The sequence below is a fragment of the Varroa jacobsoni genome, unplaced genomic scaffold (genome assembly GCF_002532875.2).
Source record: "Varroa jacobsoni isolate VJ856 unplaced genomic scaffold, vjacob_1.0 contig00010, whole genome shotgun sequence".
NCBI lineage: Eukaryota > Metazoa > Arthropoda > Arachnida > Mesostigmata > Varroidae > Varroa > Varroa jacobsoni.
Window position 1 is genome coordinate 161,545 of NW_019214395.1, and position 144,179 is coordinate 305,723.

Here is a 144,179-nt window from a genome sequence, read left to right on the forward strand (position 1 = left end):
GCCGTGCACCAATCAAGTTATGTTCATCCTCAAGAAACCAATGTTACCTGGCTGTTGTTTGCTCAAAGTATTGATATAAAGGATATTCCAGCGGCAATTCAGGAATGGTCGCTGTCTTATACGGCCAGAACAAGACTGTCTCCCGTAAAATACCGTCGTAATTGCTTTCTTACCGGCCGTAATAATCGTAAAGGAACTTGATCCTATCTATTTAGGAGAATACTTGCTTGAGTAAATTTGATGGGGAGTAGACGTTTTAAAAGACAGAGTAATCTCTCTTCCCGGCGGGCCCGTTTTGAAGCCGGTCTGCCACAAAAGGTAGGACATCTTGGCGACAACAGATGGCTCCCACCAAAGCAATAGCGCGGCTTTTGCTAGTGAGCAGTTCGTGTATGGTTTCGTGTTCCAGCGATTTATCTGTGCTGGAAGTTGAATTACTTGCACTGGATCTTACTTCTGGACATGCCTCTAAGATGTCTTCCTTTTGTGACCCTATGTAATTCAAATGCTGCGTTACCTCTGCTAACGGCAAATAATAAACCAGCTCTCACTTTCTTCAACTAAGTAGAAAGGATTGTTAGACTGTGTACAAGCGGACATCATTTTAGATAGACGTAGATAGATGGTTCAAGGAAACCCTTAAGTATCCAATGTCGATGATTACCGCCGAACATTTTGGCTCGTTGGGCGACTGTTTCGCTCCTGAGATGGCTATTGTTATGTCTACGAACGAAAGGTCTTTGTAATAGCATAGTAACTTAAGGATATATGGTGGCGCAGGCTCGAGTCTGGGCGTCGACATATTTTGTCGCGTGCTGAGAGTTAGCCGTATGAAATAATGCCCAACGACTTACGTACCAAACAAAAACCGCAAGGAATATGTCTAAAGGTTAACAGGACCTCTTGAAGAGTGAAATATGCCATGATAACACTTCCCATAGCGGCATGTTATGGGTGTGGTTAACAAATGGCTTACATTCGATACCAACTGAGAAAGCTTGTTCTTTTAGTGAGATTGGAGGTAAAATTCTTGACACCGCAGCGAGACGAACACTCGGGATCCCTGTACAATATCTTTCCCGGGTCGAAATTCTGCTTTTGTTGTGAGCCTTGCTAGGAATTACAGCTTCGGAATCTAGAGGGTTGCGCTTCTTCGCTTTTTATGCTATTAGTGTGCTATTAGGCAAAAATTAATATATGTCGTTTGCCTAAAATACTAACTTCAAAGTTGCGCGCCATTAAAGCGAGTATATAAGCGTGACTGCGCTTACTGGGTAGAACTAAATCTATGTACGAAGATTGTCTTATACATTGCGGCCTGAAAGATCTTGCCTAATTATTTTCTAATCATGAAGACCTATGCGGTCCTGGGCTCGAACGTCTTACGGTTTTGGGCAGCCAGTTTATGAATCAGCATCTGTATGCCGTACGCAAATCATTATGCATATACACGTACCACAGTAATACCTGGAACAGCTTACAGTTAATTAATTGTGCACCATATTTACAGTGAAATATCAAGATTTTTTTTAACTTGTCGAATGAAGCTGCAAATCTATTCTACAATTATAAATAGAATATCCTGTTTTCATTTAACTATATGTTTCAATCTATTTCCACTTGCTACGCACGGTTCGTGAGCTGCTTATAATGATCATGTTTATTAGGCGAGAGAAACGACATACCGTGCGTAGAAAGAAAAAAATCAATTTTTACCAATTGGTGAGCTTTATTATGTGCTAACTTACTTAACCTGCGTAGATATTTGCTCGTTATAACAACCAATAAATAAATGGTACTGATTGAAAAATGAGTGACAGTGCGGAGCCCCCTTAGTCCGTCTAATAATTGCTTACAGAGCTGACTGACAATACGATACACAAATCGTAAGCAAAAAAGAGTAGTTATTAGTGCTTTTTATGTATACAATATATATAGATAACAAACCGTTAAGCCGACCAATTCATGAAGAGCCTATTGCTAAAACAGCTAATCGGGTCGTACGCCGATCGCACTAAGTTTGCGTTCCTTAATGAGGCGTGGTCTGGGAGCTGCTCGGCATTTATTAGCTGGCCGTAAATTTTGCGAAAACAATTTTGTCGACGTCGTTGACCCAAGCCTCATTCGGTAGTGAGAGAGACCTTGATATGGCAACTACGAGCTAAGAATAAAGATCTACTGACCGCTATTCAGGGCCAGAAAATTGGGAAAATCGAGGATCATCAGAATAGAAGCTAACCCAGCCACAGCGGGAGCAGCGTTTAAAAACATTGTCAGCAAGCGACATTAATTCAGAACCACAGAAAGGACCGTTCCGTAGCAAAACAGAAAAAGGCGCTACGGGCGCTATCATCGAATGTTCGGGAATAGACGAACGCAAGAAGCTCAAGTTGCTGCCGCTGGCAACAACAACGACAGTGCCGACGGTGAGGTGGTGCGAGCTAACGGAGGTCCACGAGCGAACAGACAGACGGTACAAAGTTACGAAACGCGATCTATGTTAATGTTCACTACCCGAACGACGAAAACGGTGAGCGGAGCACCGAAGCTAGCGACATGTTTGATGGCCGAAGAACCGACCGACAAACCGCCAATCTTTGGCGCTGGCGAGAACTTGAGAAGGACCGTAACAACACTGGCACGAAAACGGACCAGGCAGAAAACGAACGTCTGCCAGGCCGAAGAGCCCAGGTATTACACGGCAATATTAGAAGTGAACAACAACAACAACAGCTACGAAAAGTGAAGGAACCAGTTTGGCTGGGTCTGACAACAGCAACAACGAGTCTGTGCCGGGCGGCCCGTCAGGATGCCGGCATTATGTTGATATATTGCCGTCAAGCAAGAGTATTTTTCGCGATTGGAATAAATACGCCGTAATCGCAAGGAGCAAAGCACATTCTACACAAGGACCCACCAAACACGGCGGCCAATTACAGCCGCTCTTACATTCACGGTTACTATGCTGGGGTTATTATACTCTACTATATACTACAACTCACAACTGTAGATGTCTCTCAGCAAGACAAAAACAAGATGGACAAAGGTTTTTTTGTTTTGCGAATAAAATTAATGACAATGAATGCATTGCTGACCTTACGGGCCCACTTGTCGCGCATCTCCAAAATATAGCCGTCAATAGTAATAGCAGTATTCGTATTCTGGTACGTATATGCCGATATAGTGTGCAAAGTCGGCACGAGCGATGCCGTTAATAAATTTGCCCCGTGGCAGCTTTTCATCGTTGGTGAATAAACATGACACAAGAGGAAAGAGTAACCCTTGTTTGCGACAGATGCTCACGATCGTGCGGCGATTGAACGACCGACCGAACGAACGAACATTTCGAGAGACGACGTCGTGCGCACGCACATGCACCAGAAAGTAGCGCTTCCAACTAAGCTCGCTAAAGAGCTGTAATGAAAGAAAAGGTCGCTGCTCTTACTAGCTCTTCTAAGATTAATTTTCCGTTTATATTAAACAGACGTAAGGGGCGAGTGTTTATCGCATTTTTTTTCCCGCATTTTGTGTCTATCTGTAAATGTGTCTTGAACCAGTGCGTTCGAGCTGTACTCTACATATTCGGAGCAAAGCGAAACGAGGCACTTTTACCTCTGAGGGTTCAGGTAACGAAAAGTAGCTTAGCAGCTTCAAGTGGCCGAAAGGTCAAACAGGACTAGGAATATTCGATTACTCATATTACGAGGACCCACTATCATTTGTCGCAACATCACTAGCAGCGGCAGTAGAAAGAAGATCTCACTGCGTTAATATCACGGCGGCCTTGCGTGAGATGCGCTAAATTACGGCTCATCTTTTTGAAAACTTTCAATAGGATAACGGCGAAGAAGGCAGCAGAGAGAACACCGCAATAACGGATGCTGTTGAATGTGCTCAAGGAAAAGCAGCGTATCAATAAAGGACAAAATCAACAGCGGCCATACATAAATGTAGAGATTGACCCTTGCGGTCATTGGCCATTTTACCTCAATGTCGCCATCACCGCTATCGTTCACATACTAGTAATCTCGTAGACATTGTACAAATCGTTTCGTACAAATAATTTTGAAACAGCAGCTTTTTCCCAGTTCCGCTTGCCGCTATTGGTTTGATAGGGAACAGAGCAGGGAATCTGCTTCAAGTCGGTCCCATCGAGCTGTTGTCGTCGTCGAAGAATACGATTGAAATATATGAGACATTGAAACAGACGACGTCTTAATAAATTCTGCTGATATTGCAATGAATCACGAATGATTCGGGGGTTGAAGCATCGACAAAAACCCATGTAAGTTGCCTATATCATATGTACCTCTGCATACATGACTAGCGGTACGAGGCTAATCCAAACAAAAAGCTGAAACTGACGCATTTTTATTCTAATCGGGTGGCGCAAAACGAGTTACCATTTTGACGGTGCGACCTCTGATCCTTCGCTTTCTCTTCTAACAGTCATTATTATCAAGCGCATTCAGTTCGGGAGCTCATTTTATATTTAGTCATCCTCTTACGTATTCTACAACTGTGAAAGCATCAAAGGACCCGTATGTTTAAGTTCTTAAAGTTAAAATACATATCATATATTTCGTGTAGCTAGTACGCGGTGTTTGCTTCGCTCACGAGGAACAAATAATCGCTATGTTTATATAAAAGGCGGCCATGGATACTTGTCTGTAAGGTGGAAACAAATATTCACCGGTCAATTCGCGTCGCGGTAATCGCTACCGGCGTGTCGATTTTAGCACAACCTATCATCTCTCTTAGAGAGTTAGTCTCAGTTTTTTTTTTTTTTATAAATACCAGTCGTTGACTGTATCTCTTCAATGAATTCTACCAAAATGCGCTATTAATTTCCCTCTATTATTCGTTAAGACCCGAGAGCAGCTATGAGATTGGCGTGGTTAAGTGACAACTAAATCAAATAGAAGGCATAACCAGATTTCTTAGACTAGTACATATGTGACACTCTCCTTTGCACTGATTTAATAAGACACGCTGATTATTACGCTGTTATCTATCGGCGCCAAGAAGCAGCAGGCGGACGCGGGCGCGCTGGCATTCTAGTAGCGCCCTAAAAACGCTAGCCCGCTTTACCCTTCGCCAAGCCCCTTCTTCCCACAGTCACTAATCTCATCTGTTACGCCTATCCTAGAATGTCGTTCTTGCTCATTCTGCCATTTTGGCAACGTTTGTTAATAAGCGGCGTCGGCAAGGGCCTATTTAGCGACAACGACAAAAGGAACGCGACGTCTATCGATTCGAATAAAGGGCTCAGTTTTATTTTCTCTCATTTCAAATATGCCTGCACGTACATTCGCCTGTATACCATCGCAGTCCAAGAAGAGACACTCACGCGTTCTCGCTCTCTTTTATTTTGGCTTGGATTTCTTGTTACCCTTAATTAAGGGGCAGGCCGGACAACTGAACGCCAGGCACAAGCCTTCGACAGCCGGAAATCGATTTCTGTTGCTGCTGATGCTAGGCCAATCGGCATCATGTGTAGCTGGCTATTTTTTTATAGTATAATAGGCGCCATCCATACCCAGGGTTATCTGACTCCCCTTACAAACATGTTATTTTCATTCTTCTAAAATTGAAGTAATGCTAGAGCAAGGCCCTTGCGCACTAAAACTCACTTCCTAGCAACGTTTTATAAGTGAAGGTGCCCCACTCTTGGTTAATGGCAGAACCGGCTCAGCCGCGCTGGCCCTAGTTACTTCGCCGCTAAGTGTCATCGTTAACGTTGAAGTTACATACAGAGTGAGCAGTGCGCCACTGAGATAACACCAGATGCTTCTGCGAACTGCGGATGGCGTAGAGACAGCATCCGTGTCGGCGACGGGGGTTACGTCGGCGGCCATTAACACGCTGTTCGCCCTAAAACGCACTTTATAACGTCAAGGGCGTAGGAAAGAATGTCACTGGGCCCTTTCGCTCAGGTTTTACTTACTAATAGACTATTCATAGACTAATAACTAAGTAGCGGAAGAGGCTATTGACTATATTATGGAGACGCCGATTAAAGTGTCTCATGGCACGTGACTATGTGCCGGTAAGCGAGACCAAGCATAAGATAGATACGAGCGAGCGTTCCAAGCTCACTTGTAAATAGCGCTCGCAACTATAAGAAATAATATATATGTATAAGGGAACGGAAGTTCGATATCAAACGCGATTACGTCTAAAACAGGCAATGTAAAAAAATTTTGTATCTAATTTTTAATGAATGTGAAGTTTTATACCCGGAAATATATGTTTTTGTTAATACGTTACATTCCTTCACTTTGAAAACTATTTGTTTTAGTAAACTAAATATTGCCAAATGTCGAGGATGCACTCTGTTAATAGAGTAATTAGTCGCGAGCTGTTCTATTCTTATTGCCCTTTCGAATTTTTCTCGATGCCCTTTCTTCATTTCGAACAGACGCAGCGTCACCATGCTACTGGATTACGCAGAAATTGCCGTTCACTACTTTGTTCATATCACCGATAGAAGCAAAGCAGATGAAGAATAAGCTTCAAAGTAATCCCAACTTGAACTTGCGCTTCGGGTTGAATTCCGTGATGTTGTCGTTGTTGCCTTTGTGCCACTCCTATTGTTGTACGCCAGTAGCCAGCAAGTCTAACCAAGAGGACGATCATTCGCCAAAGTCGAGCCAATGTCGTCCACTTTATCGAGGATCGCTATAATCGGGAGTGAGGCCTCAGCTAAATCAAATAGACAGCTCAAGATGGCACGATTAATTTTCGCCCGATTGATATATCTAGTACGATTCCGCTACGTTGTTACTCTGGTCAGTTAAAATCTACTTGCTCGGCTAGCTTCAAGCCATGCCGAAGCCTTCTATAATTACTATCGGGCTCAGAACGATGGATACGCTAATTAGACGAAACCTGGTTAGCTGCTCTAATAGTGATCATGTTATAACTAGCCTTCGTACGTTTACAACCGATACCATCATACTCGCGCATGAGACAAGCTGGGACTATGATCGAAGTACAATGTTGAAACCGGTAACTTGAACAACTTTCAATGCTTCATTTCACATTCACTTTTCAATACTTCCAAATATTATAGCCATATATGGCATAGAACTAGATCTTGAACAGCTTCTACACAAAAACCCGAACTTTTACGGTTTTAGGAGATTCACTGCGAAGAGCATTAGAGTAAGTCTTGCCTACCAACTTCAGATCAAGCCTTAAAGCAAGTCGATAAACTCTTCTAGAAAATGAATTTGATTATAATGAATGGTCAATTATTATTATTACTATTATCAAATATCGCTTACATAAAGGAAAATAAATTCTATTAGTAACATGCCCCAGAAGCCTCCAAAGCTAACGCTGCTAAAAGACCAATCCCCACAAGCAGTTCCTTGACGTCCAATCAGAAACAATACAAGAACAATTTGTTCTTAGTATATAAATATTGTTTGTTCCGTTTGTGTACAAATGTTTTCCCTGACCTCTGCTCTTGAAATGTCTTCCCGACTTAAACAGCTCCAAATAGTAGTTCAGACAACAATTTTCATGTATCTATCTTCGAGTCTCGTAGTTATCGTAAAACAATAAACCAAAAAACCTTTTTTTTAATAAGGATTCGGCGTTCTGTCAATGGGCGAAAGTGTGACCTAAGCCTGGGCGGCATATGTTATTCCTGTGTGCACTCATGCACGCGAGGCCTACGCAGTTGTTTCGTGTGATACTTCTACTACCGCATATATGTGGCCTATATGTCGTACGTACGTTATATGTATACTTCTAATACCACATACTGCTACGACTTAAGTGCAAATGATTCGATATTTACCAAAAGTCCTGTCCGATACAAGCTAAAAGGGCAAGCAAGCACTACGAACCTCGAAGCAATATTAACGTACCTTGGAATATTCCATCCTATAAAAAACTAACAGGAAAGTACTGCGTTTAAACTCTTCCAATGTCTGGTGGCTGAATTAAAGGATCTATATGAAAATTCGTTTTTAATCCTAGCTTCACTAGCATACTATTATCGTACGCCTGTCAGACTAGTAGTCGTTGTCGGCTTTCTGGGTATATTACTTCCGTAACTGCATTGTGTAGGGCGGTAGGGTTTTGTTTCGTTTATTTGCTTTGAGAGGAGGGTAATAGAAAGCGACAGTCCTGACTATCCCTTACGATGATGAACTTAGGGCCTAGTCAGCCAGACCCGTTATAGTTGATTACCACGCAGACTCTTATAGGCCTTTCTGCGACCACACATGTGTTCCAGCACTCGTCTAACCTCCATCATGGGTATAGTTCATCGGGCTACCAATGGGTTGGCGGCGAGATGTGCTATACGCTGAGGTAATGCACTCAGCGGATGAATCGAGGATCCGTACGAGATCATTGCCCTGTCTCACATTTACCATTTTTCCTATCGTTTAAGTTACGTTAGTCTTATATTATTGGATGGTCGGCCGGGTGCGGTAGCGCATCCCCTTATTTCTATCGCCTTCGTTCTGCCTGCATTTGTTCGCACCACATCGGCTACATCAGGTCGAGCAACGATTTCCGCGGGGTTATGCAGGTACAGCAAATTTTACACTTCAACTTATTCAATGTCAGTTCCCGCCCAGTGAAAATGAAGACTATTTATTTTTAAAGATATTATAGTAATTACAATTGCTAATGCTACCGATAACACTAACAGTACGTTTAGTTGGCTTCGAGAAAGGTTTGTAGCGCCTCCTAGTTGTTGTTTGTAGCCCTATTTGCTAACGCGGTCTCTGTTTAAGGCTCAATAACTGGCTAAATGGGCGTTGCTAAGCAAACTTGTCCAAGGCTAAGAAAAAATAGAGGAAAATCAGGGGACCGCTCCTATATACTGATATTCTACTTGTGTAGTTGTTGCAAATTGAGTACACCGACGTTTTTGGGTCATTGTATGTTGCAGTGCATTCATAGATGCATATAGGTATTTTCCTCGAAGGGGTACAAGGGTTTGTTCAGGTGAATATTGACGATGATGATGATGATTCAGCTTATCCAAACGTCAATGCTTCGGCATTTGGCTCACCTAGGACAAACCCATTTACAATGGGACATCATCAGGGTGGTGTTCTTAATCTCCGGGCGTACACCTTCTTCCTATTCGATGAGAGAGTGAGAAGTTGTCCACGCGTGTTATTTTCGCTTGAACGACTCACTTCTAGCGCGTGACTTTTGACATCATCCTGACGTACCCCACCCACAGACTGACAACGATGGCCTACCAACGTGCGAGACCCTTTAACTATTGGTGTGAGCACTCTGCCAAAATTGGCTATGCTATTGTCAGAGGTTTCCTAGACGGCTGTTCTCAAATGAAAAAAAAAGTCCAGAAGCATTCTTGATTAACGCGCCCTCAGTTTCTACAATGTACATAATAGGCTAAATATGACTATGGATAAGAGCAGCGTTTAACTAGCCTCTTTAAAACTAAAAGGTTTTAGTATACATTTGTTTATAATAAGAATTCTTAGACACATATACGTAAGAGCTTCAGCCTAAAAATCTCCATAAGAAATATTGATGAAACAGAAAAGCAGCGAGTGGCGCGGACCATATGATCGTGTAAGCCAAGTCAAACACGCCTACATATATCAATATTATCTCAACTGCATTATTTCTTAATTTTCAGAGCCGCCAGCGATACTAAATAGGAACATGTTCGGGAAAAAAGTATTACTTAATTTTACGTTTTGTTAGAGAATTGCTTGTAAATATAGGATCATAAGAAACGAATATATAATTTACAACAATACAGTAAGACAATGCTAAGCTAATTGAAATTAAATACCTGACCTATTGTGCCTGTAAAAGTAATAACCAGCTGCTATAGGCAGAGAACTACATTTAAATAGGCAGTGTTAACTAGATGACACTTGTGTCCCCACGCCCCCCGTGTTTCTGATCTAAAAATAACTGGTCTGCTTTCTATTTTCTTATGACGTTATGCCATTGTACTACTAGAACTAGCGGAACATCAAACACGCGAGAGTCGTGGCAGACAATTAAATCCGTATACACAACATAACTCGTATTTTCCAATTTTGCCATAAGCAATAATTACGTATAGTAACTGACAACAGTGGACGACGTTATGGGTAACGCGTAGTAACTGAGGAACGCAATAGCCGCAAAAGGCAAATTGACTCGAAGATAACGGTCATGAATATAGATAACTACTGACAAAAGCGACTTCCTTAATGAAAACGTAGCATAACAGCCTTGCTATTGCATTATATTAGCAACAAGTTGACCATAACCATAGCAGAGTTCTAAAAAGCACCGATGGAGCAGCAACGTCACTCGTGATCCGTCGTTTTAAATCGATTATGGCTAAAAGTTACACATTCCCTACATGTTTGATGTGTTGAACGAACGTTTGGCTTTAGAAGTCATGTGTTTTTCCTCCCATATTTTTCAATGTCCAACTTCCGGCCAGCCATGGGCGTCCGTGATCGCAAAGCAGCGGACCATCGACGGCGACTTCCCGACGCGACAACTCGATGGCTTTTCCTATAGCCGCCACCAGCTTTTATTGGAACACGGGCAGAGACCTGTAGGAAACATACGAATGTACAGTAATAACCAGAGAAGCTTGTTAAGCTTGTTCGTCCTTTCAACACGACCACGGTGAAGCTACCATAAGGACCTAAATACTCCGCGAACTTAAGGCGTCTGCTGCTTCTAACTGCTGTTTATTCTTCTTCCAGACCATTCATCTCGTCGCACGGTTAGCAAGCTTTTTCACTGCTTGGCACGCGTTGCGGCCAAAGCACATCTCTACATTGCAGTACGATTAACTACTGATAACTGAAGACAGGCGCACCGACTGGCATGGCGGGTGCCACTACTACATAGTTCGGTTTTGACAAGAACGTTCTACAGTCAGAACGTCATTCCAGCTGGGGCGATGGAGGTGCAACGACGGCAGCGACAAAGCGGCGTACGACAATTGACCCTCCAAAACAATTCCTAGTAACGTCGTTTCTAACGTTTGCTCCTCCAGCTGTGGTTCGCCTTTAAGCCGCATCTTCTACGAAACGAAAAAGTAACTAAAAAGACGAGAAGATGAATGAGAACGCTGAGGAAAAAAGCGACCGTGTCGAAACGTATTCCATCGGGATACATTGCAAATCACACAACCTCTAGAATGGTGCTACCGCGACCATTCAAGCCTTCACTGCCCCACTGCACAACTGTATGAATGTGACAAAATAATGGCTCTTTTTTCTCGATGTTAGCAGAAAGCACCGAACGCGTTTGTGGTCGAAACGAAGCTGCGATGGGGAAAGGCAATCAAGGCTGCCATTTCTCATGGGCCTGTCTGTCTCATGTGGTTGCAGTCCAAACGATGGCAATGGAAGGTGACTGGAGGGATATTAAAGACATTGCGCGAGAGCACGAATAAAACCACACGAACCCGGCGGATGGGTTAGACCCACAAGTAGGGAAGAACACTTCAAATATTTAAGACTCACGCCGAAGTGCGCCGTGTCCAGCAGAGTCTGGCTTGGCCGTTTAGGGTTTTGACAGAGCCTGAAATGGAGGTAGCGCTACCACCGGTGGCAGCATTAGCATATGGCAGAAAAAAGCTGCGGAACAAAGACGAAGTGCGTACAACATAAGAGATCGGAGCGAGTAAAGCTGCACGCTACAGCAAAGGCTCTTGAGAACTGCATGTGCAGGGCAACCGGCTGTTATAATAGGGGCATACGTTTTATAACCGAGGGAGGCCCGCTGTGCTTCCTACGCCTGTTGGAGATTGGACGATCATCGGAGCGGCCCGGACTGGTTTGCTGCCCGCCGAAATGACCGTCCCTTGCAGTTTAGGCATCGGAGAAGAGCTGTCGACCCCAGCGAAATGCAAAGACGGAGAATGAGAAGGTGCTGTGCATGAGACGAAGACAAAATCTCTGTGTATGTGTCCCTAAGGCCCATGTATTCATGCGCCCCACCAAGACGTATGTACCAGGACAGAATATTTATGTCCATTTTAGAGAAGGACAGATGAAGTGGCAGTAGAAATAAGCGAACCCACACCACACGATATGTATTCCGCGGCTGAGGCTCCGCCTGGCAAAAGGTTTTAGAGCGAAGGAAAGAAAAGTAGGTAGTATATAGGAGAAATGAGAATAAGAGAACGGATAAGGACGGCGTTCGGTAGTATAATTCAGACATGGATGACGTGCAAACGCGTACGATACCGAAACCTGGAGCGTGTTAACGTTCTCGAACGAAATAGGTTGAGATAGCCGCTTCAGGGGGTGCTTGTCGGGTACAACCCTCTGTACGGCTCAGCAGACGCAGAGGGGGCGTACGAGTTATGGGTATTCCGAACAGACAGAACGTGCTCAACGGCGCAAGCGCAGCAGCAATTCAGATAGCGGTGCTGCCTTTCTATGGTCTCAACACCGGCGATGCTTCCCTCACTCATCCAGGCACTGCCTCTTGGTCGACAACCAGTTCAAGCGAAGAGCTCGTTTGACCTCCGTTTCATACGGATGCAATGACAACAACGTAGTATATAGTGACAACGCATATAGGCGCATATGTGCGCAGATGGGAGAACAATTCAGCAGCGTCCGCACACATCCACTGCTGCATTCATCTATATAGCGCAGACGTGGACAAGCCTACACGAACATTCGCACAAAAACATACGTACAAACATATATACAGAAGTATATATTGGCGTCGGATAGAGGTCTCTTGCGCGACGGCCACATGAGGCCGATTCGTCCCTGCATCGCGCTAGACTGGACACCAACTGATACGAGCGACAGCAGCAAGCCAGCGTCCGTTCATCCGACATTCACTTAGCAGTAGAAGCAGTAGCAGCAGCCGGATAGAGGGACTGCTCTCCAAACACTTGTGCTGACCCTGCTCGCTTCTGTCCCAACCACCCCTGTCCCCCAACCTGTCCCGAAACATAGAAGCTCTGGCAGCTTAAAAGAGCCACTAACGCAGATGTCCAGACACGGCGCTATACGGAAGCGATAAGGGAGCAAGAGAACGTGTGTCAGAGCTGCCGGCGGTTCGCTAAACAGGCCAAACCGGGTGGTAGAAAAAGGACCAAGTATGTCGCCGTCGCTCGTTCTTTTCCGCCTCGTCTGTAGGTATGGGCTGATAGAGATAGCTTACAGCTACCGGTCTGGTGGCGATAGGCCTGCTGCTGTTACTACTACCACTTCAGTCACCACTATAGGTTTTACCTCCACTGATCCTACTATTGTTTGTATCAGTGGCAGTATCGTCGGTCCTGCTCATCGCTTGTATCTGCCGCACTCTCTCGCTTTGTCTTCATCTTTGCCTATGGCTCTCTTTCGACCTCTAACAGAATATATACAGAGAAAGGCAGCACCGGAGCTGCGGCATGGTAAGATGGAGGGGAGAATATTGGGGCTGGCAGGATGACTGCCGACGCCTGACTGGGGAATAATGGGTGACACCAGTCGCTTCGGTGGCCCGCTTCTATTGCTCTGCCGACTGTCCACTGTCTACTCATTCGCTGGTGCGTTCGCCGCCCGGTCTTTCTACAAGAAAAAACGGGCCAGCTTTTGCCGGCAGGTCTCGTGTGACCGATGCTGAACAGCAACGAATGAAGGCAAGCAGCCGGCAAAACAGAAGTATGGTGTGAGGGTAAGGCATGTGCCACGTCTGAATGAAATCCCAATTTGTTGCCCCAAACCAAGCTGCCAGCTCCCCCTTTTGCCTTAACCTCAATGCCAGCGTTGTCTTAATGTATTGAGCAAAGGGGAGAGTTCGTTTTCTTTTCCGTCAGAACAGCAGAAACTGTGCAAGAAGGATGACGGAACTAAGCGAACTTTCATTCCTTACCTAGCAACCTTTTTTCCGGGGTTTATGTCATTCATTGTTTGTATAGATGTGCGGGGTGATGCCTTTGTGTAGGTGAGCACGTCTGTAAGTGCGTGTAAAGATATCTAAAAGGCGTTGTTGGTTGGTTGGTTCGGCCATCTAGCAAGCGACGGCGCCCGCTATCTGATGTTACAAGTATTGCCCAGTATGCCAGATGCTATGCAGGAATCCGCCGGCAAGGCTAAGCTATAGTAGAAGTAACAGTAAGGCAAAGTATCGGGCATTGTGCTATTGAAGTCGGCACCGGAGGGTTAGGTTAGGTTAGATAGAGGGAGGTTAGAGGCAGGGCTGGAGCAGATGTCAGATAGCTGAAGCCAGCTGGTCATTGCAGATACGCACAGACGCGCAAGCAAATACAAATCCATATTCGCGTAGATACCTTCACATAGAAGCCGTCGCTGGAGACACGGTATCTTGACAGAATCATTCCCTCATTTTCTACCCTTTAGTGCTTCGGGGTGCTGGAAAGTGTAGATGAATCTATTGATAGACTGCGACTCTGCTGCGAAAAACTAAATGGCATAATCCACTTCAGCATAAAATCGCTGAAAGGAGACGCCACGCAAATATTTCATAATAACTGAATAATATTTTTGGGTCGAGCATTATTCCTACAAACGTCCTATTCCGCGGTCCGCCAAAAACCATCCACAAAGTGAACCCAGTCTCAACGTGGTAAATATAAATAAGAGTTTCTAGTACAGAACTTATCAACTTAACTGCTCAATAAGATATTATACCAATTCGATTTAAGGACGCCGAACAATAATATGATCTTCGGGCTCCCAGATCTGTTTTACAGACGATAGTATTTTGCCTAATTGGGCTCTTACTTCAAATATTCTATTCTGAATTTTACAAAATTACTTCACACCAAACAATTAGATGTTCTGATTCTACAAAGGATCATTCTACAAACGAAAATATATTAAATAAACAATTGTTTTCTCCTATTTATAATCTAATTACTGGAATCGTTTAAATGACACGAAACAACATGAAAATAATGCTCGATTGTTGAACAAAAGGCTTAAACACTACCGAACGGTAAAAACTAAAAATAGAAAACTTCCTCGTTTGTACGCATTTTATCATCAGAAAGACTCATATGAGTCCAGCATAACAAAGATACTAATCTGTACTTTTATATTGAATATGAATATAGTACCATATGCTTCTTTTTGTCTGTTTTTGATTTTTTACTTATGCCTAAATGAGCTCAGTGACTACTCATGTGCTTTCCTTGCTGCCAACAGCTATACGTTTTTCGAAATAGCTCTTTGACTATAGAAACGGATTCAGCAATGAGTAGATTTCCATTAACTTGCAATGAGGAAAATGTCAAAATTCATGTTTGTATGAATACGGAACTTACAATACGGTAGTGAAGATAAATCTAATTTGAGGTGATCTGCCTGGAATAGAAACATCATTGTTAGGTGAGAAACTAATCGTAGGGGTGTGATTATCCATTACTGTGTGTACTCGTAGTTAGTTATTCAATTATAGTCACCAGCTTCAAATAAATCACAATAGTTATTCTTGCTATAGGCGTTATTAGAAATACACAAGTAAACGTCTCTGTCTGCACGATGTGAAATTGCGTCTCGACTAGAAACATGGGCTAACCTAAATCTAGTTCACTTTGAGCAAACGCCATTTGGTTTTTGTTGAAACGCTGTTCTGTTTTGACACTAAGCGGGTAGCGGTCGGCGTGAGTACTGATACCTTCGGTCATCCCCGTGTTACGCGGATATACAAATAAAGTCCTTCGTATCACACTTCTCTTCTTCTGTAACCGCGGTACATATGTGTGTATTAATTTGTCTTGTTATTATCGCTCTTAAAGTGATAGTTCTTTTTTTGTCACGAGAATGGATTCGGGTGAGCTCGATACTTTGTTCGCATTCCAATACCATTCCGATTAGGTCCAATGAGCAATAGACGCTTTACTCATGCCCCTCTTCTTTGCCCGCTCATTTTTATTGAGCTGCTCATGTTCGTGTAACGACCTTTTCAGTGCGATCCGCATGTTGAAAGCAACAAAAGAGAAAGATCTATGCGCGCTAGCTGCCATTAACACTTAGCAATTCGAGAGCTCTGTGCTAAGCCTGCTGAGCCCTGTATTGGAAGAGACACTAGCACCGCAACTACAACGATTACTGTTACCGCCGCGGTCTTTTTCTGCTCAGTGCACTTGTAGATGAATACATCTACCCCCGCTCGTCGGCTGCTAGCCTCTCCTATGGCCGGTTCGTTCTTCTTTATGCCTCCAAGCCAGCCCAACTACCGACGACTCATCTTCGGAAGTTCGACGGCGGCAAGAAACAGGCAACGCAAGCGATGGATCAAACCCATAGCGCCCAAGAGCACCAAGGCGCGTATGGCGAGAGCTCTGACTAGCGACGGCAGTAACAGCATATCTTAAATGAAACATTATCCTCGACAAAGAACCGAAGTCCGATCCGCTTTTCTTTCGCTTTCAGTTGTGCCGTTCTTCGCGAGTATCGGCGAATAAGAAACACGAGAACATCGTTGATCTTGAATACCCTGCTGGTCTGGTCGTCACTTGAGCACTTGTAGACGCTGGGTCGGGTGGATACATAGTAGAATGACGCGTGGAATAAGTCGAATGCGAAGGCCTCTTTGGGGCTAGGCTTGGTGCCGGAAACTGATCCATACATTCCCCAGCAATAGCAGCTGCACTGGCAGACATCTGTAGCTTTCATTCTAGGACAGCTTTCTTTGCAGTTCCTGCGAGTTCTTTCCTTGCGGCGCTTTAGGCGACTTCACTACACATAACGATCCACGAGATTGACTGAGCTAAGGTTAGCCGAGTTGCACTGCTCTGGCCTTCCGTTTTTAGTACATCCGAGCTTCAGTAAAATCGAAGCGAGCCAAGCAGAAGCAAGCCGTCTGGCCTCTAATCTGATGCTCCCTAATTATGTAATGCAGCAACGCTGATGCTTAACGTGCCGCAAGGTGCTATACTGTCAACCACCGAAAAGAGCAATCCAGTAAAGCAATCTCATGGGACCACTGACATCAGGAGAACAGGGGCAGTAGTTCCCTGGCGATATTCTCTGACACTGCTCTAAAACCCAACCTGCTTAACCTGCGGACCCGAACTGCTTCACTGTCGATATTGGCTCTGAAAAGCACAGGAAGAAGACCATTGCTTGCTTTTGAGACCCGGCCAATACTCTTGCATGTTAGTGCTGATGTATGACTCAGCGAGAACTGGCGACGATGCTACAAGGAAACAAAGGTTGCACTCGCCGCTAGCAACAATAATAAAAATAGAGGCCTGACAACAAGGGTCGTTGCGAGATCGATGGATGGCGCATTGACCCCCCGCTAGCGCCTACGGTACGGAAGTCTCCAACAGGGATACGTTTACGAAGTTAAAGCATCATTGAGGCCAAGTAAATGGAAGTCTCTAGCCAGACGAGATCTAGTGATAGCGGCACCAGAGCTCACTAAAATAGAAGTTATGCCGAAGCTTCCAACGGTGTGAGCTGCTAGTATACAGCTACATAGAGTTGTTGGCTAGGAAGGCTGCTTGATAGTGCTTGGTGTTCACGGTTACTGGTACAATACATCCAACAAGCTTCGTGCGAAAGGATGAGGTCTTCGTTATTCTCTAATGCGCGCTCTCCCTATTCTTTGTCTTCTAGCGCATAAACTGATACTAGCCGGGAAGTTGGGCTGTGCCAGCTAGAGACGAAAGTGACGAAGCCAATGCAAGGAAGGTAAGGATGTCACACGGCCGTTACAGTAGTAGCAGCATCTAGGTAAGACGTGACTACCTGACTGAGCGTGTGCCTCTATCCGGATACTATTATATGCATATATATCAGCATGCTAAGGTGGGGTGGTTGAACTTGTGTCGGGCGTTGTTAGCCCCTTTACAAGGGTTCGACGGCTGAGAAGGTGTTGGAAACTAGGCAGGACACACCCCTGCCACCTCATGCGACACTAGAGGTGACTCTGCTAGATGTACCGCATCTCCGGTAATTGCCTCTTCGCGAGAAATGAGCATGAGAATGTTAAGGAAATTCGGATTAGGCAAACGCCAGGTGGGTGACCACCTCTTGCCGGCGTACCTGCACACCTTGCACACAGGTATGCTACGAATTTAGATCAGTACGCATCTTTTTTCCCATCTCTTATCAATATACAAACTACGAAAATGACTAAGGCTATTGTTACAATAAGTTATACTATTTGAGAGATTGATTAACAAACTGTAAATCATCATCACAGGTTAACAGAAAACCGATGATTGGCCCATTTCTATAAATTAAATGATGGTTACGAGTTATTGCACCTACAACTGACCATGCTAATTAACAACACTACATTAAGAAAGGTTTACAATAAAACGTTGAAAGACAGTACATAATGATAATATAGTTACATTATAAGACATTACAATAGCCACCGCTGCGCTTGCATTATTCAGTCTCCATCAGCCTGTGTCCTTAAGCCACGCACAGTGATGTATATGTATCTCACCACAACTACATGATAACGCTGACCACTAATAGCTTATACAGTTACTAACAAATTGCGAAGTAGACAAACGTTTATGTGAGGATCCTGTGGCAGTCAAGGGGCGTCCTGGTATCCTGATGTGACAACGATACGCCCTGGCTGCTACCACAATCTCTACATTACTTGTCCTCAACTTTATTGACTTCATCTACCGTAATCCTGGACATGATTTTCTGTGAAGCCTTGCTGGTACTGCTGCTGTCGCGTGCCGGTCGCACTTGACTTTCTGACGAAACCTGCCATCTCGATATATCTAATCTCCAAGCCTCTCTCCTAGTTTTTTTTCACTGCCTATGGCTGATGAGCCGTGGAGACCCCCTTCGCTATGCTAAATCACTTCGGGCCTTACATCGTGAGGCCTAGACCATAAGTCGCTTACCCGCCACGCAACATTCGTAAGGACGGCAGTGGCATTGAGCCTAACAGACCGCCATCGGTGGTAACTCGGATTCTCCTTGTTAACTAGGCTGGTTCGTCGTCGCAGTCATTCTTTCGTTTTGTTCATTTTTTGGCTGAACCGCTTTTTCTGGCAGAACTCCCACTGCGATGGCTCGATCCTAGGACGCTGCACGATCCGTCGCTAGCCCTGCTATGGTCACTGAATTCTGTTCTCCTCGTTTTCGTCCCTGCAAATGGCTCAACTACCTCCCGTGGCTCTCCGCTAGCTACACTTCTAGTCCCCGTTTGCCCATTTCCCCTTTCGCCCGTTTTATGGGGAAAGAGTAACCGACGGGGGCCCGAAAAACATGCCAGGCGGAGCAGGAAGGCTACAGCAGGCTGCAACCAACCAGCCATGACGACTGTACTACGGAACGACTACCGGAAGTCGCTGAAAAGCTTCCGTTTTAGAGTAAAGGACGTCGTCAAAGAGAAGGATGTTAGCTACCATTTTTATGTCTTCTCCTCTGGAGCAGCGTTTAGGCAGTGGTCGGTCTGTCGTCTTTTGGGACTCGCTCCCAATCTCTCCATCAGCCGCTCGCGAGCGTAAGCGTCCTTCAATGGTATATATGTATGTGTATCTGACTTTCCTCCTGTTCCATTCTTAAGGTCTTCTCTTGAAGCATCTCTCTAATTTCTCTTCATTTATCATCCCAGGACTGTCTCCAGTACTTCCTCAGTCTTTTGGGCGGCGGAGGCAACGACACTAACGACAGCCCGGCAGCTGCAGGTTCATGGCCGCAATAGCCAACGTTGAAAGCTGTTACGAATTCCCTCTTTGGCCCCCTTTTGTTCTTATCGCGCTTTCTCTATGAAAATTCACACGCAAGAATCTTGGCGAAAGCACACGCCAGCAAGGGGTCATGGAATAGTCAATTCTCTCTGCGAAAGTGGCAAGTAAAGATGTGCTACTGAATGGGTAAACGCGTATAGAGGAGAGCTACGGAGAATAGGCTTTGCGTGAAGAAAAAAACAAGCACGCAAAAAAACAGAAAGTTAGAAAGAAAGAGAAGAAACGGAGCGAAAAAGGACATCCTAATTTTTACCCTCGAATGCCTGTCCCGCGTTGAACGTACGAGTATGGGCAAAGGCCTTCGCGTGACGCATGCGACTTTGTGTGTGTGTGTGTGTGCACGATCTTCTTTTACACAGATGTTTTAGTATGAATACGGCTGGCTGTGTGAACAGAAGTATACCCGACGTTTAAATATGACTGGCGTCAAATATTATACCATACACTGCAAAGCGATCGTGTCCCCAGTCAGCCCACTTTGTGCTTTGCCCCGTTGGAACGTAAGCGCTTGGGTGCTCCCATTAGGAAGAAAGGTAAAGCGATCGAGACAAGAGACAGCAGCGGGTTAAACGGGTTGAAGAAACGAGAAGAGAACCGGCCCAAGATGACAAGAACGACATCATACAGCTGCACAAGAACAATGCACAGCCTACTAAGAGAGAGAAATATCTGGCTATAAAAGTAACAGAAAAAGATAGAGACCCAGCCAAACGAGGCGGCACATGACTTACATGACAATGGCAACAACTGCGACAAGCTGAAACGTGTCCCCTAGTGAAATGAGTGAGGAAGCAAGCAAAGACTCTGGGGGGAGCAAAGGCGGACAGAAAGAGCTTAGATCAAAACAGTGAGAATAACAGAAAAGCGAAAAGGGCAGCGGTGGTATTGGATGCAACGTCTTTTTACACTTTCACATGATACTGAGGGAATAAAAACCAGGGAACATTTGACATTGGAACAGTGTTCCGAGCGATGTTATAGCGACCGCTTACTATTCGATTAAGGACTCAGCTAGACTGGGCAGTTTAGGTACGGATCGCAAGGCAAGCTCTTGTTCGGTTAATATAATGTACCCTTTAATCGAATCTTTTGAATCGACTTCACAGCGCTAAAATTGTTAGCAGACCGTCAGAATTTATCAGGCCTTACAGGTGGTAAATAGCATTTACATGCAAAATATATACATAAATAAAATCATTAAGTGTTGACTTTACGATAATACTATGAGAGAGTTAGGAATCGCTGCTGAACAGACGTTGCTGTCCGCCTGCTCCTAACTTCCCTGATTAACAGATTAGCAGTTCATATAGTACCATCGACACGGGAAGGGGCAAAAACACTCACAGCTTCTTATGCAGTCCCATTGTACAAACCGAGCTATAAACTGAGGATTTCTTCTGTGGTGTTTTCCGTTTTTACTTTATGTATGTAATTCATTATCGATAATCTCTACTACATAATCGAGAACAATTAATATAGAAATATAGCCCCAAAAGTCATCTGCTGGGCACAATATACGATTATAAACCGTACTATGCAGTTTAATTCGGAAGTACGTTCTCAGCAAAACAACCTTTGATCCAATTAACTATTTATAATAGAATCTACGGGAAACGTTAACCTTTACACAAAGCGTATTTTGTAGACAGGGCGTCTCTCTCAGAGGTTTCTAAGCTCAGACTAAAGGAAACTCCCCCAAAAACGCGGCTGAACAATTTTTTCGAGCGATTTTTGACGTAACATCGACGTATACGCTATTGCTTTGATATCTCTACTAATATCAAGACAAGTCTGTAGAAAGCCAAGGAATTATTTGATTAAAATACAATTGATTTTCATCTCTTGTCCATAAACCAATCGGCGCAACGGTTAATGTTGACCATCATGGACTTCTTTGCTAAATGCCCGACCCGAAATGGAGGGTTCGTGCCTGCACAACGTATGTCTTGCCTAATGTAAAATTAATTCATAGTTGTCATTGTTTATGTTTTTACGTTCTGCTAGTATAGTAACAACGAGGTCAGAAGTATATGAAAATACCTATAATAATGTGTATAGGGTTGTACTAGACTCTAATACATTAAACTGCCATTTGCAAAGTATTAGCACTGTATAGGGAATAAAAAATGACGAACGGCAATGCGTTACGAGCTTCGAATAAGGTCCGATTAAATAAAGCATATTTAGCTCTAGGGTTTAATCGGCGCTCCGTGTTTCCGTATACTAAGTACAAAAAGTCATTGAACTTTTGTTAAACGAAGCGTATAAACGTAAAGTATATATAGTTCACTGACAAATAAGAAAAGTTTTGAGTGAAGAGGTGTATGAAGAACAAAAATGTTGTGAATACCGAAGACAAACTATTCTTAATGACTGAGATAGACATACACTCCTATAATGTGCACTTTCTACTACCTGACTATTTAGCCGCACTCAATAGATATGTTCACGCAGTAATTAGTTGGAACTGCTACAGCTGTATAGTATAGCTTTAAAATGTGTAAAGTGTTTAGGATTACGAGGAAATATTTGTAGATCACCATATAATATAGATAAACACTATTTAGAATATTACTATATTACACAAATAGTAAATACAACCATTAATATATATATACACATATAGAGTGGGGCAAAAATTACGTAAGAGGCAGAAAAGGGAAAAAAGTGCAGCGCGGAGCAGCTTGTGTAACATAATAATTATCCTTTAAGAATGTCTTCGGCAAACGTGGGTGGTTCACAGCGGTAAGCGGAGATAAAATGTTCAGATCAGTGCCACAACTTGTATCGGCATCTTTCCTTCTTTGAAAAGAATTCAAAAACAGGTTTGAGAGGATAGAAAGGAAGAGATAAACGCGTCTTTGTGTGCAGCTGCGTAGTGTTACTTAGTTGAGACTTAGCTCGCAATCTTCACGCGAGTGATAAAAATGATAAAAAAGAAGTACGTATGCCTTCGTTAAAGTACCCGTTTCTTGTTGTTGAATGACGTTAGCATTTTTGGGAGAAGCTGTTCCCAACAGCCATTTCAGCCGTTTCGTAGAGCCACTTGAGAATCAACGAGAGCTAAAGGGCAGTTGTGACCCACGGTATCAGACGAAGGCGGGACTAGACGAGGGTTTCGTGTAAAAAGTAAATTGCTGTCAGGAGCATGGAACGACTCGTAACAGTGGCTGCAAAGTACGCTGCACGAAGTTGCACGCGCTTGCACGGGCCACGCTTCACTCACGCTAGTATATGAACACGCAAAGATACCGACACAACCTTCCTATTCCTTACACGGGATAGCGTCATTCTGGAGTCGAAGCCTTGGCTGGGCTGATCGCGGTGATGCAAAGCGTTACATAATTTACTTAAATATCAATGGCTCGTGGGAGAAGGAGAACACGTTGAAGCGTGCCTGGTGTTAGGATCGCCATAAGGGCAGTGCGACTCTTTCAACCTCTCGCTCCTTTCCATACCTTTGTGCGTCTTGCTCTGCCGCTGGAACGAACGAAATGGGAAACGATATTTCTTCAAAAACAGCGCAGTAGCTACAGGATCGTGAAGGTCAGCCACTGTCCAAGTGCAAGCGTACTGCCGATGGGCGCTGTCCATATGTTCCCCAATTGTTGGGAAACAGGTTCACCTCCATCAAAGGAGAATTGATCATCGATGCACCGGTCACTCCCTGCCGCCCCCCATCACAGCAGCTAGCAGCGACTGACGCGACGTGCACTAATTACCGACTATTGGATCTCAAAGAACAAATTAAGTCTGGCCTTCTCGTCCTGATCTTCCCGCCCTACATAGAAGGTGAGCAAAGCAATACTGTGGCGCAAGCGCCCAGTTGATGGTCGAACTGCTTTTATTTTAGTAATAGCAAATTTCAACAGAGAAATTCCGGACTATAATGGTAACACACTATGCCTCAGGGCATAATTAGTCAAACAAGCATGATAATTCTAAAAATTGGCACCATGATATTCTGTGTTTTATAAAAGTTATGGATGGATGGATGGATCATTTTATAATGTTGTAGATAAGACACTGACTACTTTCCAATACATGAGTGGAAAACGGCCTGAAAGTCGGACATTTTTAAAATGAGAACTCCAGAAAAACCGCAAGCAAAATTGAAGCCATTTCCTTTCAACTTCCTAGTGCATTCGTTGATGTTTTTGTTACTTGCATGGTCCTTAGACGGTGCCTTGAGTCGCCGTAACAGTCTTGTCTCACACGTATGACGTAAAAATCGGAAAACGCCGAGCGGCCAGAAAGTAACATGAAATGAATAAATAGATAAATGAATGAAAGGCGGAACATTTTTTTACCAAGCGTAGCTGTCGTTTAGTCTCGATGTAGACGACAGGCACCGTATTGTGCGCCAGTATATTGCAAGAGTGCATTGGCGTAGAGCCCGCAGATCGGCGAAAATAAAAAAAAACAGTTGGGAAGATGTTACATCCATGCCGCCGCTGTCAACAGCTGCAGCAGCAGCTACAGGTGCGCCAACAGCTCCCTAACATTCATGGATCTTCAGGCTAAGATTTATTCAAGGGGCAACGTAAGACTAGGAGAAAGCGCGCTGGCAAAGCTTGGTGGAATGACAAGTAAATGGACGGACGCAAAAACTAGCAGACCAACAAAGATATAGACAGATGACGCACGATGAGATCAATGTGATGCCCAGGTTCCAGCCTCAGACAGCACCACGTGGTACAGAGGAAACGAAGTTGCCAAAAAGTAAGGTTTAGCGCATTGGTATTTAGCACATAAATCACTCAACAACAACAACAAAGACGGCGCTGACAACAACGACAATAACAGAAATGTCGTGATTAACATACGAGCACATCAAAAGGAAATTATGCTGTATATTGAGAAAACAGAGTACCGCGTCGAAGTTCAACATTGTGGCCTACAATACATAGCTACTATAGAGCTCAGCAAATAGATATTCGAATATGTGACCTAGCCCAGAATATAGACCTGTGCAGAAGCAAGCTGAGAAACGTTTACGTACATATCAACAAATTAGCCATAATGATGCTTATATCGCAGAGGTGAAGCGGGTTACAGGTGTTCACATAACATATCCTATTAATTTATAAGACTAATTATAATGATGGTTCAATAGTGATACTTCTATAGATAAATGTATAAGATTTGACCGATTTCAAGATCTAATAATAAATTTGGGTTTTTCCAAATTACACAACGGTTGATTACTAGGAAATTTTCTGAGCAAAAGCAATTTGACAGGGGATGCGCGAAATTAACAACTCATATCTGTCAAGGTAGAAATGAAGAGACAGATTCCAAACTTGATTCTGTGCTGTTAATTAATGTGAGTGTTCAAAAAATCATCAGTCGAGCAATTTAGTGCAAATGATTTTTCGGCACTCACGCGGTGAGAACAATGCGCAGGGCCTCCTATTTACGATACTCTAATATATGGCGAAATCAAGAATGGTCACAGATGAATTCTTCTCTCAACATAGGCACTTTCAAACAATCAAGAGTACTCTTTAGATTAAAATTAAATTTATCTTGCTAAACTTACTTATAAAATTTCAAAAGCACTCGATGACGCCTAGCCACTATCTTCTTGATTTCAAAGCTGTTTGGACGCTTTCGTAGAGGTAACGACATTCCTCGAAAAGAGGCATTTTTTAATGTCGTTTGTATGAATCACGGATAACAACTGGTGATTGAAGCCTTTGCGCGTTTTTAAGTTTCATAGTAGAGAATTGTGATTGCCGATAAAATCACTTATGTATCAGCGGCCAGCAGAAGTGCAACATCATTAGTACATGGTTAAATAACACTTACTTTATGACAGAAACTCTCTTTTTTGTTGTTATATAGATCAAAACGATTATGATAATTTTACATCTTCGTTTTTTGTAGCATAAAATGGTGTACCTGCATCACAAAACTGGCACTTTGTGAAATTTTTGAACTCATTCGGGTAATAATCCTTAGACAGCTAGTCAGTCGGCGTTGGCTACAGGTGCTCTGCCCGGTTTAATTTGAATAGCTGCACAATCAGCGAGCGACTTCATATTCGATAAGAAGGGAACGTGATAATCCTGAAAAGCGTAGGAAGTCAAAATGAGCGAGTAAACCATGTGAAAAATCATAATCATCAGCCCCACAGACGATCGTGAAGCGTCCAATGAGCTAAGTTTGTTCATCCATTGTTAGCCATGATAGGAAACATAGTTATCTGCGAACCTTCGAAGCATGTGAGAATGTCCCATTACGCTTCGATAAACTGCCTCCGCCAGCCCTCCCATGATCCGTAAATAGATAAAAAAAGGAGGTACGGGATTTGCGCGGGGCACAAGTAGAAAGGAGGCTGATCAGGAGTGGCGATCATAAACATCTAGAAAAACACAAAAAGCTTCACTCTATGATAGGAGGCTGTATCGCAGATTCGATAACTGCAGCTTCGACGAGAAAACTTACGTGAGAGACTCTTCTTAATATTGACTATATGTTAAGCTGTTTTTAACTTGATATATTTACGGTCTGTATTTATTCAAACACATGATTTCATCGATGTTTCAGAGTGTGACCAAATATGGGTGATGTGTACTCGATATATTGTTTTGTGATTTCCGTGCAAGGATTCACATGCGGCAATGATACTCCGGAGTGAGAAGGCCCTACAAGTATTGACAGTGACTTCTTCCTGCTTTTGTACACTAAATCCACGATGCAGTCAAAGCGCGGGGCTTAAACTTCCCGCTTACATTGTCTTGTCTGCTCGTCGGTCCGAGAACTATGTCTCATTATCATATTTTACACTGTTTTCATACAACTTATACCACTATGCCCCTAATTTGTACCTGGTTGTCAGTGACCAGTCTGTTGTTGCGGATTGTCCTTTTTTACCATCACTGACAGCATACGATAATGGGTATAAAACAAAGCCCTAGTCAATTTGTTCTCCTGTGGCACAGCTTTCCTAGCCCGTATTGTCTTCATCGCCCGGTGCGTATAGCTGGGTGATATCCGATTGTACGTGGTTGTTATCTAGTGGTCAATATCTCTTCGCGCTGCTCCATCAGCTACCTCAGGCGGTCGCGTTCGATGGCGCCACAGTAACGACTCCTAGCATTTACCAGTAGCAATGCCAGCGGTACGAAGAACAATAGTTAACTTGGACTAAAAGACACTGCTGTGGATTTGCTCCAGACGGCATCCGTTTTGCGCGTGTGGCCCCACTACGCCGGTCTGTTGCGAGCGATTTTATAGTGGATTTGCCTCCGCACTAGCTACCGACAATCTACTGTTCCCTCGAAGATATATTGACTGACTTGCTTTATCTCTTTCGCCGTTGTTGTCTGTTGCCCGTTCGCTTGTATGCTACGCTACTGTGGCTATCCAACTAAGCGACTTGGCTCATGGGACAAACGGCCGTTACCTACCACAGTGTCACCCAGCGGTAATAATGGCAGACACAGCAACAACATCTCTGGATCGAGTTGCATCAGGCGGCTTGATAGAGCACGGAAACAGCCAAACATTCGGAGGCGGCAGGCGCTCGCTCCGTTGACGATTACGACGTCGCCGCAGCCGCCGCTAGCTACGTCGTTCTATTCAGGTCACCCCGGCCGTGGCGGGGCGACAGCAGATGGGGGCGGGCCCCCTACATCGTGGTTCGCGTCGTATCCTGTCGTACACCAGCTGTGCGTGAAGCGGTACGCTCGATCCTACAGGTATATATATATATATTATAGTTTTGGACGTAACTGCCTAAACTACTATCGTAAATTGGTGGTATTGGTGTATTGCCAATGTCGAGGTTGTTGTTCCCAGAGTTTACTGAAAGACTATGCCGCTACACGTTCGTCTGCTTGGTGTCATTTTCCACTGCTACAGCCCCGCCCTCTGCCATTAGACTGCCCACGGCTGCTTATCTGGTTAACGTTTACGATGGAAGAGACTCAGAATTAGCTGAACAACAGCGCTCTGTATTACTCAATCAGCCTTTTGAACAGGCGAACAAGCATATTAAGGAACGGCGGCCTAGGTAATTGGATTTGTCTGCTATAGAAATAAACAATAAACGTAGATGCAACGGGACAGGGTCCCCCGTGGAGAGAATTTTGAATTCAGGCAGCACGCAATGCGTTGCATAGGTGCAATTGATATCTTACTTGTATTTTAACAATTAAATCTATTGCGTTGTCAGTATTTTATTCTGTATTGGAAGACACGAAGGACTGTGTGTCATAATTCCACTGATATAGCTGCAGGCCAACTTCACCTTATTATTGAATAGTTGCGCATATATGGGCACAGTATAATTAGAAAGCACATCCTTAGCAAATAAACTCACCCTACTTATGACGAATCTACTCGATTCTAACCGGGTGTAGATCTAATTAGTTTTCTATGAATAGCTCGACTAAGTCGCATGAAGCAGGGGTGCCAGTGGCACTTCCAGACATGCATATGCGTCCCTTAACCATAGAAGGATTTAATTAGGATATTTCCAGTGGCCTAGTCCGGAACACTTGTTAACTCAGGAATCTGTGGGAATGCAGTTACAGACATACATTATATATATATAGTGAACAAAGGGATTGTTCGAATGATTCTGCATAATCGTGTTAGTTTTCGATTGAGTCAGGGCGTGAAAAAGCCAACGAATGATTGAGGTTTTGGGGAAATTATTATTCATGTGATTGCTAAGACTCAATGCCATAAAAATGAAATAATTCAGAGTTAACCCCATATGTTCCCCCCCCCCCCCATTTTACACCAATTAGGAATAAGGGAACATGTAGAACGACTCGAAGTAGTCGACCTTCGCATGTATATTCCAATATCGATGCTCAGGTTCGTCTAACTATCCTGAACGATACAACGAGCAAACTGTAAGGAGTAAATAGAATCTCAATTGCTTTAGACGATTATTTTCTCAATTGCCACGGTGTTACTGCTAAACCGTCACCACTTGGCCTAGTTGATCTCAGTTAAGAACTCAATGAGCAATTTTTTAGCGTTCGACACAAACGTCCGTCCACTGTGTCTTGTATTTTGCGACTTGAAGCGTTCCTTCTTTTTTTCGAATCAACATTAGCAAGCAACAGTTACTCTCGCCCAATGAGAAAGGGCGTCAGCTTTGCCCTCTCTCACAGGCAACCGCCAGGCGAATGGCCATTGCTTGCGAGTGTCAGAGAATCTTCACCAGTCGGAGGTAGGTTGTGGGCGATTCGTGCGTGCGTCTCCGTTTTAGATGTGCTCCCAGCGGAGTCTCACACGCTGAGTGAAGACTGCTACTGTGGAGTCTATCAGCCGTATGGTTTTCGTTTTATTAACTGTTTAACAACTACAGCCGTTAAAACTCTACAGTTCGTGTGCATATATTGGAATCTACATTGATTCGAGTGTGTCTAGGTTTGTTTTACCTGGTTACATAGTTTTCATCTTCTGTCAATGACTACGTGGATTGTCGTTACAAATGTAAAATTAGGCTAAACGAAGCAGAAATACGAGGAAGTTAAGAAGCGAAGGTTGGTTACGATTTTTAATAAAAACGAAGTTCGCATGGCACTTATGGATTCACTGAAAAATTTCGCTTAAGCAATTTTATGCTTTTTGCCCTGTGAGGATCTTCCGTTTGAAACGTACCTTAAACTTGCAAAGAGAAAAAGGTGTAAAGTGTGCTTGGCAAAACACGATCGGATATTTGTGACAGCGTCAAAGAGATTAGGTCCTGGGTCAATTGCGCATACTTCGAAACGGTAAGTGAGCATTACGTTGTGTTTGATTAAAGTATCGAATTCGTGACGATTCTATTAAATGGGCAACACTCGTTAGCCGTACACATTTCGCACTGCCTGCACAACGTATGACAATAGCAAACAAAGCACGTATACAAAAACAGCCTGTAGAGCAAGTCAGAGTAATTCCCTGTCTATCCACGTAGCAGAATACTTTATTTCAAACGTGCAACAGTGTAAATAGGTGTTTTGATCACTCTATCGCGTATATACTTTCGAAAATCGCTTATAAATATTGAAGTAAATGGATATACTAACAATAAGGAAAGACGATTAAAACGAAGTAGGATTTGTTTCCCATGCTATTATCCTCAAAGTGATAAACTTTACTTGTTGCGCTAGAGAATCCTTTTCTATACAACTACGGATTTAAAAAAAATATTTAGTTAATAGGCGTATTACAAGCATGTCATTTGTCAATTTTTCTATACGTCTTCAGGTTATTTTGGCTGAGTTTGGAATACATGGCACTTTTGTAACGTCTATCGTGGATTGGAATATTGAGGTGCGCCCTTGCTGGTGCTTACGACTATCAACACCGAGATCCGAGAGACCCGCCAGTTTGCTTTGAATTACTTTAAAAAATTTTAGAATTAGTTATAGTTTACGTTATTTCGTACGCTAATTTGCCAAGTTTTACTTGATGTTCAGACGATTCTAGACGACGAAAATGGCACCATTGTGCACGTTACTCTATCTTAAGCTAACCATTCCTTGGGATAACTTCTTCTGCAAAAATGACTCTACACTTTGAAGGCCTTTAATTATTTATTTTCTTCTACAAATCTGATCAGGTTCAATTCTGGGAATGACTATTGCTCACCTGACACGAGTATTACGACTCAGTGTAGATAACTCGTAGGCGTTAATGCTTTAGACAAGTTCTTCTTTACTGAGACATGCAAGCAATACTATCTGCGTAAGGCGTATAGGCATATATATAGCGCGATACATACAGACCAAAAACAGCACTACCGACATCAGCTTTGTCGGAAGCTTGATGCGTCGCAGTTACTCTACGACGAACTTCATCATGTTATTTAAATTGCCTACAGGAGTTGCACCGTCAAACCTGACCTGTCGGCAGCAGTAGTGGCGTAGGCTACAGCCAAAACGAAGCGTGGTCTGGGGCGCTTGTTAAGCCTCAGGCCCTCCCGCCGCCCGGCTTACTTGCTTCTCTAGTTCCCCGTTCGTCGCGTTCGATGCCGCGTTGGGTAGCAAACGTCTTGAAATGTAGCTCAACTGCGAAATGCTAGTTGCAGGAAACAGCTTGCTACTGTTGCCGTCGCTGCTGCTGATAGTTTTTCAGGGTAGATTGGGGAGCCGACGCGCTTCACCAAATACGGGAGGAAGGAGTTGAGAGAAGGAGGATCCTTGGTAGAAGGGATGGTGCACGACGAGGGGTTCTGATGGTGTGACTCAAACAGTCATCCTACGGCCCACGGATAGCGGCGTCGAGCGTGAGGATAGGAAGGACTAACCGGAACAGTCCAGGCGGAAGGCCAGCAGCAGGTACTTTTAGTTTACGGCTTTCGGCGCCACCAAACACCCGCTGCAAGGTCTTTTACGGCCAAATATTAAACTAAGTGACCCAGAGAAGCGGTGGCAACGACGATGGTCGCCGTAGCGCCAAGATTTTATTGTCGTAACTGAAGCCAGCATGCTCTAACCGCTCCGAGAAGCGAGAACGATAGAGCAAAGGGTGGAGTAGCAATGCGGGAAAGCAGCAGGCTTCTATGTTAGATGTGAGGGACAAGATCAGGAGGGGACCACCGCTGAAGAGAACACATGAAAATAATAGAGAGAAAGGACAGGTTTCGTTACGTTTCTATGTGCAGCTGAGGCCGTGTCTACAAACTATACCATAGTAGGTAACTAAACTGTATAAGATAACGCCGATGTTCACGCAGATCTTACTGAAACGGCCAATCATTCCGTTACCATTCTCTTTGCTGCCAGGAGTCAGTTTGTTAGAGGAGAGCGAGGAAGGCAACTACTTCATGCGGCGGTAGGGACGAGGGCATGATGATGACAGTGAAGAACATGGTGTAACAGGAGGAGGTATATCTAGTTGAAACTGATGTAAGATAGCCGTTAAAAGACAGGCAATAACTAAAAGGGTGGATTTGGGGGGAGTCGAGTCAGCGATCGTGTACAGTCGTCACAGGTAGCAGCAACCGTACCAGTTCGAGGAAAATGAGCATGAAAGTTAATCGTGTGAGCTTATTCGACAGCCGCAGATCCACGTTAAAAGCAAGATTGTATTGTATACACATATCTCTACCTCGAGCTGACTCGCAGCTCAATTTCGGTGGATGGCTTAAATTGTAACCTGTGTGTCTGTACGAAAGACGGCTGAAAATATGAACGTGTTCATGATCGTAGACGAAGGCGACGATGCCGCGACGATGGGAATCGTTGATTCTAGATCTGTCGCTCGAGTATATTGCCGACTGAGAAATCACTTCTCGTACCATGTCGAACGTTCGAATCGTCGATGTGGATTGAAAACCAGGTGAACGAATAAAGGTGATGGTACATACGGCATGCGGGCATGAAGCAACAGCAAGCGCCTACTAAGTACCCAAACGCAATACTTAATCAATCGCTGTGAAAATTAGTAAGGTTAAAGAAGCGCACTTCGATACTTCTCAATTCTTGTAACAATAGGCTTGGTATATATTGGTGAAGCCCGCCAACTGATTCACTGACTTTTTTTCATTGTTTGAATGACAAACTCGCCCAGAATCTCAAAGGGAATGGAACATTTGAGCGGAGGGAGTCAGGGACGACTCGCGACTAGACGAAAGAGAAACAAAATGCCCAGTACAAACACAACTTGTAGATAAAACGGCGACACCAGCAGCAACGATTCAATAGCTCGCTGAATCGGTACAGGCGAGCAAGTAAAACGGCAACAACGACGACGGCGGGGAGAAACACTGAACGAGAGAGAAAACGGACAAAAACAGCAGCATGGACAATGTATGATATTGCCATAGAAATGTAGGAACATTCATAAAACGACAAATTCTCTTTTCTTCCTCGTCGTTGCATCTGCTACTGAATGAAAGGTAGATGATGTATTTCGATCGAACAAATCCTATTCATCTAGTCCCTCCTACAAGCATTCCCCGACCCGGATAGTCTTCTTCTCCGTTCCTTAAACTCCCCGTCCATAAATCTGCTGCAAGTTGATGTTCCTGTCCGCGTGCCTAGCAACATTCAGGCCATGAATGTGAGGACATGCTCATTCGATCTACAGCTACTCAGCTACCAAACACGTAAACGAGAAGTATACTGTGATGTCTTTGCGTGGGGACCCAAGTCCTTTCTACACAGGAGCGCTACGTCGCTCGATCAGCATTAATGTTACCTTAGGATACGAGTAGCCGAACAAGTGGACACATTATGCTTATGTTATGTCAGGAAGAAGGTGGGAATATGTTCGAGCTTGGAAAAGCCAGGTACTATATATATATATATATATATATATAGCATTTGGTGCTGGTTGTGATAATGATGATCGAATGTCATAAGATAACGACCGAATCAAAAGCTAAAAGAAGCAACGGGCGCCCCTCATTATTGGAGGGAGTAAAATATAAAATCATTTTGAATGACAGTAAATGTTCATGTATAGCATGCAACATTATATCCTCCCTTTATTGCTATGTATTAGAGAAACGCGGTTTTTTTTAACGGCAAATTTACCCTTTTATACAGCTCATTAGGCTCACGAGAAAACCGTAGCTGTTTTCAAGCTAAGACTCTTTAGAAAGAATCAAGAGTTTTTCTAGGCACACTGCGCCACTACTTAAAAGGATTTTTACATAATGTCGAAAGCACTCTACACTGATCGAATTCCTAATATATAAATACGATACGGCCTATGAGTAGAGGGAAAGTGATTGCTCTAATGAATGCAGCGTTTCAGGTTCTCTGAGATGCGCCTGTTCGGTTCTTTTAGTTATATCGTGGACTCCACCAATTGGACTCTCCATCTCAACGACTCTATTTGTCTCCAATGTATCTCGAAGTGGTAACACTGATTTGTTCAAAATCCATAGATGGTGACTGCGTTAGGCCTACCGGCTCCAAACTTGTTTTGCACAACGAAGGTGGAGAGTATATGTTTTCAAAAACGTAAGCGAAAAAACTGTCAAACATTTACAGCGCATATTGAAACGAAAACTAGCACTTCGCGATAAACTGGAGAATCACTTGTGCTACCACTTGCTGTAAGAGTGAAATACACGTTATACTTTGCTCCCAAATTCAATAGGTCTTATAATTAACTACCCTATCGTTATTTCACAAAACTGTTACGTTCTCAAAATAAATAAAAATGCAAGTCACCGTCTCGTTTTTTTCATCTACACCAGCTATCAAAAAAATACAGGTGATTCTGAATAACATTGTATATCATATGGGAATTCATTTTCCTTATTTTTTTTTTGTGACGTTCCTGTTACACTACCTATCATTACGTATTCCGTCCTTGCGACTCGGATTCGGATAACGTGAGATAGTTTAATTGGGAATCTACTTAATGAAACGGCGTTGGTCAGTGTCGAAACTGAAGTCAGTGATTTTTATTGTTGTATCTTGAACCGCCAGGCGTTCCCACCACATAGGTAGAGTGTGCGGACGTTGTCCTCAGTTCAACACGACGTTCTTTCGTATTTGCCGCGAGTCTTACGCCCTTGGTATGCCTTCTTCTCGTAAAAATAGAAACAAAACACGAACAAGCTTCAGCAAAATTTTGCACTACGCTTGCCTGAATTTTTTTCACAGAGTAATAGGTCTCGTAATATAATAAGCGGTACTTTGATATAAGGCAACATTTTTCGTAAAGACTTCAGCATAGTAATCTATGCTGTATAGAGAAATATACCTTTCAATAGAAACTTTTAGCAAGCGTTTGTCATGAAACGCTATCGACTACTGGACCTAGTGAACTAGGCTGGAACATTTAGGTAAAAAGATGCTAATGTTTGATCGACTTCGAATTTTGATTGATATGTAACGGATATTGAATGCCCATTATGTAAAATCTGTGAGATTTGACTTCACTGCATATTCGATCTTTCTTTTTTTAATTTTATAGATAGGTGTACTTCTTGTAGGGTTTGCAATTGCTATTACTTAGCCATTTTAATTTCACGTTTTTCTTTCGTTCTTGCGCTAAGATTTTAACTTTGTCCCAGCTATATCTGAAGCAAAATGTACATGATTAGCTAACTCAGGTAGTTATTGCGGCGTCACTTTGACTGCAACTAGCAACAATAAACACACTCGTCTACACTCAAAAATGATAGATTTGAGAACTTTATTATACAGTTTCATTATGAATTTATTTTTCTGTATAGACTCTTGGTTCACTACCTATGTTTGCCGTTGTAAGAAACTATGCATGCATAATATGTAGATATCTAGCATGTTAACGGTGTGGTCTGTTCTTGTTGAAGCTTATATTGAAAATCAGACGATTCTCCCACGTAGACCGCTCCTTTATATGTAAATATCTTAAATAAATACAAGATAATTTTCAGCACGTCGATGAACGTGAATTTCGTTATGCAATAGGAGTGCTCAATATTCCAATAGCGTCAATATTTTATCATTATTGTGTGCACTGTATGTAAATCTAGGATAAGTGTACAACACTTGTTTCCTTCGCAAAGAGTAAAAAAAAAAAAAACTAAAAAACACATGGTCTAAAAGATGAGATACATGAAAGTTAGGTAATTGAGAATAATGTCTTTTCTCATCTATAGAATATTGTACAATACAGAAACTATATCGCAATTGGCTGCAGCCAGATTTGCCAGTGAAGTGCGCTCCTCGTTGCTAAGTGGTGCTGCCTGCGCAGCTATGACTTCCTGAGCCGGAACTGTTGATGAGATTTCGTTCCATTCCGAGGGGACCTGTTGATATTCGGGTTCATGGAAGACTTCAGCGAAACTGACGGTACGTTGGAAGTTCTTGACCGGAAGAAGTGCTAAGGATAGAAACAAACACTTTGTGCGTAAGTTTATTTGATATCAAAGAAACTCTTGAGCAGTTAAAGAATATTTAGTATCAGTAAAAAATCATCATAGAAAGCTTACCTTTACTACGGTTCGTCTCCCTGGCGAGTGCATTCGCTGGTAGCAGAGCGATCTTGCAATTCGTTACAGGTCCATCGTGGCGTAATGTCTGGTCAAGGTGACCGTGTGTCGCGTCCCAAAGACGCGCTGTGCAGTCATCACTACCCGATAGCAATAAATGGGCCCAGCAGGACAGACTGCGAACAGGCCCCGAATGTCCAGTGAATTCTAACTCTTCCCCATCGCGTAGCGACATCCGAACAATTTTCCCATCACGGAAGCCAACAAAGACGGCGTCGAGCAATTTGCTTAAAGTTACTGATTCCGCAGGCACTGAAAAATTTTTCTTGAGATCCAACCAACCCGATGAACGAAGATTATGAATAGCGAGCATTCCAGATGTGCTAACGGACGCGATAAGAGAGCCTCGTACAGAGATATCGGTGATCGCCTGAGTGTGATCTTTGAGAACGGTGATCGGCTGTACAGGTTCTCCGTCAGCTAAACGCTCTAAATCGTTCACATTCCATACACAGATACCGCTATCCAGTGAGCCTGATACGATGTGTCGGTCATCTTCTGTAAATTTTACCACTGAGACCAGCTGGTAATGTCCCTGTAATATGCCTAATAGAGTGCCGCCCTGTACGTCCCAGATAAAGAGTTCCTGATCGATACCGGCCACGCAGAACTCTCCACTGGCTGAGATATCCATGGTTCGGACTTTGCCTGGAGCTGCGAATTTCCGATTTACCTGGTTATACTGCCGAAACGACCACAAGCTGAATGCTCTAAAAGTATTTCCAACAGAAAAAAATTTCGACCACACAAATTCTATGACATACAAACAGTAAAATTCGAAAACAGTTTAAAAAAACGGAAGAGAATGGGCTGAACTACAATTCTAAGTAAATGTTAATCATAAATTTGACGGACAAGTCCACTTTATAAATTGGATACCCGACAGAGAATCCAGCTATCTTTTTACGCGTTTTTTTTGAAAGAGAATATTGAGAAATTCGTCCGAAATCCCTACCAGATATACCATGCCCATTACTCAAACATTGTAAGATATTGCCGTGATGGTTATTACTACTTCACTATGCAGGAGATATAATTTGAGAGCATATAAAGGATTAGGAAATTCTCGAACAATCAATGTTACATAAAGTATAAATAGTAGAATGGACTGTCAAATAAAAATCTGTAAACACCTACGGCTTATCCCGTTGAGCTGACATGATGTAGTCTCCTTTGACAAAGGACAACGTCCGAGGCTGCGATGCTCCACCTGAATAGGTCGCTAACGGACTCCCGCTCTGAAGGTCCCATACACGTACGTTATAATTACCCGCCCCATCGCAGGTAAAAGCGACTTCTCGGACAGCCATACTAAATCGCGCTGATGGCACACGCTAAGAAATTCTTGACAAATAAACCTCTCTGGGGCCTGTCTTGATCTCCTTGTCGTTTGTTACTACGTGAAAGCGTTCCAGAGCGTTAACTTCACATCTAGAAGGCATGCACACGAGCAAACTTCATCCGTATTAAGAAATCGTAGCGATAATAGATACGCTTTAACCTTAACATCAGCAAATAGCTCTATTTTTTGCCTTTTACAAAATACCACTGTATGTACACTCGAACAAAACTTGAGTCTCCCACCTCCACTTGATGCTCTAACCTCGTTAAAGCAGGTCGAACTATATCCACATCAACTATGAGGTCGATTTAATTTATCCTGGGCAAAAAGCAAGCTCAACGCCGTGTATTTTCTGCGAATTCGAATGACACACTCGTATCGTTCTGGTGCACCTCGCTCCACAGAACACAAGCTCAATTACCAAAACAGAACGTGGTCGCCCAATGTTATCGCTGTTCGAGCGGTCGAAAGATGGTGAAGCAGACTGCAACGGACTTGTCGGCGCGAATGGCGCTGCAATCGCTGATGTCGTTCTCAACCTCCTCGCCCACCGTTGCCGACGCTCCGCTATCGATGCTTCCCTCTCCCGCGAAAAAGCGAGCTTTTTATAACAAGATGGCTTATGCAGCATTAATCTGAAGACGCAGGGCACAAAGCGACATGGCTACTGGATCCTTTTGAGTTACACGCGCAGGGAGATTTGGCAATTCAAATATGAAGCAAGCCTATGGATAAGGCGGAGTGTTATGTGTAGGTCATTGTTCTGTATGGATTAGTACATGAATAGATGCAAATAGGCGGATATTGCCGTAGGCGCTATATGCGGAAATTTCGCTGGATTAGTTGATAAATATATGTAAATGTCGGATTGTAACTTCTATAACCTTCAATGGTAAAATTATATGTGTACGAAGAGCATCAAACTAGTAAATGAAGAATAATTTGCAAGACGGTACGAGTCATGCAAAATGTTTTGCTAGTATACTTGTTTACCGTTATAAGCAGGTGTAAAAGCGCGGGCTTCTTACAAAATATAAGAACCTTTTCACATACATTGTATAAACTCTAATGCGGGTTCAACGCTGATCAATAAAAATGTAAAACAAGAGCAGCTATTAGAAATTAAAACTAGGAGCTGTTCTGCTCGAATAGTAGATATGTGTAATATCCATAATGATAATAATAAAAAATAAGTATTTCACAAGGCGTCCAAGTTCTACACTGGCGCACATATTTGCGGCAATCGTCTTATTGCAGATTAGCTGATAAGGTCGACTTTTTGCTGGGATCTCTTGATTTAAGAGCCGGAATCCAACTTTTAGTTTGAACATCTAAGCATTATAGATTGGTAGACGAATGCATTACCTCATTCACTGATGAGTCTCAATATATACAGTTAATCTTTGTGAGCGGATGATGCCTTCCAGACGAGGAATGGAATAAGAACAGGTTTGTTACATTATCGTTCTTTTTTTTAAAGTGGCGCTTGTAAGTGGTATTCCAGTCGCGAGACTGACTCTTGGCTAGCATACGTAATCTATGATAGAGGTAAATTAATTGACGCGTAAAGATAATAGTAAGTCCTTTAGATTAAAGAAAAACTTAATCAAAAGCGCAGCATATCCTAACGCATATGGGGTTAATGGGTCATATCGTATTTGTGTATGTGGTCATCAGTAGAAAAGGACAAGCAGTTGTGTTTAGTGCTGCCTTCGATGGTTCCCTTTCAGTCGTTACCCATTTATCATATTATGCGATACCGCAATGGTACAAAATAGAACTTTAAAAAATTTCGTCAGTAGAATCTAGTTATAGGCAAACTGCGCACACGTGTACGTACAAGCTGTGCGCGCTAGACACACATACGCGCACACTTTTTAGCATAGGTTCCATAATCCGCTTACCGTGGCAACAAACAGTTCAGTAGCAGAAAAGCGGTATAATTTCATTCAATTATACAGTGTGTGAATGCCAATTGTAATCAGTAAAAGTATGACAGTTTCTCGTTAACCTTTTTGAGATGGGGATATTAGTGAAGGAGGCAAAATGAAGACTTTTTAAATTGATAAAAGTGATGTGCTACTAACTTTATCTCCTGTTTGTTCAGCCTGCTTGTGTTTGCTTTTGGTGCGTCACAAAAACACACATACATCTACGGTTAAGACGGCACGCCTGTTGGCTAACCGGTAACCTATAATGTTAACGCAGACCTATAAACACGGGTTGCAGGTGGCTGGACTATAAGCTCTACCTTGTTTTCTTTTTTTTGCGCATCATTCGTGGCCCGACATCGCTGTGTTTTCACTTAGTCGGTCGTTTTTGAAGTTTTTCTCTTGGCCAAAGGAGTTAACATCATCGGCATATAATACTAGCTGTTCTGAGCATGTTGGACCCCAAGCGAATTCTTTCATAATTCGCTTGGGGTCCTTGCAAGAACTCGATACCGTTGGCTATTCATTCAGCCATACCTTTGACAGCTGCTTCACAGTAACTCGTTTTGCTCTGGAGCAGAACTGATCGCCGACATGTGTCGCTTGCAACGGCCATACCATGCAGTGGGGTTAGGAAATGAGCGGGACACGTGTCAGATGTGCAGGGGGTCAGATCCACAGGAAACAGTTCTTTAAGCGTTGAGTTAGTACGATAATAAACTGAAACTCTTCTGAAAGTATCAGTTGCGCACAATTTATCTTGGCTACCCTGTGAGCTCTCGTTTTTACTCGATTGAGGGAGTTCTGTAAAATTGCCTGTTAACCATATACAGCGTTTCCGTCTGCCTTCGGAATTGATAAAGAGAACCACGCATTGATATGCGTGCGAAAGCCAAAACAGATAAACAAGAGAAAAATATAAAGATAGAAGATAGATAAATCTTATCTTTCAAGCAATTGAGAGAAAGTGGGAGATAACAGTGAACAGTAGCTCATTCTTTTTTCTGGTTCGAGTACTCGATTGTTTCCCGCCAGGGATGGCATAATAGACATGTGAGGGGTACCCAGTACAAGTTTCCTATTAGTCTTCAAAATGAGGAAGCGCGTGAGTCTATGTATGGATGTCAGACACTAAATGAAAAGTTGCTTGAGAATTGTCATCCCCCAGTGGGTGGTAGACCGGAGGTGCGTGCATTTCCCATGCACATAGGACTACCCCACAAAGACCGTCTAAGCCAACTGGACAAGCCAGAGGACGAAAAAGACGATTGCTGTTAGTAATTGAATGGGGCAGTCTTCGTTGCTCACACGCTTATTGACTGAGTCGTACGGGCCTTGCTCTATCTTCAAGAATAATACGCGTCTCACTCGCGTCGGCTGAGCTCTGAAAGGGCTGTTGGATGCGGGCTTTCCTCGGCTGCATTCAGGACTGCGTGACGGAAGATCCTCTACAAAGCATTAGACAATTTAGATGGTGTTAGACACCTTCGTGGTTGGTTGATTTCGCTGGACTGAATGTTAGGTTGAGAGAAATGTAGGGTTTGTACGACTGCAATACTGTTAGGGGCCAATAAGGCAGGCAAGCGTGGTTTGTTGGTCTGGGAGCAGAAAGAATTAGTATGAATGATCGCCTGCAGTTAGCCAGCCCCCTTGCTGTGTCGTTTTTCTTCACTGGCTAGTGTTATTAAAGCAGTGGTGCTCGTGACTATGGCGCACTAACTCCTGTGAGGTTCCGTTGGGTTGCTACCGCCGCTACTGCTAACTGGCCATGGGAATGGAAGAAACACAAGTCTCCCTTCCTCTTTGGGTAGGCTATACTCTCACGCATAACCTCTACCGCTTCCCGATTCATGAAGCTGACATGGATATCGTCCAAGGGACTGGATCAGTTCGGGTAGGGCCAAGGAACCCTTTAGGGCGAGACCGTCTCAACAGACGAGGTGGGTCGGCCCGTCCTGTTTGTGGTTAAACCGGTCAAAAGGACGCGGTCGATGAGGAGGTTGAGTAATCGCTGGCTAGAGTGAGTTCACCATTCTTTGGCTGACTGCTGAGAGACAAACTAGTGCCTACTACAGTGGTGTCTAAATGGATAGCCTGAAGTTCTACTTGCAGGCTTTCTGCCACTCGCGTAGTGGGGTGTCAGTATGTTAGTACGGTGGTTGCATGCAGGCTGAATAGGAAACTGATGGCCACGAGCTCCGTCGTCGGTTCACTGTAAGGTGTCGGTTACAGGATGTTAGGTTAAATAATGCTGGGTTGACCGATTCGGTTCGATGTGTTTCACCTATATAACAATAAAGATGATGATGACATTGTTAAAACGAAAACCTATATAGATTCTTATAATTGCTCCTACCATAATTAGAAAATAATGAGTATTTTGTTTTACATAGAGGATTTCGTTATCTAAGATGGGAATGCAGAAGTCCTGAATGGTTCTCAAAAAGTATTCGAACACTGGAATTTGCGTTACTTTAAGGGAACAGTGTAAGACAATACGATATACACTATAAGGGCTATGTAATGTAAGAGCTCTAGAATATGACTTTCTGTTGTATAAAAGACAATATAATGATTTCAAAGTGCCTACGTTAAACACTGTGTGAAGATTAACGTGATTGAATAAATCATGCTGTAAGTAATCTGTAAGAGTAACTAGGATTGATTTATATAGACCAACTAAGGTGTCTTAGGATTTATAAAGACCAACAACACAAAATACTAAGGATGCTCATAAATAATCTATGTACGCTTGAAAACATCTAAAAATTTGGCCTTACAAATTGCATGATAATTACGCCTAGCTACCCAGTTTGGCTATTGGTATTTGCCGATTGACGTCATATGTCAGTAATTAAACACGGTATTACACCTTGTCGAGTAATAAGCTACGAGAAAAAACCCACAAGGTTTCCTTTTTTCTGCTAGGGGGCGAGAAGCTGCACAGCAAAACAATAGCAGGAAAGGCAGTCATAGAAATACGTAAACAAGAACGATGCCATCAACAGTGGTTACCACAACAGCTGCAGCGGCCGTTTCAATAGTACGGCTTCGTAGAGCCTTTACTTTTCCACTCCATTTTTTTGACACCCCAGGTTGTCCTACGTTGTGTTCTATTTCTTTTTTTTCGCCATCTGCCGTCAGGAAGCAAAATAATTTTAGCGATCCAAGGTTGACAGCCTACTGTCCTTGGCCTTCATTATTGTTCTCACTCGTGCTACCACTGCTACAACGACTGATCGCAGCACCGGGTTGAGCCTAAGTTGCGTCGCACCGTCCCACCACTTGGCTTGGAAAAAGGAGTTTGTGGCTGAAAAGCAGTGCGAAAAAGCGACCACTCCTAAGTTGGCCAGGACCAGGATTGACTAGTCGTTGGATGAAAGCAACTAGGAAAAGTGGAGCCAACTTTTACCAAATTGGGGGACGGGTGTGTGGAAGGATATTGTAGAGGCAACGACGAGGTGGGACGAGGTGTAGGAAAGTGGTTGTTCGCTTAGGTAAAAGCTTGAAGGCTTGGCCGTGATCTCGTCTCAGGGATACTGGGGCCATCTATCTTAGAAGCGCGTTCGGTTCCAGCGTTCCCCGTTTGTTTCCCCCTACATACAAAGAAGAAGAATGGAAGAGGCTCTCGGTCGGTATAGGGTTGCCGAGCGTTCCACTCGAAACGGCGAGGCTTTTCAGCCCTCTTCCTCCCATTCTACATGAGGCTCGCTTTTCTCCAACGCGTTTCTGTGCCCCTTTTTTGACCCGCTTCGTCATCCCCAGCCAGGAGCCAACGAGGCTGAACTTCGTCGGCACACCGACTCGCTCCAGGAAGACCTATTCTGTGTTGCTATAGTGAAACAGCCAGTAGTAGCAGGGTAAAAAGCGACAGCAGTAGTGACGACAGGAGCAGTGGTTTCAGCAGCCTGCGTCAGATCTGCAGCCCGCAGCTTGGATTGGTGCGTTGCGTAGCGCCTTGCGTTGCCTTTTCTTCCCCGGCACGCCAACACCGCAAAGGAGACTGAATAAACAATACGCGTCCTCGATGCCGCCTCCTCCCACGATCATCACTGTTGGTTCTTTTGTGGAAGCCAGACCAGCGACGGCAGACTGAGAAGCGTCATAACTTTTTTGCTACCGCAGTTGGAACAACAGCTGTTGTTATACTATACATCGTGGCCGACGTGTCTATGGATCTCCTATATGTGCGTGAGCACTTCTTGTAAGTAGCACGTGTAACAAGAATGCTTTGCTCATGGACCACGTATGCTGCTTGACTTTCATCAGTTTGGTTAGATCTAAACTGAACATCCTCGGCATCCGTCATGAATATGGCAACTGCAATTTCTAAAATGTGACAGCACAATCATAATTGACGAGTCGTTACGAAGAAGTTGAATGGGCAAATACCAGCCGCATGGCTAACGGATATAGATATCAACTAATAATGGTGAAAACAACATTCTTTGGGGATTAATGAGACTGTCTAATTGCAACATTGTTCAGGAGCGATTAGTGGTACATTTCATACTTCATACTTACTCTCCAGTCCAGCTCCAATCCAGTCCGCGTTCTCCACAATAGGAGCTGTATTACTGGACGGAAAGGAGGGGCCGGGCGGGGACTGATCTCAATGTCACGATGACGAGTGGGGTGACACAGACGACTGAGTGAGTCCTCAACAGCTGGAGCAGTTTAATATTATCATAAAGACATGGACGAAGGCAAAATGCTGTGGCGAACGTCTTAGTTCATCAAACATTGAAGGAGTTTGATAAGATCTTGACGCTTTACCTTTCAGCCCTAACTCCGATACGCGTTTCTCATCCGAACCAGTGGTCGTTGCTGACCTACGAAAAGGCCGGAAACTAAGGACGAACATCAAGTATTGTTAGCCAAGCGAGGCTGGCGATCAACTATACGAGAAGCTGCTCTATAACCGAGCAATGAGACAGCATCATTACTAGAATAAAGTGTTGATATAGAAGATGTACCGGCAATAACAGGCGTTGCCGAATGTCATAGAGCTGGCCTCTATCATTACGCCATCGTATGGAACAACCTCCTCGCACTGCTTGTTTTGGGTCGGCATTCGCGCGTTACCATCCCGCTTTCCCTAACGCGAGTTCACCCTCATTATTCAAGCGGATCCACACTTCTAGTTAATCTGACGGCTTCTCCGCGCTCGTAGCCTAGCTCATGAGCTATTGTTCTGTCCATCATTTTTGTTCTTCTTTTTCTGTTGCTTACTGCTGCTTTATGCCACTATCGCTGCTACTGACTCCGCCATAAACCGATCAGTGTCACGTTCTGGGCTCCGTGACTGTTGTTGCGTGCTGGCTTGTATACATTTGAATATTATTATTGCCGAAAATTCACATGACTAAGCGCGTTTATAACTCAATCCAAACCTCGTACCTATCTACATATGTTTTTGGATTGGCGGGTGGGGTACAGGCAGAAATATCTGGCGGCAATTTGCTTCGGTTGTTGGATCTATTTACTTCAAGTAGACATGGAGATAGCGTGGAACTGTAGAAGATGAACATTAAACGACGATTCTAAGCAGATTTACCTCTTTATACGGTATGTTGAACGGTGTGCAGAGTATTGTTCTCAGGCAGCGTGCGAAAACAGAGGTAAAATGTCTGCTCTGTTTAACACGTGACGTTCTAAGCATTATCAGTAATTACTGTTACGGGCCGTGTAACGCATCTGCGAAAATTAACCATCGAATAACTTTAGAAAGGTTAGAAAGATCGAATTAAGTTAATAGTAGATAATAAACAATGGAAGCTAAACAATTGGGCGAAATAGTCGCTACTCCAACAGTATGCAATGAATATTCAGAAGAGTTCCTGGTGCTACCAACTTTAAGTTGTACATAAACGGCTAAGCTAAAGTCTTATATAGTTGCCATGCTTCGTCTTTCCGATGGTAACTGCTTCTTTGTAATAGACATTTTGATACTTGTTTGAAAACAATGAGGATTATTTTATTAAGCTGTACGTTCATACACTCAAACCTATATATCCGTAATTCTTACTTTTAAATACCCTCAACTATACATGTCTCTGTATATTAGTTTGTGTCGCTGTTAATACATATAAACGAGATTCTTTTATCTTTGTCGCCCCATTTCTATTTCTCTGAAAAGAAATTTCTTTTATATCCTTATCTATCATTCGATAAAAGGCTGGGTTGGTTTAGAGACACCTAGAAATCATTTCTTTATACAATAGTGTATTTCAGCGGACTTACGGTCGTAGCAGTGGCAAGCGGGGATTGACACCCGGTCTTTATCAACTGACAAAGTCTTGAACAATACAATCATAATCCTGTCTTCTGTCATTTTTTCGGAAAATTTACGGCGTTCGCTCCTTCGTTGGAGCAGCAATAACAAACAGCACCGATAAATAAAGAGGCATCTAAGAACAAACTGACATCTGAACGATGCATCATTCGCTCTCTGTGCAACGAGTCAAATACAAAGCAAAAAAAAACGTCTACAGTGGCCAAATTGCCTCCTTCAAGCTGTTTCATCACAATACACACACGTATGTCCGCCCGGTTATTCAAACGCTCGCCTGTCAGCTTGCTTCATCGCTACTCGATACTCACTAAGCAGAAAAACAGACGGGGGCTAGACGAAGGCGGAGGCTGAACCGTAAAGTACCGTCCGGCTTCATCCAATGGGATGGGCAGTGGCAGCAGCCTTTTGACGGTGTCGCCAACAATCGTTGTTGTTACCATTTCTGATATCTGTAGGTCCTTGTGTGTGTCACTGTGTGCCTACATGTGTGTTTAAACTCCTGTGTTAGCATGTACGTGCATCGTGTTGTAGTTCCGGAACACGATGCTGATTTTGGGATGCTGCTTGCATTGAAAGCAAACCAACGTTACTGTGCGATGCTCAGAGCGTGCTTCTTCTGCTCTGAGCATCAACAATTATCACACAGCCCTAAGCTTTCTGTGTTCATCTTTGTTTTTCTCTCAGTCTACCTGATGTGACACCGCTTGACGCCCCGGTATCTCTAATCTCGCCCTATAACCAGCCATAGGTATATGTAGAAAAGGAACACTCTTTCATGCCGCCTTTCTTTATGATCTCAGGTTAGAGAAGTATAGAGATCCACTAAGTGCCGATGGTGACGGCGATATACAGCAGCTTGGAGTGTTGCTCGTTCTTCTTTTCCTGCTCGTTCTTATTATCAAAGTCATAGTCAACGTTCGTCTTTGTATCTGATTATGAGCGGCGTGCGGTAGAGTGCGGCTAGTAAAAACGCAGTAAGTGATAAAAGGTAAGAGTAGTGAAGAACCTGTCTAGATCGCACAAACTGCATGAGATGAGACGGGATGAACCTATGAGAACGAAAACATGCTCGTCGTCACTGTAAGGTCCTCCGGCGTCTCAGGCTTTGTCCTTCAAACGTGTTACGGTTTGGCCACTAGCTAGGGCCGGCTAGCTAGGGTCGGGACGCTCAGGCGCGCCTTGCCTTATCGTTCTCTTGTCTCTTCTTTCTTTTTCTGCTTCTTCAAGTTTAAGTAAGCGGAACAACTGGCGACAACTATAGGCTGCTCTGCAGTTTTTAGCTCTGTCGCGTCAGATCGAGCCCAAACCAGCGGAGAGGACAACTACTACAGAGGCTAGGCATCGGCACGCATATGGCTGGCCGATCGGCCTGTTGCTCTGCGAGTGTGACCTACAGCATATTCTAAGAGTGACTGCAGATCTTGTCTATCTTTTCCTGCTTCCTAAGCCCTTAGAAAAACTATAGGCCATAGACTTGTAGGCTTCGATCGAAGGAGCCTATAGTGAATAAGCTTTTAGACACTACGTGCCTGATTAGCCTCAAACTCCAAACACGTATCTCTAAACAATGAACAACATCCAACAAGCTTAAGCCGGTTTTCGGTTAACTCCCTGCATTCCCCTTTAACCAAACTAGGTTTGCGTATTCACACACCAACAAACACGCGCAACGGCCTGCACACGGGCTTCCGCCTACTACCATGTGTGCGGGTCAGGACACAAGCATAGATGTGCACTCTGATAATGTGATGACTTGGTCGGCCGTTACTGTCAACTACTGTGCGTGGTTTTTTCCCCTATCCAGGTCCTACTTTCACCTCCTCGTCCATCTTAGCTTGCCGCCGTAGTTCCGTAGAAAGTCGATGCGACACGACACGTTCAAGGAGCTTGCGCGAGCCCTGCAAGTGACGCGTCGCGCAATTGTTACCGCGCATAGGAAAGCCCATGAAGACAAAAGACGTGCACAAAAACCGCCCGTCACTGTATAGTATATAGTAGTAAAAGGTGCCACTAACACTATCGCTCGTTGTTACGCACTCTGACGGCCTAATCTACATGTTCCGGTCTAGGTAGCGGTGGCGGGATAACTACGATCGCACATATGCACTCTAAGTACAATGGCTATAGCTCGTACCAGTCACTATCAAATCGATCCGTGCTTCCTGTGGATTTTCGACAGATCCTTGTCCTGCCTGCTCCATCAGCAAGGTATTCAAGAATAGGCGAACCTGTGGGTCGCTCCGCATCCTCCAACTTCAGCAGGACAGGGTAGACCTGCTGTCTGCTGCTAACAAGGAGTAATACCAAACGGATGAAGTTGCAAAAAAAAGCATTCGTCTCTCTGACCTTTAGGCTTTCACCCGATTATCGCCAGTGGCCAGTCACTGTAATGGCTGCTTGGCCACTCGACTACTCACCAACTTGCCTTGACAACGCGTTCCTTACAACAACAACAATATCATGGTTTTCGCGTGCAGGCCACTTACCGGCTAGTCCTAAACAGCCGGTCTTTTGAGTGGCAGATAGCTGTCTGAACCTACCGTGGATCTAAGATCCGAACCCGTACCCGTGTGCTGTAAGCGAACTGAGAAAAGAAATGTGGCCGAGGCCAATGTGCTAGTGATAGCTGTAGTGACTCCGAGTGACGGCGATGGCACTGCTCTCTCGTGCTTATAGTGCACACCAAAGTAGCTTAACTCGGATAAAGCTGAGTTGGGACAAGATGTCTAGCTTCCGCACAAACACGCACTCACTAACATGTAGAAGACATATTAACGTACACACGACCCCCCCCCCTCCCCCCGCCCATAGACGACACATTCAAGCCTGCTGAAGGACCCACTGCCCCCTAGTAGACGACATATTGCACTGAACCAACGGGCTGTGCTCCACTCGGTGGCCTTGAGTAAATGGCTTCTGAGGTGGTCCACTTGAGGCGAGATGAAACACTCTAACCAACGCATATCCACGCATAGTTTGGAAGTTTTCTATATATATGTATCTGTGAACGCTCGTACATCACTCAGCTAACAACATCTGCTGTTATATTTATAATATAATAGTATATAAGTCGTTAAGGTAAAATGTTGAGCATATATTATAAGCACATGCGTCGTGTGTACGATTATCCATGTGTGCCCTGCATAGTTGTAACGTTCTGGAACACTCCATATCCCCTATCTGCTAGGGGGCATCGTTAGTTAGATAAATGAAAAAGTCAACGTTTAGAGTATTAAGCATGTTGAATATACGTCTATGTTTAGCACACGCTACAATTTGCCCCTTTCGGCCCCCCACGTCATATAAGCCCGTTAGGCACATCTTCTCCATTAGACATTTGCATCGTTAAAGAGGGACACAGTACCAGGAATATGCTGAAAAGGGGACAGCTGCTGGCCATTCGTTTTGTCTCTGTATGTATGAGTGAATGAATCTAATTCGATTTGGTGTCACCCAGTCTGCTATTGTCGCTGCTGCGGCTTTAAGGAGTGAACACAATTGCTACGACGACCTTAAGCGTCAAGCTCAAAGTACTCCGTCATAATTTATATTTTAGTGGCAGCAAACATAAAAGTTGACAACGAGTCATTTGTCAATGCGGCGTTTACCTTATGTCGAATATAGTGACTGTCGTCAAGCCTACGCCAGGGATCGCTTTTCACTAAGAGATAAAAACTGTAAGACCAAAAGCTTGTCGAAAAATATAAATAACTTTATGTCAGGGCAGCAAATGTGACAGCAAGGGTACCTGAGCCTTCGCCTGCAGCCATCGGCGGCAACGAACTCTACGGCTAAATGAAGTGCGCGTTGAGTACACTCGCTGTCTATAATCAATGATGTTTCATAAATTAGCCAAAGTTTCAATAACAGGATCAAATCTACTCAGGATAATAAAAGTAATAGTACTGTAAAAGTAGAGCCAGCTAAGCAGAAACGAATGTGTGTATGCATCCATTAAAAGTAAGTTGACCAGATAACTGTTAGTTGTATAAGTAATAGCTATTACAAAACCATCCCTTCGAACATAAACGAACTGAGATTTTATGTATAATAAATGCAGATCGAACTGCGAAAACTTCTGAAAATGAACGTTTCAATTGAGCAAAGCTTATAAAATCACGCTAAGCGGCCGATGACAATTGGGTAACTACTTTTGGGCGATACGATTTGGACTCGTTGGAAATTATGGTTTGGTGCTAAAACGTTCGTCGTTTTTATCTCCGAATCAAATACACGCAATTGCAGATAAACGAGGGAACTTCACAATTTAACTTTCAAAAGGGAACTTATTATTATCGATAGCTTAGGGTATGTTACTATCAATGTCATGAAGGCTCAGATCAGTTAGCGAAACGAAGTCAACTTATATTTTCATGTCCACCAGATCTTCGTGGCTTATGCTTAATTAGAGCTGCTAAAAATTTCCGATTTACTAGACTTATATGTTTCATGTATTCGTTACTGCATTTAGACGGTAGCCCGACAGATAGCTTATATTGGGGAAACACAATGCCATATCCGAGTTATAGCCGTTGTGCTTAGAACGAGATAAAAGCTACATAGAAGCTACTGCAGAGCAGTCCTTCCTAAGCCTCGTTCGACAATAAGGAGTGGGGTGGTAAAGACAAATCCATAGGGGAGCCAACAGCAAACCAGAGTCGGGCAGGTTACTGATTTCTGCGCTCTACAAACACATATGTATGATACAAAAATAGTATCGAAGCTTAAGCATTCTCTTTTGTATGACTGAAAAGGCGAATCCCTTTGGTAATTCGTTTTCGTTATCCGTTTGTCTATAATCTATAGATATGGGTATATAGATATAATTGATTTATCTCAATTTTTCAACGGTCAACAGAGTATAGCCGGTGACGATTTTCACGTTTCATCAATACTATGGTAACAGCATAGCTATAGATTTATACATTTCATCACGGCTTCAGACTTGCATTAGGCGCAATCGGATCCTTGAGTGCTGGAATAGCCTCCTCTACTTTTGCCTGTCCTACTCGTGCTGTCCCCTATCCAAAATGCTATTGAAGACTTTTAGTTCGCAGATTATTTGAAAGAATTTCCTCGTCGTCTTCGGAGCTAGAAGTCGAGTGTTGCAAGGACACCGCTAGTCCTTTCAAACGTGCACCCCTTACGGGGTCTAGTGCTGGTCGAATAGCTATCTTGCCCGTTAAATAATGCCAGCAATGTATATAATGGCACAAAGCAATCTTTAGGAGTCTAAATCAAGCGGATGGGATTTGTGGGTGGGAAGAAATGGCGTTGAGGGTCATTGTATGGACGACGATGACTAGAGCTAGAGCGAGGGAGAGCGCTGATGCTGATAGAGGCGACTGTGAACATGCCCAGCGAATAGAGCGTGGTTCAGTTCAACCTGATGGAACTACTCGACTAGTTGTAGAAACGGACATGAGGGATGTGGAGGGGTCTGAAGGACTCTCGGAGCCGGCAGCGTGATAGTGCCAGTAGCGACAGTGGTCGCGGTGATCATGGCGGTACTGCCGCGAAAGAAAAATTGCATCAGCTGTAACGCAGGCGTCTTCATTCGCTGCTGCAAAGTATCGAGAGTGTGCACTCCTTGCGTCCTTTTTGCGCTTTCCCTCAAACTCGCCAAGTAGAGAACGACACTACAGGAGGACTCCACTCTTCATTGCATCGTTTGAGATGATGGCGCATAAAATTAAGAGAGTGTGCTGCCATGCCCGTTTGGTCGGATGCCAGAAAAAGCTGCAAAAGCAGCACCATTAGCATCAGGCAACTGAAGAAAGCCAGCAGAACGCACTATCATTCCCTAGAATGATGATCCTGGTCTTCGGTCGAGACAATCTTATCTGATGACCGTCGTGATAACTGTAATGCTATTTAGGACGAACATGCGAAATGCGTATGACTGTGACAAATACGCAGACAAACATCTGCAAGGTGGCGTAGCGCGTGTGCGTCGACGTTTTTTTATTTATCTGCATTAGATAAGTTACTTTATTATAGATGATAGAGAGGTGAGTGCTGAACGTTCGATCCCTTAATCGTTTCGTCTGCAACGCATTCTCATGATAATACGGCAGTAATCATCTAACACTGATAGCTAATTCACCTCTGTCCGCTGTCACATGGAACCATCGAGCGCAGCTATGCGTACAACTATCGATATTGAGCGTAGCCGTGTATATTATTAGGAAGCCTCGATCACTGCTGCCTAACGCCTTCAGTGTCGTCGTGAAGCTGTTCGAGTACTCAGCTTGACCTTCTCATCCTTCGCAACGGGTGGTAACTGTCGCGATTCTATTGTTCGTACGTTGTGATGATGACTACGATAGTGATGATCAGGAGGATTGTATCGCTCGTGGGGGCCCTCCTTGAATCGAGTCGACACTTGAGATAGAGCGTTCAAATGCGTTCGAAAGGGGAAACATTGAAAAGAAAAAAAATCGAGATTGTCTCGATGCCTAGACATGCTGACGTGCTCCCACTAAAAGCTACTATGCAGCTGTATCTCAGTCTCTCTATCGTTCCCCTCTATCGTTTTTGTCCCCATCCTTTCATTTTGCCTTAGCAATTACATGGCAGAATTGGCTCAAACTATAGGAAGAAGTTGGTGAGAAAGCGCGTAGCAGCTCGCCCATGAAACAGGAAAATAATAGAAAACTACCAAACGAGCAGAATATAACTGGAATGATATGTGCGTGCTCAGAACAACGCAGGCGATCGGGTCTCATCAGCGTCAAAACAGGCTCTATACTAATCGGTGAAGGGCAAAAACTATATAAGATGTGCTACACTTGCAAGGGATGGTGAAGTGTTATTGTACTCACTTGAATTATTATCATGAGTTGATTAGAAATCAGTGTTTGCATCTACATACATTTCCTTCTTTTCGAAAAAATGTTTGCAGGCCCACTCGCCATTTCTGTGATTCGAGACATAGATGTCTAGCGATACAATGCAGGATCAAGCAGGGGATGGCGTCCAGTTGCTACCGCCTACTGATTCGCCATTCATTCCCTTAGTTAGCAGTTGCTTGTTAGGCTACACGAAAAATTCTCAGCGCGGTACGGATGATCAACAAATAGAGTGGGTGTGATAAGATTCGAAAGGTGCCGAGTGAGTACCGATGTGCTAAGTCAGTTTTCTACGAGCTGGCTTCTATGAGGCCTTTCTAACAACGTATACCTCTATGTTGCATACACACACGTTGTTCCCGAGTCCCGAAGCACGTTTCTTGCCTGAATGACCGTGGTAGAACAATTTGAAAGGTTTCCACTTCACTAGAGCTCATGTTCTTCCTTCATTTTCGTGTCCTTATTCCTCAAACATGCTCATGCACACTCCAAGTAGGCATACCATATATATATATAGTAAGCAGCCGAACCTGTGTACGCACTCAATTGAGCATCTCGCTCTCTTCATCTGCCACTAGCAACACTGCATTTACTTACTCGGTTATGGGAAGCAGCCTGAGCCGCCACCGCAACCACCGTTACGGTGAACCCTCGGCTAGGTTCTTGCTCGATCCGTTTTAGTTATCGCTAGGTGCTCGAACTAACTGCTGATGTGGGAAGCCAACGCTATAGCGGTTGATTTTTTGCAAATCGTTCATCTAACTGAAACGAACAGTGGTAACTGTATGAATCCGATTAGCAGCTCTTGAGATCGAACCTCGGCTTGGGTGATGACAGTGAACGCTCTTGTCATACAAATAAAGGTCTTTTCTCCGGTCTTCCTTCGTAAAAGTTACACATACTATACGATTAGTGTACTGCTGATGGCCCCTAGAAGCTGCTGTTACTGCCTGAGTTAGGACGAAACGCACAAAGCAAAATCATGTTTGACGGAGTCGAGTGAGTCCGCGCGCGGGGAGGGCAGCCGGATAGAGTAAAAATGGCCTATCTGATGACAGGCAGAAGGTACCGTTAGTCATCGTATTTTGAGAAAACTGGAAAAGAGGACAAACGAAAAAAAATGAGAGAGAAGAAATGCGCAGAGACGAACATATAGAATTTAGGCTTCTACTAGCACAGCAGTCCTAGCGCCAGCAGTCCTAGCGCCAGCTAGCTCTTTGACGGGCTTCGAATAGTAGGAATTTTAAAATATTTCAATGCAACGTTAGTATACTAGGCTCAACGTAGGTCTCCTATGCGATGGCCTTAACAGATTGCCACTGCGAGTGAGCGACAATGCCTCTCATGCAGGCTCATATATATATATATATAACGATGCTTACACAGACTCCAGTATGCACAGCTACAAACACGCACAAAATCCAAAACACATAAGGTTTTCTATATGTGTGTATATGTACATACAGTCGCATAAAAAGCTCTGTTCTTATGCGTCATAGAGTAACCTGAGTTAACCTGCCCCATGTCACACGGCCAGGCTGGAAGGCTGGTAGTCTCGCACTATGGTGAGACTGTTGGTTGAATGGATAGAAGCCACTCACCTGTCCTGTCAGTATCGCGGCGGGTTTTGAACGAAACGGCACCACCGAGCCCGCGTCGATGGGTTTGCATATGCAACCATCCGCTCGTCGTTCGTTTGGCGAGGGGCCTAAGGGGAGCTGCTATTACCCTATAGCATTGGGGACACCCCTTGCAGAACGATGCGCGTCCCTGGCCCGTTCGCGCCGCTGCCTCGAATAGACTTTAGGAAATCAAAGTCAAATGAGAGTCGAACGACGGCGGACGAATCGCAGACGGGGTTGGATGAACCGTTCACAGGAGGATAAACGTATATCGAAAGAATGATCGCAGAACGAAGCAATAAAGAATATAATACTATACGAGAGGACGTTCGAGTGCGATTTGCTACACATACATACATCGCCCACACAGATATATCTACAGTGGGACAAAATATGCGCGAAGAAAGCAGGCGAAACGGTAACAATGCAACCCCTGATTGAAAATAGATTATTATTACTGTTGTTGTTGTCGATGGTATTCATTTGTATATATCGCTAGCGGAGCCGTGGTACTGTATTTTTCTATAGCGATGTTGTAATTGAAGGCTGAATTTCCTGATTGAAAATGCAGAGTCAGCTAGAACGGTCTAGAAATACATGCGGTCTATTTGTTGTAGAGAAGGTCAACAATAACCATATGGTTGGACAATGTACTTGAAACGAAGGTATCGTCAACTATCCCAATATTATGAAGTCACAGCCTGCTCCCTAAAGACACAGATAGCTCCATCATGTGTGATCGTCGGTTTTCGCAGTATAAGCTTGATATCAAAGACGGACGCAAAGGGCACCCAATCGAGTTATCTGAAACTCGTAGAGCGATCGATGACAGAGCAACGAGGAATTTCAGTCAAAATCATATTATCCTATACAGGAGTTTTCTTGATTGAATTGAACATTAGCAAAGGAAACTCATTTATTTCACCATAGGTTTGAAGCCAGCAGAAATGTTTGATCATCGGCTCATGCTTCCGCTGATTATTATATGCGTGTGATATGTTGCCGGTAGCAGGAAATGAGACGGGATACATAGTCGCGTAACTGCTCAACTGTTAGATTAATGTCTGGATCGTATTTTTCAAAAACGCGTCTTCCAATTAGAACTTACTTTTTTTTTTGACGTTTTAGGACTTTTTGTTTCACTAGTCAACATATTAGTTGGACCGCAGGGCGGTGCGCTGGGTCGAAACGAATCATAGGCTCTGTCGTGCCCTCTAAATATATCCGGGTCGTTGCCTCGCCTTCAAAGAGGACAGAAAGGAGACGCAGGAGAAAGAGGATGACGACATCGTTGTAAAGACAAAAGTGACTGGAAACCTCGTCCACTGAATCCATTAGCCATCCGGTCGTCGAGTTTCCAGTTCATTTGGTTCTCACTTGCTGGCTTCATTATATGGACATCTATCTGCTAGAAATAGCAATCGTAGAGGCTTAACAAAACCGAGGTTCGCGACAATTGCAATTATTTTGTTCATCCACGCTGCCATCAGGGTGGACTGTTTGTTTGTCTCTCTGTCTGCTGATGGTGGTAGAAAGTAAACATCGTCCGCGAATTTGGTAGCGAAGAGCAGCCATGCTGACGTGATCCACGAAGAACAGCAGCAATTGGGGGATCGACCGCTTCAGAGACGTTTGGCCGAGTCTACACAAAGGGCTTCGTACAATTTCGCCAGCTGCAACCACCCCCGCTGTATCCGCAGGCAGTAGCAGAAAATCAAGAACAATATCGAGCCTGGCTTGGATATGGGTAACCTCAGCTTCAACAGCAGCAGCAGTAGCAGCAGTGGTCACCGCCACGAGCATTGACCATTAGCAGGCAACTGGGGTGCAACTAGAGTTATACCGGTGAAGTATTTCCGCGTGCATGTTGTTAGCGTGCGCTGGTCGTACATCACTACAACTCAATCATAGAGCGGTTTGCGACTGTTGGCATCTACTCAAGTTCTTTCCGAGAGACAAAGAGATAAAGAGCGGCGTAAACGGAGAGAAAGATATAAAAATTGTACTGTCGGCAGTAGAAGCAGTCGTGACGATAAGATGAGGCCACAGCTGCGATTAGGACAAAGCGAGTTGTTGGAGTAAGCTCGATGGCAAGTTCGCACTTGTCCATACCGCTGCTTCCTTCCTCACGGTCTCTTGCCTCCTGCAGAAGTAAGCAATGTATTTGTTCTGAAATGTCTGCCATTGTTGCCAGGGTGCGCGTGCAGTGTAGATGAATGCATCCACGTAGAGCCACCAATAAACAGCAGCAGTAGTAAGAGCAGCGTATACTGCGTTAGCGGTTCATGAACGAGGACATGTTTGCGATAATTAGACGACGGCTTCTGAGTGAAGTTCGGTGCAGATTGGAGCGATAATACAAACACTCACTTTAGTGAGCATTCTTGTAGACAATCGGCACAACAACAGTAACCATCATAAACATGCTTTTATTTTTAACTATGCGGATGTCCGTACCGACGACATGCATTGTGCCAAAAGTAGCTTTCTCCCTGATCTGTGATTGAGTGTCTATGCCTATGTGTACTTCGAGATACAATAGTGCCGGCCATACCATCTTCTCAGGCTGATTCTCAGCATGACATTTGACATCTGTACCATGCAAACAAAGATACCAAGGACAAAGGATATAATGTAAACATCAACTACAACAGAATACAGAAAAAAGAAACAAGGCGTACGTACGGCACTTTGTAGCCAATGCGCGGCTGCGTGTTGAGTACGAGGGCGAGCGAAAGAGCTCGGTCCATCTACGATGTAATAGGAACGAAGGTATGTCTAAAGCGATGCGTATGAAATTCTATTGTCTGAATCCATGATGACATATATGATTCAGAATGCAGATAGCATGCAGACGTTGCTCGATCTCCTCTAGGTGAAAAGACGGGGCATACTGTGCGCATTATTTGTCTTATTGGTAAATGCAATTCCCTTCAACCTGAGCTTCTGTCGATCGCAATGAGTGAAAATAGGCTAAAAGTCGGCACTTCGTTGGAAGTAAGCAAATCGAAGATGTAAGCAGGTCATCTTCCCGGGGTTTCTGTAGAAAGCAATATGAACAACCTAGTTGGCATATTTTTAAACACACATACACACACACACACACACATATATATATATATATGCAGCTGCCGCTTAATTGGAGGAAGTCAGCCGTGCTTGATCGGTAGGAATCCTCTATACCAGCCCTAGGCTTATCGTTGAAGAAAAATACCGGTCTGTACAAACTCGGTCTATACAAGCCACCGTTTTACTCAATTGGTCGGTGGTACTTCCTCCCCGCGGTCCTTCCGGCTTCGAGGAAAAAGCTTTTTCGTTCGGCTTGTCTGGCCTCTCCCGTCCTCGGGGTTCTCCCAATCCCAGGTTAGACTCAGCTAAAATCTCTTACAGTCGCCATGTGCTGCCCTCAGCTGCCCCTGCCCCCATCTGTTCCGCCCTCAACGAGCCATTATTTTTTTTCGCAGTGACTAAGCTCTTTCAGTCTAGTATGACGCTTCCAATACAGGAAAGTTTAGGACTCGCTCGAGGTGCAGTGTCTAGACCAGTAGTAGGTTGAAAGGTAACACGCTACCAGCCAACGGCCCATGCAACTTGGCAGACACTCTTCGGCCAGCGAATAGAGTTTATTCCGGTCTAGAAGGTCACTTTAACCTTGGCAAAGTAAAAGTAACCTAGAGCACATATATTTTGTTCCTTGCTGCGTATAGAACATAAATATTTTTTAGCTTTAGAAGTGAAGAATCGTTACCTGCTGTGAACATCCACTGATAGGCAACAGAATCAAAATCAACACATATTTCACAGTATTCGTTATGTTCACAACGGATCTTTTCAGAAGTTTTTTTTTTATTTTTTTTTTTTCTATTTTTTATCTTTTTTTATTAGCATGCTTTCTCCATATTCCTCATACATGATATAAGTGAAATAGCTTATGTGTGTATTGGCCCACCTTCTTATCTATAGCTAAATAAAACAAAGGCGTCGTTGCCTAGTTTTAAGTTGCAGCTGCGCGAACAGCTGTGTCAGTAAAGTCTTCGGGGCGCATTGTCATATTAGGTCCATCTTGCCAACTGATCCATACAAAAAATTAAGGAGAGCTTGAGAAAGATTGCCTATTTTACTACGCACATACATTGATATATAATATAATATGCTTGCGAATCAAAATAGGATATCGGAGGCGTCTCCGTTACCACCCGTCGTTAGCCACAGGGTCTTCAGAGCCATACCAGCTAGCCTTCAGGCTGAGCTCTGTCGATGACATCACTATAAACGAGAGATAAAGCTGCGAGGCGTCATCAAGTCGGATTTCTCCGGCGCAAAGGATACGGCTATGACATAGAGAACGCGAAAACCGGGACCCTACGAGTGAAACAGTGAAGAGTAGAAAATGAACGGCTAAAGAGGTACATGGAGACTAATCTAATCGAAATGGCTGGGGAACCCAGTGAAGAGGCTCCATCTATACGAAAGCAGGCTTCGAATAAATGGACAGCTCCGAGAGAGTGTCGAAGTACTTTCAGAGAATGGCGAGGGCGGGCATACGCGACGACGGAAAGGCAACCAGAGACAAGGAGCTACCGCGCTATCGAGGCCGGCCACAGACATGGGAGTCATCGCCAGGAAGAAGGCAAATGGGCAGACAGGCGAACGGGAAAGAGGCAATATAATTATGACAATGGCGAGAGAACAAACAAATGGATAGCGACCAAGGAGCTGAAGGGAGAAAAGTGGAATAGTGGCAGGCTGTCGACTTGTCTATATATATATATAACTGCATGCGTATATAGAGATCGACTATTACCACAAGCCCATAGGGAAGGGGCGAAAGAAACAGGATAGCAGGGTAGTGGACAGATGAACAAATATTAACATAAAGTAGAGAACGGATAAAAAAATGTCAGAGAAAGACTAGCCATAAATGAAACACGAGCGTCTGGAATCGTGGTTAGTCTGAAAGATAAGGACCGTGCGCGTGATGCCTTGTCAGGATGTGGTAACTGGTAACTATCGTTGTCGCTGTTGTTACATCTGCTAACTTAACAAAAGTAAGGCAGATAAATAATCTAGTGGTCGTCTGCGTATACAAATGAACTCAAAACTGATATCAAACAGTGAGAAACGAGTAGCAATGACCTACAAAATTGGTGTTTACCGAGTGATTCTTTGTCATTTCTTCCACGTACCGCTATTTATGTTACTTCCAGTAATCTAACATCGCTATAATACTAGGAACGTCATTGACATAAACCGTGTCTGACGTCTGCCTAAGGACTAGCTGGAACATGGTTCTGTGAGGGAAGGCCAAATTATAAAGAAAAGAGAAAATTGAACGCACTGCGCGACAAATCCGTTCTTAACTAAAAACAGTTCTCCTGCTTTCTCTCGAGGGCCCAGCATAAGCGCTTTCAATATATACTATATACGTACATATGCGACCGATAGAATAGTATCTCACCTCGCCCTAACTTTACCCTGGACCTGCCTCCCGGCATAATTTTTTTTTCGCGTTCCTTCAACAGCACAGGTGTAGAAATAAGTCAGGCGAATTGCCTGAGCAATCTGTAAGGGCTGGATTTTTGCGGGCTCGTGAGGTCACAATAGCCCAAAGGCTACTGCTACTACGAATGGCACTACACTTTGGAGGCGAAGAGGCCGGTGCAAAGGCATGCGAAGAACGAACACGACAAGTCTGACTGGCCGACTTCACAGCTGTGGAGCTCACTGCCGTTCTTTTTCCGCAATTATTTTGCTATCGAAGTTGGTCCGATAGAAACAGACCGGTTATTGTGACAGCTTCCTACGTCGTCCGTCTGCTGGTAGTTCTGCTTTTGCTGTTATGAACTGCTTTTGAGAGAAGCTGTGCATCTCGACGAGCTATGTATGTACAATGTTGCTTTTGCTGGTGCTGGTTTTATCCGCAAGCGATATCAAATGGGGGATCTACCGCTTGCTGCCGTTTTTAAGGATTGTATTTTCTATTAACTCACATCACTACCTAACCCAGCGTCTGCGCACAACTCTTTTTGCTCTCTACCGTGTGTACCCTTACTGTACACCGTACTGCTCTTTGGACGTGGAAAGCGAGGAGCAAAATCCCAGCAGATTGGTCATGAAGCTGTTTGCGCTGTTACGTCTTTTCCTGCTCTTGCTGGGCGCAGTTTTAAAGATGGGAAAAAGCTCACTAGACAAGGAACGGCAAACAGTTTCGCGCATCTTATACGGTGACGGTTTTAGCGGCGGGCGGTACCACAGTAACGCGTTATACAAAAGTATGTTGATTTTCCTAGCGGTTGTTATAAGGACGAACGTCTAGCAAAATAGACCTTCAGGGTCCATGTTACTAGTGCTGCGGTTACCTTTCGAGAATGGTTTGGGCCAGTGACCCGCGCTCCTATGTCACTATCAGCCGAACCCAGGAAGTATCCTATACCATCCTTTACAACCTCGAAGTACACAGGACGACAGCGATATCACAAGCTACAGCCAAGGTACAAACCAGCTAAGCGGCATCCACATGACTGGGGATGCCTTACGCATCTATCTCGCCCTTAACCCCATCTGTCACTTGGCCCTCGCCTGCTTGTATACCTTCCAGCTGCCGTTTCTGCCATTTTGTAGGTTTTCTTAGTATACGCTTCTGCAGCACTGCTAGCATTGGATCTGCTGTCTAAAAAAATCTGGTCGAAACTGCCATCTTCTGTCTCGTTGATTTTGGACACATACTACCTGTCCTATGTCTGCCGCATTCTAGTGATGCTGTGTACAAACTGAATACTAGAGGTGCTTGATGGACAAGCAAGTCATGGTGCCTGGATGGCCTGACAAAACCTTTTTCCCTCATCTTTCATTGAGTTCTTTCCGGCCACAGCAGTTGCGTTAGGTGTTAAGCAAAATAAGGGCGTCCAATTTCAAATGCCTGCTTCGCCCACATTCGTAGTAAGCACCCAGTCTACAGCAGCTGATAGAAAACGGTGATATTCTTGTTCGTATTAGAACACCCAGCGTTAAATGTACGACCTCATTCGTCTATGTTGACGTCCCCCGCTGCGAGTCGAATGCATGATTCGGTTGGGATCAATTTAGCTACGGCGGAACCATCCGAGCGCTGCTCAAGCGTCAAAAGCCAAAGGATGATCAGAGAACCGATAGCGAATGCAAGATGCGGATCGAGATGGGCCAGCTTTTCTCTTCAAAGTGAATCGTATCTCTGTGTTGCATTCGACCAGGGCTAACTTGACCAGACAAAATGGCAAAAAGGTGTCAAGCCAGCAAGATTCGTTCAAGAAAATGAGTCAGTCTACTCCATCTGTTAACGCCTGCCTAAAGAACGTGTAGCTATAATAGCAACGGCGACGGGTGCACTGATAGCGGTCACAGCATCAATACGAACACCAACAGGAGCAACAGAGTGCCCTCGTCTTCTTCTTAATCCTGGCGGGCTTCATCTTCCGTGGTCTTTCGCATTCGTATGATGATGCTTCGTGAGCATTTTTTGGCAACACGCTGCGAAATCTGCCATAGCTGCGCAGGTTTTGTGACTACATGCATAGCTGCGCGAAGCTGATCCGTCTGTTGTATGTGTAGTAAATGTTACAAAGAGTTACCCTGTGGTTCTGCTGAGCCCGGATCCAAGCAAACGAGACCAATCACACTACGTTATGGGGGAGGCTCTGTGCGGCATCAATACGGGTGGACTGGCGTACCGGTGTTCTGCGAACCCGTGACTGACTGGGTGACTGTTTGACCAGTTCCTTGACAGCAGGCTCAGACGGCCACGAGGCGCCGAGTCGCTCATCAGCATGACGAAGACGAACTGCTCCGTTGGCTACTCAAAATGGAGTAGCACGGGTAGACAATACATACAGACGATATGATAAGTAGGGGGAGCTTGCTTATGCTGCTGCGGAAGAGCAAGCCAGTTATTGCTGTCATCTTACTCCAGTCGAAAACGATCAAGAAAAGGTGGGTCCATATCAAGTGATGCCTCAGCGTCGGCTGTCTGTCACCTACCGACGGAACAGTGGCTAACGGTCGAAAATCTCGCTAATTTGCCAAAAAAGCCACTGGCCCTTTGGCACTTTTATGGCGCGCAGACTAAAAGAACTCTGCCAACTTCTGCTGAGCAGAACTCGTTTAGATATTGGGTTCTTTTTCATCAGGGCATGTATAAGGTGAATATTTTATATAGATGCGGCTTTTAGCTCTAAAAATAACTATTAATGGCAAAGGTATGGATATCTACAGAGTGTTTCTAGGCAGGTACTTCCTGATGTTTGAAGAGCGCTGCTTAGGCGTGGTTCAAAGAACGGCACGGCAAAAAGCCAATATATAAAAAATGATTGGCAGCATAGTGAACAAGTGACTATGAGTTGCCTAGATATTCGCTCACTCTTATTATTGTTTTATTAGCCCATTAAATGGTTGTGTATTTTAATGAAAGTCGAGATGCATTTAATCACTCTGAAATGCGTTTCCTTGAATGGCCTACAACTAAACTTGCCAAAGACTTATCGCTGGGTCAAATATATTATGAAGATGCACATCTTCTGGCCTATACCCACATTAAGTTTATGACACTACAAAGTCTGTTAGTATTTCATTGACGGGAAGAGTCAAATCGGTTCTATAGAAAAGGCCACCAACGTGTTGCCACAATTTGGCCAAGCTAGGTGCCCTGTTATCGACCGCAGCCAGAGCCCTATGTGTAGTTGATCGTTGTTTAGGTCAGCCCGATCCCGTACGCTGTTTGATTCTAGTCTCACTATGTATCAGTATGTATATTTACTTATATTCGTAGCGAGAAACTTCCACTGTGGTCGATCGTTCCCTGAGCAGTAATGTTTCGCTGGTGCTCCATTCACCTTTTCTATAGTTCTTGCGATTGGTTCAACTTAACAGTGATGGCTGAGTTCTCTCTGCTATCCTTTCCTTATTTGTTTGTATGTGTGTGTATTGATGTGATAGATGAAACGGGGGTTCAGTGGAGCAGAAAAGGACCGGCAGCGATCTTGCTATCGTTAAGGCGTCGTTGTTAGGGCCTGCTTCTGTTCCATGTCACATACATGCATAGATCTCTCTGTACTGGACACTGTCTACACCGTCCCGTTACCCATGGAAACGGTTGTTGTTGTTGTAGTCACCAACGATGTGATCTAATGGACACAATAACTAGTAAAGTGGTGTCTTCTACATCTGTATGTCTGTTGCATTTTTTCCTTTTCTCTCTCTCTCTGACTGGCTGTCTAGGTCGCACCAACTGACCAGCAAAGCATGCCAACAACCTTACATCAAGTCACATACATATATGCTAGCCATTGCACTCAAATCCGTTCACCAATGGCGTCGCTCTAGTGCACGAAGCGAATACACGAGGCACTAACCAAGACATGTGCGCTTCCCAGCCTGTTGCAATCGTAGTAACGCAGGCCGTAATGCGTTCGGTTTGCTTGAAGACCCTCCTCAGAACTAATTGGATAGGATTCCACAGAAACTATCGGTCTGTGCTGTATCCACAGCAACACTACCGAAGAGCAGATGATAAAATAGAGCTGGCCTGAAGGCGAAGACGGGAGGTGACACGGGCACGCTTCTGTACACACAGACGCACATCAAACAGGAAGTGCATTGAGTCGTGTTGATAGCGGCACCCCAGGATCCCAAAACGAATGGCTGCATAGCAGCGTGCCATTCGCTAAGAACGTAATGTACGGCAGTGGGATAGAGGTCTGTCCGGACAAGCAACATATGTATGGACAGATACATAAAAAAAAACGGCTATAATCTTCGCCCGTTTCCTATTCACCATCCCAATCCATGACAGTTGGCCAACGGCGATCTGATTAAAGTGGAAACAAAACGTAGACTTAGAAAATATTTTTCTTTTTCCATTTAACCTGGCCACATCTAAACTGTCTTCTGCCGTTAACTCTTAAGGCCAATGGCTGCTGCAACAATTTTTTTTTCTTCCACATACGGCATTCTGCGCACGGCCAAATCGCCACTCAGTGAAGGACTGGCGAAAGGACAACCCAAATTGCTCTAGACTCGGTGGAGGTGGGCTTACGTGACGTCATGTGGTAACAAATATGTACATACAAGATTAGGATATTTAAACAGCCCTGTATGATCAATTCTAACTGCGTAAGCTTCTATCTACAAAAGATCAAATGTTTATAGAAAGCAAACAAGCAGTGAACTTTACGCACTAAAATAGAGATATACGCAAATTATATTTTAAAATAAATACATAGATTACTGAGGAATCGTGCATATATATGTATATATATTTAGTAAGTTTAAAATACACAGTTTTATCAAGTTTCAGTACTGCATTTTTTACATTCGACATTTGAAATTCGACTAATTGTCCACTTTGGTGGGCTCCTGTGTCACTATGTATATCTATGTGTTAAGGCAATTTGGCAAACTTTTTACCACTAACTTACTAGAATATATTCGTACGTTAATACTACCCATATAAGCTGCCGCCATTGCTGTTCTTCCTAACATAACAAATACCTGAACAGCAATAATTGCATCGGTCGGTCAAAACCGACGATCAATCAATGGCTTCAGATCACGAGGATCAGCCACACGATCTTGGTGTCTGTATGAACCGTCTATCGCGTTACACTCCTCAGAGGCTTTGCTATGCTATGCCGTCTGTGTATATGCGTTTGATATGGGCAGAATAAGAGCACCCCTCCTCAACTTCGGTCGTGCTTCACACCTCGTATACGTCCTACACATTGTGCCTCTTTTCCGTCAGATGAGCCACTTTCAGCAGTGCTTGATACGTCTGAGGGCAGCTGGCTCGTCGTTGAAACCGTAGCAAGATTCTCCCTACTGGTACCCACGTGAGCGCAAAAGCATCTTGGCCATTCGATTGGATCGCTTTTTTTTGCGTCAATGAACGATCGAATAACGAAAGCTATAACAACGCCATGATAATCTTCATTCCACTAAGAACAAACCAGATACCGTTGCTGCCTTAGGCTCCGTTCCTTCCGACTCTACTCCTTTGTGGCAATTTGTCCGCCATCCGTAATCGTCTTCCTTTCCTCAGTGATATACGCCGTTCGATTTATTGGCAATATTCTTGTAATTGTTGACGGAAGCGTCGGTGGCTGTTGAGCTGGTCCCTATTTTGTGCGCAGATTTTAACCCCTCTACCGTGTTGCATAGCTTCATTGGTAAAGAATCAAAGTAGTTTATACGTACAGCAGCCGACGCATCTGCTGGAGGGTCTGCTGGCAGTCGGCTAACGCGGTGGCCATCTTTAGTTGCGAGTGAAACATACTCCAGTACAAATCTCCACTAAGATATATGTATAACATTATGGCAAGCGATATCTATGGACCATTTCTGCTCCGGCGCTTTTCTTTTTTCACAGCGTCTTATGCCTGGATCACACTGCTACTGCTACTGACAACAGCGACCGCAACATGAATCAACAAACAGAAGCCGGAGAAAGCAAGAGGCATTTCAGCCGCATGAGCGCCGGCTGAAATTCAAGAATCATGTATAGCATAGCGCGTACAAAAAGTAGCAGCAAAATGAAAGATATATGCACGGAGAGTGGAAGGAACGCATCGCCGTGTGGGTGGACAACGTGCTTACCAAGCGATCAAGTGCCGATTGCTCTCATACGAAAGGGGCTATGCCCGATCAGTTTGCTATCGGAAGCGACGGGTTCGGGTCGTCAGCCAGCGGCGGCGGCGGCGGCGCTTAAGACTTGTCAGTATAAGTCGGCAGGTCATGCCTCCTCTTTTTTCGCATTTGTCGTCTATACTCGTAATAGTCTTTTCCGGCGATCACATCGATGATTCAGAAGCTCAACAATCTGTCATCGCAGCGATCCAGAGCTGCCTCTGATAATACCGCGTACCTCTTTTGCTACGTTCGCTAACCATTTGTACATGTATAAGAAGAAGGGATCAGCAGGGTGGAAGGGAAAAACGCAAACATCTTGTGTCACGCGTTTATACGCACACACATACACCCGCACACAAACATACGCCACTTCATGATTCTTGAGCTATGGCCATGTGAAAAATTTGGTTACTGTCATTACAATCCCTTACTTACCTAATAACGTATTATGTACATGAGTTATGGCAGAGCGCTGTGAAGCTGGGATAATCCTAACATCCAGCAGCGATGTTGTTTACAGCTCAAAATTCTGGCCGGCCACACGAGCGCTGTGATTATCCTCATATAAAGAAGCTTCAGACACAATCTAATAAGATGAAGATGGTTTTTTTTGTGAAAATTTGCATGAGAATCTTTCTATAATCGTTAGTGTTTATGTCGTGATATTGATGGATCGTTGTTTGTTTCACGCCAGAACTTCCGGTGATAAGGGTTTGTGTGAAAATTTTTTTGGAGAGAAGAGGCCCACGAATCGAAAATGTACGTTGCAAATATTGCTAAACGAAGACTTGTAACTTGCGCCGAATTTCAATCCGAGGCACAACAGTGCTATATTAGAACGATCGGCAATTAACAATGTTAGGCAAATCTGTTCTTTCGACTAGGTACGCAATAGAAAGTGTACTCGTTGTCATGGGTACGGTGGGTACTGATGTTAAGTCGGCACGTATGCTTAAACTTACAAGATTTGCTTTGTGGGGCCAGATCCACGGAGCGAGTAGTTAGTTCCCATAAAAATAACAAGAAATACTTTAGAAGGCTTGCAACTAGAGTGAGTACCTGGACATCAGAGTTCCATTCAGACTAGAAGCAATATGAGAGTCAACTATTATTAATATTGATATCGGCAGCTTGAGATCGGAAAACGTTCTTCTGTGGTTAATGGTAATGTAGTTTCCGTGCAGCGCTTCGGTCGGATAAACACGTTTCCGCTCTATTGAACGCATTTCACTAAATCAATTATAGAGGGAATACTCTCTAACACAGTATTTTCATGTGAACTATTTGAAGTGGCTCAACCGATCGAGATTCCCGATCAGAGCGAAATAGCTAAGGGGTAAATTGGTTGCGGATTTCACGTTTACGCCTGCCTAACATGATTGCGGAACATACGATTTAACTGTTGTTCAGAATAGACCAAAGTCATTTTAAGTGTCAGCGACTTCAAACTCTGGTCCCTTTGTTTCATGTGAGAGGAAACTTTTCGGTCGCAGAGTTCGTTCTGGCGTGACCTAGAAGTCTTTCATGGTAGGTACTCATTGACTAACCGTACAATGTCACGATGCTGCGTTACGAACGTGGTAATGCGCTAATAAGCTCGCGAGTCAAGTTCTCAGATAACTCGGTACGCTTTTTGCCGAAACTAGAACCGCTTCGAGAAAATCGACCAGACTACGCTTACTATCTTAGTTGAATTGGTGTTTACCCTGCTGTCGAATGCTGCTAGAAAGCTAGGTAGAGCCTTTGTCGATAGGAAGGATATGTCTCTGGCTGTGCTGCATTCTGTTTCTGTAACGAAGACGTTGTGCCTCGATTCGTTGGTGTTAGGTGACCTCTGCTTGAAGCAGAAGCGAAGATCGGAGCTAGTTCATCGTCGATAACTAGCAGCCCGACAGTTTCTGTCGGTGATCGGTGATGCAGACGAAACAAGGAACGAGAACGGCAGGGACGGGAGAAAGGCATGAGAAGTATTCGAAAAAGCTGATTTGAACGTTGTGATATCAACATGCGACCCGACGCGTCTGTGTTTGCGGCGCGAAGTACGCCTTTGGACAGTGGAAACGTTCCAAGTAAACTGCAGATGGTTTTTCTAATATTTTTGAAATCTGGTGATGTGAAGTCAGACAGGAGGAAGACTGGGCGAGAGAATGGAGAGAGAAATGGGGGCATAGATAGTCAGGACCGCACACTGCCCGTCGATGTTCTTTTCATAGCGAGAGTTGGCTGAAGGTTCCTTGTGCAGTCAGAACGACTTTTACTGAAATCTTCAAAGAAGATCAGGCCCTTCATGTCTATAAGAGTCCTTAAGAGTCGACGGGTCGGGCAGGGGGAGACCACCGAAGGAATAGATAAACAAGCATATCTGCCAATAATAACAACGGCAGCAACCTGCCTGGTAAAAAGGTTCTGTTCGTTCTTTTTGAGCCTGATTTACACCTTAATTCGTTTAGGCTATTTTCTTTCTGCCACCGGCGCGCTGACTACAAAGAATCACAAGATGGATATTTTATGACGCGCTAGTTTCAACAACTCAGTAATTTTATCTCGAGCTTTAACTTTGATAAAAACCGACCTATATGATAGGTGTTCCTCACGAAATGAACGAACCTGAATTGAAAGCGTCTTGATAATGGTGGTACGAGCGTCTGCAACGCAATCTATCCTTCCGCTCAACACAATCAGATCTGGACGTTACGAAATTATCTTTTTGATCCTGATGGGGCCAGCAGAAGTCATCTCAGAATTGTTTTAGATTACGTCTTCGTGACACATTTCCAAGAACCAAAACGAGCGTTCCTGATAATTGAGACTGGTCGCCGAGATCGGCATTGTTACATTGTAAATCTCAAGTAATACAACTACGCCGTCACAGGTTTATGTTTAAATATATTGTTTGATTGTAGTAAATAAATGTTGATCTAGTTTTTCACGACTGTATGTTTTCTTCAGCGGTAAACTTGCAGCCACTGTAATCTTAAGTACTTATTGTATTTCAAGGCTGGCCCGCGAATAGATTTCGAAGCGAACCTTGTTTGCTGATCCGATATGTTTAGCTGGAGCATGGCAGGCATTTGGCAGGGGAAGCGATATTATAGTATAATCAATAATTCTTAATATCTTCTTCATAGAAACAAAGATCAGTTTCATGACTAGCCTTTATTAACAGCAATAAGAACGAACGCCGTTACAAGAGAAGCAACGACGGCTATAGTCGCAGCGGGATATCTGCATACGTGTTGTTCCCCGAAAGGGAGCTATGCATTATCTGGCTCGGGGCAACGGAACCCAGTTTTTCTGACCAACCTATCAGCCGAAATGTATTAGCAGTTAGGTTTTCTCTCTCGTTCCCGATATATATATATATATATATATATATCGAGATTATAGTCATTTAGCTACTTCTTGTTGATGTTGTTGTGTGATAAAACAAGCGTATGGAAGAATTAAAGTTCCACTTTGTGTAGCAGCGTGGGGCTTGGATGTTGTCGCTTGCGATGGTGGCACTGGTTTGTTGGTCTGATTATGAGTAGACCATCCGGCTTTACAGATGGACATGTTACAACACATAGAATCGTACTTATTTCTGAAGTTCAATGACGTTGGCGAAGGTATAGAGGGGTTGTATTATTGCTCCCGATAGACGGTGACCCGCTTTCATATTCTTGCAGTTTGAATTTTCGTTCTCTCTAGTATATTGTCGCTACCGTTGTCGTGTACGCAAATTCAGGCCTTACCAATTTCCCTAACTGTAAATTAGACGACTGCGTGCTAAATTTAATAGTAGTAAATCGTAGTAACAACTAGTTCACTTTTGAGACCATTTGGCGGGGGTAGGAATTTTGCTTGCCTCGTTTTGTTACTCTATACGGAAGAAAGCGGTTACGTAAGAGGGTCGGAATCTGCAGTTCTTGTTGCAACGAAACGTAACGCAAAACGCTATCGCACATAAATAATTGATAGAGAAGTTAATTGCGCGGAAGAGTTGAATATTATACTTGGGCGTGTCCGGACCCAGTCGCCCCGTAGAACAACTATACCGAAAAAATCCGTCATCAAATTCACCGTGCCAAAATGATCTTCAGGGCTATTACGATCGAAATCCACGCGGACCAGCTGTAATCAGAACATGTCGAGAACGAACGTACTTGTAGCGTATGATTTCCTTTAAATATATACGTATACTGGATGCTTCATTCGTGAACGCAACAGGGATGCATAATCATAATACAAGTATTACTTAAAAACGCATTTAGCGCTTAGATTTGACTTTGTCAAGCTCACCGAAGTTTACTACAATTCGTTCGCTACATAACAGAATATCCAGCCACTCAGACAATGAAGCACGTGCACAGAAGATTGTCCGTAGTATCGTCGTTGTGGTACCCACTTCTGTCGTATTGTTGCTTCGTGACTTTGTAGATCGAGTGAAGAAGCTTGCACACCCTGCGACGTCAAGTGTCGAACGATCCTGCTCCATCAGCTGTGACGTTACATTTGTTGGAGGAGAACATTAGGCGTCATATCAACTTATTACGTAGATACTGGCCTCGGCTTTTGGCGTTATTCCGTTCAGCTCTAGATCGCATAATGGCTGTATGTGTTCATGTATATAGAGGTCTTCCACTATCACGACGCACACACACTTCGGCTTCAGCTGCTTCGTACAGACCAAAAATGCCTGTACAAATTGAATTGTCGAACGAATCGTAGGACGTTTGACGGCGTTGCCCTTGAGCGACACGATCAGGCGGGAATAGTTACGAGCCAGTCGGACACCACATGAATGGATACCCATACAAAAGTCGGTAGTAAAGAAGCAGCAACGGGGTTATGAATGACGGGGAAAACGTGAGTAAACGATTCCTATTTTGTTCCTCTTTACCACCGCAGCTGCATATATGTACATATCGGTGAGTTTACCAAGATCGAGCGCCTGATTGAATGAAGAGGAGTCGAAAAATCGGTTTGTTGAAGCAGCACCAGCTGTTGTTATGGTCTGTGCTGTTGGATATTGCTGTTGCGTGAATTTTGACAATTTGCCATTGTGAAGCCAGATGCGGGCTTCGAGCAAAATGCAGGAAGAATAGGAGCGTTACAAGGCAAGGCAGGACACTTGCTGGCGAGAAAGCAAGGTGGAGTTACTGTGGTGTCCAGGTCGCATTCGACAGATTTCGTTGCGAGGTTTCATTACTTACGAACGATTGCTGTTAACGGCTACAACAGATAGTATCTCCAAAATAGTTGTTGCTTGTCGGTGCACACAATAAGATTACGTTTGTTTTTACGTCCCGGCTAAGGGCCAACGATCGGAACGATCACTTCCCGCGTCAAAATAGTCAAAAACAAATTTGATGCCTGCAAAAGGCAGCGATTTACTAGCGACGATAGCAGTGTCGTGCAATTATAGAGTGCGAATCGTCTACTGACGGTAGCCAGCTAAAGCCGGTGCTTTTTGTTGTGGCCATTTTAGTCTGCTATGCCATCGTTACTGGCCTGAGCCAATAGTAATTAAATGACTTGATTCGAGAAGATGCCAGGGAATTTGTTCCCCTGTATTACCTATATTGGCTAAATTCAAGATGGTTTGTGACACTTACCATGGTTCACACGGTTCTTGCGGCTATATATTCGAGTGGGCCGCCTTCGTCTGCAGCTAGCTGATAGCATACGAAACCAGCTGATATAGGCGCTAATGTGTTACGATTTCTTTTACGGCAATAGAATCGGAATAGCTTGATGAACGAACTAATTAACGTAAAGAAATACCATATTAGGTGCCACTGCTCGGCTGTCGTTTGCACCATAAAAAGCGAAAAAAAAGCTTGAGCACGAACGCAATTCGCGTAACTCCTTCCCACCGAGCTATCTTGAGTCTACCAATGATAACTTGTGTCAGACGTTCAGACTCATTCGTTGAAACTTGAGTAGAATATTAGCGTGAACACGTGAAGTAAGAGTAGGTGTGGAAACGCGTTTGCAAGGGAAAAGGAATATGAAAGGATCGGGCCTTCCCGGGGAGAATGCGGCATGAACGAAGGCAGCAGACGCGGGTGCAAGTGCTGACTGGCAGAACTTACCAACAAAACAAAAGAACAACGAGCACATCAGCCGTGCTGGTAACGTTACATGCTCTAGCACTTCAATAAACGCAGTAATGAAACTAGTCTGTACATTACAATAAACATCATTGGGAATTCAGCCGGCGTAATGAAGTGTGGGAGTTAGCCCACTGGGAGATCTGTGCAACCAACCCGTTAGTTAACCAGATGGATGGATGGACAAGAAATAGGCACAACGCTGCTTAAAGCTTTATGCCCAGCTATCAAACTTAGCAGACAGAACTTAGGTAAACAAATGTACGGACGTATTCATAACGGCGGCGGCGGCGGCGGCGGCGTCGGCGGCGGTGCTAGCAACAGACATTGTGGAATAAGCAACGGTGGTATCGGAGGCGCCCAGTTCGTTTCTGTTAACGAATTGCTACTCGGCAACTTCTGCCGTCATCGTCATTGTTCCGGCTCCAGTGAAAAAGGTAGTAGTAAATAGTAAAATACTTAACGGTGGCAGGCGAGCAAACAACAGATGCGTATAAGCGTAGCGACGCGCGCGGAGGCGACAGGTCTAATTCTGAACAAGGCGCATTTAGGTATTGTTCCTATTGCTGCTACCAGAGTCTGGTTAAATTAAAGCGGGCTAGAACCTGGACGCGAGTTAAGAAATGAGAGCAGGTCTGTTTGTTATACGACCACAAGTAATAATTATAGCACTGCAGCGATAATAATTATGAGCGTTTTGGGTAACGTGCACAAATACAGATGTCTGGGATATAATTAGCTAGCATTAATTAGACTATCAGACGCGACAAGTGATGTGAGTCTTATATTTGAGGTGAGTATATGTGTTATGGCACAGGTGACAGTCCACGGCGTGTCCTCTGTTGTCGTTTGAATATAAGAACAAATGCTTAAAATGAATTCGTCAGACAGGTGGGGAAGGAATAGAGATGGAACCATGTGTCGGCATGCCTTCACATATCCATCTATATACTTATGATTACGTCGCCACATATGTCTGTAAATAGAGGTTCAGTAAATGAAGTCCCTCGCCATTCAAAAGAATTGTCACGCAATTTATCTTCGCGTTTCATCTTGCTGGATCGACTAATTAACGCTAAACACTGGCCAGAAAAGTTGGAGGAGAGCCATTGTAGATTAGAGTATTTTCGCAGTGATTACTGTTATACTTGACCGGAGATTTTCAGGGTTGAGGCAATGCTCAGATAGCATCTGCAGGTCGCCTTGTATTTTTACGGATCGAATCTTCGAAGAAAAACCGAAAGGTTCTGCACTAGCGACCCTGTACCCGCCATTCTTAAGAAACAACAAACTTCACAGAATGGCTCATACTGTCCAACAGGGAATCGTAATCTATTTTTTTGTGTACAGGCATATAAATCTCAACTCAGTAACGCATATATATCAAGTTTCGAATGTCAAGTACTAAGTATTAGTTAACGTTGTTAGTTATTTTTTGACTTTCGTGCGTTATGTGCGTCAAGCGCAACGAACAGGAAGGATCATGCGATACCAATAAAAAATTACTGCTTGTTGCTAAGCGTCAACCCATAGATGACTGTTTATTGAGATCTCCCGCATCCTGTGTTTTCCGCTTAGCGGCAGAAGCTAGCGAAACCTGAAAACAGGATTTTTCTTCCTATACGCAAACAGTCAAGTGGACAGAATACTTATGTAGGTGTCGAGGCGCCATGGTATTGCCCCTGTTAGTAGCTGACCGTACGACTTGAATTTGGTTTAGCCAAGCTCGTTCGGTCACCACGGATCGATCGTGGACAAAAGAGAACCGGGAAGAAGGATACGAGAGGATGGGCGATCTGTAGGCGATATGTAGGATATATGCTATGACCTGTGCTTGCTGTTGCTCTCCAGGCGGCTGGAAAGCAACCTCAGTATTCTAGCTAGCTTCCCAGGGAACGTCACCCAGCGCTCTTTCTCTTCGCGTCCTGTTTCTGTTAGTTCTTTACAGAGAGGCCGACCATCGTAGGCCTGCTTACCGTCGAGACGACATGCCATCGCGGATCTGCCTGCCCACGGAAAAAAGAGTGACTACAACGATCGAATCAACTAACGAAAGAGGAGGCGAACAAACGACGAAGAGGCACTCAACACGGCAATGACACTGAGCAGGCCCAAGGCTCTACTGCTACTGTTGTTGTTAAGGGTAACTTGCCCATGATACCGCTACTGTGACCGTCACGCTCGTCGCTCGGAGTTACCTCTATATTTTGTAGTCGTCGTCCTTTCTGATGTTGTTGTTGGTGCCGCATCGGCCGTTATTGCACGGTTATATAAACAGCCCGAGCTTCCGCCACTCGTGCTCCTCCAACACAATCGTCACTACGAGCATACAGACAAGGTCTTTAGTGGTGTCCAAGGGGGGTCGAAAGGCGGTGATTAACAGGACAGGATCCGACAGAACGGCTGAACATAGGACAACGACAGGGAAAGGCACAGGCACAGTGGGACAGATGGACCAACCGATCGACAAATCTACGACGCAGCCGGAAAAAGCACTGGCGAGAAGAACAAACTGCGACTATCCAGCGTTCTTCTTATTCTCTACGTACTCCACATACCTCCAGGCCAATGCAACGACCAGGCGTCTTATTGTCCTTGCTGCTGCTGTTCGCAGCGCTGTCTCTGCTATCTCTCATTGTTAGTGACCTAATGGTGCTCGTCGTCGTCGTATTGTTGCTGCTCAGGCGACTAGCCAGCCGCTTAGGCCGTTTTTCGTTGTTAAAGTAGCTAGCACCCATGTTATGCTCTTTACATACTAAAACTACTACGACGATTAGATGCTGCGAAGACAACGAGAAAATAAACCGGGGTGAGCGGTTTTTGCGCGAATATCTCCTGGATATATATGTGCGTATCTGCCTTTGGGTATTGGCGTATGTTTGTCTTTGTAACGCATGAACTTTCTATTTATAACAGATGAGTGTGCCTATAGTAGCAGCTGTCGTAGAATAGAATTGCACGGGGGTAGAGCTCGCCGATTCATCTACAGCAGAAGACGCTACTAGTGGGAATTGTTGAGAATGCGATGGAAGGATACCGTGGAAGATCAGTAGCGTAAAAGAGTAAGCGTGAAAAGCGTTGCTGCCTGCTTGAAAGTACAGATTGCTTCGCTAGGGCCGGAGTAAGTTTCAAAAATGAAATTATATCGGCAAAACGGTTGCTCGTAGCTGAGTAACAGCATCCATCCAACCATGTGCATTATTATCGCATGTTTATTCATTAGAAAATTATGTCGCCTCAACTGATCTGAACTGGGATGAAAAGAGAATATACTTGGTGCTTCAAAACGCTGTCGTATTATCGAAGTTAGTTTTGCTCTGTAACGTTTTTTTTTTTTTTTTTTTTGTTTTCGTACATAAACATCTGCATTCGAGCGTCACTGCAATTTCCACGATCCCCGTCATGAAATTGTTTGTAAGGACGACAGCCGTCGCACATTTTCCTTTATGTTTTTGTGCTTCGCCGTCAATTAATTTCGACTGTATCGGGAGTTTTTCGAATTGATATGTTATGATATTATTATAATTATTATTTCAATTTTTAATTTGAAAAGCAGCGTACCGTTTCAAACATTTGCGATTATTGGAAACCGCATTTCTGGGCGATTTCTAACGTTATGATCCGTTTCCGTTTAGATCGCCTAGTCGATTCTAGCGGGACGTGGGATCTCTGAAACTTTCAGCAGAAAAATTGCTCTCCAGTTTCGAGATCGCAGTATACAAAGTTTAGCTCTGTCATCGGCTAAGGAGGCGTCGACGTTAAGGGCGTAGTATTCGAATTTTCCAATGGTGCTCATTCAACATCAACGGCCTATTTCGGATGTCTGCATGTTTGCAAGCAGTAGTCTGAAGCGTCTGAATGGAACGGGCGTCTGTATTGTTTTCGGACATTGCGGTGGTGATCGTCTACAAATGTTACGGCCCATTGTTGGTAGTTCACGCACTCACTTCTCTGCAACTTTCATCTCACCGCCACCGTTGCCGCTGGGCCATTCTGCAAAGCCTTATACCCTCGACCAGAAACAAAAAACAGGACTGAGCTTCTGCCTCAAGCGACTTCCACAGCCGCCGCTTCAGTTTGTGTCTCCACACATCAAATAGAGTGGGAAAGAGAGAAGAGTACAACTCTAGTGACTTTTGTTGTTTATCCCAAGTTGAAGCACGGTTCTTTTCTAGCCATTGCTACCTACATAGAAGTAGAAATAAGGCTGTAGACTTATGTATACTATTCCTCAATGGCTCGACTACTGATCGCCGTTACCATCGGGCGGCCGGTCGCTCGGTAGGTTGGGCTTGTAGCCACTAGTATAGCATGCTAAAACACTACACTAGACAACATGGGCTATAGAAACAGCAACAAATAGCAAATAACTGGACGGGTTGGGACCCGGCAGGCAGAATGCCGGTGGAGCGGAGTAGAGACTTCAGCCAGGAACGCAGCAGAGAGAACTGAGCATAGTCTAATCTCCTGCTCCACTTGTAAACATGGTCAGCCGGACGGACGGATGGACGGACGGACAACCAAACATCGAAAGCCCGACGAGACAAGCCCTGAGCCAAGGAACCTTAGACCCCCAATGCGATGTCTTATTTCCATGTATGCGCTGCGAATGTGATTGTTTCTCCCCATGGGGCATGTGTTCCCCTTAGATCCGTAGGTGGAGACTTACAGTACTGAGCCTCTGTTTTGTGAAACGAGTAGAGTTTATGCGTCGTTGGCCCAGCTCAGACCACCCCGTAACTACATAGCCAGTGAATATGGGGCGTAATGCCACCTGCAATGTAACCGGAGCATTTACAAACAACCCGAGAAAAGGCAGCCAACATTGCTGACCGCCCTATATGGGACCCATCGGGGAGACTTTTGGCTAGGAGGTGACGGCCTGAAGCTCGCTTAAAGTCCCGCAAATCCTAGGCCTTTATTGTCACTGGGGTCGCTCGACCTACACCCACCCCGCCTGAATGAAATACAGATGACACGATACAAACAGGAAAGTTTCTCGTCAGGAACACATAGGAGACAAACAGTGTATTTGAAACCCTCAAACCTTCGATTTATCACGGGCATGGCAAACGAGTTTGCCACTGAGTTCTAGGGACTTTGTGCCAGAATCTTACTTGTTAATACGAAATGTCGTCTAAGTGCGGTACTCCTTTCGTTATTATTCTATGAATTAGGAAGCATCCTCTTAAGTATTGTATCAACAATAAACAAACATCTGCTTTTTATTGCATTGTATCGTATGTTAAAACTGGATACTGACTAACTAAAGTCTTCGCCGAGCTTTTGAGCTGTTCGCAAGCGCTACTGAACTGTCTCAGCGTTGACATAAGCCTACAACGTTTTCACGACTTGTTTCGTGTTCCTTATTTATGTCACCAACTAAATCCGACAATCACTAACCTATTCAATTATTCTGAGAGACGCTTGCGAACTTCGAAATCGAGGCTTACTAGCGCGCCCATATTGCCACCGATGTAAGATAGGTAAACTAACCGATTGAATCTATATTAAATGGCAATAAACTCGCCGCAGATGCGCGTTACCCTCAAACCTATTTGCAGTTCGAGAAAAAGGCAAAACTAGAAAAATGAAAGGCGCGTTTTGTTATAAGATGTCATCGAAGGTACTCTAGATTAAGTAAGAGCTTATCGGTCGAATACCACGATAGCGTGGTCGCTGCCAACAATGTTTACCTGGAAAGGCTCTAATAATGTAGGGCCTATCTGTGTGTTACGAAAAAGCAAAATCCCAGTGTTGAATGGCAGTAATAGCAGTTGATACTGGTCTATGCCATGATATTTCCACACGGCAAATAGTCTCTATGATCCGAAGCGTGCCGTCTGTTTGTATCGCTGCTAAACAACATAGTGCTTGTATAGTCATTATGTTTTGCTCAAGTCCCGTTAAAAACTATAAACATGCTTATCATTTTACGTTTCACCATTGGTTAGTCAACGAGTTACTTTTAACGGTTGATGCATTATATAGAATATTTTTACGATGATGTGCGCTGTTGCCGCTTTTTCTGTAGTCATCAGACGATATTATAATCGGTGACAGAGATCGGCGAGTTAATAATATTTCCGTTTTCACTTCCTTTTTAAGATTCTCTTTGTCTGATTACGTATAATTCCACATAATTCATTTGTCTATCAGCGGACTTCTCTATAGAATAGAGAGACAATAAAGGGGCATCGAAACACCTCAAAAGGCAAGGGAAAACGGAGATGGGGGAATTCGGTGTTCGTAGTGTTGCTGTCATTGTCCTCGTAGAGATTGCGACGGCATTAGGCAAGCACGTAGACAAATAGTAGACCTGATTATAGTTATGATGATTGTAATGGTAATAGAAGCTGCGCCCAACTAACGGTTTTAAAACCACTGTTACTTGTACTGCAAATAAACTCCGAAACCATGTCGCAGCTGCCTGACTGCGCCCGTTTGCTTTCTTAGCGGTCTCTAGCGATCCTTAGGGGCTTGTAGCCTCAATTTCTTAGGAAACTGCGGTAGCACTAATGACAGCTACAGCAGCAGCAGCACTGAATGTTTGTCGAGCGGGTGTTAACGGCCGAAATACGTCAGCGGATCGAGTCTGGATGCGAGAAACGGACGAGAAGACTTTTAGGCGAATGGAAGAAGCAGATCGCAGAGGATGGGAAGAGAGATCCTTGCCGGCTGTCCGCCTTTTTTGTCGTCTTCTTCCCTTTGGTCCTACTTTCGGCTTCGGTAGACCTTTTAGTTGCCGCCCTCTTCTTTCAACGGGTACGAGTAGCACACAGTGACGACGGTGAAAAGGACGACACAAGTCATAAAGTAAGCTAGCGGGAACATTTGTCTTGTGTAGTTGCTGCTATGGAGGCAGCTACTGCTGCTGGCGATGCTTACATGGCTCCCCGTGCCGATTGCTTGAGAATGCTCGAAGAAACCAGGCCATACGAAGCTAGACCAAACGTAGAGCAAGGCTCGACTAGCCAGCCGACCAGCTGTTTGAACGGGGCCCTAGGCGCCGCCTACTGTAGGCACTGTTTTGCTATTCTGTTCTCTACCATGCTATTGTATGAGATAGGCTATGGCCTTGTTATTCCGCCTGTGACGACACAGTCGCTAAGTTCATCAGCAGCAATAGCAAAAGCCCAAGCACAGCCACGCGCTAAGATGACGACAGTTCTATTGTGATGGTGGGCTCGCATTTCGGGTTGAACGATTCAGATTTAGTCCCATACGGTCGATGGTCGTAGCTCTTAATCTTCGACAAGTAACTGAAACACCAACATGCAGTTAATCTTCGAAATTTCGGAAGAATGCCCCTTGGGCGGTAAAAGGGAGTTTACTTTACGGTGCTCTGTTTTGCTTGACTGGCCCTATTGTTCTTCGTAGTCCATGTTGACAGAAACTGCTCGGGTATAAGGCCGGGTTCGAAGGTAAAACCGAATCCATTTGTTATAACTTCAATCAGCCAATAGCATGTTGACATGCCGAGCACCGTGTGGAACGACGTACATATATATGTTGGGCGAGGAAAGCTGTCATTTTAAGACGATCAAGAAGTAAGGAAAGGATGGTAACGCAGCTATTGTCCGGCTACGGGTACAAGATACAACCATGCATACGACAGGACACAACCAGACGATCATGTTACGTAGACTGATTAAAGCGCGTTTAAAAATTTTAGATCACGACCTGATCATTGAAAGAGCAGGACGTTGTTGCAAAATATTCTACCTACAAACCATTAATATTTAGGATCCTCATTGGACAACTGAAATGCCCAGACAGAGAAGTAAGTATCAATGGGCATACTGAACGCTGCTACAGCCGCCTGTATGCTAGCGTGCCGCATACTGCTAGTCCACTGTGCGGATATTTCCTATAATAACTTAGCTAATCAACGTATAGCTGGCGTGCGATATACTACGTCTTGTGTAAAAACGTGCCAGTGCTTAGTTTAAGTGTGGACGATTTTGCCATCTCCTCCGGGCTGTCAATGTTTACCAATAAAATGACCCGGTAGACTTCGTCCGACGGACACGATCGGTTCGTTCACGATAGGTGTCGCCACGGTAGGGTCATTGCGCTCCGTTCAATTAGGATGCGTTCGCAGGTCGTAGCAGCGACGAGCAACTAACTATGTTAGCGAAAAGACTAAAAGTACCTCGACGTCAACCGTACCATCGGGGATCTATCTCCTCGACACGTTACCCATCACATTCATTTACAAGTAATCGAACGTTGACTTTTTGTCGCACCCCTGATACATTCCTCGCGTGGATCGCTTCGCTATCGACTGATTCGGGACCGATTCTACGGATCAAGATTGGTTAAATCATTGTGGTGTATGGGGAACGCACGGGTAAATCGTTTATTGTCGCAAACTGAAGAACCAAAAGCAATGACAGCCACAGCTGTCAGCATCATCGATCGACATCATCACCACATCGTAAGGATCACTGAGATCAAGCGGCGTTTATTGGACGATGATGGTGTCTATTTAATTGAGCGGACAATCACTGCTCAAGTGGCTGGTCGCCGCAAGATGAAGCGAGATCGTAGCGCTGCAGAGCCATATTATCTGAGATAGGATCACGACTCGTGCACACCTATACTAGCATCAACTAGCGTCTAGTACGATACGTATAATAGAAAAGGATCTCCTTAATTGACATTAACGGAAAATTAGTTTTTTCTTTTTGCATAGATACACACACAGAGGGAGAGAGAACGAACATGTATGTGTGTACGTTTGCTTAAGGTGCATTAACTTTTTTTCAGGTGATGTAATGGGCTTTTGAATAGCACAACTACACAGTCGATCGACACAGGTCGGTGTAAGATAAATGAATAATTTGGCAGCAATGTAAAAGGTGCAGATGCATAGCATTTGCGCAGGTAAGTGTTTCAATGAATACTTATCTGTTATCATCGAATCGTAGCTATTTAAATGCCTACTATGTCCATAGGGTTGTTGTGGGCAATTTCTACATAGTTATTTAACGATCTTGCGGCAAGTTTCTCCGCTTTTAGTGCAAGATATGCTTGGGGCATACTTTAATAGAGAAATATTGAATAAAATCGATTGTAAGCACTGCAAAATATCTAACGGAAAGGTGTTGATGGTGTCGTTTATACAGCTTCGGACATCATGCAGTTGTTCTCTAGCCAACGAATGGCTCATAAATTTCTCCATAACCGTTCTTGTTACTTTGGTTTTTGCTGTACTTTTCTATAGGATAGCGCACTGGTGCTCGATGGAGCGTCGCAGCTGGCGCGTCGATCAGGCGATTTTGCCCCGATGCCAGCGGCATAAACAGAAGCGCCAGCCTCTGAGGCACCGCCAAGGGGCTCCGCACAGCAGATATTTGTGTACGCCGCCGTGGCGTTCGTCCCGGCAGCTATTGTTGCTGCTTTTCGTTGTTGTTGTCGATGGTCTGGTCGCAGTTTCCGGCGCCCGCCGACAAGGCGGCAACCAATTGGCTGAACGTGTGGTCAATCCAGGCGAGAGGATCTCAATTCCGTGCTTCCTCGAGACGCCTGGCGGATCAATCCAGTGGGTTCGAAATGGCCATCCAGTTGTACTCGACTCAACCACGGCCTCGCGGCGCCAATGGAACATCTCAAAAGACGGAACGGCGGCACTGCAAATCAGTCAAGTTACTCGGGCCGATGATGGTTTGTGGGAATGCTGGGAGTTCGCTGATGACGGGTCGGTGAAACGAGTCGCTAAAGTGCTCAAGCTTGTTGTAACCGGCAAGTATCAACTATGAGAAGAAGCTGCTGTAAGAAAAACGTTACGGAGACAGATAATTAAGATACGCCACTTTGTCGCTGATTATTTAATACCGCAAAGTAACCAGCTAAGAATAAAAGCCTCCCTTTCCGGTTCGCTATCGATGCACACAGTGTCCTAGGTCTATATTGTATTTCAGTTGATGGGTCTATATTATTCTTGGTCAACCAATGATCGTTTTTGCCGCATTTCTAAAACCATGCTAGCTTGCATCAAACCTACCGCTATGGCCTTCATGACCAGTCAGTAAACAGGAAACACGGAGAGGACCGTTCTCTTTTGTGTAGCCTTTCTTAGTGGCCTTACTATGGCTCTACAGCAGCTGCCTTTTCGTTGGCCGCCGTATTTGATCTTCAAGTTGTCTCGCGGCGTTTGCATGAGCGCAGCCACTCAGTCGCCGATCGTACAGCTGCTGATCCTGCTGTTGCGTTTTATTGTAATGCAACCAAGTTACGCGACATTTGGAAATAGTAGTCCTATGGTAGTGGAGCTTGAAGCACAAAGGCAAACGACAAGCTAAATGAAAGATTCGGTAGGGGATAGGGGAAGAATTGTAGTCTCAAGGAAAGCGTTCATAAATTTTCATTAAATCGTTTGTTTCATTTGACCCCTTGGTTGCTCTTGTTTTCGTCTTCAGGAGCACCGGAAGAGCCTTTTCTGGTGCAAGACGGCAAGCGTATTCACCCAGGCAACAATGTGCTAGCCAAGGAGAATCACACGGTGACTGTTGAGTGCGTGGCACGTCGGGCCGTACCCGAGGTCAAACAAGTGTTCTGGTCACTGGGACCGGACCACATTAATGTGACCGGCAACTCGGAGTTAAAAATCGATTTCGTGTCCCATGAAGACTCATACACGACCAAAAGCATACTCCGACTTAACACCACGCGTACAATGAATCATCAAAAAGTTACGTGTCACGTTTTTCACGTTGCGTGGCCAAACGCGTCCGTTGTCAGTGCCTCCCTTAATGTATTATGTGAGTATTTTTCTTTATTATTACCTTAAACAGACAGAGAAATATGTGCCGATGGCGGGGTTCGTACCGCCAACCCGTGGACTTCTCAGCTAGGCGTTTATCTGTTCGAGCCATTGCAGCGACGATCTGTACGCGTTGTGATACGCTCCCGATGAATAAAACGAACTCATGTACTATAACCCACGTATTTTTATACACTAGTATTAGTAGATTGAAAAGTGCTTTGAAGAGGGCCACTGCGCGCAGTATAATAGATGATTATCTTGTTATAAAATATTTCAGTTTACACAGCAAGTATTAATCAAATAACCACTACTTATCTATGTCTTCTTCTAGATCCTCCGTCGTTCGCAATCAGTCGGATACCTGCATTTGGGCAGCCACTCGTGGAGAAAAGCTTCGTATCGCTCGAGTGCATTATCGATGCCAATCCACCAGCGACTCCGCGCTGGTCAAGAGAAAACCTTCCGATCAATTCGACCGAGATAATTCGGCAGGGGGGCGGTTTTCTCAATTTTACATCTGTCGATCGGAGTGACTATGGCTGGTATCGTTGTACGACTCAGCACCCAATGGGCAGCTTTGAATCATTTGGTTACCTGCTCAGTGTACATTGTAAGTAACCTTTCCTTCTTGTGCGTACATATATCTGGACAGAGCATGAAGCACATTAACAAAAATAACCCCGCTGTTCATACGAGAATTGCCCCACCGACAGTTCTTCTTCCTTATTTAAATATTAAACGCAACTGGACAAGACTGCTCTGTAATCAATTATCTGAAGTTTTGCTAAAGGAAGACGGAGGCATAATATTGTCGTCGTTTTGAAAACATCGCCTAAGCCGAGGTTCGTTGTCTCCTGTCACTTTCATTTTTCAAGTGACGCGGGGCTGGGGTTGGCGGGCTGGCTGGCTGGCTGGCTGGCTGTCTGTCTGTTGCAGACGACCAGGCCAGAAGAACGCATTTTACCCAAGCGACGGCAAATGCGTTGTCCTTGGAATTGTTCTACTTGATGACTCTGGAACACTGAGTTCTTTTCTGAGCTGATAGACTTGTTTCACCTTATCGGAAAGGGTTTACAAAGAAAATTGCAATTTCGTTAAAATAGTGGCCTTCCAGAGAACAAAAAATTACATGCAAAATGACTCTAGAGTGCTTGAAATGAAAGGCTAGAAAAGCGCGCGTACGGAAACGCGTGAGGGTGGATGAAGCAAACTAAATAAGAGTCAGGGACGATTGATGACGAGCTTGGAAAAAGCATCAACTGATATATTTTTTTGAAATTTTATGTAAAATTAGTTGTAATCATTCATCACCCAATGGTTCAGATGGAATCTTTCTGGCTTTTATCATTTTTTTAATGAAAAATGTTTCACTTGAAAGAAGGAAACGATTCCATTGTTACGATATAGGATGGTACACATCGGTAACTGCAAATCGAATGGTATCAAAGTATTTATGTCTATGATTGCTTTGTTTTGTTGTGTTTAGACGGTCCGGAAATGATGGACGATACGCCGAAAAAAATCCACGCAGGTTTCGGCGAGCCAGTTCGGTTAGAATGTCATGCCAAGGGCAAGCCGTTGCCAACGTACTGCTGGTCTCGCCGCCAGCCAGGGGGCCGACTCGCTCAAGGACTAACGAGCGACTCGTCCCTTGTGCTTGATCCGGTCGTCTATCAGGACGCCGGCACGTATCAATGCAGTGCTTCCAATCAGCTTGATTGGAAACGACAGAGAAACGCTATTCGAGAAGTTCAGCTATCAATCACAGGTAGTTAAGTTAAAATGGAGATAGATTCTCATTGGAACAATGAGCATACAAACAAATTTTTTATGGAGGTCGTACGCCAAGTTTTACATTACATTTTGCATATGTACCATACACCCGTTGATAAAGACCTGCATCTAAGGGACGGAATTGCAGACTTTGTGCGCTTTTCCTGCTGTAGTCTGTTTTCGAATATTGTAGGGCTCGAATGATAGTCAGTCCTCGCAAAATACAATAGCAAAGTTTACGTTAGTCGACACCTTATTAAAGTGAGGGTTTTTCTATCCAGGACGTCCCGATGTCAGTGCGCTCAACTCATCATTGACGGGGGTGCTTGGGCGTAATCTGTGGATTACTGTGCATGTTTGCGCCAATCCTCAGCCATCTCGGTCGCACTGGCTACTGGATAGATTCGTGCTCAGTCCGGGCGACGATGTGAAGGCGCATCCACATTACATCGCGCATCCCTATAGAGTACGTATTACATTGAATTTGTTACATATTCAAGTTCAGATTGTCTTTTGAACTAGAAGCAATTTCGGCATTAGGAACGGACGATCCGGTTCAGCATTTGGTAAAATCTTATTTATAGAGTAAGAATAATAAGATTTTTTTCCTTTCTTTCGAAATTATCATATTTGAATAGGTTACAGCTCTTTACTGATAGAAAACTCCCAAGCGTTTATTGTCCGTTGGCCCAATTTGATGAAAACGTAGCCATGGGTAATTTTCTCTCGAGCGATTAAACGACAATATCTCTCTAGAGGACAGGTAACAGCGCACACTCAATAATTCCCAAAGGTACTGAAGGAAAGAATTTTAGCGGGTCTTATCGAGCTCTAATAAGAGCAACTTCTATCGGCTTTGCCTTTAAATAGTCCTTCCCACCAAGGTGTGCTTAGGCCATCGAGCAAATGCAAGCTAATCTATTTGATTTGGCAGGGAAAGGCATTTCATGTTTCATCAGCTGTCACTTAATTTTCTATTTATTTTAAGAGTTGATATTATATCAAATGTGCGTTCATGAAATTTTGTTTTTTAACCGCATTCGTTATTGTATTTTACAGACTGCGGAGACGCCGTTTTGCCGGTACGCTTCATTGGAAATTCCGCACATTCGATATGCTGATATGCGAGAGTTTCTGTTCGTGGCCCGCAACGAGCGGGGCATTGATGACGCCGTGATAAACGTAACGGTCGTCAAGAGTGCCTTCGGCTACCAGGACAACCTCATTCACACTCAGCACAATAGCAGAACCCTCCCTGGTCGTTCGGAAATGTCGCGGCCCGTTATGGCGAATACAGCAAGTGCCGGCAATGGTCAGTAAGCACGGGACGTACTTAGATAGTATACTATCGTTAAGAACGTACAATACTAATATACTGCGTCATCAGTTACAGTTATTGAGCAGGCTCAAGTGTTTTTACAGCCATCGTTGTGAAGCTGATATTCTAAATTGAGATCTGTCTACAGATAGGTGCTTTCGAGTCGAGGACATATTACTGGAAATTCATCCCGTACATCACTTGCTTAACCTAAGCCACAAATCCCACTCAGATCGAGAAGGTCACGGTGTGCCGAAGTGCATCATAGGATTTTAGCAACAAGGATCTATTCTACTTCGTTAAGCCTTAGTACCGATTTGCTTGTTAAATGTATCGTATAAATAGTAATAGTTGACGTTGTTGATTGTAAGCCATAACCAGCTATAATGTTCGTACCTATCAAGTTAAAAGTACTTAATTGTTTGCTGATCGATCCAGTACGTTTGATTATTTCACTGCTCCAGCTACGTACGATTTGGTTAATGTACTAATAAAAACTAAGACACTGAGTAAGAATCCTTCTTCTGAAGCGTCTCGCGTGTTCAGAGCGGCGAATCTATGCTATCAATAATAACCAGTAATCAATTTTACATCGTAGATACTTGATTGTATATTAACTAAACGAAGTAGGTCCTTCATTCGATGTATGCGTATCGTCTGTAATCCTCTGCCACTTGAATTTTATCGTACGAGAGTCTATGAAGTATCTGACGGAACTGCGACATTATGTTAAGATTTCTCGAAGAAAAAAAATATCGAGGGTTTGGAAAAATAGTAACCTATGGCAGCTATGTCTAGCGAGTGTACGAGATGACAGAATGCCAACTGTAACTCTTGCCTTTTCGCTAGCGTGATTCTTACTGGGCAACGTTAAACGTTGTTGCTCACTCAACTCTGCTCACTAATCTTGGCTGTTTACTGCAGAGTTTTTCTTCCCAATTTCCTCTAATTTTAATAGTCCGACAAAGCATACTTGATAACAAGCCGTACCAGTTAACGCCTACCGACAACAAACATAAGCTATTGCACTTACGTGGTTGCTTAAGGTAATGGCCAGCCGGCTCAGTTATATCCATGAAGTGATGTGACCACTTGCATTTATCCATTCTCGTTACTAGTCACAATTCAGTACCAGGATGGGTCAGTGCTATAACGAGAGAGTGACGGGTCTCTATGTTCCTGTTCTTGATCTTTGTTCAAATCATGCGACAAGCAGTTCTCCATTTTTTTTTACTCTGTTTTAATTCGACCGAGGCGAACAGGTATAACATTTTTATATACACCAAACCTAAGTACAAACACTCATTTTCTTTGAGATAGGACGGCTTCCAAAGCTCAACTTTTTGTTACGCGCTTTCGCAGGAGGCCTTCCACGAGGCTTACTTTTCTTCCAGAATTTTTGAAATTTTGAACGGCTCTTCTAGTTCTAATAGAACTAGTCTAGCAGAACCTTGGCCTTATTCGGGTTCTATTCTGTAAGCTGTCCTTGCTGCTGTAGTTTCAAGAAGTGACTTATATTCGTAAACTGCTTGAATTTTCTGTTTTTTATTGTCTCCAAAAGCTCAAGTGACGATATCCTACTAAGTGGTCTCAGACTTTAAAGAGTGTATGTATATCACAAATACAAAAAAGATGTCGCCAAATGTCGAACCGTTCTAAAGCGCCATCTTAAAATATAAGATTAATTTTTGGACATTTCATCATATAAAGCTTAACTGATTCTTACATTCGAATTTATTCCAGGCGAGTCGATTCGAGGTGTGTCCGTCAGTTCAGTGCTTGTCGTAGTTTTGTCGAGCTTGTGGCTTACGATGAGACACTGTTAAGTAAGAAAATTAAAGACAAAAATTCAGTTGAACGCAAAGCATCGTCTCATGTAATATGTAAAAGTTGACTAAGAAGTAACGTCAAGTGACCCGTCACTTGAAACAAGTATGCATCTGATGCTTCAAGCGACAGAAGAACTGCCATCGTTACTATGTTATACGGTCGACAGTGAGGCCGTCGAGCCGCAATCTGATGCAGCGAGGTCCAGCAAGATCTAGTACGATTCACTTCAGCCGTTCGTTACAAGGTGCATACGACGGCGATGCAACGTTCACGTTTAAGTGAAAACGAGGAACTAGAAGGAAACTTTTAATGGGAGATACACAGTCTTTACTGAGTATTCTAGCCGGAACAACAAAACGGCAAGTGTCATGGCTACACCCGTAAACAACGACGACAAAATAGGAAAGAAGCAGGCCAAAACCACAGTAGTAATTAGACGACAATGGCGACGACATTTAAATGGGTAGAAAGGAATTGGGTGTCATTGTCGTCCTTGTGTGTCGCCATCCGAACAAATGACGACGGCAGCGGCGGCGGCGGCGGCGGCAGCGGCAGCAGCAGCAGCAGCAGCAGGGGCTCTGGAATTTATCGAGAACGACCGAGACAAAAGTGGGACTGTTCTGTAGTAGGGAAGGTTGTGTTGTTGTCCTGATTGGGGACTTAGGAACAAAAAATGATAAAAAACAAATGCGACCTGTTGTTGTTTATGCTGATGATGCCCATGATGGTGATGATTATAATGATTACGTGCATAGTCATGTGGAACATTTAAATGAAGTGGATCAACGCGACTAATATCAGTTTTTGGCTGGATGGCTGTATTCGTGTAGGCGACCTGTCAGCAGGCCGTGCTATGACTTTAGCCAACCCTGCTGCTGAAGCACTTTCTAGCAAACAATGCATATTATGATGATGGTAAAGATAAATAAACATATTGCCGTTAAATAATGAATTATGGATGATTACCTATTTAAGGCGAAGACATTGGGGGTTTGAGAGCGTTATCGCGGTTTGTTAGACATCAGCTAGACGCAGTGTTCAGTGGTTTGTGAAAGTGAGTTTGTTTGGCCTGAATAGATGCGAAAAAAAGAAAGAAAAAGGAGAGAGAAACAAAAAAATATATGCGTCATGAGAGAAAATAAAAGAACGATCATATTAGTTAGCTAAACAACAATATTGATGGTGTCGAAATGGCCACAAACTCGGTGTTCAAATGCTTGGTTTTATGCTAATGGAAAAGGTGCAGTTGATGCCTAGAAAATCGGATTGTGTAGATGTATAAGTAATACACGAAAGCCGAGTATAACGGACGGCTATAAGATGACTTGGGCAAAGTAGAAAATAACGGAATGCATAAAAAGTCAAGTCAAGGGCACACTAGCAGAAGTACCACTAGGACAGCGGGATAGAATGTCAGAGTGGGTCACGGGTCAACCCGGTGTCGAGTGTCGTCCATTGAGCACGTAGCTTTAGTTCGACGCAACAGCTGCCTTTGGACCGATCGCACGACGAGGGCCGATCACCTGTCTGACCGACAACCAGGAAAATGGCGACGACGAAAAAGAAGACGTTCTGAAGCAGCTTTGTGTACATATGTGTGTTGTAAATGTATGATATTATTTAGACTCATTGAAAAAGGGAAGAGAGATAGAGAGTGAAAGAAAAAAAAAAACAGAAAAAATGAGGGACAGGAGAATGAAGAGAAGTCAAGAAGGATGAATTATACGGCGAAAAGGAAACAGTAAAAATGTAGAATGTGTCTATTGCATATGACAGAAAATTTGAGTGAATGACAAAAATAAATTATGGAAAAATAGATTGTTCTTATTTCTTATTGCCATATTGTACTTCTGGAGGGAGGAGGTATTAGGAGGTATATATGTTCGGGGTAACGGATCCGGTAAAATGACTAGTCACCGTCTCGCTGAGAAACATTCTTCGCCCATATAATAGCATGTGTCATAGTTTCATATGCTCAGTTTTTTATGGGAAATTTTCATATAAACTATTAGTTAATAATATCTGCTCGCTGTCATTAAAACAGAAATATTTTTTCGCAATGGTATCAAAATAGAGGCATCAGAGCCTTATCTAGTTGTGAGCTGGAAGTCTAGCATTATTTTCGGTTGATCACTCGAAACACGCGAGTCGAAAATAGCCGAAGCTCGAATAAATACTTCGTTTGGGCCGCTTACCATAAATTTGTATCTACATTCTCATATTATGCTGGAAAAGCACATTTCGAGAGCCCGATACTTCTATGCTTGATTTTTTTCTAGTAAAGAGCAAGAAATCCCGTATTTGTCCAATACGAAAATATGCCCTCTGTTCGTAATGTGGAAGCACGAACAAGCGGAGGGCAACGCTTGACAAAAGCATGAGGAGCAGTCTGCCTTCAAATCTATTTCGTTCATGCAAATTGGAACCGGACGGGTGGAAGTATGGAGCCTCGAACGAAGATAACTTTTGCTATTTCTGTTCTTTAAAACTACACGTAAAGAAAGCTCGTAACAACACATATAGCGGATAAATATTTGTACGTAAATTCTATTTACAGTATTTCGTCGGCTTTTTGAAAAAAAAAACCCTCATCTAGCATAAAACTGAATCAAGCTACTCTTTGTTTGAGCTTTATGCTATTTTATTATTTATTATAATACAGGTAGTACGAATTGATGCGAACCGTAGTTTTATACGGGTGAAAAAATCGTGCCGGGTGAGTATAGTGTAGTATTCCTTTCTCCATTATATTGAAAGGTTATATATCCGTGAAGATATATATATATATATACGGAGAAGGTTTAATCCATAACAAACGAAAAGCTTAGAGTTATTCTGAGCTAGGAAGTGAGCACAATGCATATTAACATCGGATTCATCGGTTGATTTTTGCTGTGTGATAAAACTCTATAGCAAATCCTTATTTTTATAAGGCTAGAAACTAGAATACGACCTTGAAACCCAATGTGTGAATCTATGTAACAGCTATTTATCACTTGTCAAGCAAATATTTCAACCTATTTTGTACGAGCCATCTTAGAAATATGAACTAGCTTTGTTCCATCGAGCAACAACTCTGTATTATTACCTCTGCACAGTAAATGGAGGTAGAGATTCAAGTACCCAGAAACAATTTCCCTGAGTCCATTGCTATTAAGATCGTAGAGCAACGATTCCCGGTAGTGGCAATTGCAGCAGAACTCTATACTGCTATCTTTAATCTAGTAACTGTTCGAAAAAAAGAAGAATAGAACATTTGAATAAACCGCCTGTATCGAGGACTCTTTCAAATCGTGTCTAATTTGATTCGTTATAATCATTTGATCCTCGATCACCTAAAGAACAGTATTTCAACGCTTATTCGAGGAAGCTGCTTGCTTAAGCCCGCCACGCGCATACATAAATACTTATCTTGTACGATAACAAATTAACTAATTATACCCTATGACGTGGACTGAAAGGCTGTAGCCATGCGGGACACTTATTAACCAGCAGAATCAGAACAAATCGAATTGTTTCATATCGACGATCGTTTACGCCCTGTACATTTACTCGTTCTTCGTTCAGTCCCACCGGTCACCTCGTCATTAGAGGCTGCTTTACGTGATAAACTCTTCATTTTCCTGTCATCTGAGAAAATTTTAATTTTTCCAAATTTTAATTTGCTTTTTTAGACAATCACGATCTAACTGTATAGCAAAAATATTCAACTGATTACCAGTTTAGTTGAATGTTGCAACGAGTCCATCTTTATTTGGCGATCACACATATATAATGTATCAGTGCGTTCTAGCGAATCTCACTCACTTTACACTTCGGAATAACAATTCATTAATAAAATTTTCCTTAACTTATTACATCGAGATATGTTTATAGACTACTTGCGACATGAAGTTGTGTTAGTTGTCAGGATGGTATTTTTTAATCTTTGGACATGAGCTCTTAGACATTTTAGCCGCGAGTTTTTAAATTTTTCATCATAGAATCTTCTCATCGGGCCAAAACAACCAATTTCCAAGATATAATCAAAATTGTCAAGATCTCGTTTGCGATGGCCTGGACGAGTATAGCGAGCTGCGTCCGCATATATATATATATACATATGTATAGAGGCATTGTTTATTATATTTGTTATATGTGTATATTTTGTTATACGTGTTCTTGTCATTATCGCTACATTAGAAAAATGTGTCATCGAAATAAGATAAAAAGTGTAGGAAGAGTTGCGTTACTACTAATTTCACTGCTTATAGGCCTGCGCAATAGATTAGGACGTCGGAGGCAGCGGCAGGTATCATCGGCTAGTCACATGAGAGTCTGTTCGGCCTTGCTCATGTACTTCTGTCAGGCTTAACGCAGTATTGGTATTAGGTTTGTGCAATCAGCGAAGTCGAAATTTGTGTTATAGTTGCTAACTTTTCGAAAACCCGTAAGTTAAACTAGAAATTCGATTATTTCTAAGGTCATAGTCAATCTGCCGAGCAAACAGCTATAGAACTAACATATGAAATTGGCCTATGTAATTTTCTTTGAGGAAGTTATGATAGTACTGTGATAATGTAAAATAAGGGGTTCTTGTACGTGCCGGAAATGTGGTATAAAAGCAAAAAATATTTGTCCATGTTCGAGAAAATGGCGGCTATCCGAGTATTATAGAACTCTGGAGGTGTTAACGCAACAGCAGGATGTACGAAAAATCAAACGGTCAAATTAAATTATATACATATAGATTAAAACTACGTTAAGTTTTTGTTTAATGTGTCCTAGATTTAAGCCAAACGGTGTGATTTTCTTATACTTACAATTAACTAGTATAGAAAAAAAAATGATAATATTTGTCAGATAAAATATTCCAAGTCCCGACAAGGTGGAAGCGTCTAGGTAGGAGCAGTTAAAAATGTTCGCATGTGCCAACAACTTTAAAAATAATTAGCAGCAGCGATTTATCCCTTGTAGTCATGGGTACAAGGAACGCTATAGCGTCGCCTTTGCTTCATGTTACCGTCATCTTCAAACTATGAAAAATACGGCCGAACGAAAACACCAGTTATCTTCGTTAGTGATTTTATTTTAGTTTTATATATATATATATATATATATATATATATATATATATATATCTATTTCGAAATCTCGTTTGTATTTTAGAGCTACAATAGATTCACGTTAAGTCTCTTTTAATGACGTGTACAAAAGTTATCCTTCGACGTACCAATTAAATTGCTAGCAAAATTGAGTAAATGATACATAAATACTAAGCTTGAATAATAGAGGGCACCGGGGAAGCACAGCAACGGATGCCTGGCAGCTGCGACAACAAATCTGGCCAAATCTTTTTCATATCTGCGAGTTACCGCTGCACTATTGCGTGCACGATCAATTGTTTCAGTTTACACGTACACGTCTTCAGTCAACACATACGACGGTAGCACCCGGCTACCACTTAAACCATTGATTGGAGCATTTGCGGGGTGACAAAGGCGCCAGGCTTACGAGCACAAAACCTCGATTTCAAGTCTGAGCTGAGACACGAACATTTTTCAGGCCATCTAAATCGTTAAATCCTAGTAAAATAAACTAGACCAGCGCGAGTATTATTACACACTCTATTAGTAATATATATATATATATATATATACTGGTCCCTATCATGCTACAAATAACACTGTTCTTTGCAGCTTAAAGACACTGAAGAGTTTCAGCCGCTACAGAAAATCGTGAAACTCAGCATTACGCTTTTTGCGGTGTATGTCGACTCAGCCCCACGAGCGTTATTACCTCAAGCTATTACTATCGCACGCACATAGCATGATATCGTCCAATGAGCCTTATACGGCTTACGTTCCCATATGGATACATTCTCTAAGGTCTAGCCAGCTTGGCGCATTTTAGAGAATCGCGACCTTTACATGCAAGCCACGCAGGAAACTGTACGCGTATTGTGCCTGCGGCGTTTTCGTCTGTGCACGTCATGGAGCTCCGACATTACCAATAATATTCGCCGCATCCTGGCAACTGACTCACTAAAATTATCTATCGAAGATCTCAGCCGTACGGGACAGTCAGCTCAAATGGTCGAAACGAAAGAGCATACAAGCACAGACTTTCATTTCACGTCTTTGAGCAAATACAACCAACAAAGCTGAACGTCTACTGACGGGCGGAGATGCTAACGTTCTCCTGGATAGCGACAATAAAGAATTGCGCAGTGTATTCGACAAAGTTCTAAGCGCGGCATCGTGAAAAAGCAAAAATACGGAGTTGGTACCACGTAAAAAATACGGTTGTGAGGGTGGGTTAATCAGAAGTAACTCGTATGATGCATAGGTAGGTCAGAATTGATCGGAACCAATAGAGGCTCAGTTAGTCAAAGCAGATGCATCATATACATATAAATACAAGCAAACATATGTGCTAGTTATGGCAGTAGTGACAGATTGCCTGATACCAACTTCATGTGTACTTAAGTATTGTTATTTACGATTAAGAAGTTTCGTTTTTGCGTTCCAAAGCCTTGAACTTCACTGAGTTTCGGGATGTCTGTTCTAAGGACTTGAGTACCCATATTTCAAGATATGTTAACGCATGTCATACATAGCTAATCTGTATCACATAACTCCTCTAAGGGCTCCAATTGGCTCGCTAAAGTGAGAACTATATAACTTGCTGGCCTGCTATATTTAGCTCAGCAATTATATTATTGGTTTCCATTAATTATATGGCTAAACGATTCTCCTATTAATTTCATTCATCGTGTTTTTTTTTTACAACACTTTACACAGACAAGTGATTTATATTTTACCATAAGCGTTGACAAGTTAATTCCTACTCCTATTTAATATCGGCCGTTTTCATTCTATCTTACGCTGTAGAATAGCGGAATCGTAGTGAATAAAATAATTCCGGCTGCCAGTTTCTATGTGAGACTCTCGAGACCTCACTTTTTTTTGCAAAATGTTCAGCTCCTCTGCAATCTGGACTTGGTAATAAAGGCCACTGATGCGTCGGCAAGCTCCCCGATAACGTATCTCATTTTCATTGATGAAAAAACGCCGAACCAATCGACAAACTACTGATAAAATCACCCATATATATATCAATGCTTGGCTAGCGATATGTTTGTCAATGTAGTAACTAGCGTTGCCCCTCGAATAAAATTGGTTTCGGCTTTGCAGATCGAGGTGTGTTAAAGACGCCGATTTACATTACCGAGCAGTGGATCAGATCCTTAGAGGAGATTTTCCGCACCTTTCTGTGATTATCACGTTTTATTGCGTTTTTTTTTCTGATAAAACTGTTGAGCGGGAGTCCAACCTGTAGAAAACTGGACTAAGAAGAACAGAAATGCACTTTTTTTTTAAGGACGTAACAGAGGAGACGACACAGACGAAATCGCCTCGTGTATTATTATTTCCAAGGTAACCTTGAATAGGTAACCTTGAACCAACCAGGCAGATATCGCATAGGATCGCTTCGTGTATTGTAGCTTCACGGTATCCTTGAAGTTGGCATGGACTAAGTTGCATGGCATCAAGTTATTCGTCGTCGTATGCCTGGTCAGAGCGAGAGAAGCGGTTTTCAACTTCTTGCTGGAATATGTTGACACCGTTTTGTCCACTGATGTTACGCATTGATTTGTTGACAGGAATCAAGCTAGGTCTTTGTTCGCTTAATAGATCTCAGCGAATATCACTTATTTTCATTTAACTTAAAAAAAAAAAAAAAAACTTTCAGATAACGACTTCTGGCAACAAGAAAGTTTTAAATAATTAGCATGCCCGAAAGCAAGCTCAGTTTTTTAAACTGAATCTTTAACGTACTTACAGGATATCTCTTGGACAGAGAGCTCAGTCTCAGCGATATGAAAATTCCATTTAGATGCGTTTACTTTTCTCTAGTCTCATAATTAATCACAACGAAGACCATGAATTTTCCTAATTTGTTTAATGATCTACAAGGTAATCTGACAGAGGTAATCTTTATGTACAAGGTGCTTTAGCCGGAAAAATCCTGTTGACCGCTACTTGAGCTTGCAGCACAATGTTACGCACGTACCAATGCTAAGAAGCAACTATAACAAAATGATAGGCAGGTGATTATCACTCGTATGATGCAATTAGAAGTATTTAAGCTGATACTATTCTAACGAAAAGAAAATCACGTTTGGAGTTTTTCCCAGCTGCTGGCGTTTTAGCTCCGAAAAAGCCGTAGATTGTCTCAATGCATTGTCAGCGCCCTCTATTGACTACATTGTTCCAAGGAATGGCGTCGTCTGCTACACAACTCTATAAGCCGCTCGTAGACGATGCAATTTTTGCACTCGCAGGAAAGCACAGATGGTCCTGTGGATATGTGCTTCGCGTTTCAAGAGCACAGTCATGAATTGAGCTCAACCGTTATTATGGTCGAAAATAGCGTATGTTAGAATAAATCTGGAAAAATCAAAACTACCGAACTACAGGCATTACTGTCCCTTGCAGGGGTGTTGCAAAATCTCAAAAATAATAGGTTTATTTTATCTCGTTCATTTACCTATTCTCGAAATGCATAGAATATTATTTTCTTGCTTCTAATTCATATTTTTTACGCGTGCAGTTATTATGATTATACATCGACCAAGCAAGAGAGGCAATCATGCCAAGATAGCATTGAACGTAGTGCTACTTTGGAAATTAAAATAAAATTGCGGAAAATTAGAGCGTAATACAATCGACTGAATTGACTATGATATGGTGTAGAGAAAAGCGGCCGTTAACTTCTTGTCGAAGGATTGCCCCTAGCAGTGCTTCAATGCATTTTCAGGAGCTGTTGTGATATTAGCAAGAGGAGATCGTTTTTAAAAATCTTTTCTGCGATTCAGAGGAAGCCAACTTTCAGTGGCTTCAGCTCGATTGAAAAATGTTCATTAGCAGATGAGATCACTAAAAGAACAATTTTCAGTGTCCACGAACTCAGCCCTTCATTTATATGCAGTTGACTTCAGATGTCTATAGCAGGGGGCCACGGCCATATCTAGCACATGTGGCCTATTTTCCATTCAAAACTACTGTGAGTGGTTCTGTTTCAATTTAGCCACAGCAATTCAGGTAATCTAATAACAGCTCTGGAGTACGGTTCAATATAAAGCCTAATCAATACAAGATCGAAAGACAGCATCACCCGAATTTTCGGAAGGGTGACATCCACGTCCACTCTCTTTCGCTTTCGCTCTTTCGTCTCCCTAACAGCCAATTCGGAGGGTAGTGCGATGTACACAGTTATACGGTGAATAGCGTACTGTGTGTTCTGCGGGTGTGCACTATGGCGCCACTTGGTGCTAAAATTCTTTCATTTCTCATTCCTTTTGGTTCCCATATTTTATTTCGGGGATGGGACAGCTGTATGCGGTGGACCGTCAGGGCTTCCCCCTGCAATGGTCCGTTTTCAGCTGACCTCGGTTAGAGCTCGTTTTTTGTTCTTTGCTGCTGCAGTGTCTTGTTCACCTTTCGACTACTACGCATAAGAGCAAATGCGGGCAAAATGTGATGAAATATCATTTATCGTTTTACAACTGCCTGAATTAGTGAAATATCTGAAAGCTACCAGCGAAATCCAGCCAGGAGGAGGCTCGTTAAGCTTTGCGAGGTCTGATCAAGTCGGATTTCGCTATTCAATGCTCTATGCACAGCATCAGATGGTAGAACTGGATCATTATGTATCCGTGTGCGTGCGTGCGTGCGTGCGCACGTATAATCGCCTAAGTAGAAGCGCTTTACAAGTAAAAATGCTCACAATTCCCCTATAGTTTTCGTCTGGAGCTATATAGGAACAGTGAGGCTATATAGCAATAGGAATGCCATAGAGAGTCGTATGCTTTAACAGGTTAGACAGTAGGTACGGGTCTGCACCCCACTGATATTGAGAACGTCAAGTCAGGTAGATTTGTAGTAAAATGGTCCCAAGCGTATTAACAGCAGTGAGAGCAGGTTGAACGTATTTTCAGTTCTGTTAAGCATAGCTTTCTTGGGCTCGACTAGTCCATACGAAGTTTTGCGGGGAATTCGCTCAAGCGTTTCCTGAAGTCATTTGTGGCTTGTAGGTCATGGCAAAAGCCGATCCCGTTAGAGAGCAAAAAACGTTCCTTTTTATGCAGCTTTTTTGATAGGCTAAACATAGCATTTTTTCTTTCCACGCATTTCGCTTGTTAAACTGTCATGTCGTATTTTTATCAACGCGACTGCTGGGCCGGGCCTGACACAGTTCCTGTTGCGTCCTTTTGTAACACAGCAGAACGAAGGCGCCAGAGATTCTGCTTGGTATCAGTAGACCCGTGGTAACGGAAACTGGAGCAAAGAAGCAAAGGTCGGAGTTAAATGAAACTTTCGATCCGAGTTAACACTAAAAGTAAGTGATGAATCCTTAGGCCTCCCTTGAATCATCTATTTTTTTTCTCTTGAGATTCAGCAATCGATGTTTTGATGAGTATCGAGGGGGCGCTTTCTGGTTCATAACGAGAAGCCCATTTATTCAAACAATGATATGATAGCGAATCAGAACCACACACTGAGCGTCTGGAGTGCTTACTAAAGGTCGAGCCGGTATTCAGGCTGCTTGAGAAAGTTTGAGTTCTGCGGAAACCTGTTTAACTATAACTAAATTTACATTTCGAACCAGTAAAAAACGATCTGACTTTGCAGATGCGCCTTACCAATGTGTCTACTGCCAGTGCATACGTTAATAGATCATCTAAATAGTAGATAACTAGGTTCTTCGAAGTTTGTTAATCTGCGGTAACTTCTTTTCTGGAACTCGTCCTACCAAGTCATTCGAGTTAATAAGGCAAGGTTAAGGCTAAAAAAAAATAGCTTCAGTCAAATCCGCTCAACAATCACTCGCTACACAGGGATGGCCGTCCAGACGACGCGGTGGAGCTGCAGCGTGCGTCTTGTACGACCGACGATAAAATGCGTGGTCCTTAAAGTTGTCGTCCTGGATGAATCTGGAACATCGATTCGTTTTAAAGACTTGTTCCTTGCGTTGTGAACATGAGCCTGCTGGAACAAAGGGCGCCTCTTAAACTGTCAGCGCAAAGTTTTTTGGGAAATAGAAATTACTTGGAACACAACTGAAGAATACCTGAAAATGCCAGGAGTGCATGTAAAGGCGTTTCGAAATACGAGTGAATGAAAAAATATGACTAGATTGGTAACCCAAGTTAGTGAGCTAGTTAGTAAAGAAACGCACTGAAAGAAAAAATCGTCTGAATTTTGAGAAGTTATAAGAACTTGTTTAACACATGCTTGTAATTGTTCGTGTACAATTCGATCACACATTTTACTTGCTTTCGATTGCAACAGTTTAAATGGTCCAGATACATTGAACAATAGAATTAAAGTGATCCATGCATATCTGTGTCAACCGTTTTTTTCAAAGTTCTATGACAAACGTAAGGCCTAACGAGCTGTAAGCGGAACCTGTGAGCGCAGTTGTCAAAGACGTGTTAGGACTTGTATGCTATCGAGACTTGAATAAGTACATGCTTACGATAATGCCCTTACAGAAGATGACGGTTTATTAAATTGGGCGATCTAAGCTATCCTAATAGACTTAGAAGAATTTTGAAATTAATTAGAGATTTCAAGCTAACCACGATATGCTCGCTAATCTAATCAGATCACGGGCCTTTGATACGACTCGCATCCCTAGTCCTCGTGATCGAAAGCTATATTATATATGACCAACAATGAAATCCTAAATACAACAGAATAATGAGTACGTACTGAATCGCCATCTATTAAAAACTATTAACTTTTTGTTTGGATCAATTTTTTCGTTCAATTACTAACCGGATGTCTGAGTATACAAAAATACTGTGAAAGAGCACCCTGCAGCGTTATACACGTAATACTTAATTAGTTATATTATCAAGATATCAGTTTAGTAAATTGATTATAATAACGCTATTGAAATTTTGAATTGTCGAGTGCAATCCAGCATTACTGAATTATGTGGTTTACCTCGTACATGGCCCTCAGAGCACAAACTGGAGTATCTCTATGTTATTTTTTTTGAAAATGTATTTTCTATATAAATCAACACTGTTGGACATATCGAAAGCTGTATCAGTGTGGTACTGGGCGATCTCGCCCGTACCGCATTTTAGCTTTCCCATCTCTCCGATTGGCTGTTTCGTTTCGAAGATGTTCGTGGACGCTTTGTTTTGCGACCGCGCATCGTTATATTGATCAGTGATTCTCACGGAAGTAGGCTAATGACTAAATGCTTGCTAGAACATTACCCAGATGCCAGTTCAAACAGGCTGCATAAAAATAGCTTATGCCGATGGTACAGATAAGGGATGGAGCCGAGGTTTCGTTTGATTTCGTCTTCTGTGAGTGATTTGCAATAACTCCTTTTTTTCCTAATGAGTAAGAGGGGACAAGTAGAAAACTCGATACGATGCCTTCGACCATGCTGCAGTATATTAAATCCTATAATTTGTCACTACAGCCGGCCAAAGGATTTTAGAGGACATTGCATGTAAGTGGACAAGCAGCAATACATATATTAGTAGATTGGCGTAATTTCTTTTTACCAATAGGTAATCGTTAGGTGCTTTAAGACGCTTATTAGAACGAAAAGGTCGATTCTATCTGCCCGATTCTGTTTTTTTTTCGTAATTCATACTCGGAAATTTTACTATCTTGGGTAATATTGAGCCCAGCTTCTTTTATTGGTTTATTGCGTCGTTTAATTATTTTTCATTCAACCCAAGTTGAGCAAATCCTATGCCTTCAAAAAATGTGCGCGCATGGTTTTCTCTTTCATATTTAAAAATTGAATACAACGACCAATTTGAGCGTAGGTCTCTTCTTCTATTGATAACAACGAAGGCCCTACTGAACACTCTCTTCGGCTTATGCCATTTTCGAAAGCAGCTAGAACCGGGAAACATTTTTCCATTTGACCAAGCGACGTGATGCGGATCTGCATTCATATGCTATATTGCAGCATAATGCGGTGTTCCACCCTTGACGTCTTTTCTTTTGAAGAAGGTACAAGCGTACCCCGTATTTGTATCAGACCGGGTAACGTGCATTCGTATCGTTACGTGAAACTAAGGAAAGCCGGTGTGCAACACTTGAGGCATAAGCGTAGATGGTGGCCGTCTTTTGTTCTCCATTGATGTATACTAGAAAGGGCTCAATGGCGTACGGCTGAATGGGGTCGTGTGTAACCTTAAATGAACACCGATCCCTTCTTGTCCGCTGAAACACCTAAGAGTTGTAGATGGGAATGCGTACCTGATACACAGCTGAATGTCGGTCGGATGTCTGTGTCATGCAGATCATCTATGGGTAATGTACCGGGTGACGTAAAAAATCTGTTAGAAGGTTGAAAAAAATCTCAAAAATTTGAAAGTTTTTGTTTTTTTCTTCGTACTCTCATTTTTCTCACGTTTCGTTCTTTAGGAAATGTGAACTTAAGATTAATAAAACGCTGCGGAAGGAACACCAGATCTAGGCTATCGAATAATTGGAATAATATATATTATCCGGGTAACGGCTGCTTATATGGTCACTGAGTCATAACGACCAGCTGATAACTACGTAACCAAAACGGCCGGTGAACGGGCCTGATCCAGTTATGTCGGACAAATTGTGTGGTTTACCTGTAGCCAAGCAACCGATCGCTATTCGATGCATCAGTTTGCGAAGTTTATACGTATAGCAAATTGTTTAGGTCATATTTGTTGAGAGCTTTATACGTACTAGATATGTTTGGTGAGTCGTAGCCTCTTATTCTAGCCGACCTTGCTAGCTAACAATTCGGGTATTGATCTGCTATATCCATCTTCCATCGATCAATTACGGTGGTCGTTTAAAGGAGCCTTTGAGCGCAATGCTTCAATCCAACGGCTAGGTAATAGTGCTGATTTTACTGAAAAATTTGGATCGACGTATGTGTGCAGGTATGCCAATATCTGCGATCGATATATATATATGCATATATTCCAAAGAAGTTGGGACATTGTAGATTTTTGGCACCTGCCACTGCAAGAAGGACAACAGTATGAAAAAAGCCAGTACAAGTGTGCCTATTCTAATTGGCTAATAATAGAGTAGATATTAGTTGTCGTCAGGCGCTCCCTGTCGTTAGTAGTACTTGTGCTAACAATTTTTTACCAATACCATGGCAACAGTGACTACACATAATCGATTTGGCATAGGCTCGTCAAAGACAAAGAGCTACAATAGACTAACTGGGCTACTAGAAACGTGGATCTATGTATGCGTACGTAGTGACCTGAGTTAGTTTCATTGGAACTTGTAAATCGCACAAATGTGAGTGAACTTGATCAGTGTCAAGTGCTTTCCAGAGAGTTGCCAAATTTGTTTTTAACGCTATTTTTATCGTTCTTTATCTGGAAAACTTAGGAATTAAGTTGATTTTATTATTTGGCAAACTTTGCTGATTCCAGCTTTTTGTGGATGACCAGATGATTCTTTTAGCTAGTAGTTTCTAAGTGGAGATACGATATTGATCTTATTATAGGAATAAAACTTGTTCTCAAGTAAGTGGAGCAGCTTTCATGCTTAGGAAAGCCCGCGCTTCGCTTATGCAACTGCTGTTCAGTCAGCCTATGAAATAACGTTTCACTGGATATTGATGAAGCCGTTACCGATCATAAAGTCATGCGGTGCCTTAAAGGTGCGATTGAAAAATCTACTCTATAAGCATGTGTCTACCAAGTAACCGAAGAGAATTCTTTTTTAACGAACCTATTATAAAGTTATGTTTTTTTTTTTTCGTTTTTTTTTTTGCTAGCTAGCATTCTGTTTTCAAGCAAGCAGAGTCATAGTTTTGTCATCAAAGATACCTGATATAAAAATGTTTTATTTATTACTTACCCAGTAGTGCAAGCTTATCGGAGAGGTATGGTGATTTTCGAGATGTTGATACGCGGGAACTTTCAAAATATGAAGGATCTAATATAAAACAGCACTGCGCTTTAAATTAGGTTGACTTTCAATATAGAATTTACATGAAGTCACATTTTGATTCGATATTTGAGTGTTAGGTTTATAAGAGGGATGGCCCTCTCCATAGGAGACCCTAAAAAAAAAAATGTGCCTGGCCATACGGCCTACGACACTTCCGTGATACTATAAGCAATTTCAAATATCGTATTATCTATTTGGGTTTTCAGTCGAATGCGATTGTAATACCATTCATATTGACTTTCGGGTCTTTTAAGCCGCGCAGGAAAAGTACTATCATTGGAAAAAGATGCTCTCACACGTTCTTTTTCACACAGAGCCTACATCTCGGGGTTATTACTAGATTATTGAAAGACTCATTTTTTAGTATTTTGGTAATCTTGCAGGAAAATGAAGAGCGATTAGTTTGCCGGTCAAACGTTCCCTCCCGAGAGTGGGCATCGTCTATTTGCATTGATACTTCCTTTGGATATACAAGTACCGTAATTGGCGTTCAAAAGTTCGGCTACTCAGGTACATTACGGCTTCTCTACGTGGACTGCACAATACATAAATCGTAACTCAAAGGTTAAACAAGAAGCGTTCACCGAAAGAAACAGGGCCGTCGGTGCTTCCGATTGTTTCCTGAAAACGATCGAAGGACTCAAAAGGTCGTCAGCCAAGGGCCAGAAGGTTTATCGAAGACCTCAGTAAAGGGTAACCAATCTGATTAAATGGCTGCTGAAGCAAACGTTTATGAGACGACAGCTTACATTGCAAGCATATTAAAACGTATTCTTTAATTTCAAGCCGAGTTAATACCCGTTAATAAATCATGTCATACTGTCTAGAAAAAAGTACGATTACTTGCAATAGTCTTAGGACTAATAAACTTATTTAATTATATTCGATAACCAAACACACGTAATTTATGCAATTGGTGTTCAACTAACTTGCAGATGAGCTTTGAGCGTTATGCGATTGTTGTGCCCAAAAACGTGAGAACGTGGTAAATGTCTGTTCGCCAAAAGGGTTTCACACTCGACAGAGAGAAACGCGGGGTAATACGCGTTATTGATGGCCATCGTGAAGCATTACTGACAGTGTTCCAGAATTTTGTCTTTTTAAAATATTTCGAGCGTTTAAAACGAGGGCAAATGTTTCATTGTGGAATAGTTAGGTCATTGTTTAATAAAATTCATTTTTTGCTTTCATAGAGTAACTCGAGTTCCACAACTTTCATAAGTACCACTTCGTTTACCTTTAAACAATGTTATATCGATTATAAATCGATTACAGAAATGGCTTAGAGGCAGCGCCGAAGTTTATAGTACGCTAACGCAATGAATGATATTGAATTTCTCAGAAAGACAACAAAGTTTTCAACATTTGCTCACTGTATGACCCGCTACGGTCGTGGTCTGCTGGTATATCCGCTTTATGATTTAACAGACAAAACGCGTCGAGAGAAAAAGTTCGAAGATCATTGTTACCGATAGCCATCGCCGCTCGACACGCCAAAATTAGAAAACAGGCTGACTGTCGAGCCGTTGTCGAGATTTAATTCACTCAGGGTCATGATTGTGTCGATGCGGTAGTTGTGTTGATTCGGATAGCGCAGGACACGGATATATAATCAAGCAACGCGCTGGATTGATTCGACTACTCCAAAGGTTCCAATGTTACCTCAAACTTTCATATTGCCAGTATTACATCAATGATTCTCTCCTGTCTCTGTGATACGCTAACATGCGTTGCATCCGTTTAATGAAAATGAGGCGCAGTACGAGTCCTTCACGTGTTTGATAGCCAGTTGAAGCATAAACTATAAATAATTTTTGTTATTCATTCATATTGAGTAGACGTGTCGGCGTGTCGTTGGCCACCACCAGCTACCCCTAATCATTTTTAACCACGGCTTTCAACCAGTAGGGTCCATCGTGAAAACGGCCTAATATAGGAACGCCCAAGGTAGCTACCCTTGATCGAACAAGTGAGAGCAAGGGTAGCTACCTTGGGCGATTTGCGCCAGGCATCATGCGATACACGTGTTTTTAAGAGTAAATTTCGTTATATCAAAGGCTAGCACTTTATTTAGATAAGTGTTTAACCATAGCTTAGCGAACCTGAACGAGTAATCGTAAACTCCCCTTGTTACTGATGCTAGCCAAAACACGCGTAACTTTGAATGGATGTCATGGCTTCCAGACCAACTTGCTAAGAGTTTCAAAAGCCGAAAGCTGTGACGTACTTATGACGAGGGGGTCCAAAAAAACACCTTATTTATTATTAAGCAATTGAGATTTATTATGTAGTACAGTACAGTGTCGTTATGTGGAAGGACATGAAAGATCTGCCCGAATATCTCCACGGTCCATACGTTGAATTGGTGCGTCTGACGGCTAGTGTGCACAATACCGACAAAATAAGCAAAACATGCTTCTCAAAATAGATAGAAAAGTTCACGTAAGTAATGATCACAATGGATTCAGCTAGGAGTATAAATCATCCGTTCGAAGTTTGGCTGCTATATATCATATAAGTTAAGCTATCTATGAGACAAAGCTAACAGCACAATTGCCGCATATGACACGTAGCCTTAATCTGCGCTTGACCTAATAGGAGTATTAATACCTAAAAAGATGGTACTATCCAATTCCTAAACGGTTGTTTTTAAGCAGGCTTTTTAATGGGAATGGTGCTAACATACTAGGTACGAAGAGCGTTTTAGAACGTACCACACGGCATGATCAGGGACTCTGTGTTTATAAGGAGCCATTCAACACACATTCTTTATGCTGACAAATCTGCTCACTTATTATCCCGGTGATGGCTATTTAGACTACACTCAAATTGTCGATTCTCCTGACCTGAGGATTATGTTCAGTCAAGTTTCAGACGCGCCGCCGTTTTCAGGCACACAGCACGTTGCGGCTCTATGCCACAGTTTAAATGGCCCCCTTAAGCTTAACCCTGCCAGAAACAATTGACGTTTGCTGCCAGGCAAGGCTCTTCGACTATGGCTAACTACACGCTTTTCGCCACAGCTACAGTTTCTGTATCATCAGGAGACCCACACAGTTCGCTTAGCGGGAAACATAAGAGGTACATCGACCCCAAGCACCAAGAAGCTGCCAGGCTGCGTGAGGGCTTGCGAGAAGCGGCGCCTCGGCAATGGAAATGGCAGTATAGAATCGCTTCGCACTGCCCCGAGGAAGGATGCCCGCTGTTATGTATAATGGAGGAACATACCGAGAATAACAACAAAGGTCCATTTACGAAAGCTCTCTCCTGTCTTCTTGGCGTTTAGGGGGTGCTTTTGGCAGTTCCCTTATTGAACGGTTGACAAAGTTCCGGATAGCGGGCATATGGCCGAGCGATACAAGCATCATGTGGGCAGGTTTCGCCTCGTCTGCTCTGTAATGGCTAGTCGCTACGCTATACAAAAATCCATTGAACAAACGGGATGGGTGCCAATGGGGACATGTGTCGACATTCGGCGATTTTGGTCAGCCGATGGTGAGGCAATGACAATGAATGCGTCGCCCTCCTTTTGTGAGAAATGTGGACATCACAGCCATCAAGGTCCGTCGCGTCGTTTCTCGGTCGAACCTAGACCTCGCATACATTATATTCCGGCTTCCACTCGACAGGGGCTTCGGTCCAGTGGTAAAATTGCAATGTACATGAAGATCTCTATCTAAAAGCAACACCTGATAAATGTTTAATGAACCTTCACAATGAACAAAACGAAAACTATATATGTTGTAAACTAAGATAAGTAATACAGGTACATATGTGAGCATTAGTTAAGAAAGACACGTCGATTTTTTAAGCCTGTGAGTTTTTAGAACATAGAAGCATATTTTTTACCTTTTAAATGCTTACTTTTTGCAAAACTATTGAAATTTAGTAATGGCCTTGAAGAGACTTATTAATATGACCAACATGCGACCAAAGCAACAAAAAGCGTATAATACAAAAAGAGTATAAAGCTTCTCTTTCTTGCGCATTACTATCACTTATTCGGAAGCATTTGATATCATTTGCTCAATGATACGTGTCAACCTGTAGTAATCATTTTCTCTAGATCATACCTAACAATTACGATCCAGGTTAGCAGGTCTGATAGGGTCGTTCTAAGTGGATGCCCACATTTATTTTGCTCATGCAGGCCACTAATGCGCCCCCAATTTGTCGTTGTCATATTACAGTATAAGCGAGTACTGGCTATGTGACACAAGTCACGCGGAAAGACAACGTGACATGTAAATATGTGCTAGCGAATTTTCTTATTTCGGTTGTCAACAAAATGGTAGGTTGGCTGACTGGGTCGCGGAATTCCTGCCAAGGACAGATGGCGCGTCAGTGACCATTCTTGATAAATTCCGTGTGCTCGCTGTCATGTTCAAGACCTGTTCTATTTACACTACCTCCCAACCCAGTTTAAGCCCGGCACCATTGCTTGCTTCGCCTCTTGACAAGGATAGTGAAAAAGTGAAGTTTAACAGCTCCACTTTGATTTCTCTGCCTTTATGTCTCTGTGTAGACTGACAACATTTTTAAGTAGAAATGGCTGCAGCCATAGTGAAGAAGTCCCTGGCAATGCGGCTCGGCCAGTTTGTAGGACGTGGAAGTCACAAGGACAGGAAGTAAACCTCAAAACGGTTTGGGTACTCGAGCTAACGTAGCAATACATTGTGAATTCCAGTTGAGTGCGGTTCGTTGTCTTCTTCGTTGGCCTGCCACCGCGTCACGTAGCACATGGGAGAAGGGAGCGCCGCTCCAGGGTGATGTGAAGCCTTCTGCAGAAGAGCGGTTGTACTGCCTTTCGATTCTCGAAAGGCTTGTTGTGTATGAGTGTGCTCTTGTCTGAGTACTGCTCAGAGTTACCGAAGCTTTCAACAATAGCCAGCAATATATCATGTTTAATGGGGATGGTCTTTTTCAGCGATACGTTTCTACATGTTTGCGTGCGGTAGACCTATAAAGGTTATAACGGGGAAAATTAATAATAATAAATTTCGAAGAGCCGCAGCCTACACTGGAAGAAATTATCGAATAATAAGAGAATAAAAATAGCTAGTTTATTATTGATATCAGGAGCGAACTTCCGGTTTTATCGCTCATAACCCATAACAATCGAATTTGACGTGCTTAATTATTCCTTTCCAGGACATGCTCCATCCTTCTACACATATATACCAAGTAATGCAAAACCTGGCACCTTACGCTTTTCCCGTTTTACGTTCGGTATCGCCGTTAGGCATTCCATTAGACGCGTGACTCCCAGCACGAAACGAAGTCTGTCCGTGCCCGGGCTCGAACCCAGGCGACAACATGTCCTTAAGGTCAGCAGGCAAGGGCATCATCCACTGACCTATCACCAGGACCAAGTTTAACCTAAAGCCAGTTTAAACCTGTTCAACTTAAATTTGAATTCACTGTAATTGGTCTATCAGACGTTTCGTCAATCGCTGTCACTGCCTTGTCGGTATTTCTGTGCTTCGATCGCAATATTTTCGTTATAGTTTTTTCTGTCGCTCTGTTTCAATGGGTCTACTGAATAGTTATTCTATCATAAGTCTTCCTGATCGCGCTGAATTCCGTTATGCTGTTTCAGTTGTTCATTTACAATGAAAAAAAAAAAATACTTTAGTCCCAAGTCGTAATCCTGTAATGATAATAAATCCTGTGGCAAAGAGCCTGTAGTGATTGTGCCGCATCCCTAATGCTGTCGAGCCATCACCGCACCACCGTACCGTCGTTATTTTTTCTACTTGTTTGCTGTGTCAAAGTGAAGCTTGCCTTGATTCTTATTTGCCTACGCAATTATTAGAATGCTTGAGAAACGAACCTGTATTTGCGCTTAAATGTATTACAAATTCTCAAAAACCGCTCAAAAAGGTAATGTCTAGCTCGGCTATGCCCGTGGTAGAATTCTTGTCTTACTAAGAGCCAGGATAATTCTTCTCAATTATAGAATGTTTGCCGTTACCGTGTTTCTTCTTAGCGCCTAGAGAAATTACAAACCTAGCAACGCGTTTCGAAATATGGGCCGAACCGATAGGCGTCATATGCATGCATATACCTTCATACATATGGGACGAGCTTTTGGAATCAGTTGGCTATATGAAATAAGTAATAGAATCAGTATAATTAATTTTATTTATAAATTCCTTTGATTTCACTTCCGGATACGCAGTTAAACAAACGCTTCAAACGCGCTATGTATTAGAGTAAGGCTGGTTCGCGCAAAAGACACAAGTTTGCTTACGTTTGTTATCCTTTACAATAGTTTTTAAATATTTTCGAGGTCATATTGTTAGATCAACGAGCGCAACGGAATTCAAGGAATACATCGAGTACCAGATAGAAATAAAATGCTCTTAGACGCTTTCGCGTGAAAAGCCCTATCTTTGCCTTCGGGGTGCTTATGCCGTTGCTCAACATAGTTGGGTCAGATTTTGGCAAAGGCATCAAAAGACAATAAATATAACCGAAATTGACAAAACATTGACGTAATATGTTTTGCATGAAAAACATTGATATATAAGTACTATATGCAGAATCTCACTTAGAACTTACTCTATGCGGCCCTTGAACATGTACAGTCTATTCAAAGATAACAGCCCCAATGACTTGCTGTCTTAAGAATTGCTTGGGTTTCTCTGATTCGATTCGTAATAAATGATTCCTATTTTGCAGTACATGACTATACACAGTATCGGCAGTTCTGAAACATTTCAGTAAAGGCCTGTGACGACGCCATCACCTACGAGCTCCAGAAAGCAAATGACAGCCCAAATTCAGGTATCATAGAGTGCTGCGACCACCGCAGTGTTTAACGGTAACAAAATGCCGCTGAAAATGGAAATGCCTTTTTACAGTCTACAACATATACTATCTACGAAAGCAAGATATTGCCGTCAGCAAACACGACAGAAGACTATGTTCTAGTTTGCGAAATTAGCAGTACATTAATTGAACGGAGACATTACCATGACCAAGGCCAAAGGCAGGAAAAAGTTTTTCCCTATCTGATACCATCGAATACCAAGTTTTATCAAAATCGCCAAACTTCTCTGTGTTGTCATTTTGTATTGGTTTATTCTGGGCGACTTACTGGTTTGGTATAAATCAACTTCTCAAATATTTTATAGGAACACAAATTTGACTTACTGCTTTCTTTATAGGGTTCTCTGTTCGCAATAAGGGTTTATATTGTGTTTCCTCGACATCATAAATGAGTTTTCTTCGTAAAGGTCGAAATTTTCTTTGACGTACGCCATCCATCGTTAGAGCTGTAACTTGGTACTAAGGTAGCACTCCAGTACAATAAATATGACATGTCGTTTGATTTCCTCTCCAATCCTAGCTGCCTATTATTACGCGTGCTTAACGTGAGCGTCACACCTATTTAGGCCATGATCGGTAGAATATACATGATTTATCAGATATCTTATCGTTTGTAGGTAGATTTCAAATCCCTGTAGCGGTTGCGAAATCTAGGTCAGCAACTCCCTCCGGCAAACAAATCACTCATAATTCTAATCCCAGATGAAATATACAGCGGACAGACCAATAAATTGCTTGCACGAAATTCACTCAGAAATGCCACAGAGATACTAGACGCCGTAACGCTTGTTTATTGCTTATATTCTTACCGTTTCCGTTGTCCGAAGCTGTTTAAGGTAAAAAAAAATGGCCTAACTTCGTCGTTCTGACTTCGAATGTTCCATCATATATTAACAATAGCTTGTCCATGATATTGAATGCCACAGTGTCTATATAATATCTACCTCATTTGCTCAGGGAGCTTCAAGCATCATCCCTATTTGATCACTATACGTACGCTATGTGAATCAATTTGATGCTTTCTTTAATAGTCGAAAGAAGAGAAAGGCGCCTAACTCGATTCTGCCGACCTTTTCATCCTGAAAGAGCTCGGAGGCAGACCTCTTTTTTGTCAGCCCCTTTTCGATTTGCCATCGGCAAGTTCTTCTATATTCTTTTCCTCATTCTGCAATACCGTCAAAGACTTGCCTGCAGGTTCCATTCCGGGCAAGTCCCCACTGACAGGAGTTCTTTGCTTTTCTCTCACTTTTTCTCCTTCACCGCCGAACTAAAACTTTGCTCGTCTGCACCAGCGATGGTCACCGACCCCTAGCACATTCTCCGGGGGAGCGACCGGCCAGCTCGTGTTCCATAACCTCAGCCCGACAACTTGCTCTAGCCCTAGGTCAGTCAGGCCAAGTACTAGTACCGCGTCCTCTCTGTTGCCCACAAGCTAGGGACGGCTAGAGAAGGCGGTGGCGGCGAGCGAAAGTGCAAGTCCAAAGGGAAACATTGGTCGCGGACGAAGTCGAGCGAGAAATTGCTGCTACCTTGCTAAGGCAAAGCGCTGTCCTGGCGCTGTACCGGGACACAGCCAAACCCAAAGGCATAGACGGCACTGAGAATTGCGTCGCCCGTAAGATCCCGCCAACTTCCCTCAACCTCCGCGTTAGCTTAGCACGGAACCGAGTGAAAATGTGGTTCGAGGAAAAACGTTGCTTGGACTCTATTCCCCGTAATATTTTTCTACCACTCGACCACCAAAAAGCTCGCGGCTGAACACACACACACAGCGACGAATAAGATAGAGGTAAAGACAGTTAGCTAAACCTGGGGTTGAAATCTACCAGGGACCAATTCAGTTAGGTGGCATTGGCTAGCTTCACGGGGAGTGAAAAAAGATACTATTTTGAATGACCGTACAGTACTCTAGTTAGTTTTCCTTTTTTGAGTGCGTGTATAATTTTAAGGAAGTGCAGGTAAAAAGCGTCCTTTCTGGTCAAGGATCGAAACTGATTCGAAACATTTTTTTAAGCTTAATGCATAAATAAATGTGCATAAAAAAATGCATAAATATTTAGTGTGGATTTCCTATTAGAGCTAAATAATTTTTACTTCTGAGCTGATACCTGCAATTAGGCAATACGATATAAAAACTTCTTGGACCTGTTTCAACGAGGCAAAACCGAATATAGTTGTACTCTAATTGATTGTACTAAATGCGAAACAGAGACACAAGAAGGTAAACTACTAACCTTTTAGCTATTGTTGGCAAATATTGCTATTTCGTATTCAGAATTATTATTTCTTCCACAATCCGTCAAGTGTGCTCTACTACCTCTGTAGGAAATTTACTATGTTATCGAATTTAATTGATAAAATTTGCCTTTAAAGTTAAATAAAGGACAGCTGATCGGCTCCCTTTTTGTTGTATTTTAGCAGTAAAGGCATTGTAACATCTAAGAGCTTCATAGAGATCTTCGAGGCAAGGGTCTATAACGGCGCAGCAAGTCCGTGATAGTGACTTTAGAAGGGCGTACAGCTTGAGAACAGAAACCGAGTCCATGGTAGTATGAGCTGGGGCTTCGAGGTTTAATAGCGGCGTTGCGTGGTCGGTGAAATCCCTCGCGCTGTCAATTAATAACGACCTTTCAAAACTGTCAAGCCGACGTTGCTCCTCTGAGCTCGATGTGGCACGCAAACCCATTATCGAGCCCAATTTATAATATTACTATAACACGAACAAAAGCTGTTCTCTAGAGTAAAGCAGGTGAAGTTTCTGCTACATCATATGGCGTTTAGGTTAGTACTGATGGCCCAACTAACGAGTTGTTGCGGCACACAGCTTTAGCACATGCACTCTCTATGACTCAAATCTAACGAGATCTTTGAATCTTTATTGTTTACTAAGATACTGTAGTTTTGTAAAACACTTCTTTTATTCTCGTAGTGATTGGCATTTTAGCTTAGAACGTACGCGCTCGCGAAAGTGATCGCGTCCTTATTCGACAGAAATCCGTGCGCTCTGAACGAAACCTTGAACTTAGTAAACCGGAAGAAGTCGTTAGGACAATGGATGGTCAATCAGGTCTAATCTTAATTCGTAAACTTTTACCATGGTTCTGGCAAGCAAACAGTTAGTACATGGCAAACACACTCTTCTAAGTGTGCTAACCTTCATTTGGCGGTAAGTAAACGTTATTTGATGAAACGATGTCAAGCAAGCTGGCACAAGTACGTTCAAATTCAGCTGCTTGAAATCAACGGATACCACCGTTGCCGATGATGACTTGATATTTTAAAGGAAACACTAAAATCGTCTAGTGCGAGTGATTGTTTCATTATGCGATATGTTTGCATTATATTAGTAAAGTTCAAAACCAGTGCACAGAAGATCTTTTTCTGATGAAGTAGGTGTCGTGTATGTAATATACGATCGAGAGTGCACAAATAATGATTCAAGCTTTCAGATGCTAGAAACTAACTGCAATCTATCAGTCGTCTCTATGTGGCCTCTCCATCGTCTGACATGCTCGGACAGGACGTTTCCTTGCCCTGGCATAGCCTAGTGGCCCATTGTGTTTTTGTCATGCATTGTCATCTTCATTAGAATTTCGCCCCCATACAAAGTGTCACCGATGGGTCCCTGATTTGAAATTCAACGTGAAGAGCCAATTCTAAATTGTCTTTCACGCTTCGTTTTAAATAATTATTCGTGTATGGCGGGTCGCTTGCACATCTCCTTTGTCACTTTGGCCGGGTCCATTCATTTTAATCGAACTACGCCGTGTTCATCTAATAGGTCAGGAGTGCATGGAACAGGACAAAATACTGGCTAAGGATCCCGTAAAAATATCATGTATTTCAAGTTCCTATGACTTTTATTTGGATATCAAAGTAAATCGGAAATTTTTCCTAGCAACATGTCAGACATCGTAAAGGGATCATTAATTACATTTATCGTCTATGATGCACATCTTTGACCTCGCCCGAGCGTTTGGATGTTTGCGAGAGGGGGCATGGAGCAAGCAATCCCCTCCGAGGTTCTTCGTTTGAAGAAAAATTGTATTGATGATGGTAATTTTACTGTGGGCTATGCACTACAAGTAACCGTAAACGAATGCGGTAACAGTCAACTTTGCTAAATGCGATATGCTTTTACTCGGGCTAGCGAGATTGACGATAGGATCTAACATTTTGTTATAAATGTTATAAAAAAAAAAATATAAAAACAATCGATATAATAGATAATACAGTACTTTTTCGTCCGATAATTTAGTGTAGAATACGGTTAAACTATGTTGGAACTGATCTCAGCTGGTTAGTAAACATTGCTTCATGAGGTTTTGCACAAAGACTCTCTTGAAAGTCGCTTACCTTAGCACAAAACCCAGATCATGCAAAATGGTTATAATACGGCAGTCGCAAAAGTGTATAATGCGCAATGGGTTTTCGGAATGTTTTCGACTGCAAAATCAGTATATGCCAAAAGCTATAGAGAAATCAAACAATACATTAAAAAAAAATTGTTTACAGTGTGATATTGAGGATGGTTTCCTCACCGCGCATCGGAATCTCTGTTAATATTGCTCCTGGACATTGTTTAGAAAGATTTTGATATATTCTATCCTACAGCGCATGTTTTTTTCACGTCGTGTTATTGCACGTACAATATGTTGGAACCCTCTTTACAATATAACCCCATCTGAATAGAGTAATTACGTCCGAGTAACGCTAAATAGATCTTAATTAAGCTGTATCTCTCTAGATATTATTTGAACGCTTCGCAGCACCTGCACGAGAATTTTATTTTAGGACAGGTGATACGGCGACTAAAATCCATTGTTGCTAAGCAAATAAAGACGATACTGCTGTGTACAGACGTGTGAAATAAAAAAGTATTTTTCTTGCAATTAATTTGACGATGCAAGTCATCAGACTTTTAATTATATTGGACTCAAGTATTTGTTTGAATATTAGAAATGTTTCCTTTGAATTTACGTCCTTCAAAAACCTCTTCTTCTTTTGCTCCTTCGAGGCTCATTCTCTGTAGCGGAAGGAACTTGTCCTTCTTTACGCCCGGCGTCGCTTGTTTCATCCAGGATGCCTCGTGGATATGTCGCAGGTAGAACGATAAATAATTACGTTCTTCACTTTACCACGTCAGATACCATCTGCTGCTGCTAATACTATTACCACTGCTGCTGCCGTCGCCTCAGCTGCTCAGGTTGCTCCTTCAGCTCCCTGTTCTCAGCAACATCAGCGTCTTCGTTTTGGTTGCAGACGGTGTTATCACCTGTCTGAGGTTCGACGACCTACTCAACTTGCTGGCTTCAAGAGTTCTCTCACCGGGTTTCTTCTCTTTTCTGTTCTACTTGCGATTTTTGACCCATGACACAAAGGTCAAGCCATTGGCACACAGCGTTCGTCTGATCAGCGAGTTTTCGTCGGTGTCAATTTCCTCGTGCGCTGTGCTGGTCTGGCGCTTTTTGGCATCCTTTCATGTCATCCAACTGGCTGACCTGGATTGCTACCTAGCCTCCCCTTCAAACCCCTTCCGGCGCTCTGTCTAGCAGCCCATGAATTGCACCGCGGCTATCTCCTTACTCTTTCATTCTTCGTTCTCGCAATACACGTATAGTGCTGCTATTATCCTACTGCAGAGGACCACGTGGTGACTCTGCCTGACTGACTGCCCGGCCCCGACCGGTACCCTGCGCGACGTGACTCCACTCTGGTATCATAGAAAGGCCGCTGGGTGACGAATTAAAGCTCGCCAGTTTCCGGTAGCTAGCAAGGTAGCTGGTCGTTAGATTTTAAGTTAAAAATGGAGGCCACCTGAAACTGAACCTCAACAAAGTGAATGACCACTAGTTAAATGCCTCCTTCGCTTATGTTTAAAGAAAAAAATCTACGCGGCTAAGTTAGGTTGGAGGAGACCCGCTATGTCTTAACTACTACTTTGAAATGCTGCAGTTTTGTACGTACCTGCTATTATTACACAACATTAGATATCCTGTTTCTTTTGCTCCCCATGTTGTGTGGTATCTGTGTTTACTGGTTTTTATATCTAATCTCATCAGTTCAGTAATAACTATTATCTACGGAACGTGAAAAATGAAATAGGCTGAGTGGCTAACAGTAAACGGTGGGATCAAATGCGCTTAATTATACCATTCTTTACCCTGTAAGGCGGATATCGCAGGATTGCATGTTGAGTTTTCTTTTTGGAGAGAGATTTCTGGTGGCAGGCCTTAAAGTGATTTCAGTAACATTAGACAGAGGCGCCAGTCACAGAAACGGGGGACACGGGGATGATAATAAAAGATGTCGCTTCACCTTGTCCTACTCTTTTCACTTCCCACTTCGACTCCAGGTAGGCCTTGTGTCCACAGGTAGCTTGAAGCGCTCTCTTCATGCGATTAAGGTAAGTGCCTAGATCACGCCCATTTACGAATAGATCATTAATTTCTGCAGAAATTCTGCTATTGTTTCACCAAGTCCGGACCTTTGATTGATTTAAGTCAACAAAAATAGCCAGGAAATATCAGTTTGTCCACAATGACGTGTTTGCTATGCTTTTTTTACTACAGCTGAATTTCGTACACTTCGACATATTTCTGCAAAACTGATATCTGTGTGTTCTAATCATATCGATTTGTGCTCGAATTAGTATGTCGTATAGATAGAAATTACTGTCTACTGATTGTCACGAAAAAAAAAAACAGACAGGGTAGAGCATGTAATTTTTTCATTATCTGACAAATATTAGTAAAGACAGTCGTCGAAAATGTTGAATATACGGAAGTATATTCAACATTTTCGACGATATATATGAGTTTATATACGGAAATAGATACACATATACGGTTATGTAGGCGCAGAGCGAATAGCTGTGAAGCGTTCCAGCCAGTGACAAAGTTGCGCCAGTCCGCAATGAATACTGATTATGTTAGTTTTCATTGACAAAAAAGCTATTGTTGGGTGAGTTTTTCAATGTATTACGGAATATGTTGGTTAAACGTGCTATAAATCTCAGGTATATCTATACAGATTTAAAATACCATCGATATGAATAGATTGAGGATTGTTTGACATTGCCTTTTGTGAGAACGATTGAGCTTTTTAACCCTGGGCTAACTCGTGAGGCACTAGAAATCCTTCTTGTTCTAGAACTTAAAAACAGGTGTTGGTGAATGATAGTGACATTATTTAAGTGACATATAAAATTAGATAGTTATACGAGACACTTGAAATTTCATCGGCCAATAAAGCAATCCAAGCGTTGCGCTAAAATTTCATTAGTTATTCTATTGGGTAACTGACGGTGCGTTTTTGGAAAAAAACGTTTTCTATTTGTCTAAATACAATTGCATTATTCTTTACAATGCTCTAATAAATGGATGAAGGCATTGCTAGCATGTGCCTGTTACATGTTCTTAAGGTAAACTTCACTGCCCTGGAAAATGTTACTATATATAAACTTTATTGGCAGTAAGTTAGTATTAGCTGAATACAAGCGATTCGGTATTAGTTCAGTTTCTAACTAAATTTTGAAAATACTCTATTTGACCGCTAATGCGGTAGGAAAAGCACTGACGATTTTGTGGCAAAGTTAATTGATGTAACATTTTTCCTTTCTGATTTTATTTCAGAGTGGCGACAGCTTACACTATTCCACGATATACGTATATATTAAAACGCGCATTGGGCAGAGCTTGTGAAAAACCAAGGGGCCGACCCGTTCTGTCGATAGCTAGAAAGAAATTCGAACGTGACAACTGGTTCTAGGTAGCTATGAGGTTAAAATGCAAGGCACGCCACTTTAAGGACCCTTTGTTTTTTCGCATTGACAGGCCGTTGCGTTGCCAACGCGCTCCTCGGCCAGCTACAACAGCTAGGACAACGTTAAGCAATTCGCTTCTCTGTTTTTCGCCTCCTTCCCTCCCCATGCTAACTTGCTAAAACACTCTGAACGTGCGAGGTTTGGCAATGCTTACGATCTCTGTAATTAGTAACAAACAAAATTTAGGCCTGTCAACTTGTCTTTATAATTATAATCTAAGCGTGCATGGCCTCAGATTATAGACACCCATTGTGATACTTGTTTATAATACAAAAATAACTTGTTGCAGAAAGAGGCATCAGCCAAAAAGACACAGACGAGAACCAGTTAAAACGGCCAAAGACTATTCAGTTATTTCAAACGGCTCAATACGTAAGAGGTCATTAAATAAGACTGACACGAGCTGATAATAACAATATTCGTATGAGCTACTCGCACTACTGCTGTCCCTAACAATCGGTAGCGTATGTCTAGGGCTAGAAGTCAAGTAAAACTCTCGAGATAAGTTTAGATCTTGCAAGCAGTTGTGGACGACATCGAAACTATAATTTGTGTTAAGTTATCCTCAACGATCCGCTTGAAAAGCTTTGTAGGCTCAATTCATGCGATGACACTCCTCTCACATTAGTCGCGACGCAGCTGCTATGTTGTCGCCCCAGTCATAGCAGGAGTCTGATATTCTGTTTTCTACTTTTTTTAGGTTCGGCGATATTATTCTGGATAGTGTAACGTTTCCTAGTTTTTATGTACCTTCCGGCTGAACTGAACAAAAACTATACTCATGTGTGCAAAAGCCATCAGTTCCTTATAGACCGTACGTGAAGTTCATTGCTTACGTGCAGTGGACTATATACTGAGCTAAACAGTGCCTTGCTCGTGTCTCTACTAAATCAGGTTTACGTCTCCTAGTACGTATTAAATATCAGCTGTAGAGTACAATATTAGCATTATAGAAGCATTTAAAGGTGTAAAAACCGCTAGAACAGAACGCTTTTTTTCCCTACAGAGATTTGTCACGCTCTAAATAATAGTGCATTATTATTATTACTTCAGATATTTTGTCGTGATCTGTCTGCGCGGTATAGATGCCAAGCGCCTCTTATTCATACGGAGCATTTTTACATGTCGCAAATTAACTAACGCAGACAATCACTACGATAAAATGAATTCTCATCAGTAACGTTATGATATTGACTGGCAGCGTCTTACTGACTGGCAAACAGGCTTATATCAATGGACGAATTAAAGTAGCGAGGGTAGAAGCAGATAGTGGATGCCCCTCAGATTTTTCCAGACCTTCCATTCTGCAAGGTGAGATTAAACCCATCCGTTTTCGATAATTTCGAAATCCAATTTAGAAAATGTAATTTGATAAAAATAGAACAGTTTGCCTCATATGTTTCTATAGATATAGATATTTTTATGAAGTTCTGGCACGTAGATAGAAACTATTATTGGGAGATGGACAATTCGAGAGAAAGGCCACTTGAGAGGCCGGAAACATCATTGTTTTTATTTCCCAGCCTGAAGCCCATGATATACCACTACACAGTGATGAAGATGCGCAAACATACATTACGATACGTAAGGCGTTTGCTCTGCCCATACCTTCTACGTATAACACAGTATCGATCATATGATCGAAGATCAAACAAAGCTACTCGTGGACCTCGAATGGCCCCTTCGTGTAGCGATGAAAAAAATGAACTCTTCAGACTAAGCCATAGAGGTGACACAGCAGGTACTAATGCGATGCAGATTGAATTGGATACAGTAGATTTCATATACACGTAGTCCCTCAAGAACCGTTTATACATACCCGAATTTCGCCTATTTATAACGATAAACTGCTTTACGTTAGCGAAACTTCGAGCGCTCGACTAGCCGTAGCATAGTCAGATTAAATTGTGACTGAGTCTTTTCTACCGGACATCTCAGAAAGAGGTTTGTTTCTATGTGGAACTATTAATTGCGCGTATTTCGGCCTTTTGCTTCTCTGACTGGCAACTCGTATCTACTTTTCTTATTTACCTTCTTAAATAATCGTGAATGTACTTCATTATGTTGTCATAAGCTAGAAAATTGCCTATAGAGTGGGCTTTTTTTTTTCACCTTTTACTAGGAATTGGAATAAGGCACATATTATAGGTGTGGCGGATCCTGAACGGATAGCGGATAATTATTTGTAAATGCCCTTCAACCGAAGCGTGCCAATGGCTTGCAGACGAACACAGTTATTATAGGCTTTGATTTCACTGGTCGCCGTGTTTCTGCCGTCACATAAAATAATGATTTTGCAGAATCCTTTTTGAACAATCCATTTGTTGTAATGCGGTTAGGCTGTTTTTTAAATTTATTCAGGTGTTGTTTCGCGTTGATCTAGTTTCGGTTGAAATGTAGGTATTTTCCTTCAGGTAACTCCCAGCAGTATCTTTTCTATAAGTCGCAAAAGCAAAAAAAAAAGAAAAAAATTAAGAATGGTTGAATGAAAGTTATATATACATATGTGTATATATATATATGGCTGCCACGAACAAATCCGGCTGACTTTAAAATTCAAAATACGCGCCCAAAGCAGACGAAACTGAGCAGGTAAATATGTAGGCCTTCTAAAAACTGGTGAATAAAAACCGGTTTCGTTTATTACGGAAAAGTGAAATGAGAATAAAAAATACTTCTTTGGTCTCAAAATCAACGCTCAAGTATGCAATTCTCATTCCTCGAACACCACAGTGGTGCGGAAATTTATCGAAGATTAATGAATACATTAGGCAAGGTAGTCTTAAGCGAAGGCACAGATGTGAGTGGAGTAAACATTTAAAACGAGGATTGAAATGTTGAAGGTCAGCGAGAAGCTAACCAAGTATCGAAATCCGAAGCAAGACAAAGCATTGCCGCAATTGAGGAGAGTTATCACGAAAACGCAGCTTGCAACCTAAGAGCTCTGTCGGATAAAGCCCGCATTTTAGATGTATCATGTTACAGAATTATAATTCAAATTCTTGCAAAAACTGAGTAAAAAATGGGTTCGCCGTGAATTGACTCCAAACCAAATGATGTGTCTATATTCTATGTGTACTTTGCGGAACTTAATCAACAAAAAACCCGCCTGAAGCGTACAGTTGCCATAAACGAAATATGGTTCAATATCCGCCGTTAGCAGGAGAACGACTAGGCGACAAAATGGCGTCTTCCTCGAGAGAAATTAAGTTCGATAGAAGTGTTGGGCAGGTTCGGACGTAAGATGATGATAGTACATGTAATGGTCACAAGGGACATCTGCTACTGTAAGATACTAATCTTAAATGAAGCAACGAAGCAGTTTGGTCACCTAATGACAGCCCCAGACCTTATCGCCATGCCTTAATTACTTCCTTAATTGAGTAATCCAGCGTTGGTTTCAACTCATTTGTTCTTTCCATCTAAGTCTGCATGATTTCCATGCTCTACTGGTAAGAAGCATATCTGATTTACTTCGAGAAGTCGTAGATAGAGATATTATATACACAGAGATATATAGAGAAATCAGAATGTTAGCTATATAATTGTAAGCTGCTAGAGCACTAGGACACATGTGTAAACAAAATAAAGAAGGGAAGAAAAAACCTTTAATAAATATGAGAAGATTATCTACCTAACCCGGCTAGTTCAAAAGTTAGTCGATTTCAAAGTCCGTTGGCTTTGCTTGCAAGAAGCCTAATATTTACCAATAACAATTTTACCGTTCTCAAAATTCGCGTGAATAAAGAAAGTTTTTTATTTATCGTCTTTACTATACCCAAAAAGCAATAGCGAGCGACACAACGAATGGGCAAGCGTCCGATGTAGTAAACATTAGATTAGTGTTTCTACGTGTGCGTGCGGTCCTTGTAGCGCTGTTTCTAGGCAAAAAATAAGAAACAGAATTCAACTAACCCTTCAAGAAAAAGAGAAGGCAAAAGGGAATATACTTCACGATAGAAGTGGAGCAACCAAGGACCAAGGTGAAGGAAAAGAGATGGAAAAGCAAATAGCTACAATGCTACGGCAGCTGTGGCCGTCACTGCGACTGCCGTTGCTGCTTGCCCCGCCGGCAGTCCATGAGGGCGTCTGCAAGAAGGAGCCTAAAGGCAGCAGCGGGAGCAACGGTGGAGAAGAAGGAACAGAAGAAAGGAGAACGGTCTTCGTTTGCACTAATCGGCCCACAGGGACCGTTCCCTTTTAGCAGTAGAACTCCGAAGGCAGCCAGGCTACACACTACTTGCCTGTTCCCTGTTAGTCTTTTTGCCCCAACTTTCTGCTAGCCTGCTCTGGCCACATCTCATGTCTTGGATAAAAGCAACCATTGGTTCGTTCTTTCGGCTGGCAGGATAAAGGGCCACCAGTTTGCTCCCGTCCCTTGCCCTTCGTCCGCGCGGCTTGAACCTGTTTTCTGTGAGACGGTTTGCAGCTCACCTAAAGCAAGGAGAGCTCGTACAAGGCAAGGGAATCGGTATTTGAGTGAGTATGGGTGTGTCTTTGTGAGTGTGTCTTTTCGGGTGCGTATGTGGATGTTGCTATGAAGGTCTACACGAAGCCAATCGTAGGGGACCACAACCCCCTGTAAAAATGAGCCTGAACTCCTAATGACCTAAGCTAGCTACACAAATAGAAATTGAAACCAATGAGACGAGCGTTGGAAAGATACCGTAGCAACAGAAGCAGTAGCAAAAGCAGAAAATACCGGTAGTTCGTTTGGCCAAAGAAGGGAGCAACGAACGGAGAGGCAAAGGTGACTTGAGGGGCTATTCAGTTGGAAACAATTACGGCTGCGTCTGGAATAAAGAAAAACAAATATTTCTATTAACACTATGTTACAGATTGGAATAGAGAATTGGGTATAAATTCGCAATAGATTAACTCAATGTTGATTGATTTGTTGAAGAATGCGAACCAGAGTAAGTTCTGCGACCCATAAAAAATGTTTATACCAAACTGTATCACTTCAGCGATATATGGTACATTTACGTCATAAAACGAATGAATTGAAGTACATAGCAAGCTTTGCATGGGAATCATTCAACCTGAACCCGAGAGACTTTCATAGGTAGAGAGAGATTCGACCAGGCATAGCACTTTTAATGTATCGTCATGGGGTTTATATAAACTTCGTATTTGATCTTTCACCATCAAGTATTTTTTACAAATCATCTCCATTACCACGGGACTGATAAAATCCACAGGAAACTTACCTAGCAATGTAGAAGTTATTGCAAAGAGCTTCCTATATGATTTCAAACAATATGCGTGGTATATATCGATTGGGAAGGCCGGGACGCTGATTAGCGGCAATGGACCCGGATTCGATCGAGCAACATCGCATGATCGGTTAAACATTTTATCCCAAAGGAGACGTATTGATAAGCTAAAAACCTGTAAGTGACGTTAAATTTATATGGCAGAATTAAACTGTGGTATTGGGGTTTAGCGTCGAAGAGGATAGGCGCTATTGCATTTTTTGGTTGGATACTGTGATTTTTTCATTGCATATTAAAAAATTACGACCAGTTCTGACGCAAAAAGACTTAGGCCGTAGAGATTGAAAGGGCAAGCGGTTCGGATGCTTGTCTAGATGGGATGTTAGCGGAGGGAATTCAGTTGCTGCTCGTATAGCATAGCTAACTTAATCTTTAACATTTCGGCTAAAAGTGTACTATTAATAGGTTTATATTGGTAGATTTCACAAAAATCTCAAGGTTTCTTTTGCCTCTTGCTATTTTCTTTATCGTTTTCGTATTGTGCCTTACCTCCGCAATCCTTACGTCGAAAAAAGGTAATCATCATAGACGCGTCAGTTTTTCTAAGCAGGCTTTATGACTTCACAGGCGCATGTCAATGAAATTGTGCCATCGGTTTAGAAGACCTCAGTTGAGTCGATGCATTCATTTGTTTGTAGGTGGCCTGGTATCTTTCCTAGTGATTTTACAAGGAATCGTTTGCTCTACCACCCGTGCGCAAAGATGCTTCTTTTTTGGAGTGTTGACTTTTTCGTAACACAGGTTTCAGTTTGGCTGTCCTTATCCGTCCCAAATCTCACTCAACCGCGCTTTTTCGAAGCTGCAATTGTGCTACGTGTGTTGCATTCGTCTCGAAAGCTGGTTCTCTGTTCTGGAGCTGGGAGAAGAAGGTATGAAGGCAGACCAAAGTATCACGTCGCAAGGGGTTTGAAGAAGCACATTAGCAACATGGCCAGCATGTTGGCAATGTTGCGTGGTCTAGTGCTCGATACGGTTTTCACTGAGGGGAAGGAACAGAAACTCTAGGATACTATTCCAGCTTCATTACTTAGCGCAATAATGAGCTTCTTTAATGAAACGAGAATATGAATCTAGATTAGAATTACTATAATATAAATATTTCAAGCTATGTATTGCTTCAGGCTGTAGTTTTCAGGCTGTTATCCCGGGTCGAATTTTTCTTGGTTAGCTAAACTGACGTACTCGGTGTTGAGTGCATAGAAATCCAGTTAGCGGAATCTTCGTCTAGTCTTTCCCATTAATACCTTAAAAATGGCTTCGATGGTTAGTTGAGAATGACCACAAACATACTAGCCTGTAACAGATAACTGAAGCAATTGGTAGCCTGTAAGTGCAGCAAGTAAAAAATATCGGTAAAAGCCAGTAACTAAATCATTCTCTTGTGTTATCAAGAGAACATTGTAGTATAAAATTTAAGACGATTTCCAGCTTTAAGACGATTATAGGAAGCTAGAACAACGGATCCGATGACCAGATACTCTGGCAAAAAGTCCATGATTGCGGGAGCGTTGGGCCGCCTTTCGCCATTCTAAATATTAGTGCAGTCTGAATAAAACCACGACCGTCTTCATCCGCTCTGATCAGAAACTGAATAGGAGCTTATATAGGAAAAATTGCTTGTTGCATTTTGGGGCGTAGTACGAACGGTGTAGTCCTGTAAAGCATCAATTACTCGTATCTTTCCCCGACACGTAACGACCAGTAATTGTAAACAAGCAAAATCCAAATCAAACATGGTCGCTGTCCGATCGTAATGTCAACTACACGTCTGCATACTCGTTAGTAACTAAAGAAAAACTCGTTCTGCAGAAGCAGTCCTTGGCCAATTCCAGTCGAAACATGCTTTGCGAGTTAAGGACTCACATGGCCTCTGTTCACAAACGTATCCCAGCTGTAAGATTGAAAGTGATTATTAGACGTCTTTTGACAGAGAAGGCTTAATCGGTTCCATTATCTACCTCATGTCCTGAAGAGTGATTTTAACACTAACGGTTTAGCATCAGGTTTGGATGCCATGCATCAACCCGTTTAGTTCGGTGCTGTTCTACCTAATATCTGTTGACCGGTCAGCGGTGCTTTTGTATCCACTAAGTCAACTGTTAGGTAGAATAGTGTCCAAGACAATGTCGCACACACAAGTCCCCAAAAGTCAATCCGTGCCTCAGCAGCTTCTGCTCTTTCACGACTTTATCGGCCTTTTTCGATATTGATAGGCTCGCTTTCATCGTCTCGTCGCAAGGATAGAGGTCATAGAGTCTGGTCGAGGTCAGCCAACTCCCAAATCTCTGGGGCCATTATTGCCGCCACTATACTCATTCCCACTTTTTTTTTTTTGATTTTCCACTTGCCTAGAATTTAATTACGTGAATAGGCGGCTTTGATCGTCGCTTTCGGATTGGCATTTGTAGAATTAGATAGTTCTGCCAAACATTATTCGTTGTCTAGTGAGATCTGACGAGAAAGTACCAAGGGTACTTGAGAACGTATTTTGCAGACGCAGTTGTTTTCCGTTCTGTTAATAAATATTAACGGGATAATTTTTATGGATGCCACAACGGAACATTTCACCTTGTTACTAAAGGCTTGTGGTAATCTTTCGAGCGAACACACTTTCAGAAGCAAACAGACGTAAAGCTTTACAAAGTGGTCTGAAATAGGAAATAAGTCACAGAAGATGAAATGTAGATTGACAAGTTCTGCAGAATTTTTATTCTGGTCTAGTCTGGTCACTGTAAAAGTCGCATCGGAACTGCGTTTTTAGACATCGCTGCAAGGCAGCTTCACTTTCAAATCTCCTGTTATAACAATTTTCATTTAGATTAGAGTTGTTCCGAAACACGGATAACTGTTTCTCAACAAGAATATATCCGTATATATGGATATCTTCGCTTCGAAATAAAAACCTATATCTGAAGGCGTCATTTTTTCTGACCTTGCTAATTTAACGCACTTGCTACTGTTATGACTTTAACTTAATGCCTAGATTATATATATATATATATATATGATCGTATGGTAAATACCTGGGGCATCGGTGGTATTGTATTTGAAACGAATTTTTCCATTCATATAGAGTTATTCTGCTTCCAGCACTTCGGCACGGCGAAGTCGGCTATAGTAAGTTGCAGTTAGTGATGCTGACTGGCATTGGACCCAGTACGATAAGCGGACTGCGCAAATCGTACTGATTTCAATTTGAGCTTCACTGTATAACTAACTCAATGGAATACATCGTTCAACAAGCAGCTCGCATACTACGTTATATTGACTTTGATAAATGTGATATTGCATCCCTGTATCCTGTTTCCACAACTGGTTTAATACCAGGCGCAACTATAGTACAAGCTGTGTTGTCAGCTTCCGTAATAGGACCAGTGGGAGATTTGACTCTGTGCGTGTGTAAAAAGTTTAGTACAAAAATCAGGTCAATATATTTAGCCGCCTCGGGTCTCCTTAAGGACAGGCTTTCTCAGATCAAGTCTCCTGGTGTTTCCGTCACCATGAGAGACGCTGTGACTAGGGGAGCGATTTCAAATTGTTATTCCGTGACATCACGTCCGCGGTCCATTTATATTATCTGGGTTAGCAAAAAAGGCCAGGCAGTGTCAGCTCCCTTCTAGCTAACGCCTACGAGTGACATCTAATATAGATGGGCAGGGGTAGGCTTTACCGAGAACTTACTGCGACACCATCGTTCCGCCATTTCGAGGGAGTTTTACTGCCTTAACGTTGAACTAGCGTTCGCCAGGGCCAACTAGCTCCTAGGGAATGTATTGAATTCTTTATACCATCTAGTCATTACGTTAAAATTGCTTTAATTTATTTTCATAGTTATTTTCTGTGAGCTCTCCCGATGAACCGCAACGCATGGCACTCACGAATATATTCGTCCAATAAGATATAATGGAGTGCCTTGTTATTGAGTCATTGTGCTGAACAGTTATCGAAGAACGCGACCGCTCTGTAGGCAATTTCGTTTGCCTAATATTCAATAATAGGACTTCAATAAGGACATCAGGCAGAATAAATGCTACCAGCTGCTTCAATAAAAACAGTTAGCGCTCCAAAGATTAAACCCATTTCTAAAACACGATCTATTTTGCATCAAACGAAAACTAGAATCTCGTAAAAAATTCTATATTAGACATACGAGCTAAAAAATCGGACTATGTTGAAATCGTTAACGACTTGAATTTTTTGTGCGCTTCATCGGGTTGGTTGATATTCTAGAAACATATAGAAACATCTTGCTTTGTTGATCCTATTACCGCCAACAATTCTGGGCAACATCTCAAATCTTGCCTATATGTAACTTCGATAGGACGGCAAGGTGTGGTTGATCTGAAGCAGTATTTGAGGGGGCTGGATGTTTGCCCGCCACTTCCGAACTGAAAGTATCCAGTTATAGAATATAGGAAGGCCGAAATTGTCGAAACAGCGGCTATGCCACACGAAACGGATAGAGAATGAATTTTCGAACTGGCGTTTGCGTTCGCTTAAAGGAAGTCTGCGCCGACTAATGTAGCCAGACGTCGTTGCGCCTTGTTGGGGTTTCCGATTCGAACCGGCGACGCCATTTTTTTTCCTTTCGAATTCTGAAATGAGCCACCAGTGTTACTGTGTCCGTTTAATTCGCATTGGAAATCAAAACTGTAAAATTCCATTATAGACTAACATTATTGCAAATCATTCCGGAGCGCAACTTACGTTCAATTTCAAATACAAAAATTCAAAACACAGTAAACTTAAAAGTAAGTTTCGGCTGCAATACTTCTTTTTCATCTAATGGCTACGCGTTAGCTGAACACCGTCTCAGGATAATTTTTACTTTCAAAGTGCACTCATCTGGCAAGGGCAACATATAGCTCGCAAGCAACCGAACGCCAGAGGTGCACCGCTCCCTGCATAAGTAAGTTTGCCCTTTTTTTTTTTTCTTTTGAAATCCAAACAGCTGTAAATATTACTTTAACGAATTGCGACGGATAACAGTTTTCTGTCAAGACTTTGCATACCTACATACGTATGTTTAGGAGACCATTTACCCTACCTAATCTGATCAGCGATACGGATTTGATCTTTTTAAGGAAATGTGTTTAAGTCACAGCTGGCGTATATCTTAGAATCGGATGTACGTCAAACGAAATTGTCTTAACCCATACACGGTACTATTCGACCAAGTGATTTATAATACCACTCCGTAGTCTATTCTAAAACCGTATCTTTGTGCACGGTCTTTACGAGTAAACCTAGGAGTGGATCTGCGTGAGCCGCGAAGTCTTCAAGTAGCTGGAAAATTCATTTTTGCATATGGTAGATTCGTTTTTTTGCTTCAGTCGCCTGAATGTGCATTTAGCCTATTCACCTATTGCATGTTAGCCATGTGACAACTAGGCTTTTATAATTGTGCCTATTAATTCAATAAAAGCTATCGTTTGATAGGATCGTGCTTGACCTGCACAACACGCTAATGTAGGAATGTAAATTATAGGCACTCTTTTAAAGGTAATTCCTAGATGCGAGTTATGGAAGAGAATATAAGCTGCACATTTTTTAAAAACGATTTAAAACTTTTTACATGAATTTCTAATAAATTAGCTCCTATTTCCGAGAAGTAAAATTTCTCTCAGTTTCTTCTGAGTGTCTTCGCAGTAATGGAACTCGATATGATTATAATGTTCATAGATGATTTGTGTCTACCGTATCTCCTTGTGCTGTGCATTCGGAAGGCTAGTACACTTTATACAGTGTACAAAAGCTTGTGGCTAGAACATCGTCACACCGAGGTCAGTCACAGGTTTCCGGCCTCTATGTATATGATAGTCAGTTTTTACAACGTTTCTAAAAATGTCTAAAATAATGGTTACAAAAATTGTAAGTCGCTATGACATACACTATCATTAGCGTACCTGTATTTCCCATTTTCCCACTCAGCTAAAGCGAAAACCTACCGTATTCGTTTATAGTTAAATTACGAAAAGACATACATTTGCTACCAAGCTACGTTCACAGAGTTGAACGAATTGCAGAGTTGTGCTATAAATACTCATTGACTGCTCTGATTATGTGTAACCAAAGTTAGAAACACCTCTTTCGTATTGCAACCCCTTTCGTGCTTACGTAACCACAGTAGGATTACGGACTCTTTTCTACATTTATTCATTACACATGTTTTATAGTTAAATATGTACACATCAGCTGTGCTGCATTTTAATGCCTGTAGTTTACATTTGGATTCGACACACTTTCACACACGCTTAAGTACCGCAAGTTTGGGACATAACTTATGTTCAGAAGTGGAATCTTCCGCTTTAATTCGTTTTAATTTTGCCATCTTGTTACTGTACGGCAAGTTCATTGCTGGATGCTTCCTAGCGAGGGACAAGCGCCTAAAGAAGTAGGGTTAGCGCAAAATAGGACGAGGCTCATAGAAACGAGTGAGTACGTGCGGTACAAGGCATTTATAGAAGAAAGATACGCAGCTCAGCGTTAAGCAGCTCTGGCTGGGCCAGCTAGGGCAGGTTACACCCTTCTTGCAATCGGATTCTAATACTCAGATGCATTGGGCCACGACCGCCTATGCCGTTAGCCTCTTTGTCGTCCCCTACGTACGTGTACCAAAGAAAGAGGAGAAGGTGCTTCTAATCGATACATTTTGCTTTAGCACTCGGTCGTCTGCAAAAGAGGACCGACAATTCGGAGCGATTCAAGAAAAGCAGGCAGTAACGGCAGCGTAAGCCGAAAAAAAACTAGGATTTCAAAAAGAACGGCCTTCCACTAAGCGTTAATACTTCACTTGGCTATAAATCATCATTGAGAAAAGGCTGGAAGACTTTCTGTAGGAAGAGCTAACTCGTAATAAGAGTAATAATATAATAATGTAATAGAGAGACGCAGTTGGGCGAGCGAAACGGCTGGGTTTTGGGAAGGGGTAGCTAGCTGGCCGTGCCCTAGATTACGTGTCTGCTGAGATGTGATACGATCATTGGTTCGTTTGGAGGCAAATCTTAATGCTCAGTATTTGTTAAAATGATATACTATTCTCCTTGTTTATCGCTTCTCTATCAATAAAACCAAAATCTGGCGCTGCAACGAGACAATCTTTCTCACGAAATTGACGATTCTTTATTGGTGAAAGTAATCGATCGGTTGAACTCTACTGCTTACAACTTCAGGGGCAGCAAAGTAGAAAAGGGCAAAATCAACTTTAAAACGAAAATGTCGATGATATCTGTTATTGGTGTGATGAATGAAATCGAATGTTGCAAATACCTAATGGGCTAACGTAAGCGAGTCGCAGAGCGAAACGAGCCTGCCGTATAGTATATATCTGATTTTCGCAGACAGTTTAGTATCTGTCGTATTGTGATTTAAAATTAATAATATTTGCTTGCATTAGACTAACCTTGCGTCCGACCCTGTCCATTGTTTCTCACCGAAGTATGGTTCTTCGCCTAATCAGCAGATACTTCCCAGATCCAAATGAAATAACTGGACAAATGGGAACTTATCCAAAAATGGGTCAGTCTAGCTGACTGAGATTAAACTTCGTTTGTCTAAGGTCACAAGGCAATATCGATCACCAAACAGTTTGCATTACTGTTATTGATGTGGCCTTTTTATCTTGTAGAATGCAGTTACCCCATTACGCCAGCCCACTGCTTTTTATGATATCCGTTTATATCTCCTGTTGCTGATTGTAATTCTCTAGTGTCGTCAGGAGTGTCGGCTGTCAGATTGGAGAGACTTCAGCAGTAACAAAAATCACCCTTCTATGGTCTAGTATTTATAATCGACTGTTCATACGGGCACAGACCTAATTGTTCTAGCTGCAGTTTGTTTCGAAGCTCATCGCCGAATTGCATTAGTACCGTTCAGCGTTCCATTTATTCAATTAGAAATCACTCAGAGAATGGACATTCAGAATAATTATGTACCACTGTGGCCCGAGGCCGCAACTGCAGTTAGCTCTGGAAGCCCACTTCCGGAAACATGTCGGAGCTCCAATTTATAGAGTTCGGTGTAAAAATGGTTTTGAGGTGCTGATTCGTTGAGCAGTCGTTAGCCGCATGGAGATTTTTATCTTCGACGTTTGACACTACAGAACGGAGATACAAACAAAATTAAGAAAAACCTTATCTAAACATAGAGGATGTAGCATTTGCAAATAGATGAATTTAGTTAACCTGTACCTGCCTCGTTTAGCAGGAGCTGGAATAGGATATCTATTCCCATCTAACGTAACTTTATATCTACCATATGACAGAATAAATTTCTTCTTAACTAATTCATCTGATCTCACCCGATGATCCGATGCTCGCATCCCACATGTTGTTAGGAGACATGGAAAAATGTCTCCTAAATAAGTTATGCCGACGTTGGCTGAACTTCTTCATAAAATCACTAGTGGACCGTTTTGCTGATACTAACGTGGCCCCTATACGATAGTATAGCTATTGTATCTGTGCGTCGTGACGCAGCATTTACATTGGTGAACTAAATATATCGCACAAAAGTACAGTTAATCAAGCTCATCATGAGGGTGACAAACGGAGCGCTAACCTACTTCTATAAGAACTATAAGAAAAGCTGAAAAAAAATTCTGTTTGCTATATCGTGGGTGCAAGACAGCGGATCCCACAGCCTCTAAGGACATTTCCTCTATAACGACTTCAATATTGGCGATCTAAACGGCGTTCACTGTGGGGGTAGCTGTTACAACAGCCTCAGCTAACCTGAAACGCCGGCTACTGCTGGCTCAGAACGAAAACGTCACTTACGGACCAGTTGTCCGAAGTAACACGGCAGACAACCTTCACTCAGAAAACCCACAGCTTTACTGCGGGAGCGATATTCAACAAGTAGACAATTCAGTGTTATAATTAGACCGTCCTACTTGTAAACGACGCGGATCTGTGAAGATCTCGGAGTCGCTCTTTTGAAGGTCAGTGTACACGTGCTCAGAATGAAATTCAATTAGATTCAATGAAGAAAGCTAAAATCGGCGTCTTTATTTTGATTATTATATAGTAACCTTCGTTGGGAATAAGTAAGACGGAAAAGGAGCCACTATTATATGGATTTTCCCTTAAAATTAGTAGCTTTTAATGATGTGACAATTATCATCTTAGGATTAGATGCAATACTTGGAATACATTTTAATTGATCACTTGTCTTATATAAAGAGCAACGTCAGCTCGACTGTTCAAAGAACTGGTATAGAGTATAGGCTGTTGATGAAATGTGTCACGCTGCCAACGGAAGCTCAAGAGACGTTGGTTTTTCTTCTAACTCCGAAGGAACATAACTCTCTGGGCTCTGATGTTATGATCAACGCGTATCAGTACGTGCAATTCGAACACGCTTAGTCTAATACTTTTAAGAACAGTTTTTATTTTGTAGTTAATTTTCTCGAGCGCACATTTGTACAATGCGTGCGTTACGCTTCGCGTACCGTCACTGCAGTTTACCTGTTATTAATGGATTTTGAGCACGTACATTAGCTCCTGAAGATGTTCGGGGAGTGTTTAAATAATTGAACAAATGAATTCTGAAGCAATGACTAACGGCTTACGTGAGAGAAGTTTATCGTCTGTTTCTACAGATTTGTTTTCCTTTTGAATTTAAGTATCAGTAACTATTAAAATGATCTAAATTATTTTGCTCTAAACAGGTAGCATTACAACTCTGTCCATAAGAGGGATCGCTCAACAAATTTGTCAAACAAAACAGTGAATATTTATAGTGTGAACTTGACTGCACGTAGACCAGTACATATTTCGACCCGCTAACAGCCATAACGCGCTATGTATATTAACGAATATAGTGGAGGTTCAATCGTCCAATATGGCCGGACAGCTCACCACTATATAATCAAGGCACAGATAATATATTGATACTCTTCTGAGCCGTTTCTTTGTTTTAAAGCATTCGATTGTGTTTCTGATCATTTCTCGACCGGAATCATAGTCCACGAGTATTATTTTTTAGGGTAACAATACGGTGCGCTGATTAAGAACGAAAATTTTAGCGTCAGTAAGGTCGTTATGAAGTCTTGGTGATATAAGCCGTCCTTCCAATGAATAGTACAGATCGAAGTAACTATCAGTTAGCAAGCTGAATTAAAACGCTCAGGTCCCCCAGCGAATATTTTACCCTTGGAAAAAAGTAATTGGAACAGCCTTCTGTTGCCAGCCAGTGTCGATTATTTACTTGTTCACCCTGCTAATAGGTACGGCAATAGATATAAATGCGATGGTCGACGTAATAGGTCATCTTTATATGTAAGTATGTAAACAGAATGATCCATATGAGTCCTATATGGAACTTAATCTACTATCATACAGTTCACAACCCCAAACGTATTGCAATAAAAGCTGTTCCATTTTGCATCCGGTAGGAATGGCCGGACCTAGATGTGCCTTTGGTGAAATCGTCGTTCATGACGCCATTTGTTCGGAGAAGCCAGTCTCCCACCGTTTATGCCGCAGGAACGTTGCGTAGCTAGTTAATGAGGAGTTATGCGTCACAAGTCATGCTATACTGGTGATACGATAGGTTAGGTGGATTAGTATTCCAGGCCATTTTAATGCGCCTAGGCCTCACATCAAGCACCTGCTGTGCATCAAAAACTTTTCGGGTGGACCGGTTCGAGTCTGTCCTATGCAGCGATGCACAGTGCAGCTGTAGTATGCTGTTATGAGCTCTATTTTTTTGTCGAATTACGAATCGAATGGAAGAAACGTTAGACGCCACCCGACATGCAGACCAGAGCGATACGCCCTTACGAATCTCTGATTGGGGAACAAGTGAACATTGGCTGATCAGTATGACGCAATCAGGAGTCAATTTTGTAGAAGATTACTACTTCTACATTTAGCACTGTGGAGTAGTCAGCGTGATATTACATTGGTATCGTGGCAGCTGTTGATTATAAGGTTAGGGCTTCCAAGTATCGAGGGGCAATGGAGTGCTAGATCCGCTGGCTGTGTCAGTCAGAGGTGTGAAACACTGAGCCGTACATACAGCTGATAGATGGCTGTAGCTTCACTGTAGAAAACCGGTGTTTAAATCAATTAGCGGACTTAGAGAAGCGATAATAAGTAATTACTACCGACATTAGGCAGTTTTACCATACACAAGCTATTCGTATTATTTATCAAAAGCGTAATAATCAGTACAATGCTCCAAAGTTAATGGCTTAGTGGGATCTGTCTGTCGCTTCCGCACCATTAAGGGATTATTAGCTGAAGACAAAATGTCGCATATATAGCCAGCAGGACGCTGTGTGGAAGGCCTGAAATACATTATATGACGTCGAACAATTTGTGCGTTACGGCATTTAGCTTCGACTTGTTGCAGCTGTTATCGTAAGATGGAATAGGGCTCCCTTGTAGAATGTCGTGCAAGATAAAAATGATTGTGTCGCGAACAAGGCTGATCTATAGGAGAAACTATGCAACGTCCCTATAGCGAACTAAGAAATCACTGTACACGACCATTCTGTAAACAACAGAACTTTACATACAGCTTGAGTTGCTCAGTAAAGCATCTAGTGCCGTTTTTACAGCTCTACTGGCAGTCACTAGCCAATGTGACTAGTGGAACCACAGTGAGGTGTTTATCGTTATGCGTCAAACTTCGTTCCTCTTCTTCACCCATTTGAAACTTAGCTACTAAATGGCTTCATCAGCGAATACTTCCGAGAGCAATTCCTACATTTTCATTTAATTTTAACAATCGCTAACTATCAAAAGATGCATGCAAAAACCTCCAGTTAGCAATGGCTGTTCTTATGCTATTATTGGCTCTCTGCTCTGATAAAGTGCAAAAGGCTACCATTTCTATAGCGTATGCAATGATCTGGGCCTCGTACTTCTTTAGACCGTCACTATCTACGCGTCCATTACAATTAATCATCGCGAAACTTTTCATATGTCGATAAGCGGTAACGACGATCGACCTATGAATAATTTGTTGAGTAAACAGTCGTGTAGTAATTACGAGAGAGGAATCAGGACACAAGCAGCGCGGTGCCTGAACGAATATCAGCAAAGACGGCCTATCGGCGTTATACGCTAACCGCATCTGGTGTCCAATTCGCTAAACCCCGTATTGGAATATACAAGTTGAACTTCTAGCACGACTGACATGGTTCTGAGCGTTATAATTAGAGAGTTGCTCATTATTGTTATTGCCGTCAGATTTGTTTCACAAAAATCCTATCGATGGTTTAGCAGTTGAACATGGTCATGCACGAAACATCACAGTATGTCCATGTGAACGTTTTTTCAAGAGATCCACGCCGTATAGTTTATCTGCCGAGCCGGTTTCGGTTGGAACGGTCTTTAGGACCTATGTGGTTCCTGATCGAAGTAATTGCTGCAGCTTTATTTGGTAACTCCTGTGAAAAGGAAAAGCCAAAATGGACCCTGTGTATAAAAACCATGAGATTGGTTGTTATGCGCGTATTGAACGCCGTATCGATTTATAGTGCCATCCTGGTTCAAAAAAGTTGACTACATATACACGTGGCTTGAACTGATAAGTTAGTTATAAATTCATTACGACGTTAACTTAGATTGTTTACTGGGTACGCAAACTATTACTGGCCGAACAATCGAAGTAAACAATCTTTTACCATGCTAAATACTTGTTTACGGTTTTTCTTTCTTCTAAACTATAGGTAAAGTTGAATAATTAAGAATATGAAATACACTCGTATACGTGCGAATAGTAGTAGATATATACTCGACCAGCATCGGCATAGAACGTCCAGTTCGTACGTGCAGTCAAGCTTAGACCCCATCTACATCTAGTAGCAATATCATTTGGGGTACAGTTGGATAATTTTCGGCATCCTTTCTTTCATTCAATAGAACTGAATTGGAATTAGTTTTGTATACTGGCTTGAAGTAGGGTAACTGGTAGCGACCTGAAAAACCGGTCAAGCACGAAGAGCTCGCGTTGCAGCCTACACGAAAATCCATCGATACTGATAAGAGCTCAGTGTTTCATGCAGTGTTATTGCAATTTTGAAAAAAAAAATTATTTTAGCATATGTATTTGTTATTATTAGGTAGGTTGTATTAGGTATCTGTTTCACATCATACACACGTTGTGATATTTGGCTATAGTCTATATACATTATTCTATAGGCGATAGATACTATTTTTAACGTTTATAAGCCAAACAACATTGAACGATTTAGAATAGATCGGTATGATATAAAGGAGACTGTACGTTTCGAGTCGTACTGCTCGCCGCCAATGATCATCATATCTGAACGGGTAGACTTGTATCGTGTTGGTCGGATTAACGACGTTGCTATTCTTTCGTATGGCATGTTTCGGTTTACTAACTTATTTTTTAAGGTTGCCTATACCATCGTGCCAAAACTTCCTCTCAGTGTAGTCGCAATCTGCGCAAAATATATCGTGCATCTGCCTTCGTCTATATATACTTTTGCCACTGTTTAACGAACTAGTTTTTTAGACCTCACTTGATGGAGACGGGTCTTTACATCTGTCAGACATGTTCAGGCTTAGCTATAAGATTCTTCTCCTATTTCGTGTATCGCCTTTATCGCCAGTTTGCAAACGTTATGTCCCGCGCCATCGTTGCTAGACTATTATATCTAATAGATACTCTAGAGCTGGTTATAAAACGGTAGTTGATAATGGCCGCTTATGTATGGCATGCTATTGAAACCGGGACCTAATTGAGGCTTATCAAAAAAGAAGGTTTCTATAGTCGCATAAATGGAAATAAAATTACAAGACCTTCCGAAGATAATATTCCATGCTGCCTTCGGCAGGTATATGGTCTCATCATAAATCCGCAAGGATGCACATTTATAACCAAGACTAATCTTATTACGGTTTTCTTCAAAGTATGATATGAGTCGTATTTGGTATAGCTAGGATCAGTTGATGCACATCCATCAGTTCTATTCAATGCTGTGCTGATTACACATTGACTTAGGCTCGTCCGAATTTCCTTTTGCTGAACGTATTGACTTGACAGAAAAAAAACGCCCTATATTATACAATGCACTTTTGCTGGCCCTTCTGCGATGGGCATTTGATGAGATAAAACAATTATTACTGCCAATCGTCGCTAACTGAGATGCATGTTGTTGTTCTATCCCATCTACTCTGATGTTTGTTCTGCTTCATAACCGCTTGAACACGTTTCATCACGATTAAATTTTATCGTGCATTACACGGCACAGGTCGAGCAGTAACATGGTGAGCATTTACTTTTTTCACCTTAGGCTTAGTTCTTCTATTTTCGATCGAAGTACGGATGTACTATTATTATTATTTATGATTTTCCGCCATTTGAACGGTAACTCAATTACCCCGCTGCTGGAGAAGTCGGAGGTAAAAAAGCTATTCAAGGTCTCATCAAATCTCGGGAGGCAATTTTGAGATCATATTGAGATTTGAATCATTTTCCTATAGAAGTTGTTGGGATTTTAGGAATAATGGTAATCTGTAGGAGCAATATATGGCCGGTATAATGGATAACAAAGAACTTCTAACTATAACCTTTGCATTTTTTCCACCACGGTTTTTACAGTGTGCGATCGAAAGTTGTCAATCGTAGTTGTTCAACGCGAAATTTACCATCTCGACTTGTTGACGATAGATTTCAGCCGCAATTTACAAGGCAAGAGTCATGAGACTGTGGTGGATAGGACCTACCCTAGGCCAGCAAATAAACCTCACAGGCGATTGCGGCTGTACAGTTGCGTTGATATACCACCGGTTCAGTTGTATCCCACTGATGCAACCATCTGCGATTACCGTAGAGGATCAGTTTTTTTTGTTACTAGAAGTCACAATTTGGTGCAAGAATAGGTGATTGTTTTTTTCATTAATTTTACCGAGTCTAATGAAAGTAGTATTTCTGCGTACACCAAAGTTGAATGACGCCGCCCGTGCGACTTTTAACTCTTCGCTGTTTACCTTTATAGACAAAAGGCCTTCCATAGGTCTACTATTTTCGAATTCATAGTTTCCTACCCGGAATTTTTTCACCAACGCTTTACGGCGTCTCCAGTATCGTATCCTTGGCCGAACATGAGGTTTAGCAGTCTCTGCCGCTGTAACTGCAATACAACGAAACCCCCTTTTGAAGACCATTCCAATTTCCGTGGCTTTTTCCTCCTAAAATAATATCTTAATGAACGATCAGTCTCAGACTTCAAGTCCAACTACAACTCTCGAAATGTCGCATCTCTATAGAATAGCGTCATGTTGACATGTGCGATTGACGCTTGTCACGTTTTATACAAAACGACGTATGTAGATTATTCGTTGTATCGTTAAAATTTATAAACAATGAATAGAGGAATGCAATCCTTTTGTGAGGTTCGTTTCCCTAAGGAATCATTACATGCATTTATTTTATGAGCTTTTTTTAGTCGTAGGTAAACTAACACGCCAAAAAAAAGTTACCTCAAGTAGACAAGACCTACGATAATACGGGCCTGCTTCGGCGGACGTTGCCGCTGTGTGTTTCAACTGCTATTGCACACATGTTAACTATTGATCAGTGAAATTTCCTCATTTTTAATTGCTTAATAGTTTTTTCGTTATTATCGTTAAACTGTTGAACACTTACACCTGACTAGGTCCCCTCCGATGAGGAACTGTAGCAAGTGGTCTTTGCGTGATAAAAAATCTATTCTAACGATACTGCTCATCAAGTCATGAGCTCATAATATTGCCGCTATGTAAATGATTATCAGTTTCATTAATGAAGTCTGAATTTTGATTCGGAAAAATGCTTTCCTACCTTTAAACTTTACGTCCGTTTTTATGATCTCCTTTTGTTCCGGTTCAACATAACCACGGCCACATGGGGTGATGTGAGGGACGGTAGATGCGGTACCGCCATTACTAAACGAAGAAAAGTCAGCCATAATAACCCAAGGTCGTTCGGGTAGTTCTGGGTTTGATGTGGCTACGCGCCGCGTGCACGCAGAACATAAATGGGGGGCTCGGTGTTGTCTTCCACGTGCTATTTTTCTTGGATGGAAACTTTAATGTTGATAAATTCCTCGGAGCTTTGCAGGCAGAAGAAAGAATTTCAGTTTCCCTAGAAATGCTTTAGGTCAGAGATAGGTTGTTCGTGCATACTACTCCCCCCTTCATGGTGACTTGGGTTTATCATAAATTGCATGGTGGACTGTATTTCAAGTGTGTGCGACCTCGTCCCTTTTTGAACTTATGCTACTCTTACGTTAGAAGTGCAGTTGAAGCCCTGAAACGCCTTTCCCGTTGGTTTAGTCCGTAGGCCTTCTGGTAGTTAAGTCCTGCGGAGTAACAGATGTGGGCTGTTTTTGTGGCTATACGTCCATGCCGGATGCACATATGGACAAATTTAATGAATGTTCTACTGATGTTACGTTTGGTAATTTTGATTAGATTCAGATAGTGTAGGCGACTAATTATAATCTGTAGTTTATTGAAAAAAACGAGCTATCCTTAGTGCGAAACATAAGTACACCCTTAATATTTGTTATAAAAAACAAAGTATGTACCTTCAATCTGCATATAAACAGTAATTATTCGTTACGCAAAATGTCGTGGAACGAAATGAAATTAGGTTACGACAATCTCTTGTTTCAGATTTTCGGATCTGAGATTTCTGTTACAGCAATGCTACATCTGCCTCTCACTGAGTCTACCTTCTATCTGACTCGGCGCTGATCTCGAGTTTTCGTTTTGCGAACGGTGCAGATTGTTTCTGAGAGAACTATGATCAGTTGGGCTCGAGCGAATGGAAATGTTTATACTAAGGACTATTAGATGACGACAGGTCTGATGCTTCGTAACCCGGATATAAGGAGTTAGCTGAATACGCCGCGAGTTAATATTCAATGCGTCAATGGGTCTCGAACCCATTCAAGTGCTGTGATACGACAATAACGCTACAGATTTTACCAATCAGGTCACAGCCGTCTTTCCCTGATTAAAAGATATGCGTTTTTAGTCTATAATGTGCGAGAGTCAACATTTAAATGTGGCCAAGCAAGTCAACCGGGAATACGCTAATAAGGCAATCATTCTCTATTATTTTAACCGCTTTCATGAATGCGGCATCAGATATTGTCTAGTATATTGTGTAACTTGCTCAGACAACAGTGTCAGTCGTTAGCAAGTAAATAATCTATAAACCAATGCTTATAGATTATTCATTTTTTTCTTTTCAGTTGGTAGCGATTCGTTTGTTTAACAGTAAATAAAGTTTTTTTTGAAAGCGCACCCACGAACAGCACTCGCATTCATTAGTGCGAACAGTGAGGCCCGTTATGGATCTAGTAAATAAAAGCATTCATTAGTGCACCCGAAAAAGGATTGACTAATCAAAGGTCACAATTTTAAATGCGCGTCTTGTAAACACCATTTTACTAGATTAATATTTAGAGGAAATATATATATGATAACGGAAAAGATTACAGCCCTACAAGGCTCAATGTGTGTTGTGAAGGGAAGCCGTAGGTGGCCAAAATGGCAATAGGTAATAGGTACAGTTATAATACACAATGCTCAAACACCTCGACGGGCTGTCCGGCGTAAAAGGCGTGCATTCACTTGCTATAGATGACATCAGGAAAAAAGGTTTGATCTTTCTAGAACAAAGAGCGAATTCACAAACTCAGAAACAGGGGGTGTTCTTCGGAATACGAACAAACATGTGCTATTATCTAGTGCCTTGGCTCCAAGCCGCATACGATTGGCTGTTCCAGCCCGACGGTCTACTACACTGATTCTAGTTTTCATTCTGCTTCAAAGCGAAATCCGAAGTATATTGCTCTATTGCCTAGCGGTAGATTCGTAGTGGTGACTAGATTGAAGCAGCCGGCAGAGAGCCATTTTCAATTGGGCCAAAACATTGAGGCAGAAATTAGTAGCTCCCCCCTCGCAGAAGAGTAGCTATTAGTCTCTTTTTTAGTAACTTTTCAGCAACCTTCGTTTTCAGGCCCTTTGCCCTATTACCTGGCCAAAATTTCTTCATGTACGACGTGTTTGCGAGGAGCTTTCATGCGTATCTGTACAGTAACGCCGCTTCATTCACTTGAAATACACCACCTGAAAGTCAGTTCCAAACTTAGAGAAGGTATTTTGGAAAATTTCCTGTGAGTAATTTAGGCCCTGAGTTGAAGGTCTTGAATAAACACCTTCTCGGTCGGCACGTGCAGAAAGTTTCGTCCAAGTACGTGTCTATTTAGGCACCATTTATAAACAGGCAACTTAAAACATCACACTTGCAAAAGGCATAGACTATGTATAATTTTTCCTAAGCAACGCACTGCGATACCGTTCGATCGCGTCTGGCAATACCTACGACAATAAGCAAGCACAACAATATAGTGATAATATATATAATATAGTGTAACTACGATCAAGTCTGCCTCGTACAATACCAAACGTATGGTAGACATTTTCTATAGATACTAGGATTTTCTTCATCAAATATTCTTAATGAGCACGACATATGCTTATGTAAGTTAAGGCGGCCTGTGCACGTAATCTTAAAACGTTAAGGTAATACAATAGTTGGCTTCTCTTAACGAGAGTGGTATTATTGTACCAGCTGATACGTGGCAACAGATAGTGGTACCGAAGTGCGCTTGTTTTTTTTTCTGCTTCGTAGAAAATCAACTGGGCCCTCTCATCTCGCTGTCCGATGACAAATATACGGAAGAGCAAAATAGAACGACGTGAATGGGGCGAACATTGTGCTGGCAAGGCCCGCCTCTGTAGCAATTTCAAAGATGTGGGCCTCTACGAAAAGACTATAGCTGAATTCAGTTGTCAGACCCATCCACCTTTCCGTCGTATTCCCAGTTTAGCGGATATCGAAAATTATATCGAGACCGTTAGGTCGATGGGTATTTCACCAAAAAGGCTTCAGTATCATACAACAAATATTCACAGTTGAGTACATGGTGATGATAATAACAACAATAAACGTCCCGCACCATCTTGAGAGAGAGCGCATAAATGTACCATTTATTATGCCATTGGTTCGTATAAGGCCAATACTTTAAAAGGTATTACTAAACAAAAGATCTTTTAAAGTCCAAGGAGCTAGGATCATGTTGACATTGTCTCAGTAAGCGATCCATTGGAACAACACTTGCGGACACTAACGCTACGCTTATACATACGGAGTATTTACTAATCCGAGCCGTTTCATTATAGTTTTCTAACACCTCTAATTAGCTCTTGATGCGTCGTCGCATTGTGCGATGACCCTAAAATAAGTCAGGACAGAATCTAGATAAATTAAACCATTCATATTTCACACTAATGAAAATTACAGTCATTCCCCAGACGAACAAGTCCAACTAAGGACCAAGTGCTCTCTCTATAAGCAAGCGGTAAAATAATTCTCCTAATAGGCCTAGAATACAGTGCTATAAAGGATATCCAAACGTAATATACGATAAATTAATTTTATAATTGCCATTTAGGCCTATTATATTGTTAATGATTTTTTTTCTAGTGTTATGTAGGTACTCTTCTACGCCATTTCTACGCCATTTCAGATTAGCTCAGTTACTTTGTTAGCTTGTAAAACTGTAGCAGAGAAAGACGAAAGAGACGATGATGTTAGGTACAATTGTGAACGTGTCCGAATTTGGTAAATCAATAGCAAAGCTGATTGGTACACACTATTATTCCTGCCCAGATTTGCACCACTTTTCGATAGGTTTGGGGTTAATGGCGTTGTAATGATATATTTGTCATCAGAACGATCTGGGGAGACTGTATTGGCTATTCAGAAATTGTTAGTTTGCTAAAGGGGCAGCATGTCTCGCCAAATGATTAACAATTATAGGTAACTTTTGGGCTACGCATGCGATCTGCAAGGCTAAATTTATATCACTTGTCAATATTTTTTTCGGGTTTTCCTTGCATGGCTATAGCAATGTAACTGCCGTATCGCGGAAATGGTAAATTATTATAAAAATATTTTGACAATGAACCACTGCTATATTCATTGAAACGTTGCAACATTAGTTCCGTTGTCCGTGCCAAAGCCAATGTCTAGAGAAAGGGTCAGTGGCCTAAAAATAAGGTAGTTAATGGTATATGCTGTGAACCGATTATTTCTACACTTCGCTCAGTATTAGCAAATAATATCGATTTCGGACTCTTGCGCAGTCTTCATTCTGAGCTTGGAAATTATTATTAAATGAACATACTCAAAAATACACAGCATAAACATCAGTATTAAACCGCAGTTTGCATTGTGTCTTGAAAAGGCTTCACTTGCCTTTGTGACTCACTGTTTCTGGATGAGTACTAGGACAGTCCACAGCTTGGTCGCCTATGGTCTGGCACTATCAGCTGAGTTTCGCAGGACACGGTGGTTCCTTTCGCTGTTATCCTTCTTGCTTGCTTACCAGAAGAAAATTTACTATCCCATTACGCAGCTAATTTTTTTACGTTTTTCTGCTTGCCATAATTCCGTTTATGCTCTAATCCAAACAATCTGCACGAGGACTAACAAACGCTTTTCGTGAATCTAGCGAAAACAACAAGCCTTTCATTACATCGCCATAGCAGTGAGGCTGTTTTGTATCGACTTCAGGATATCACAGCCAGTCCAATCTCGGCGGTGTCCCGTTTTTGCGCCCTTAAATTGGACGGTTGACGATACGTGATGTGCCTTGTAGCGTGTCCGTATCATTCTCTCGTTATCTTTGTTTCATCCTCTAGTTTTCTATCCTCATAAAGAGATTCGAGCGTGTCCACAGCCCTAGTCTGATTTAATTATCCGAAGCTGGTCTGGCTAAGTTCATTTACAGAAAAAGAAAGACAAACGCTAGGACGACAGCAACGAAATCATTCTACACTGAGTCAAATTGACTGAAACAACAGCTAGACTGACAAAACGCCCCAGAAACCCCAAAACTAAGCCAGCTATTTTTTTATGCTGATTTTTATATAACTAAATTCGAATATTCTATATAAATGTTATTTAAGCTATTTCTGTTTTTTTTTCCGTGTAGCCAACGAGTAAAATTATGTTTTTTTTTTTAACAAGAGAAACTGAAGCCAGTGTCATCGTGAATTTTCACGTCCGATAAACTACCGTCATTATTATTTTAAGCGAACATCATCAGCAATAAGATCAAATAGGCTAAAACACGTTTGGTGTCTTCAATTATCTATCATTTAAGAGCTTTTTGCCGTGTGCCGTAGTATTAAAGTCTTGCCCATCAGCATCACAGGCCGGCAATGCTTTCGTCTCTCCTCCAACTAGGTTTCTGAAAGGGTCTAAGGTCCCTTAATTGCCTTTCGTATAAGCTACACTCAATGGAGTGGGGCAGCTCAATCAGCAATACGCCCTTGGAAAGGATATTTGAAGCTATTTTTTTTTAGTGGCAGTGTTCTGGCTTATTCCTTTCCAATCATCCACTTCAATCTATCCAGCATATAGACGCGGCAGTGGGTACAGCGCGTTTGTTTACTTTGAGGGAAGAGAATGTCATCGTTACCAAAACCAGCAGAGGCCATCGAAGAAGTAACGATGCCATCTAACTTCGGCGAAAATGCAATTTCCATTATTGTCGAGTTAGTGGAATTATACTATAGAAATACCGGCACTACATATAACAACCTAACAGCATCTTGTAACAAATAAATAGTTGTTCCGACTAGCGTGGACCCCAAGCGATTAGAACGAATTAATTCCTTTGACGGTAATGGCATGAGATTGTATGCCGTGCTTTCGATTGCTTGACACTTGACTTTAAGCCCTCATCTGTTTATCCGCAGAAACAGTAGCCGTAGGTAAAATTGCAGGTCATAATGGTCGATCGATAATACCGCAGGCAGACGTGTACGGTCCCAACATCGAAAATTTTAATAAGTGAATACCATTGTCCTGCACCTTCATACCAGATGATTGATTAACTACTGACATTTTTCGACAACATCAGCCGTTTCGGTGCTGCTATTGCAGGTCTGCCCATTTGCTGCGTGTTAGGAAACGCTCCTAGCTCCTTACACACTGCCTGGTCGACTCCAGAAAGAGATAAATGAAGGCTATTCGACTGCTGCCGAATAACTTTATAATCGAAGACCTGTGGCAATATGCTAATTCCGGCAAGTATTTTAAAACG

The 144,179-nt window shown here is 42.6% G+C and overlaps 2 protein-coding genes and 4 long non-coding RNA genes across 8 annotated transcripts; 4 read left to right on the forward strand and 2 right to left on the reverse strand.

Annotated features, from left to right (window-relative positions):
• Positions 1–10,128: 10,128 nt before the first annotated feature.
• LOC147752113 (uncharacterized) lies at positions 10,129–29,393 on the reverse strand. Its single transcript, XR_015314995.1, has 3 exons — positions 29,303–29,393; positions 25,218–25,746; positions 10,129–10,565 (listed from the first exon to the last, which is right to left on the reverse strand). It is a non-coding gene; the product is annotated as an uncharacterized LOC147752113 (long non-coding RNA).
• On the forward strand, positions 28,863–88,937 carry LOC111270576 (roundabout homolog 3). The gene is made up of 9 exons (XM_022850853.2): positions 28,863–29,415; positions 80,191–80,307; positions 80,648–81,165; positions 81,843–82,184; positions 82,521–82,799; positions 83,676–83,957; positions 84,244–84,428; positions 85,022–85,274; positions 87,024–88,937. Exons 3-9 carry the CDS (start codon positions 80,667–80,669, stop codon positions 87,104–87,106), a joined length of 1,923 nt encoding a protein of 640 aa, XP_022706588.1. The 5' UTR covers positions 28,863–29,415; positions 80,191–80,307; positions 80,648–80,666; the 3' UTR covers positions 87,107–88,937.
• LOC111270577 (WD repeat-containing protein 18) lies at positions 34,758–38,136 on the reverse strand. 2 transcript variants are annotated; one of them, XM_022850855.2, is made up of 4 exons: positions 37,231–38,136; positions 36,765–37,058; positions 35,568–36,337; positions 34,758–35,458 (listed from the first exon to the last, which is right to left on the reverse strand). In XM_022850855.2, the coding sequence occupies exons 2-4, from the start codon at positions 36,935–36,937 to the stop codon at positions 35,229–35,231; spliced, it is 1,173 nt and encodes a 390-aa protein (XP_022706590.1). In that variant the 5' UTR covers positions 36,938–37,058; positions 37,231–38,136; the 3' UTR covers positions 34,758–35,228. The 2 variants fall into 2 exon arrangements, with proteins under 2 accessions (XP_022706590.1, XP_022706589.1); XM_022850854.2 differs by having other exon boundaries at positions 37,212–38,136.
• Positions 88,938–99,233: 10,296 nt separating the features above from the next.
• Positions 99,234–103,216, forward strand: LOC147752114 (uncharacterized). Its single transcript, XR_015314994.1, has 3 exons — positions 99,234–99,629; positions 102,478–102,787; positions 103,030–103,216. It is a non-coding gene; the product is annotated as an uncharacterized LOC147752114 (long non-coding RNA).
• A 227-nt stretch (positions 103,217–103,443) lies between these two features.
• On the forward strand, positions 103,444–107,807 carry LOC147752115 (uncharacterized). Of its 2 annotated transcripts, XR_015314993.1 has the most exons (4): positions 103,444–103,743; positions 106,285–106,338; positions 106,782–106,924; positions 107,246–107,807. It is a non-coding gene; the product is annotated as an uncharacterized LOC147752115 (long non-coding RNA). The 2 variants fall into 2 exon arrangements; XR_015314992.1 differs by lacking the exon at positions 107,246–107,807 and having other exon boundaries at positions 106,782–107,204.
• A 7,300-nt stretch (positions 107,808–115,107) lies between these two features.
• Positions 115,108–116,639, forward strand: LOC147752116 (uncharacterized). Its single transcript, XR_015314996.1, has 2 exons — positions 115,108–115,334; positions 116,563–116,639. It is a non-coding gene; the product is annotated as an uncharacterized LOC147752116 (long non-coding RNA).
• Positions 116,640–144,179: the final 27,540 nt, after the last annotated feature.

Coding starts and splice junctions, on each gene's coding strand:
- LOC111270576 (XM_022850853.2), top strand. CDS start 80,667: ATGGAGCGTCGCAGCTGGCGCGTCGATCAGGCGATTTTGCCCCGATGC. Junction 83,958..84,243: donor AGTTCAGCTATCAATCACAG/GTAGTTAAGTTA, acceptor TTTTCTATCCAG/GACGTCCCGATGTCAGTGCG. Junction 84,429..85,021: donor ACATCGCGCATCCCTATAGA/GTACGTATTACA, acceptor TGTATTTTACAG/ACTGCGGAGACGCCGTTTTG.
- LOC111270577 (XM_022850855.2), bottom strand. CDS start 36,937: ATGGCTGTCCGAGAAGTCGCTTTTACCTGCGATGGGGCGGGTAATTAT. Junction 36,338..36,764: donor TCAGCTCAACGGGATAAGCC/GTAGGTGTTTAC, acceptor AAATACTTTTAG/AGCATTCAGCTTGTGGTCGT. Junction 35,459..35,567: donor GGAGACGAACCGTAGTAAAG/GTAAGCTTTCTA, acceptor TTCTATCCTTAG/CACTTCTTCCGGTCAAGAAC.